Source organism: Bombina bombina, chromosome 5 (genome assembly GCF_027579735.1).
Source record: "Bombina bombina isolate aBomBom1 chromosome 5, aBomBom1.pri, whole genome shotgun sequence".
Lineage (NCBI taxonomy): Eukaryota > Metazoa > Chordata > Amphibia > Anura > Bombinatoridae > Bombina > Bombina bombina.
In genome coordinates, this window is record NC_069503.1 from 37034968 (window position 1) to 37139967 (window position 105000).

The 105000-nt window shown below is 39.6% G+C and overlaps 1 protein-coding gene across 1 annotated transcript; it reads left to right on the forward strand.

Annotated features, from left to right (window-relative positions):
• Positions 1-27902: 27902 nt before the first annotated feature.
• Positions 27903-99703, forward strand: LOC128661263 (zinc finger protein 665-like). Its single transcript, XM_053715537.1, has 3 exons — positions 27903-28930; positions 85394-85811; positions 98000-99703. The coding sequence occupies exons 1-3, from the start codon at positions 27903-27905 to the stop codon at positions 99596-99598; spliced, it is 3045 nt and encodes a 1014-aa protein (XP_053571512.1). The 3' UTR covers positions 99599-99703.
• Positions 99704-105000: the final 5297 nt, after the last annotated feature.

Here is a 105000-nt window from a genome sequence, read left to right on the forward strand (position 1 = left end):
ATAGTTTCTCCTTTTTCTTCCTAAGCCTTCGGTCGAATGACTGGGGGGTGGAGTTAAGGAGGGAGCTATATAGACAGCTCTGCTGTGGGTGCTCTCTTTGCCACTTCCTGTTAGGAAGGATAATATCCCACAAGTAAGGATGAAACCGTGGACTTGGTACATCGCAAAAGAAAGAAATTTATCAGGTAAGCATAAATTTTGTTTTTTTATTTTACATACGATTGCATGTTTGAAGTCGGCATAGTTTACCATCTCTTTAAGTGATGCAATAACATTTTCTCTCTGCATTTCCTTTTCTTCCATACATGTTACTAATTGCTCTCCCATTCCACACCTCACTTAAAGCCTCTCTTGTAGCTCAGCATTCAGTTAAGTAAGTTTGTCTATCTCTTCACTCAGTGTATCACACTCACATCTCTTTTCAGAGGAACTCGCAACAGCCATAATAGATTGACCAAGTTTATCCAGCTGCTCTATGATATCAGTTCTTTCTGCCTTCCATTCCAACTCTTTCTGTTTAGCAATCTCTTTCATTCTTAGAAACATACTCAGTAAATTACTTAGCTCTCTTTTTTCTATATCTTTCTGAAACAGTTTTCTACTTAGTTCATTATTGTGCTTTATACATTGTTTAATTACATCATAGAACTGACGTGTCAAGGGATCTTCTGCACAAGTAATAAATGTGACAGAGGCATATTTCCTAATGTATTTCTCAACCAGTTCCATTCTTACTAACAACACGCACACACTATAAACAGTACAAATATACACACTCACAAGTACACATCTAACATCAACAAACTTTTTGCATCATTAGCCTAAAATCTAGACCTAGAGGGATCTCCTTTTGAGCTGCATGTAAAACTGGACTATGCCTATTTCACTTTACCCTCAGAGATGTTTGGTTACTCTCTCTTGTTTTCGGATTTTAGCAAACTTAATTCAGCAAGAAACAATTGATACATTTACTTTTCTGTAGCATACATATCATAAACATAAAGAAACATATACTTACGGTACTTGCAGCTTTCTCACTACACAGTGTCTTGTAGATCTGCACACTTCGCACACAGGTCCGGTTCGGCCTCTATTCACAAAGAGTTCTTGCAGCTCCAGCACTTCAGTTTAGCAAATTCAGCTGTAGTTCAACGTAGAATTAGTTATTTATCCACATCCCGTATGAGGTGCCAAATGTAGAATCTTCTAACTGCTTAGTTACTGTTTCCTCACTAATATTACCTTTTATCTTAGGAAATCAGGACACTGCTTGATGAAATTATTCTTTTATTATACAGAAAATAAGTATTTACATATAAACAAGTTACTGACTAATGTAAGGAAAGGGAAGGGGGAGAGAGAGATGGAAGGGAAGAAGTGAGAAGAGAGCCTAGCCTACAATGGCAACTTACTTATATAGTCATTCATTCTTTCACATAGCCCGGCCCACACTCAGCTGTATATTCCTCAGTCAGAGACAAGATGACATCCTTTAGTGGGGGTAGAATGTCACGTCCTTAGGCTATTGGTAGGAACAGAGATAAAATCAGGGCCTTGTAGTTTATGACACCACCTGTGAGAGGCTAACTGCTTGAAAGGGTTGTAAAATTTCTTAGTGAATCCTATGGTATCCGTTTGATCTATTGTTTACATACAGTGGTTGATCAGATTTCCAACTGGTTTTCACCAAACTTTGTCTTGTCACCTCTGAACTGGAAAATCTGGTAACTGTAGGTCAGTCTGCATTTAACCCTTTGTATCCTTGATGTTGTAGACAAATGTCCCTTAGCATTTCAATATCCAAAAATGTCCATGGAAATAACAGTCTGATATTAAAGTACAACACTAGCTCAGTCTTTACATTCTGCAGAATCTCACACAAATCAACTAGTGTTGTCTCTTCGAAGACATGGTTGGAGGATCAATTTCCCAAAAAGTTCTTTGATTCCTCAGACAAGGGTCACCTTTTTAGGTTTCCAGATAGATTCAGTGTCCATGACTCTGTCTCTAACAGACAAGAGACAATTAAAATTGGTTTCAGCTTGTCGGAACCTTCAGTCTCAATCATTCCCTTCAGTAGCTATGTGCATGGAAGTTTTAGGTCTCATGACTGCAGCATTGGACGCAATCCCCTTTGCTTGTTTTCATATGAGACCTCTTCAGCTTTGTATGCTGAACCAATGGTGCAGGTATTATACAAAGATATCACAATTAATATCCCTAAATCCCAATGTTCGACTCTCTCTGACTTGGTGGCTAGATCACCATTGTATAGTTCAAGGGGCTTCTTTTGTTTGTCCAACCTGGACTGTGATCACAACAGATGCAAGTCTTTCAGGTTGGGGAGCAGTCTGGGGATCTCTGACAGCACAAGGGGTTTGGTAACCTCAAGAGGCAAAGTTACCAATCAATATTTTGGAACTCCGTGCTATTTTTGGGGCTCTTCAGGTTTGGCCTCTGTTGAAGAAAGTACTGTTCATTTGTTTTCAGATGGACAATGTCACAACTGTGTCATATGTCAATCATCAGAGTGGGACTCACAGTCCCCAAGCTATGAAAAAAGTATCTTGGATACTTGCTTGGGCGGAATCAAGCTCTTGTCTAATTTCTGAGGTTCATATCCCAGGTATAGACAATTGGGAATCGGATTATCTCAGTCGTCAGTCTTTACATCCAGGTGAGTGGTCTCTCCATCCAGATGTATTTTATCAGATTTTACAGATGTGGGGTCTTCCCGAAACAGATCTAATGGCTTCCCATCTAAACAAGAAGCTTCCCAGGTACCTTTCCAGGTCCAGAGATTTTCAGGCGGAGATGGTGGATGCGTTACCAGTTCCTTGGTTTTACCAACCTGCTTACATTTTTCCGCCTCTAGTTCTTCTTCCAAGGGTGATCTCCAAGATCATAATGGAACAATCGCATGTGTTTCTGATAGCACCAGCATGGCCTCACAGGTTTTGGTATGCGGAACTTGTCCGGATGTCCAGTTGCCAACAATGGCCACATCCTTTAAGGCCAGACCTTCTGTCTCAAGGGCCGTTTTTTCATCAGGATCTCAAATCGCTAAATTTGAAGGTATGGAAATTGAACGCTTAGTGCTTAGTCATAGAGGTTTCTCTGACTCAGTGATTAATACTATGCTACAGGCTCGTAAGTCTGTTTCAAGGAAGATATATTATAGGGTTTGGAAAACCTATATTTCATGATGTTTTTCTCATAAATTCTCTTGGCATTCTTTTAGAATTCCTAGAATTTTACAGTTCCTTCAGGATGGTTTGGATAAAGGTTTGTCTGCAAGTACTTTGAAGGGAAAAATCTCTGCTCTTGCTAAACTTCCTGATATTCACGGTTTTGTTCAGGCTTTGGTTCGTATCAAACCTGTTGTTAAATCAATCTCTCCTCCTTGGAGTCTTAATTTGGTTTTGAAGGCTTTACAGGCTCCTCCTTTTGAGCCTAAGCATTTTTGGATATTAAACTACTTTCTTGGAAAGTTTTGTTTCTGTTGGCTATCTCTTCAGCTAGAAGAGTTTCTGAATTGTCTGCTCTCTCTTGTGAGTCTTCTTTTCTGATTTTTCATCAGGATAAAGCTGTTTTGCAGACTTTGTTTAAATTCCTTCTTAAGGTTGTGAATTCTAACAACATTAGTATGGAAATTGTTGTTCCTTCCTTGTGTCCTAATCCTAAGAATACTCTTGAAAGATCTTTACATTCTTTTGATGTTGTAAGAGCTTTGACATATTATGTCAAAGTTGCTAAAGATTTCAGGAAGACTTGTAGTTTTATTTGTTGTTTTTTTCTGGTCCTCGGAAAGGTCAGAAAGCCTCTGCCATTTCTTTGGCATCTTGGTTAAAGCTTTTGATTCACAAGGCTTATTTGGAGGCAGGACAGTCTCCGCCTTAGAGAATTACAGCTCATTCTACTAGATCAGTCTCCACTTCTTGGGCTTTTAAGAATGAAGCTTCGGTTGATCAGATTTGCAAAGCAGCAACTTGGTCTTCTTTACATACATTTACTAAATTTTACCATTTTATTGTATTTGCTTCTTCTGAAGCAGTATTTGGTAGAAAAGTTCTTTAGGCAGCTGTCTCGATTTGATTCTTCTGCTTATGATTTAAGTTTTTTTTATTGTAATTTATAAGAAAGACTTATTTTTTCGTGGATTTAATTTTTTCAGTGGAAATAGCTGTTTTTATTTTATCGCTCCCTTTCTAGTGACTCTTCTGTGGTCTTCCACATCTAGTCAAGTCACTAGCTCAAGGACTCTTGCCAATTACATGAAAGAAAACATAATTTATGTAAGAACTTACCTGATAAAATCATTTCTCTCATATTGGCAAGAGTCCATGAGGCCCACCCTTTTTATGGGGGTTATGCTTTTTTGTATAAAGCAGAATTATATTTCTAGTTCCTCTTTTTGTATGCTTTTCTACTCCTTATTTTATCACCCCACTACTTGGCTATTTATTAAACTGAATTGTGGGTGTGGTGAGGGGTATACTTATAGGCATTTTAAGGTTTTGGGAAACTTTAACCCCTCCTGGTAGGATTGTATATCCCATACGTTACTATCTCATGGACTCTTGCCAATATGAAAGAAATTAATTTATCAGGTAAGCTCTTACATAAATTATGTTTTCTATTAGCCGCACCTGTTTATCATCAGAACGTTTATCCCACTGATCTGTGACTGATTCTTGTTGTTAGTAAAGACCTTAGTAAGTGTATTCTGCACCTTCAGCTGCTGCTGATTATGTCACATGATCACAGACTTAAAGTGTCCTGTGCATTTGGTTTTCCCTAAAAATAACAAGAAACCCCAAATGTTTTTCATTATTTAAATAGAACATATCAGTTTCAACAACTTTCCAACTGACTTCTATTGTGATATTTGCTTAATTCTCTAGGTATCATTTATCGAAGCAGCTGCAATGCACGACTGGGAGCTAGCTGAGCACATAAGGTGAGCCAATGACAAGAGGCTTGTATGTGCCACTAATCAGTAGCTAGCGAACCATAGTGTCACAAAGGTCCCCAAGGGAATAAAGCAGATTTGATAATAGAAGGTAATAGGAAAGTTGTTTAAATTTTAATCATAAAAGTTTAATTGTGACTTTGCTGTCCCTTTAATGTGTTTCTAATGACTTGTTTTACCGGTGTATAAAATAGTATAAAGTGTATGGGAAATTTCACCTTTAGCTTTATTTTTATATAAAATAACTGTTTGCTGTCTGTAATTTATTTCATTATTAAATTGTACACAGCCTTTTAAGTTAAGTAAGTTTTATTGCATTGTATTTTTATTATGCACCTGTGGTTTTGTAATTCTATATTTTATGGTCCTTTTACATGAACTGAATTTGCCAAAAGATCATATCATTATATTATCACTCTATGTAAACACAAATTCTTATATTTTCTTAACTTTAGCCAAGAAAACAATTGAAATGAATATTTAAGTGTTTTCTCTCCCACACCCCTATGTAGTGTGATTTAAGACAACTCAGCATTGACCAAGAGAAGTTAAAGTACTGGGGGTGGAGCACATGACAAAATGTCTGACAGTGAGAATTAGTAGGAAGTACAATACCAATACTGCAGTATCCAATTCAACCTATATTTAAACAACTGATATTTAACATTTCTTTCAGGAGAAAATATTGTTTCATATAAATGATAGAAAACACAGATTATAATATATTTGTAAAGTTGTGATATGGCCCCACTTAAATAGATTTTCTACCATTATGTTGTATAGATCTGGGAAGATTCATATTTAAGGGGTAATTATAACACTCACAGAGCTAACGGTACTAAATGCTTGTGCTGAATCAATAGCACATATGTAATAACCTAATCAGCTGATCTGTATCACATGAATTGTTATGTGTGCCTTTAATTATACCATACGTACAGTTAATCAGAACCATTATTTATTATTATCTGTCTAAACCATTTAATATACTTTTTACAGACACGGCCAGAGCACTGAGAGATATCAGATATTGATGTAACTGGAGTGAATAAGGGAACCTTCTTCCTGAGCACAGACATTGGAGCCTGTTATCAGCATGAACTCATATGTGTTAGGTGAGTAAAATAGATATTATGCTGACTTTAATTAATGAGAAAATAGAATAGATCACTCATTAAACAAATATAAACTATTATATTTATATCTGCATCTTTAAGAACATTTGTGTCAGTGATGTTATAAAGAAGGAGCAACCCCCATTGGGCTGAGGAGGAGGGTAGAAAATACTACCCCCCCTGTCCTTTTAGACAGACCATGTCCTACAACTGCCTAACATCACCCCCAGACCTGGTTCTTTACTCAGAACACCTGCAACTCCATCTTCCCCTGCCCTGACCTTGCTCGTGGAACATCCATAAGTACACTTATGCCTACCTTTTTCACAAGTGTTCCCCACCCCAGAACCACCACTGATCTGTGTGCTTATTTTTACAGTGAGTATTATTAAACTAATACTGTTTTTGGCTGTTTATATAAATCAAACAACCACACCCTCTCAAGACATCTCACACTGATGATTAGTCTGTGTCTGTCACGAACCAAGCCTCCAGACTAAAAAGGAAAGGTCTGGGAGGCATTCTGCTCGAAAGGGCTATACAGGGATTTGAACCTGTGGCTCAGTGGTTACTATTCCTGTTTGCTTGCTTGTTGAGCCACAGCCAGTTCTAGCAATAGCATGCAACTTTTAAATCTGTTATATGAGGATTTGCCTTACTTGTAATTACACCTGTGCAAAACACAGGTGTTCTCAATTTTGGATTTTCTCAGAACCAATCCTGTGCAAAACCTCCCTATTTAAGGCTGGCTGCTAGACTGCATGTTGTCTCACAATTGGATCTGTTTTGTCACAAGTCAGAACCTGTTTCCTGTACTTCTGTACTTATTTGTAGAAGGACTTCACCTTTGCACCTTTTTACAAGTTTGCTACCTGCTTTGTGCAATTCCTGCACTTTAGTTATTTCCAGGACAAAGACTTTACCTGCTACCTGTTTACAAGTTTGTTCCCTGCTTTGTGAAAATCCTGCACTTCAATTATTACCAGGACAAAGACTTCACCTTTGCACTGCAGTATTTACAAGTTTGCTACCTGCTTTGTGCAATTCCTGCACTTCAGTTATTTCAAGGACAAAGACTTAACCTTTAAACTTGCTACCTGTTTACAAGTTTGTTCCCTGCTTTGTGCAAATCCTGCACTTCAATTATTACCAGGACAAAGACTTCACCTTTGCACTACAGTATTTACAAGTTTGCTACCTGCTTTGTGCAATTCCTGTACTTCAGTTATTACCAGGAGAAAGACTTTCCTTTCTCCAACATAGGTGTGTCCGGTCCACGGCGTCATCCTTACTTGTGGGATATTCTCTTCCCCAACAGGAAATGGCAAAGAGCCCAGCAAAGCTGGTCACATGATCCCTCCTAGGCTCCGCCTACCCCAGTCATTCTCTTTGCCGTTGTACAGGCAACATCTCCACGGAGATGGCTTAGAGTTTTTTAGTGTTTAACTGTAGTTTTTATTATTCAATCAAGAGTTTGTTATTTTAAAATAGTGCTGGTATGTACTATTTACTCAGAAACAGAAAAGAGATGAAGATTTCTGTTTGTATGAGGAAAATGATTTTAGCAACCGTTACTAAAATCCATGGCTGTTCCACACAGGACTGTTGAGAGGAATTAACTTCAGTTGGGGGAACAGTGAGCAGTCTCTTGCTGCTTGAGGTATGACACATTCTAACAAGACGATGTAATGCTGGAAGCTGTCATTTTCCCTATGGGATCCGGTAAGCCATGTTTATTAAGATAGTAAATAAGGGCTTCACAAGGGCTTATTAAGACTGTAGACTTTTTCTGGGCTAAATCGATTCATTATTAACACATGTTTAGCCTTGAGGAATCATTTAATCTGGGTATTTTGATAAGATTATATCGGCAGGCACTATTTTAGACACCTTATTCTTTAGGGGCTTTCCCAAATCATAGGCAGAGCCTCATTTTCGCGCCGGTGTTGCGCACTTGTTTTTGAGAGGCATGACATGCAGTCGCATGTGTGAGGAGCTCTGATACATAGAAAAGACTTTCTGAAGGCGTCATTTGGTATCGTATTCCCCTTTGGGCTTGGTTGGGTCTCAGCAAAGCAGATACCAGGGACTGTAAAGGGGTTAAAGTTAAAAACGGCTCCGGTTCCGTTATTTTAAGGGTTAAAGCTTCCAAATTTGGTGTGCAATACTTTTAAGGCTTTAAGACACTGTGGTGAAATTTTGGTGAATTTTGAACAATTCCTTCATATTTTTTCGCAATTGCAGTAATAAAGTGTGTTCAGTTTAAAATTTAAAGTGACAGTAACGGTTTTATTTTAAAACGTTTTTTGTACTTTGTTATCAAGTTTATGCCTGTTTAACATGTCTGAACTACCAGATAGACTGTGTTCTGAATGTGGGGAAGCCAGAGTTCCTTCTCATTTAAATAAATGTGATTTATGTGACAATGACAATGATGCCCAAGATGATTCCTCAAGTGAGGGGAGTAAGCATGGTACTGCATCATTCCCTCCTTCGTCTACACGAGTCTTGCCCACTCAGGAGGCCCCTAGTACATCTAGCGCGCCAATACTCCTTACTATGCAACAATTAACGGCTGTAATGGATAATTCTGTCAAAAACATTTTAGCCAAAATGCACACTTATCAGCGTAAGCGCGACTGCTCTGTTTTAGACACTGAAGAGCATGACGACGCTGATAATAATGGTTCTGAAGGGCCCCTAAACCAGTCTGATGGGGCCAGGGAGGTTTTGTCTGAGGGAGAAATTACAGATTCAGGGAACATTTCTCAACAAGCTGAACCTGATGTGATTACGTTTAAATTTAAGTTGGAACATCTCCGCGCTCTGCTTAAGGAGGTATTATCCACTCTGGATGATTGTGACAATTTGGTCATCCCAGAGAAGCTATGTAAAATGGACAAGTTCCTAGAGGTCCCGGGGCTCCCAGAAGCTTTTCCTATACCCAAGCGGGTGGCGGACATTGTAAATAAAGAATGGGAAAGGCCCGGTATTCCTTTCGTCCCTCCCCCCATATTTAAAAAATTGTTTCCTATGGTCGACCCCAGAAAGGACTTATGGCAGACAGTCCCCAAGGTCGAGGGAGCGGTTTCCACTTTAAACAAACGCACCACTATACCCATAGAAGATAGTTGTGCTTTCAAAGATCCTATGGATAAAAAATTAGAAGGTTTACTTAAAAAGATGTTTGTTCAGCAGGGTTACCTTCTACAACCAATTTCATGCATTGTCCCTGTCGCTACAGCCGCATGTTTCTGGTTCGATGAGCTGGTAAAGGCGGTCGATAGTGATTCTCCTCCTTATGAGGAGATTATGGACAGAATCAATGCTCTCAAATTGGCTAATTCTTTCACCCTAGACGCCACTTTGCAATTGGCTAGGTTAGCGGCTAAGAATTCTGGGTTTGCTATTGTGGCGCGCAGAGCGCTTTGGTTGAAATCTTGGTCAGCTGATGCGTCTTCCAAGAACAAGCTACTTAACATTCCTTTCAAGGGGAAAACGCTGTTTGGCCCTGACTTGAAAGAGATTATCTCTGATATCACTGGGGGTAAGGGCCATGCCCTTCCTCAGGATCGGCCTTTCAAGGCCAAAAATAAACCTAATTTTCGTCCCTTTCGTAGAAACGGACCAGCCCAAAGTGCTACGTCCTCTAAGCAAGAGGGTAATACTTCTCAAGCCAAGCAAGCTTGGAGACCAATGCAAGGCTGGAACAAGGGAAAGCAGGCCAAGAAACCTGCCACTGCTACCAAGACAGCATGAAATGTTGGCCCCCGATCCGGGACCGGATCTGGTGGGGGGCAGACTCTCTCTTCGCTCAGGCTTGGGCAAGAGATGTTCTGGATCCTTGGACACTAGAAATAGTCTCCCAAGGTTATCTTCTGGAATTCAAGGGGCTTCCCCCAAAGGGGAGGTTCCACAGGTCTCAGTTGTCTTCAGACCACATAAAAAGACAGGCATTCTTACATTGTGTAGAAGACCTGTTAACAATGGGAGTGATTCATCCTGTTCCATTAGGAGAACAAGGGATGGGGTTCTACTCCAATCTGTTCATAGTTCCCAAAAAAGAGGGAACGTTCAGACCAATCTTAGATCTCAAGATCTTAAACAAGTTTCTCAAGGTTCCATCGTTCAAGATGGAAACCATTCGAACAATTCTTCCTTCCATCCAGGAAGGTCAATTCATGACCACGGTGGATTTAAAGGATGCGTATCTACATATTCCTATCCACAAGGAACATCATCGGTTCCTAAGGTTCGCATTCCTGGACAAGCATTACCAGTTCGTGGCGCTTCCTTTCGGATTAGCCACTGCTCCAAGGATTTTCACAAAGGTACTAGGGTCCCTTCTAGCTGTGCTAAGACCAAGGGGCATTGCTGTAGTACCTTACTTGGACGACATTCTGATTCAAGCGTCGTCCCTTCCTCAAGCAAAGGCTCACACGGACATCGTCCTGGCCTTTCTCAGATCTCACGGATGGAAAGTGAACGTGGAAAAGAGTTCTCTATCTCCGTCAACAAGGGTTCCCTTCTTGGGAACAATAATAGACTCCTTAGAAATGAGGATTTTTCTGACAGAGGCCAGAAAAACAAGACTTCTAGACTCTTGTCGGATACTTCATTCCGTTCCTCTTCCTTCCATAGCGCAGTGCATGGAAGTGATAGGTTTGATGGTAGCGGCAATGGACATAGTTCCTTTTGCACGCATTCATCTAAGACCATTACAACTGTGCATGCTCAGTCAGTGGAATGGGGACTATACAGACTTGTCTCCGAGGATACAAGTAAATCAGAGGACCAGAGACTCACTCCGTTGGTGGCTGTCCCTGGACAACCTGTCACAAGGGATGACCTTCCGCAGACCAGAGTGGGTCATTGTCACGACCGACACCAGTCTGATGGGCTGGGGCGCGGTCTGGGGATCCCTGAAAGCTCAGGGTCTTTGGTCTCGGGAAGAATCTCTTCTACCGATAAATATTCTGGAACTGAGAGCGATATTCAATGCTCTCAAGGCTTGGCCTCAGCTAGCGAGGGCCAAGTTCATACGGTTTCAATCAGACAACATGACAACTGTTGCGTACATCAACCATCAGGGGGGAACAAGGAGTTCCCTGGCGATGGAAGAAGTGACCAAAATCATTCAATGGGCGGAGTCTCACTCCTGCCACCTGTCGGCAATCCACATCCCAGGAGTGGAAAATTGGGAAGCGGATTTTCTGAGTCGTCAGACATTGCATCCGGGGGAGTGGGAACTCCATCCGGAAATCTTTGCCCAAATCACTCAACTGTGGGGCATTCCAGACATGGATCTGATGGCCTCTCGTCAGAACTTCAAAGTTCCTTGCTACGGGTCCAGATCCAGGGATCCCAAGGCGGCTCTAGTGGATGCACTAGTAGCACCTTGGACCTTCAACCTAGCTTATGTATTCCCGCCGTTTCCTCTCATCCCCAGGCTAGTAGCCAGGATCAATCAGGAGAGGGCGTCGGTGATCTTGATAGCTCCTGCGTGGCCACGCAGGACTTGGTATGCAGATCTGGTGAATATGTCATCGGCTCCACCATGGAAGCTACCTTTGAGACGAGACCTTCTTGTTCAAGGTCCGTTCGAACATCCGAATCTGGTCTCACTCCAGCTGACTGCTTGGAGATTGTACGCTTGATCTTATCGAAGCGAGGGTTCTCAGATTCTGTTATCGATACTCTTGTTCAGGCCAGAAAGCCTGTAACTAGAAAGATTTACCACAAAATTTGGAAAAAATATATCTGTTGGTGTGAATCTAAAGGATTCCCTTGGGACAAGGTTAAGATTCCTAAGATTCTATCCTTCCTTCAAGAAGGATTGGAAAAAGGATTATCTGCAAGTTCCCTGAAGGGACAGATTTCTGCCTTGTCTGTGTTACTTCACAAAAAGCTGGCAGCTGTGCCAGATGTTCAAGCCTTTGTTCAGGCTCTGGTTAGAATCAAGCCTGTTTACAAACCTTTGACTCCTCCTTGGAGTCTCAACTTAGTTCTTTCAGTTCTTCAGGGGGTTCCGTTTGAACCCTTACATTCCGTTGATATTAAGTTATTATCTTGGAAAGTTTTGTTTTTGGTTGCAATTTCTTCTGCTAGAAGAGTTTCAGAATTATCTGCTCTGCAGTGTTCTCCTCCTTATCTGGTGTTCCATGCAGATAAGGTGGTTTTACGTACTAAACCTGGTTTTCTTCCGAAAGTTGTTTCTAACAAAAACATTAACCAGGAGATTATCGTACCTTCTCTGTGTCCGAAACCAGTTTCAAAGAAGGAACGTTTGTTGCACAATTTGGATGTTGTTCGCGCTCTAAAATTCTATTTAGACGCTACAAAGGATTTTAGACAAACATCTTCCTTGTTTGTTGTTTATTCCGGTAAAAGGAGAGGTCAAAAAGCAACTTCTACCTCTCTCTCTTTTTGGATTAAAAGCATCATCAGATTGGCTTACGAGACTGCCGGACGGCAGCCTCCCGAAAGAATCACAGCTCATTCCACTAGGGCTGTGGCTTCCACATGGGCCTTCAAGAACGAGGCTACTGTTGATCAGATATGTAGGGCAGCGACTTGGTCTTCACTGCACACTTTTACCAAATTTTACAAGTTTGATACTTTTGCTTCTTCTGAGGCTATTTTTGGGAGAAAGGTTTTGCAAGCCGTGGTGCCTTCCATCTAGGTGACCTGATTTGCTCCCTCCCATCATCCGTGTCCTAAAGCTTTGGTATTGGTTCCCACATGTAAGGATGACGCCGTGGACCGGACACACCTATGTTGGAGAAAACAGAATTTATGTTTACCTGATAAATTACTTTCTCCAACGGTGTGTCCGGTCCACGGCCCGCCCTGGTTTTTTAATCAGGTCTGATAATTTATTTTCTTTAACTACAGTCACCACGGTATCATATGGTTTCTCCTATGCAAATATTCCTCCTTAACGTCGGTCGAATGACTGGGGTAGGCGGAGCCTAGGAGGGATCATGTGACCAGCTTTGCTGGGCTCTTTGCCATTTCCTGTTGGGGAAGAGAATATCCCACAAGTAAGGATGACGCCGTGGACCGGACACACCGTTGGAGAAAGTAATTTATCAGGTAAACATAAATTCTGTTTTTGAATCTACATCTCTGCTTACTTGTTTGTTTATTACCACTCCTGCCATATCTAGACTTAACATACCTGAATAGCACATATTTAAAATACCCTGTTGTTGTTTAAATAAATCTGATATCTTTTCAATCTATATGGCCTCTACTAATCTTCATTTAAAGCAACTGTTCCAGACAATGAGGCTCTCACAAAACATCCTGAGACAGAACATGACAGAATGTGAAGACCATAAAAGAGAGCCCTCTGGGATTTTTGCTGTATTGGAATCAGTGTTAAAATTTATCAAGGACATACTGATTAACTTTATGGAGCTGGTGGAAACGTTATGTCTCCCAACCGAAACCTTGTCTGAAGTTACCTCCCGAACAAGGAATGGTTTTAAAGAACCCTTAACAGAAGAGGAAAAGACTCGGCGAAGACAACTTAACCTCTGTTTCTATTGTGGGGGAACTGGCCACCCCATCACAGGGTGTCCAGTAAAAACCCCTAGAGGATCAAGTCGAGATACAGCCACTTCTAAAATAGACTCTGATGCTAAGGGAACAAATTATACTTCCACTAGCAAACTGAAAGATACCTCTAGAGAGGACCCAGCTACAGAGAATACATCTATTCTACAAGCAACCATTTCTAACACACTTCAAAAAATGGTACCTGATTTGAAACAGATGGTCGTTGGAAGTACAACTTCAACTACATCCACTACCCATGTCACTGCCTCTGTTTCTGCATCTACCACATTAGGGAACTCTGCAAAAATACCTCCTGGAAATCCTGCACATTACCTTGTTTCTGCCCTGGCTGGAGATCCATCTAACAAAAGTCAATCATCAGACATAAAAGTGACAAACCTTCCAGCTGAATCAGACTCTGCCAATTCTAAAGATCCACACCTCCTTGCACCAACTTCACCCAGCTACTCATTGACTGAGAAATAATTGAATGATATGGTTGATTTGGATATATATGACACAGATAACGAATTCCTTGACTCTGAAGGAGAGGTCATATCCTACCCGGAGGTACTCTACCCATCAGCCAGTCCATTGCAAGCTGCTGGGCATAATCAGGAACCTCCAAATCAAAACTATCTTTGTTTTCTTTCATGTAATTAGCAAGAGTCCATGAGCTAGTGACGTATGGGATATACATTCCTACCAGGAGGGGAAAAGTTTCCCAAACCTCAAAATGCCTATAAATACACCCCTCACCACACCCACAATTCAGTTTTACAAACTTTGCCTCCCGTGGAGGTGGTGAAGTAAGTTTGTGCTAGATTCTTCGTTGATATGCGATTCGCAGCAGGTTGGAGCCCGGTTTTCCTCTCAGAGTGCAGTGAATGTCAGAGGGATGTGAAGAGAGTATTGCCTATTTGAATACCATGGTCTCCTTCTACGGGATCTATTTCATAGGTTCTCTGTTATCGGTCGTAGAGATTTCTTCTCCTACCTCCCTTTTCAGATCGACGATATACTCTAATATACCATTACCTCTACTGATTCTCGTTTCAGTACTGGTTTGGCTATCTACTATATGTAGATGAGTGTCTTGGGGTAAGTAAGTCTTATTTTATTATGACACTCTTAAGCTATGGTTGGGCACTTTATTTATAAAGTTCTAAATATATGTGTTTAAACTTATATTTGCCATGATTCAGGGTAATCAGTATTCCTTATTTCAGACAGTCCGTTTCATTATTTGGGATAATGCATATGAATGATTAATTTTTCTTACCTTTAAAGTTTTTCAATCGACTTTTTTCCCTGTGGGCTGTTAGGCTCGCGGGGGCTGAAAATGCTTCAATTTATTGCGTCATTTTTGGCGAAGACTTTTTTGCCGCAAAAATGTTGTCATTTCCGGCGCCCTAATTGACGCCGGAAGTTGCGTCATTTTTTTGACTTTTTTTTTTGCGCCAAAAATGTGGGCGTTATTATTGTCTCCACCTTTTTTTCCACATTATTTCAGTCTCATTTTTCATTTCTTCTGGTTGCTAGAGGCTTGTTCATTGGCATTTTTTCCCATTCCTGAAACTCATTTAAGGAATTTGATAATTTTGCTTTATATGTTGTTTTTTCTATTACATATTGCAAGATGTCTCAACTTGACCCTGGATCAGAATCTACTTCTGGAAAGACGCTGCCTGATGCTGGTTCTACCAAAGTTAAGTGCATTTGTTGTAAACTTGTGGTAACTGTTCCTCCGGCTGTAGTTTGTGATGAATGTCATGATAAACTTGCTAACGCAGATAGTATTTCCATTAGTAATAATCCATTACCTGTTGTTGTTCCCTCAACATCTAATGCTGAGGATGTTCCTGTTAATGTAAAAGAATTTGTTTCTAAATCTATTAGGAAGGCTCTGTCTGTTATTCCTCCTTCCAGTAAACGTAAAAGGTCTTTTAAAACGTCTCATATTTCAGATGAATTTTTAAGTGACCGTCATCATTCTGACTTGTCTGTTTCTGATGAGGATTTATCTGGTTCAGAAGATTCTGTCTCAGATATTGAAACTGATAAATCTTCATATTTATTTAAAATGGAATTTATTCGTTCTTTACTTAAAGAAGTGTTAATCGCATTAGATATGGAGGAGTCTAGTCCTCTTGATACTAAATCTACTAAGCGTTTAAATTCGGTTTTCAAACCTCATATAGTTATTCCAGAAATTTTTCCTGTCCCTGATGCTATTTCTGAAGTAATTTCTAGGGTATGGAATAATCTGGGTACTTCATTTACTCTTTCTCAAAGGTTTAAGAAATTGTACCCTGTGCCATCTGATAGATTAGAATTTTGGGACAAAATCCCTAAAGTTGATGGGCTATCTCTACTCTTGCTAAACGTACTACTATTCCTACGGCGGATAGTACTTCCTTTAAGGATCCTTTAGATAGGAAGCTTGAATCCTTTCTAAGGCGAGCTTATTTATGTTCAGGTAATCTTCTTAGACCTGCTATTTCTTTGGCTGATGTTGCTGCTGCTTCCACTTTCTGGTTGGAGGCGTTAGCACAAGTGTCAGACCATAATACTCATAGCATTGTTAAACTTCTTCAACATGCTAATAACTTTATTTCTTCTGTTATGTGTGATCAGTCCACGGGTCATCATTACTTCTGGGATATAACTCCTCCCCAACAGGAAATGCAAGAGGATTCACCCAGCAGAGCTGCATATAGCTCCTCCCCTCTACGTCAGTCCCAGTCATTCTCTTGCACCCAACGACTAGATAGGATGTGTGAGAGGACTATGGTGATTATACTTAGTTTTTATGACTTCAATCAAAAGTTTGTTATTTTACAATAGCACCGGAGCGTGTTATTACTTCTCTGGCAGAGTTTGAGGAAGAATCTGCCAGAGTTTTTTTTACTATGATTTTAACCGGAGTAGTTAAGATCATATTGCTGTTCTCGGCCATCTGAGGGAGGTAAAAGCTTCAGATCAGGGGACAGCGGGCAGATGAATCTGCATTGAGGTATGTAGCAGTTTTTATTTTCTGAATGGAATTGATGAGAAAATCCTGCCATACCGTTATAATGACATGTATGTATACACTTCAGTATTCTGGGGATGGTATTTCACCGGAACTACTCTGTTAAAAGTCACTAATCCTTTTATTAAGTATTTATCATGTTAAACGTTTTTGCTGGAATGTAGAATCGTTTACATTGCTGAGGTACTGAGTGAATAAATATTTGGGCATTATTTTCCACTTGGCAGTTGTTTGCTTTTAATTGTGACAGTTTCGTTTCTCTTCACTGCTGTGTGTGAGGGGGAGGGGCCGTTTTTGGCGCTCTTTGCTACGCATCAAAAAATTCCAGTCAGTTACTCTTATATTTCCTGCATGATCCGGTTCATCTCTGACAGATCTCAGGGGTCTTCAAACTTCTTTGGAGGGAGGTAGTTTCTCTCAGCAGAGCTGTGAGAATTTTATATTGACTGTGAATAAAAACGTTGCTCTGTAATTTTTTATGTCAAATTTAATTATTGTTATTGTACTAATGGGAACAAACCTTTGCTAAAAGTTGTGTTGTTTTAAAGTTTGATGCTATAACTGTTTTTTTTTTCAGTTCATTATTTCAACTGTCATTTAATCGTTTAGTACCTCTTTGAGGCACAGTACGTTTTTGCTAAAAAAGATTATAACCAAGTTGCAAGTTTATTGCTAGTGTGTTAAACATGTCTGACTCAGAGGAAGATATCTGTGTCATTTGTTCCAATGCCAAGGTGGAGCCCAATAGAAATTTATGTACTAACTGTATTGATGCTACTTTAAATAAAAGTCAATCTGTACAATGTGAACAAATTTCACCAAACAGCGAGGGGAGAGTTATGCCGACTAACTCGCCTCACGCGGCAGTACCTGCATCTCCCGCCCGGGAGGTGCGTGATATTATGGCGCCTAGTACATCTGGGCGGCCATTACAGATAACATTACAAGATATGGCTACTGTTATGACTGAAGTTTTGTCTAAATTACCAGAACTAAGAGGCAAGCGTGATCACTCTGGGGTGAGAACAGAGTGCGCTGACAATACTAGGGCCATGTCTGATACTGCGTCACAGCTTGCAGAGCATGAGGACGGAGAGCTTCATTCTGTGGGTGACGGTTCTGATCCAAACAGATTGGATTCAGATATTTCAAATTTTAAATTTAAATTGGAGAACCTCCGTGTATTACTAGGGGAGGTCTTAGCAGCTCTCAATGATTGTAACACCGTTGCAATACCAGAGAAACTGTGTAGGTTGGATAAATACTTTGCGGTACCGGCGAGTACTGACGTTTTTCCTATACCTAAGAGACTAACTGAAATTGTTACTAAGGAGTGGGATAGACCCGGTGTGCCGTTCTCACCCCCTCCAATATTTAGAAAGATGTTTCCAATAGACGCCACCACTCGGGACTTATGGCAAACGGTCCCTAAGGTGGAGGGAGCAGTTTCTACTTTAGCTAAGCGTACCACTATCCCGGTGGAGGATAGCTGTGCTTTTTCAGATCCAATGGATAAAAAATTAGAGGGTTACCTTAAGAAAATGTTTGTTCAACAAGGTTTTATATTGCAACCCCTTGCATGTATCGCGCCGATTACGGCTGCGGCAGCATTTTGGATTGAGTCTCTGGAAGAGAACCTTAGTTCATCTACGCTAGACGACATTACGGACAGGCTTAGAGTCCTTAAACTAGCTAATTCATTCATTTCGGAGGCCGTAGTACATTTAACCAAACTTACGGCTAAGAACTCAGGATTCGCCATACAGGCACGTAGTGCGCTGTGGCTAAAATCCTGGTCAGCTGATGTTACTTCTAAGTCCAAATTACTTAATATACCTTTCAAGGGGCAGTCTTTATTTGGGCCCGGTTTGAAAGAAATTATCGCTGACATTACAGGAGGTAAGGGCCACGCCCTACCTCAAGACAAAGCCAAAGCTAAGGCTAGACAGTCTAATTTTCGTCCCTTTCGGAATTTCAAAACAGGAGCAGCATCAACCTCCACTGCACCAAAACAGGAAGGAGCTGTTGCTCGTTACAGGCAAGGCTGGAAGCCTAACCAGTCCTGGAACAAGAGCAAGCAGGCCAGGAAACCTGCTGCTGCCCCAAAGACAGCATGAACCGAAAGCCCCCGATCCGGGACCGGATCTAGTGGGGGGCAGACTTTCTCTCTTCGCCCAGGCCTGGGCAAGAGATGTTCAGGATCCCTGGGCACTAGAGATCATATCTCAGGGATACCTTCTAGACTTCAAATTATCTCCCCCAAGAGGGAGATTTCATCTGTCAAGGTTGTCAACAAACCAGATAAAGAAAGAAGCGTTTCTACGCTGTGTACAAGATCTGTTATTAATGGGAGTGATCCATCCGGTTCCGCGGTCGGAACAAGGACAAGGGTTCTACTCAAACCTGTTTGTGGTTCCCAAAAAAGAGGGAACTTTCAGGCCAATCTTAGATTTAAAGATTCTAAACAAATTCCTAAGAGTTCCATCGTTCAAAATGGAAACTATTCGGACAATCTTACCCATGATCCAAAAGGGTCAGTACATGACCACAGTGGATTTAAAAGATGCTTACCTTCACATACCGATCCACAAAGATCATCACCGGTATCTAAGGTTTGCCTTCTTAGACAGGCACTACCAGTTTGTAGCTCTTCCATTCGGATTGGCTACGGCTCCAAGAATCTTCACAAAGGTTCTGGGTGCCCTTCTGGCGGTACTAAGACCGCGAGGGATTTCGGTAGCTCCGTACCTAGACGACATTCTAATACAAGCTTCAAGCTTTCAAACTGCCAAGTCTCATACAGAGCTAGTTCTGGCATTTCTAAGGTCGCATGGATGGAAAGTGAACGAAAAGAAGAGTTCTCTTTTTCCTCTCACAAGAGTTCCATTCTTGGGGACTCTTATAGATTCTGTAGAAATGAAGATTTACCTGACAGAAGACAGGTTAACAAAGCTTCAAAATGCATGCCGTGTCCTTCATTCCATTCAACACCCGTCAGTAGCTCAATGCATGGAGGTGATCGGCTTAATGGTAGCGGCAATGGACATAGTACCTTTTGCACGCCTACACCTCAGACCGCTGCAATTGTGCATGCTAAGTCAGTGGAATGGGGATTACTCAGATTTGTCCCCTACTCTGAATCTGAATCAAGAGACCAGAAATTCTCTTCTATGGTGGCTTTATCGGCCACACCTGTCCAGGGGGATGCCATTCAGCAGACCAGACTGGACAATTGTAACAACAGACGCCAGCCTACTAGGTTGGGGCGCTGTCTGGAATTCTCTGAAGGCTCAGGGACTATGGAATCAGGAGGAGAGTCTCCTTCCAATAAACATTCTGGAATTGAGAGCAGTTCTCAATGCCCTTCTGGCTTGGCCCCAATTAACAACTCGGGGGTTCATCAGGTTTCAGTCGGACAACATCACGACTGTAGCTTACATCAACCATCAGGGAGGGACAAGAAGCTCCCTAGCAATGATGGAAGTATCAAGAATAATTCGCTGGGCAGAGTCTCACTCTTGCCACCTGTCAGCAATCCACATCCCGGGAGTGGAGAACTGGGAGGCGGATTTCTTGAGTCGCCAGACTTTTCATCCGGGGGAGTGGGAACTTCATCCGGAGGTCTTTGCCCAAATACTTCGACGTTGGGGCAAACCAGAGATAGATCTCATGGCGTCTCGCCAGAACGCCAAACTTCCTCGCTACGGGTCCAGATCCAGGGATCCGGGAGCGGTTCTGATAGATGCTTTGACAGCACCTTGGAACTTCGGGATGGCTTATGTGTTTCCACCCTTCCCGCTGCTTCCTCGATTGATTGCCAAAATCAAACAGGAGAGAGCATCAGTGATTCTAATAGCGCCTGCATGGCCACGCAGGACTTGGTATGCAGATCTAGTGGACATGTCATCCTGTCCGCCTTGGTCTCTACCTCTAAGACAGGACCTTCTGATACAGGGTCCATTCAAACATCAAAATCTAACTTCTCTGAAGCTGACTGCTTGGAAATTGAACGCTTGATTTTATCAAAACGTGGTTTTTCTGAGTCGGTTATTGATACCCTGATACAGGCTAGGAAGCCTGTTACCAGAAGGATTTACCATAAAATATGGCGTAAATACCTATACTGGTGCGAATCCAAAGGTTACTCCTGGAGTAAGGTTAGGATCGCTAGGATATTGTCTTTTCTACAAGAAGGTTTAGAAAAGGGTTTATCAGCTAGTTCATTAAAGGGACAGATTTCAGCTCTGTCCATCTTGTTACACAGGCGTCTGTCAGAAAATCCAGACGTCCAGGCCTTTTGTCAGGCTTTAGCTAGGATCAAGCCTGTGTTTAAAGCTGTTGCTCCGCCATGGAGTTTAAACTTAGTTCTTAACGTTTTACAGGGTGTTCCGTTTGAACCCCTTCATTCCATTGATATAAAATTGTTATCTTGGAAAGTTCTGTTTTTAATGGCTATTTCCTCGGCTCGAAGAGTCTCTGAGTTATCAGCCTTACATTGTGATTCTCCTTATCTGATTTTTCACTCAGACAAGGTAGTTCTGCGTACTAAACCTGGGTTCTTACCTAAGGTAGTCACTAACAGGAACATCAATCAAGAGATTGTTGTTCCATCCTTGTGCCCAAATCCTTCTTCAAAGAAGGAACGTCTTCTACACAATCTGGATGTAGTTCGTGCCCTCAAGTTCTACTTGCAGGCAACTAAAGATTTTCGCCAAACTTCTTCCCTGTTTGTCGTTTATTCTGGACAGAGGAGAGGTCAAAAAGCTTCTGCTACCTCTCTCTCTTTTTGGCTTCGTAGCATAATACGTTTAGCCTATGAGACTGCTGGACAGCAGCCTCCTGAAAGAATTACAGCTCACTCCACTAGAGCTGTGGCTTCCACTTGGGCCTTTAAGAATGAGGCCTCTGTTGAACAGATTTGCAAGGCTGCAACTTGGTCTTCGCTTCATACTTTTTCCAAATTTTACAAATTTGACACTTTTGCTTCTTCGGAGGCTATTTTTGGGAGAAAGGTTCTTCAGGCAGTGGTTCCTTCTGTATAATGAGCCTGCCTATCCCTCCCGTCATCCGTGTACTTTTGCTTTGGTATTGGTATCCCAGAAGTAATGATGACCCGTGGACTGATCACACATAACAGAAGAAAACATAATTTATGCTTACCTGATAAATTCCTTTCTTCTGTTGTGTGATCAGTCCACGGCCCGCCCTGTTTTAAGGCAGGTAAATATCTTTTAAATTATACTCCAGTCACCACTTCACCCTTGGTTACTCCTTTCTCGTTGATTCTTGGTCGAATGACTGGGACTGACGTAGAGGGGAGGAGCTATATGCAGCTCTGCTGGGTGAATCCTCTTGCATTTCCTGTTGGGGAGGAGTTATATCCCAGAAGTAATGATGACCCGTGGACTGATCACACAACAGAAGAAAGGAATTTATCAGGTAAGCATAAATTATGTTTTGTGATGCCATCTTTTGATATCATTAGAATTGATGTCAGGTATATGTCTTTAGCTATTTTAGCTTGAAGAGCTTTATGGCTTAAAACTTGGAATGCAGATATGACTTCTAAGTCAACTTTGCTTTCTCTTTCTTTCCAAGGTAATACATTATTTGGTTCTCAGTTGGATTCTATTATTTCAACTGTTACTGGGGGGAAAGGATCTTTTTTGCCTCAGGACAAAAAATCTAAAGGTAAATACAGGGCTACTAATCGTTTTCGTTCCTTTCGTCAGAATAAGGAACAGAAGCCTGACCCTTCACCTAAAGGAACGGTTTCCGTTTGGAAACCTTCTCCAGTCTGGAATAAATCCAAGCCTTTTAGAAAGTCAAAGCCAGCTCCCAAGTCCACATGAAGGTGCGGCCCTCATTCCAGCACAGCTGGTAGGGGGCAGGTTACGATTTTTCAAAGATATTTGGATCAATTCGATTCACAGTCTTTGGATTCAGAACATTGTTTCACAAGGGTACAGAATAGGTTTCAAGGTAAGGCCGCCTGCGAGAAGATTTTTTCTCTCTCGCATTCCAATAAACCTAGTGAAGGCTCAGGCGTTTCTGAAATGTGTTTCAGATCTAGAGTTGGCTGGGGTAATTGTTCCAGTTCTGGAACGGGGTCTGGGGTTTTACTCAAATCTATTCATTGTACCAAAGAAGGAGAATTCCTTCAGACCAGTTCTGGATCTAAAAATATTGAATCGTTATGTAAGGATACCAACATTCAAAATGGTAACTATAAGGACTATTCTGCCTTTTGTTCAGCAAGGGCATTATATGTCCACAATAGATTTACAGGATGCATATCTTCATATTCCAATTCATCCAGATCACTATAAGTTTCTGAGATTCTCTTTTCTAGACAAGCATTACCAGTTTGTGGCCCTTCCGTTTGGCCTAGCAACAGCTCCAAGGATCTTTTCAAAGGTTTTCGGTGCCCTTCTCTCTGTAATCAGTGAACAGGGTATTGCGGTATTTCCTTATTTGGACGATATCTTGGTACTTGCTCAATCTTCACATTCTGCAGAATCTCATACGAATCAACTTGTGTCGTTTCTTCAAAGACATGGTTGGAGGATCAATTTACCAAAGAGTTCGTTGATTCCTCAGACAAAGGTAACCTTTTTGGGTTTTCAAATAGATTCAGTGTTCATGACCTTGTCTCTAACAGAAAAGAGACGTCTGAAATTGGTTTCATGACTGCTGCATCGGACGCGATCCCCTTTGCTCGTTTTCACATGCGACCTCTTCAGCTTTGTATGCTGAACCAGTGGTGCAGGGATTATACAAAGATATCACAATTAATATCCTTAAATCCCAATGTACGACACTCTCTGACGTGGTGGATAGATCACCATCGTTTAGTCCAAGGGGCTTCTTTTGTTCATCCAACCTGGACTGTGATCTCAACAGATGCGAGTCTTTCAGGTTCGGGAGCTGTATGGAGATCTCTGACAGCGCAGGGGGTTTGGGAATCTCAGGAGGCGAGATTACCAATCAACATTTTGGAACTCCGTGTGATTTTCAGAGCTCTTCAGTTCTGGCCTCTTCTGAAGAGAGAATAGTTTATTTGTTTTCAGACAGACAATGTCACAACCGTGGCATATGTCAATCATCAAGGTGGGACTCACAGTCCCCAGGCTAGGAAAGAAGTATCTCGGATACTTGTATGGGCGGAATCCAGCTCCTGTCTAATCTCTGCGGTTCACATCCCAGGTGTAGACAATTGGGAAGCGGATTATCTCAGTCGCCAGACGTTACATCCGGGCGAATGGTCTCTTCACCCAGAGGTATTTCTTCAGATTGTTCAAATCTGGGGACTTCCAGAAATAGATCTGATGGCCTCTCATCTAAACAAGAAACTTCCCAGGTATCTGTCCAGATCCAGGGATCCTCAGGCGGAGGCAGTGGACGCATTGTCGCTTCCTTGGAATTATCATCCTGCCTATATCTTTCCGCCTCTAGTTCTTCTTCGAAAGTGATTTCCAAAATTCTAATGGAACGTTCGTTTGTACTGCTGGTGGCTCCAGCATGGCCTCACAGGTTTTGGTATGCGGATCTCATTCGGATGGCCAGTTGCCAACCTTGGACTCTTCCGTTAAGACCAGACCTTCGATCTCAAGGCCCTTTTTTCCATCAGGATCTCAAATCATTAAATTTGAAGGTATGGAAATTGAACGCTTGATTCTTAGTCATAGAGGTTTCTCTGACTCAGTAATTAATACTATGTTACAGGCTCGTAAATCTGTGTCTAGGAAGATTTATTATCGAGTCTGGAAGACTTACATTTCTTGGTGTTCTTCTCATAAATTCTCCTGGCATTCTTTTAGAATTCCTAGAATTTTACAGTTTCTTCAGGATGGTTTGGATAAAGGTTTGTCTGCAAGTTCCTTGAAAGGACAAATCTCTGCTCTTTCTGTTCTTTTTCACAGAAAGATTGCTAATCTTCCTGATATTCATTGTTTTGTACAGGCTTTGGTTCGTATCAAACCTGTCATTAAGTCAATTTCTCCTCCTTGGAGTCTTAATTTGGTTCTGAGGGCTTTACAAGCTCCTCCGTTTGAGCCTATGCATTCTCTGGATGTTAAATTACTTTCTTGGAAAGTTCTGTTCCTTTTGGCCATCTCTTCTGCTAGAAGAGTTTCTGAGTTATCTGCTCTTTCTTGTGAATCTCCTTTTCTGATTTTTCATCAGGATAAGGCGGTGTTGTGGACTTCATTTAAATTTTTACCTAAGGTTGTGAATTCTAACAACATTAGTAGAGAAATTGTTGTTCCTTCATTGTGTCCTAATCCTAAGAATTCTCTGGAGAGATCTTTACATTCTTTGGATGTAGTAAGAGCTTTAAAATATTATGTTGAAGCTACTAAAGATTTTAGGAAGACTTCCAGTCTATTTGTCATCTTTTCTGGTTCCAGGAAAGGTCAGAAGGCTTCCGCCATTTCTTTGGCGTCTTGGTTAAAGTCTTTGATTCGTCATGCTTATGTGGAGTCGGGTAAATCCCTGCCTCAAAGGATTACGGCTCATTCTACTAGGTCAGTTTCTACTGCCTGGGCTTTTAGGAATGAAGCTTCTGTTGATCAGATTTGCAAAGCAGCAACTTGGTCTTCTTTGGATACTTTTACTAAATTCTACCATTTTGATGTTTTCTCTTCTTCTGAAGCAGTTTTTGGTAGAAAAGTACTTCAGGCAGCTGTTTCAGTTTGATTCTTCTGCTTATAATTTCAGTTTTTTTCATTATTAAAGATTAAGACTTTTGTTTTGGGTTGTGGATTATTTTTGAGCGGAATTGGCTGTCTTTATTTTATCCCTCCCTCTCTAGTGACTCTTGCGTGGAAGTTCCACATCTTGGGTATTTATTATCCCATACGTCACTAGCTCATGGACTCTTGCTAATTACATGAAAGAAAACATAATTTATGTAAGAACTTACCTGATAAATTAATTTCTTTCATATTAGCAAGAGTCCATGAGGCCCACCCTTTTTTGTGGTGGTTATGATTTTTTTGTATAAAGCACAATTATTCCAATTCCTTATTTTGATGCTTTCGCTCCTTTCTTATCACCCCACTTCTTGGCTATTCATTAAACTGAATTGTGGGTGTGGTGAGGGGTGTATTTATAGGCATTTTGAGGTTTGGGAAACTTTGCCCCTCCTGGTAGAAATGTATATCCCATACGTCACTAGCTCATGGACTCTTGCTAATATGACAGAAATGAATTTATCAGGTAAGTTCTTACATAAATTATGTTTTTCAACTCTTGTTATGCCTACAGTGGAATCTTCTATGGGTCCCCAATCTCAGGCAGCTGTTCCAAGGAAAGAATCAATTCCATCTGAATGTATTCAGGCTTCAAATGGAACACTTGTTCGTAAATCCCACCTTCAGATGTTTGAACAGGCTTTGAGCGCCCGGAGTGCGCTCTTTGGAGGGGGCATCTGTAATGAACCAAGCCAGCCTCCAGACTAAAAAGAAAAAGAAAAGGTCTGGGAGGCATTCTGCTCGAAAGGGCTGTGCAGGGATTTGAACCTGTGGCTCTGTGGTTACTATTCCTGTTTGCTTGCTTGCTGAGCCACATCCAGTTCTAGCATACAACTTTTAAATCTGTTATATGAGGATTTGCCTTACTTGTAATTACACCTGTGCAACACACATGTCTTCTTAATTTTGGATTTTTCTCAGAACCAATCCTGTGCAAAACCTCCCTATTTAAGGCTGGCTGTTAGACTGTATGTTGTCTTCACAATTGGATCTGTTTTGTCACAAGTCAGAACCTGTTTCCTGTACTTCTGTACTTATTTGGAGAAAGATTTCACCTTTGCACCTGTTTACAAGTTTGTTTCCTGCTTTGTGCAATTCCTGCACTTCAGTTATTTCCAGGACAAAGACTTTCCTTTTGAATCTGCATCTCTGCTTACTTGTTTGTTTATTACCACTCATGCCATATGTAGACTTAACATACCTGAATAGCACATATTTAAAATACCCTGCAATTATTTGCTTAAAGTATTTTGTAGTTTTAAATAAATCGGTTATCATTTCACTCTATATGGCTTCTACTAATCTTCATTTAAAGCAACTGTTCCAGACAATGAGGCTCTCACAAAACATCCTGAGACAGAACATGACAGTGTCTGTGATGATTAAGACATCATGTTCTCACCCAAATGGTTGTGCATGAGCCGGGCAGGGCTGTATTTGCAGTTGCTTGTGCAATGTTCAGTGAGGATGGTGGATGCCACCTCTCCTGCCCAGAATACAGATGTACTTGTTCCCTGGCTGAGAACATTATCCACATGCACTTTGTTTAATCCTTTGAGTGCTAAGCACTTTCCCACTTGGATGCTAAGCTGATTTAAGGGTTTTTTGGAAAAAAGATACATTTTGGATTTTTTTTTTAACTTTTGGATTTTTTTTTCCAGATTCCCAAGACTTACGCTGTTAGAAAAGTTAGGCGATTACCTTTCCAACGGTGGATCTTGGGGGTCTGTAGCTACTTTGAAGCCTGAGATACAGGCTTCTAAGCAGCATGCCCCCTTTCCCTATACTTTGTATTGTAAATTTTTAATAAAGTTGCGCAGTGAGGTCATCACGTCATTGCGCATGACATTACCATGCAAAACGGGAACTCCCTGTCACTATGCAGGCCCAATCGCTGGGGTGGGGGCCCCCAGATCTCCCTCAAGGTGGGAGAGTGCTAGTGATGGCTTCGAGCCATCAGCACCAGAGTGGGAAACTCTGTGACGGCTCAGAGCCGTCGTTAGCACTCAAGGGGTTAATGCAGCCCTATAACTTGTTTTCATCAGTAATTAAGTTTACTATGATGCAGTAATGTTTATATTCTATGTCATCCTTTTTAATTTGTGATTTACAGGTAACTAAATTTAAAAATATAAAACGGAAGACATTTTTTAGTATAAAAAATGTTTTTTTTATTGAGATGGATTATATTATAAAGAATAAAGTCTTTTTTTTTCTTAATTACATTTTTTTTTTATGTAGACAAACACGTTAATAGTTCATATTCATCCTTCACTACAGGAAGCATCAGAATGATACCGCAAACTCCAAAAATCTTAGACACTAATGACTATTCACAAACATTGGAGATATCACAGCAGATATTTAAAGGTGATGATGAATTGGCAGGAACTGGGAAGCAATCATTATGTACAGAGAGTAATTTAGTCATCAAACAAGAGGGCATTTATGACTTATCTAGTGAAATGATTATCCCAGAAGATAAACCGCACACATTTACTGAGTTTTCAAAATATATTAAAGAAGGGAAAAGTCTACAGTCTAACCAAATGATTCATACAAAGGAGAAACCTTTCAAATGTACAGAATGTGAAAAAAGCTTTAGATGGAAGTCTCATCTACTAGAACACCACAAAATACACACTGGTAAGAAGCTGCATACATGTACCGAGTGTGGTAAATGTTTTACACAAAAGAGTAATCTGAAAACTCATAAAAAGATTCACACAGGAGAAAAGCCTTTCACATGTACAGAGTGTGGAAAACGTTTTACACACAAGAGTGATCTGAAAATTCATGAAAGGATTCACACAGGAGAAAAGCCTTTCACATGTACAGAGTGTGAAAAAAGTTTTACAGAAAAGAGTAAACTGAAAAACCATGAAAGGATTCATACAGGAGAAAAGCCTTTCACATGTACAGAGTGTGAGAAAAGTTTTACAGAGAAGCGTGATCTGAAAAAGCATGAAAGGATTCACACAGGGGAAAAGCCTTTCACATGTACAGAGTGTGGAAAAAGTTTTACAGAGAAGAGTTATCTGAAAAAGCATGAAAGGATCCACACAGGGGAAAAGCCTTTCATGTGTACAGAGTGTGGAAAAAGTTTTACACAAATATTTGGTCTAAAAAGTCATGAAAGGATTCACACAGGGGAAAAGCCTTTCACATGTACAGTGTGTGGAAAAAGTTTTACACAAATAAATAGTCTGAAATATCATGAAAAGAGTCACACAGGGGAAAAGCCTTTCACATGTACAGAGTGTGGAAAAAGTTTTACACAAAAAAGTGATCTGAAATATCATGAAAGGATTCACACAGGAGAAAAGCCTTTCACGTGTACAGAGTGTGGAAAATGTTTTACAGAAAAGAGATATCTGAAGATGCATAAAAGGATTCACACAGGGGAAAAGCCTTTTACGTGTACAGAGTGTGGAAAAAGTTTTACACGAATGAGTAATCTGAAGACTCATGAAAGGATTCACAAGGGAAGAAACCTTTCACATATTTAGAAAGTAGGGATGCCACATTTTGCCCAGCTGATTCCCTGACACTTTGCAAATGGGTTTGGTTGGGATGTGGCCTTAAAATATATTTTACCATTTTTTGGTCTGCCGTTAAAGGATTGAGTGTTATAATGTTTAATTTAATACACACACACAACAACGATAGCTTGATATAGTCAAATATATACAGTTTGGTAGACATACATTAGTAGATAGACATATAAACAGATGGATAGAAATCAGATAGACAGATATATAAAAAGATACAGACTGCACCCGGTTGACACCCTCCAAAAGGTGACACCACCACATTAATTTAACATTTATTAATCATGACACCGGGTTTTTTTTCCTTTCCTAATGATGTGCTGGTGGTGGTGCCTTGTAAGAAAGAAGGACCAAGGGTTCTTCCATGCTAAGGCAGATGCAGGGGGTGTTCAGCACAGAGGCAGTGTAGGCAGGGGCCAGGGCTTCCCTAACTAAGCATCTTGCTCGAGATTAAGTGACGTCATTATTGATGTACGGTGCTACGACTTGCAAGTATAAAAAAATTACTTGGGTGGGTTTGACACCATGAGTTACCACACCGGGTTGCACCAAGCCTAGTGACACCACTGCAACAGACAGATATAGAGAGATAATAGACAGAGACAGAGAACAAGACAAATAGAGATAAACAGATAGAAAGATGATAGACAGAAAGAGTCATATAAGGAAGATTTAAACTGAACTTGATCACAAAACATTTTATATTAACAAAGAAATGCATTAAAACATTATGTAAATTCTGAGACATTTTTATTAGGTGGCCAGCAACAAAGTTGTAGGACAACCTAGTGTTAATATCAGGATTACTATTATTAGGGGGCCATGCAACGTTAGGTGGCCATGCAACGAAGTTGCAGGACAACCTATTGTTATTGTCAAGATTATTATTATTATTATTCCGCCTATTTTTCTATTGCCCATAACTCTTGAATTTCTAAAGCAAAGCTCTTGAAATCAGGTGTGCTGCTACAGCCTATTGCTCTGCTACACCTCATGCAACATTGAACTCATAGGTCATAGGGTTAGGCAGCCATATTGTTTTTCGAGAAACACCTAAAAACCTTAAGCTCTGGAACTGCTTATGTTACAACTTTGAAACTTGCTGTGTTCAGTGCTGCTATTGCCTAGATTTAAAATAATATCAGACAGCACAAAGTTCGCCAAACACAGCATAATATAAACACAGTCTCTAGTTTACCCCAGGTCAATACACAGTAAGAGTGATCGTCAAACTGACATGAAACAAGTGTAAATTGCAATTGACCGCAATAAAAGTAATCTTTTAGACAAACTCACAGTATTCCTGGGGATACGTTCACTGAGACCTTAGTCCTTTTCCACAAGCGGCTTGTTCAAACCTTATTGGCAGACGCCATGTCTCCTCCTTTCTTCCGGCTTATAGCCTAAGGCATTCCTCGCCGCTGTGTCCCATCCTCCGCTTTGTAAACAGCTGAGCCCTATGGGTATTTTCAATGAATGTAGAACAGCAAGCAATACAAACCCAGACCGACTCAGTCTGTATTAAAAAGTGAAGTGCTTTATTGAAAAAATATATTTAAAAACACTATAAGACACCATTAATAAGTAAGCAACGCTTGCTACAAGTAAAAATGACATAATGAAGCTAAGACCTTGGGCCGTATGACGTCACTTACGGATACTCCTGTAATCATAGTTAGTCACCTACAGCCCTATTCACCTTTTTATACCTTTTAGGAAAAACACCTAGCCTCGTTATCATAATTTAAAGTAACCGTGTAATGCACTACAATTCCTATGCACAATGTAAATCAACTATAGCTATCTACCATATGTATAATGTAAAATGTAATCACTTAATTTAATATTTGCATAATTTCAATTTGACATATATATTTACACATTAACATATGTTTTATGATACTACCGTTCTAAGCAGGTGCACACATATATATTCATATTTAGGATATCAATCTATTTAACCCTCAATTTTCATCTCTATACATTAATACAGAAAAATTGATATGGGAAATCAATTCAAAAATGAAATTCATAACAGATAATATTGATTATATCATATTATATTATTTTAAATTAATAATTATAATCTGGAATATAGATAATGGACCCAAAGACTATCCAATATTTATTTGCAATTCATATGTGCCTAAATATGTTACTGATATATGCCCAGTTTAGAATGGACATTATAGAAGTGTTTTTAATTTTAGTGGTGAGGCCAACATACTGCAATTTGCAGTTTACACAAGAGACCAAATACACCACATAGCTCATTGAACAATTTATACATTGTCTGGTATATTCTCGTCCTGTGGCATATGATGTAAACTTGTCAGTGACCTGTATAAAGTCACACGCCTTGCACCTTGTACTGCCACATCTGTAGGTCCTATTGTGGGTTAACCATGAACTCCCTGTTCCATCAGTGACACTAGGGAGTAGAGTTGGTGAAAGTATATTCCCTAGTGTAGCCCCCTTTCGATATGAAAACCTACAGCCCTCTTTAATATACTCTTTGAGTTTACTGTCAGCTCGTAGGATTGGTAGATGAGCTCTCACTAGGCTACACACCTTTGAATATTGGTTACTGTAGCTTGTCACAAAAGTCGTCTTGTTGTCATCCGTGTCTTTATTCTTTTGTTTGTCTACCAGAAGACTTCTTCTAGGGCATTGGTCTACCTGCGCTTTTGCTCTTTTTATAACTTTATGTAAGTAACCTCTATCTCTCAGATTTTTGGTTAAAATAACACATTTTTGTTTGTATGTTTCAGGGTTACTTCAATTTCTCTTCACCCTCAGAAATTGTCCCTTTGCAAGGTGTTCTTCGTAATCGGTTTTCTAAAGAGTTGACTCACAATTTTATGATCATCCTCTATAAGGGTTACATCTAGATAATTGATCTTTTTAGAGTCAAACTCCATAGTAAAGCTGAGGCCTACTTGATTATAATTAAGACAATCAACAAAGAAGCCTGCCTCTTCCCTAATACCTGTCCATATAAAGATCAGGTCGTCTATAAATCTTTTATAGACTCTGATACATGATCTGTAGGGATTTTTATCTCCAAAAATGTGGTCGGCTTCCCACCAACCTAAGAATAGGTTGGCGTAAAATGGGGCAAATTTTGCCCCCATCGCCGTACTACACTTCTGGAGATATAATTGTCCCTCGAAACAGAAGAAATTGTGCTCTAAAAGGTAACGAATTACCATCAGAACAAATTCCCTTTGGTCTCTGTTTAAATGTGTAACCGTTTTTAAAAAGCTCTCAATTGCAATGATACCAAAATCATGTGGGATGGTTGAATACAGTGATACCACATCCACTGTGAGCCATCCAAAGTTGGTTTCCCATTGGATATCTTCAACAATCCTTAGAAGATGTTTTGTATCACGTAGATAACTCCCAAGTTGGCTCACAAGCGGTTGGATCACTGAATCCACCCATTCAGAGAGTGGCTCCAATAATGAGCCAATCCCTGACACAATAGGTCTACCTTTGATAACATCAAGAGATTTGTGTATCTTAATAAATGGTAGAAAAGGGGGTCTTTGGATATTTTACTGTCACAAAATCTGCTGTCTTTAGATCCATAAATCCTTTATCTACCCCCTCATCCACCATTGACCTTACTTGTTGTTAATATATCTTAGTGGGGTTGTGCCTAAGTTTACAATATGTGTGTATATCTCCTAACTGGCTCAAAGCTTCCTCAACATAGTCAGTTCTCCTGAGCACAACTGTACCACCTCCCTTATCAGATTTTTTGAAAACCAAATATTGTTATTGTTGCCGTAAGTTTGTTACTGGACCTTTTTTGTTGTAATATTTTATCATTTAGCTCTGTAAGTTCTCTTTCAACTGTCTTATGAAAAAGTTCTAAGACGGTACCCCTACTGTGAATCGGATAAAATGATGAATTTGCTTGAAAAGTCTCTATAATTTTATTAGCAAAAGTGTCATTATCAGATAATTGGCTTTCCCCATTGTCTAGACCCTGATCAAGAAGACCCTCCATGTCCCTCAGGCAACACAAATCCTCAAAACATAAATCCTGTTCTTTGACTCCCGATATATCGGCATCAATATTTGTTATGTTGTCTGTGGACATGTGAGGGAGTTCTGAAAGATTGGCTTCGTTGTAATGTCTCTTTAAAGTTAGATTTCTCACAAATCTATTGAGGTCAATCAACGTTTCAAACAGCTTAAAATTGTTTTCTGGTACAAAACCCAAACCTAAATTTAGTGCTTTGTATTCAACCGAAGTAAGCTCTTCTCCTGATACATTAATAACATTTCCCACTAGATGTATTCTCTTTCCTAAAGGGGTAATCAAATATTAGCCCTTAGGTTCTACAATTGCAAATAAATATCTGATAGTGTTTGGGTCCATTATCTATATTCCAGATTATAATTATTAATTTAAAATAATTTAATATGATATAATCAATATTATCTGTTATGAATTAAATTTTTTAATTAATTTTCCCATATCAATTTTTCTGTATTAATGTATAGAGATGAAAATTGAGGGTTAAATAGATTGATATCCTAAATATGAATATATATGTGTGCACCTGCTTAGAACGGTAGTATCATAAAACATATGTTAATGTGTAAATATATATGTCAAATTGAAATTATGCAAATATTAAATTAAGTGATTACATTTTACATTATACATATGGTAGATAGCTATAGTTGATTTACATTGTGCATAGGAATTGTAGTGCATTACACGGTTGCTTTAAATTATGATAACGAGGCTAGGTGTTTTCCTAAAAGGTATAAAAAGGTGAATAGGGCTATTACCTAGATTTGCCATTGTTCAACAGAAGTGCCCTGGTCACATGATGTAGCAGCCCTCTTGCATTTTGCAAAAATCTTTAAACATCTTCTCTTAAACCGCTTAGTGCAATAAAGCGCAATTTTGCACATATGCTCCTTGCAAGGTCCTCTACCAAGTTTGTTTAAATTACGATTTTTCCATAATCAACATGGCTGCTGTGGGACATTAACCTTTTTATCGACATTTAATTGCGCAAATTTGCACTTTATACATTAGTTTTACAATTTTTAACAATATTACAGTGTAATAGACACATGATTACACATAGTCATAACCCTCAAAGAAAATATTGCAGTTAAAATTCATACTGCACAGTCGCCTTTGTGAAATAAAACATTTGCAAATTTTCATGAAACTTTTGCAAATTTTAGAGGTCTATGGTCAGCATTAGTGTGTGCAATATGAAAGCCATACATTACACAGTGTGGCAGCCATTTTGTTTCGTATGTTCTGTTTTTTTCTCTGACACCGCTTATGAGACCGATGTGAAACTTGGTTTATAAAGTTATCTTATGACCAATATTCAGATTTTTTCAAGAGAAGTCAATTGGTCATGTGGTTTGACAGACATTTTGAATTGTTCAAAATTCCTTAACGATGTTTCTCTTGTAAGGTGTATCCAGTCCACGGATTCATCCTTTACTTGTGGGATATTCCCCTTCCTAACAGGAAGTGGCAAAGAGAGCACACAGCAGAGCTGTCCATATAGCTCCCCCTCTAGCTCCACCCCCCAGTCATTCTCTTTGCCGGCTCTAAGCAATAGGGTCTCTCTCGGAAGGGTAAAGTGAATGTGGTGTTAGATTTGTAATTTTTGTTCTACAAGCAAAAGTTTGTTATTTTTAAATGGTACCGGTTTGTACTATTTACTCTCCAGCAGAAAAGGTATGAAGATTTCTGCAGAGAGGAAAATGATTTTAGCATGTTGTAACTAAAATCCACTGCTGTTTCTAGACAAGACTGTGATAATGCTAGAAAAGGACTGATAAGATCCCCATGAGGGAAGGGTAAGCTTTATTCAGAGACTAAGTATGGAATTACAAGCTTACATTACAGGGCTAATTTATGCTGGTTGACACTTTTTTATGGGTTGACACTTTTTTATGGCAAACGGTTTTACTTATAAACATTGTTTTTGAGACACTTAGAAGGTCCTTTTGGGTTTCATTCAGGGGTTGTTACCCACATGGCTAGTATTATAACTCCTAGGAGTGTTTCTTTAGGCCTCACAGCACCGGAGTAAGGTGGGAGGGGCCTAATTTCGCACCTCAGATGCGCAGTTAGATGGACTAGATCTTCAGGCTGTGTTCACATGGTGGCTCCTGCTACAATTTGAGAACCCATAAGAAGCTTTTTCCCCATAAATCCGACTCCTAAGGGAAGGTAGGGCCACAGCAGAGCTGTGGCAAGGTGCTAAATTTGTTTTAACCGGTCTGTTAGCTTACTATTGATCCGGTTTGGGCATTAAGGGGTTAATCGATTTTTTTGCTAGCTGTGTAATCTTAACAATGCTTTAGGTACATACTGTGAAAATTTCAGAAAGTTTGGTGCATTTTTCACTGTTTTGGAAAATTGTGTGCCTTTTTTATTTCTTAAAGGCACAGTAACGTTTTTTTGCAAAGTGTGTTTTTGCTTGATTAATGTGATTTCTAAGCCTGTTTGTCTTACTATTAGTCTGTTAAACATGTCTGTCACCAAGGAAAATCCTTGTTCAATGTGTTTAGAAGCCATGGTGGAACCCCCTCTCAAAATGTGTCCCACGTGTACTGATATGTCTATACATTTTAAAGACCATATTGTTGCACTTAAAAATGTGGCCCAAGATGATTCTCGGACAGAAGGTAATGAGGTTAGCCCGTTGACCTCTCCCCAAGTGTCACAACCAGTTACGCCCGATAATACCCTCTCAGTATTTTTATCAAAGCTGCCCGTGTTACCTGCAAAGCGTGATAGCTCTGTTTTAAGAACAGATTATGAGCATTCTGACGCTTTAGTAGCCATGTCCGATATACACTCACAACGCTCTGAAATGGGGGCGAGGGATGTGCTGTCTGAGGGAGAAATTTCAGATTCTGGAAAGGTTGCTCCTCAGACAGACTCAGATACGTTGGCATTTAAATTTAAACTAGAACACCTCCGCTTATTACTCAGGGAGGTATTAGTTACTCTGGATGACTGTGACCCTTTGGTGGTCCCAGAGAAATTGTGTAAAATGGACAAGTACCTAGAAGTTCCTGTTTACACTGATGTGTTCCCGGTCCCTAAGAGGATTGCGGATATAGTAACTAGGGAGTGGTAATAAACCAGGTATTCCGTTTGTTCCCCCTCCTGTTTTTAAGAAAATGTTCCCCATATCTGACACCACGCGGGACTCGTGGCAGACGGTCCCTAAGGTGGAGGGGGCTGTTTCTTCACTTGCTAAACGCACAACCATACCAATGGAGGACAGTTGTGCTTTTAAAGACCCTATGGATAAAAAATTAGAGGGTCTACTTAAGAAAATTTTTGTTCATCAAGGTTTTCTTCTCCAACCTATAGCGTGCATGTTCCTGTAACTACTGCAGCTGCTTTCTGGTTCGAGGCGCTGGAAGATGCCCTCCAGACGGAGACCTCATATGAGGATATTATGGACAGAATTAAGGCTCTTAAGCTGGCTAATTCTTTTATCACAGATGCCGCTTTCCAACTAGCTAAGTTAGCGGCAAAGAATTCAGGTTTTGCCATTCTGGCGCGTAGGGCGCTATGGCTCAAGTCTTGGTCGGCCGATGTGTCGTCAAAATCCAAACTGCTGAACATCCCTTTCAAAGGAAAGACCCTTTTCGGGCCTGAATTGAAAGAGATTATCTCAGAAATCACTGGGGGAAAAGGCCATGCTCTCCCTCAGGACAAATCCTTTAAGACAAAGAACAAACAAAATAATTTTCCTTCTTTTCTAAATTTCAGGAGCGGTCTCGCTTCATCCTCCCCTGCTGCGAAGCAAGAGGGTAACACTTCACAACACAGGGCAGCCTGGAAACCTTACCAGGGCTGGAACAAGGGTAAACAGGCCAAGAAGCCTGCAGCTGCCCCCAAGACAGCATGAAGGGGTAGCCCCCGATCCTGGACCGGATCTAGTAGAGGGTAGACTCTCTCTCTTCGTTCAGGCCTGGGCAAGAGATGTACACGATCCCTGGGCCTTAGAGATTGTATCCCAGGGATATCTTCTAGAATTCAAGGACTCCCCTCCAAGGGGAAGGTTCCATATTTCTCGTCTGTCTACAGACACGACAAAGAAAGAGGCGTTCTTACGCTGTGTAGAAGTCCTACATACAATGGGAGTGATCCACCCAGTTCCAATTGCGGAACAAGGGCTGGGGTTTTACTCAAACCTGTTTGTGGTTCCCAAAAAAGAAGGAAATTTCAGACCAATCCTGGATCTCAAAATTCTAAACAAATTCCTCAGAGTCCCATCATTCAAGACAATCTTACCAATGATCCAGGAGGGTCAATATATGACTACCGTGGATCTAAAGGATGTGTATTTGCACATTCCTATCCACAAAGATCATCACCAGTTTCTCAGGTTCGCTTTTCTGGACAAGCATTATCAGTTTGTGGCTCTCCCTTTCGGGTTGGCCACTGCTCCCAGAATTTTCACAAAGGTGCTAGGGTCCCTCCTGGCGGTGCTAAGGCCGCGGGGCATAGCAGTGGCGCCTTATCTAGACAACATCTTAATTCAGGCGTCAACTTTCCAAAGAGCCAAGTCTCACACGGAAATTGTAGTGGCCTTTCTGAGGTCTCACGGGTGGAAGGTGAACATCAAAAAGAGTTCTCTCTCCCCCCTCACAAGAGTTCCCTTCCTAGGAACACTAATAGACTCGGTAGAAATGAAAATTTTTCTGATGGAGGTCAGAAAGTTAAAACTCTTAACTACTTGCCGAGCTCTTCATTCCATTCCTCGGCCATCTGTAGCTCAGTGCATGGAGACAGTCGGATTAATGGTAGCGGCAATGGACATAGTCCCTTTTGCACGGATACACCTCAGACCACTGCAACTATGCATGCTCAAACAGTGAAATGGGGATTATGCAGATTTGTCTCCTCAAATACAGTTGGACCAGGGGACCAGAGATTCTCTTCTCTGGTGGTTGTTTCAGGATCATCTGGATCAGGGAATGTGTTTCCGCAGAGCAGAGTGGATCATCGTAACGACCAACGCCAGTCTGTTGGGCTGGTGTGCTGTCTGGGACTCCCTGAAAGCTCAGGGCTTATGGTCTCGGGAAGAAGCTCTTCTCCCGATAAACATTCTGTAACTGAGGGCGATATTCAACGCTCTTCAGGCATGGCCTCAGCTAGCTGCGGCCAAATTCATCAGATTTCAGTCGGACAACATCACGACTGTAGCTTACATCAACCATCAAGGGGGAACAAGGAATCCCCTAGCAATGATGGAAGTAACCAAAATCAGGTGGGTGGAGGATCACTCTTGCCACCTCTCAGCAATTCACATATCAGGAGTAGACAACTGGGAAGCGGATTTTCTAAGTCGTCAGACTTTTCATCCGGGGGAGTGTGAACTCCACCCGGAGGTATTTGCCCAGCTGATTCAGCGATGGGGCACTCCAGAATTGGATCTGATGGCGTCCCGTCAGAATGCCAAACTTCCTCTTTATGGGTCCATGTCCCGGGATCCCCAGCCGACGTTGATAGATGCTGTAGCAGCGCCTTGGTCCTTCAATCTGGCCTATGTGTTTCCACCATTTCCTCTCCTTCCTTGTCTGGTGGCCAGAATCAAGCAGAAGAGGACGTTGGTGATTCTAATAGCACCTGCATGACCATGCAGGACCTGGTATGCAGACCTAGTGGACATGTCATCCGGTCCACCATGGACTCTGCCAATGAGGCAGGACCTTCTACTTCAAGGTCCTTTCAAACATCCAAATCTAATTTCTCTGCGTCTGATTGTTTGGAGATTGAACGCCTAATTCTATCTAATCGTGATTTCTCTGAGTCGGTTATCGATACCCTGATTCAGGCCAGAAAGCCTGTCACCAGGAAAATCTACCATAAGATTTGGCGAAAATATCTTTGTTGGTGCGAATCCAAGGGTTACTCATGGAGTAAGATTAGGATTCCCAGGATATTGTCCTTTCTCCAAGAAGGATTGGAGAAAGGATTATCAGCTGGTTCCTTAAAAGGACAGATATCTGCTTTGTCTATTCTTTTACACAAACGTCTGGCAGAGGTACCAGATGTTCAAGCGTTTAGTTAGAATCAAGTCTGTTTATAGACCTGTGGCTCCGCCATGGAGTCTGAATTTAGTTCTTTCAGTTCTGCAAGGGGTTCCGTTTGAACCTTTACATTCCATAGATATTAAACTTTTATCTTGGAAAGTTTTGTTTTTGGTAGCTATCTCTTCTGCTCGAAGAGTTTCAGAGTTATCTGCTTTGCAGTGTGACTCACCTTACTTGGTGTTTCACGCAGTTAAGGTAGTTTTGCGTACCAAACCCGGTTTTCTTCCTAAGGTTGTGTCTAATAAGAATATTAATCAGGAAATTGTTGTTCCTTCCCTGTGTCCTAATCCTTCTTCGAAGAAGGAACGTCTGTTACACAATCTTGATGTGGTTCGTGCTTTAAAGTTCTATTTACAAGCAACTAAGGATTTCAGACAAACAACTTCATTGTTTGTCATCTATTCTGGTAAAAGGAGAGGTCAGAAGGCGACTGCTACCTCTCTTTTCTTTTGGCTGATAGGCATCATCCGTCTGGCCTATGAGACTGCTGGCCAGCAACCTCCTGAAACAATTACTGCTCATTCTACAAGAGCAGTGGCTTCCACATGGGCTTTTAAAAATAAGGCTTCTGTTGAACAGATTTGTAAGGCAGCGACTTGGTCTTCGCTGCATACCTTTTCCAAATTTTACAAATTCGATACTTTTGCTTCTTCGGAGGCTATTTTTGGGAGGAAGGTTTTACAAGCAGTGGTGCCTTCTGTTTAAGGTACCTGTCTTGTTCCCTCCCTTCATCCATGTCCTAAAGCTTTGGTATTGGTATCCCACAAGTAAAGGATGAATCAGTGGACTGGATACACCTTACAAGAGAAAACAGAATTTATGCTTACCTGATAAATTACTTTCTCTTGTGGTGTATCCAGTCCACGGCCCGTCCTGGCTATTAAGTCAGGTAGATTTTTTTGTTTAAACTACAGTCGCCACTGCACCCTATGGTTTCTCCTTTTTCTTCCTAACCTCCGGTCGAATGACTGGGGGGTGGAGCTAGAGGGGGAGCTATATGGACAGCTCTGCTGTGTGCTCTCTTTGCCACTTCCTGTTAGGAAGGAGAATATCCCACAAGTAAAGGATGAATCCTTGGACTGGATACGCCACAAGAGAAAGTAATTTATCAGGTAAGCATAAATTCTGTTTTCTTTCATGTAATTAGCAAGAGTCCATGAGCTAGTGACGTATGGGATATACATTCCTACCAGGAGGAGCAAAGTTTCCCAAACCTCAAAATGCCTATAAATACACCCCTCACCACACCCACAAATCAGTTTTACAAACTTTGCCTCCTATGGAGGTGGTGAAGTAAGTTTGTGCTAGATTCTACGTTGATATGCGCTCCGCAGCAGGTTGGAGCCCGGTTTTCCTCTCAGCGTGAAGTGAATGTCAGAGGGATGTGAAGAGAGTATTGCCTATTTGAATTCAATGATCTCCTTCTACGGGGTCTATTTCATAGGTTCTCTGTTATCGGTCGTAGAGATTCATCTCTTACCTCCCTTTTCAGATCGACGATATACTCTTATATATACCATTACCTCTGCTGATTTTCGTTTCAGTACTGGTTTGGCTTTCTACTACATGTAGATGAGTGTCCTGGGGTAAGTAAGTCTTATTTCTTTCATGTAATTAACAAGAGTCCATGAGCTAGTGACGTATGGGATATACATTCCTACCAGGAGGGGCAAAGTTTCCCAAACCTTAAAATGCCTATAAATACACCCCTCACCACACCCACAAATCAGTTTTACAAACTTTGCCTCCAAGGGAGGTGGTGAAGTAAGTTTGTGCTAGATTCTACGTTGATATGCGCTCCGCAGCAAGTTGGAGCCCGGTTTTCCTCTCAGCGTGCAGTGAATGTCAGAGGGATGTGAAGAGAGTATTGCCTATTGAATGCAGTGATCTCCTTCTACGGGGTCTATTTCATAAGGTTCTCTGTTATCGGTCGTAGAGATTCATCTCTTACCTCCCTTTTCAGATCGACGATATACTCTTATATTTACCATTTCCTCTACTGATTCTCGTTTCAGTACTGGTTTGGCTTTCTACAAACATGTAGATGAGTGTCCTGGGGTAAGTAAGTCTTATTTTCTGTGACACTCTAAGCTATGGTTGGGCACTTTATTTATAAAGTTCTAAATATATGTATTCAAACATTTATTTGCCTTGACTCAGAATGTTCAACTTTCCTTATTTCCAGACAGTCAGTTTCATATTTGGGATTATGCATTGAATTATCATATTTTTCTTACCTCAAAAATTTGACTTTTTTCCCTGTGGGCTGTTAGGCTCGCGGGGGCTGAAAATGCTTCATTTTATTGCGTCATTCTTGGCGCGGACTTTTTTGGCGCAAAAATTCTTTTCCGTTTCCGGCGTCATACGTGTCGCCGGAAGTTGCGTCATTTTTTGACGTTATTTTGCGCCAAAAATGTCGGCGTTCCGGATGTGGCGTCATTTTTGGCGCCAAAAGCATTTAGGCGCCAAATAATGTGGGCGTCTTATTTGGCGCTAAAAAAAATATGGGCGTCGCTTTTGTCTCCACATTATTTCAGTCTCATTTTTCATTTGCTTCTGGTTGCTAGAAGCTTGATGTTTGGCATTTTTTCCCATTCCTGAAACTGTCTTATAAGGAATTTGATCTATTTTGCTTTATATGTTGTTTTTTCTCTTACATATTGCAAGATGTCTCACGTTGCATCTGAGCCAGAAGATACTACAGGAAAACCACTGCCTGCTGGATCTACCAAAGCTAAGTGTATCTGCTGTAAACTTTTGGTAGCTATTCCTCCAGCTGTTGTTTGTAATAATTGTCATGACAAACTTGTTAAAGCAGATAATATTTCCTTTAGTGATGTACCATTGCCTGTTGCAGTTCCCTCAACATCTAAGGTGCAGAATGTTCCTGATAACATAAGAGATTTTGTTTCTGAATCCATAAAGAAGGCTTTGTCTGTTATTTCTCCTTCTAGTAAACGTAAAAAGTCTTTTAAATCTTCTCTCTCTACAGATGAATTTTTAAATGAACACCATCATTCTGATTCTTTGGACTCTTCTGGTTCAGAGGATTCTATCTCAGAGATTGATGCTGATAAATCTTCATATTTATTTAAGATGGAATTTATTCGCTCTTTACTTAAAGAAGTACTAATTGCTTTAGAAATAGAGGATTCTAGTCCTCTTGATACTAATTCTATACGTTTGGATAAGGTTTTTAAAGCTCCTGCGGTTATTCCAGAAGTCTTTCCTGTTCCTAATGCTATTTCTGCAGTAATTTCCAAGGAATGGGATAAATTGGGTAATTCATTTACTCCTTCTAAACGTTTTAAGCAATTATATCCTGTTCCGCCTGACAGGTTAGAATTTTGGGACAAAATCCCTAAAGTTGATGGGGCTATTTCTACCCTTGCTAAACGTACTACCATTCCTACGTCAGATGGTACCTCGTTTAAGGATCCTTTAGATAGAAAAATTGAATCTTTTCTAAGAAAAGCTTATCTATGTTCAGGTAATCTTCTTAGACCTGCTATATCATTGGCTGATGTTGCTGCAGCTTCAACTTTTTGGTTGGAAACTCTAGCGCAACAAGTAACAAATCGTGATTCTCATGATATTATTATTCTTCTCCAGCATGCTAATAATTTCATCTGTGATGCCATTTTTGATATTATTAGAGTTGATGTTAGGTTTATGTCTCGGGCTATCTTAGCCAGAAGAGCTTTATGGCTTAAGACCTGGAATGCTGATATGGCTTCTAAATCAACTCTACTTTCCATTTCTTTCCAGGGAAACAAATTATTTGGTTCTCAGTTGGATTCTATTATTTCAACTGTTACTGGTGGGAAAGGAACTTTTTTACCACAGGATAAAAAGTCTAAAGGTAAAAACAGGGCTAACAATCGTTTTCGTTCCTTTCGTTTCAACAAAGAACAAAAGCCTGATCCTTCGTCCTCAGGAGCAGTTTCAGTTTGGAAACCATCTCCAGTCTGGAATAAATCCAAGCCTGCTAGAAAGGCAAAGCCTGCTTCTAAGTTCACATGAAGGTACGGCCCTCATTCCAGTTCAGCTGGTAGGGGGCAGGTTACGTTTTTTCAAAGAAATTTGGATCAATTCTGTTCACAATCTTTGGATTCAGAACATTGTTTCAGAAGGGTACAGAATTGGTTTCAAGATGAGACCTCCTGCAAAGAGATTTTTTCTTTCCCGTGTCCCAGTAAATCCAGTGAAAGCTCAAGCATTTCTGAATTGTGTTTCAGATCTAGAGTTGGCTGGAGTAATTATGCCAGTTCCAGTTCCGGAACAGGGGATGGGGTTTTATTCAAATCTCTTCATTGTACCAAAGAAGGAGAATTCCTTCAGACCAGTTCTGGATCTAAAATTATTGAATCGTTATGTAAGGATACCAACGTTCAAGATGGTAACTGTAAGGACTATATTGCCTTTTGTTCAGCAAGGGAATTATATGTCCACAATAGATTTACAGGATGCATATCTGCATATTCCGATTCATCCAGATCATTATCAGTTCCTGAGATTCTCTTTTCTAGACAAGCATTACCAATTTGTGGCTCTACCGTTTGGCCTTGCTACAGCTCCAAGAATTTTCACAAAGATTCTCGGTGCCCTTCTGTCTGTAATCAGAGAACAGGGTATTGTGGTATTTCCTTATTTGGACGATATCTTGGTACTTGCTCAGTCTTTACATTTAGCAGAGTCTCATACGAATCGACTTGTGTTGTTTCTTCAAGATCATGGTTGGAGGATCAATTTACCAAAAAGTTCTTTGATTCCTCAAACAAGGGTAACCTTTCTGGGTTTCCAGATAGATTCAGTGTCCATGACTCTGTCTTTAACAGACAAGAGACGTCTAAAATTGATTACAGCTTGTCAAAACCTTCAGTCTCAATCATTCCCTTCGGTAGCCTTATGCATGGAAATTCTAGGTCTTATGACTGCTGCATCGGACGCGATCCCCTTTGCTCGTTTTCACATGCGACCTCTTCAGCTCTGTATGCTGAACCAATGGTGCAGGGATTACACGAAGATATATCAATTAATATCTTTAAAACCGATTGTTCGACACTCTCTAACGTGGTGGACAGATCACCTTCGTTTAATTCAGGGGGCTTCTTTTGTTCTTCCGACCTGGACTGTAATTTCAACAGATGCAAGTCTCACAGGTTGGGGAGCTGTGTGGGGATCTCTGACGGCACAAGGAGTTTGGGAATCTCAGGAGGTGAGATTACCGATCAATATCTTGGAACTCCGTGCAGTTTTCAGAGCTCTTCAGTTTTGGCCTCTTCTGAAGAGAGAATCGTTCATTTGTTTTCAGACAGACAATGTCACAACTGTGGCATACATCAATCATCAAGGAGGGACTCACAGTCCTCTGGCTATGAAAGAAGTATCTCGAATTTTGGTTTGGGCGGAATCCAGCTCCTGTCTAATCTCTGCGGTTCATATCCCAGGTGTAGACAATTGGGAAGCGGATTATCTCAGTCGCCAAACGTTGCATCCGGGCGAATGGTCTCTTCACCCAGAGGTATTTCTTCAGATTGTTCAAATGTGGGGGCTCCCAGAGATAGATCTGATGGCCTCTCATCTAAACAAGAAACTTCCCAGGTATCTGTCCAGATCCCGGGATCCTCAGGCGGAGGCAGTGGATGCATTATCACTTCCTTGGAAGTATCATCCTGCCTATATCTTTCCGCCTCTAGTTCTTCTTCCAAGAGTAATCTCCAAGATTCTGAGGGAATGCTCGTTTGTTCTGCTAATAGCTCCGGCATGGCCTCACAGGTTTTGGTATGCGGATCTTGTCCGGATGGCATCTTGCCAACCATGGACTCTTCCGTTAAGACCAGACCTTCTGTCACAAGGTCCTTTTTTCCATCCGGATCTGAAATCCTTAAATTTAAGGTATGGAGATTGAACGCTTGATTCTTGGTCAAAGAGGTTTCTCTGACTCCGTGATTAATACTATGTTACAGGCTCGTAAATCTGTATCTCGAGAGATATATTATAGAGTCTGGAAGACTTATATTTCTTGGTGTCTTTCTCATCATTTTTCTTGGCATTCTTTTAGAATACCGAGAATTTTACAGTTTCTTCAGGATGGTTTAGATAAGGGTTTGTCCGCAAGTTCTTTGAAAGGACAAATCTCCGCTCTTTCTGTTATTTTTCACAGAAAGATTGCTATTCTTCCTGATATTCATTGTTTTGTACAAGCTTTGGTTCGTATAAAACCTGTCATTAAGTCAATTTCTCCTCCTTGGAGTTTGAATTTGGTTCTGGGAGCTCTTCAAGCTCCTCCGTTTGAACCTATGCATTCATTGGACATTAAATTACTTTCTTGGAAAGTTTTGTTCCTTTTGGCCATCTCTTCTGCTAGAAGAGTTTCTGAATTATCTGCTCTTTCTTGTGAGTCTCCTTTTCTGATTTTTCATCAGGATAAGGCGGTGTTGCGAACTTCTTTTGAATTTTTACCTAAAGTTGTGAATTCCAACAACGTTAGTAGAGAAATTGTGGTTCCTTCATTATGTCCTAATCCTAAGAATTCTAAGGAGAAATCGTTGCATTCTTTGGATGTTGTTAGAGCTTTGAAATATTATGTTGAAGCTACGAAATCTTTCCGTAAGACTTCTAGTCTATTTGTTATCTTTTCCGGTTCTAGGAAAGGCCAGAAAGCTTCTGCCATTTCTTTGGCATCTTGGTTGAAATCTTTAATTCATCTTGCCTATGTTGAGTCGGGTAAAATTCCGCCTCAGAGAATTACAGCTCATTCTACTAGGTCAGTATCTACTTCCTGGGCGTTTAGGAATGAAGCTTCGGTTGACCAGATCTGCAAAGCAGCAACTTGGTCCTCTTTGCATACTTTTACTAAATTCTACCATTTTGATGTATTTTCGTCTTCTGAAGCAGTTTTTGGTAGAAAAGTTCTTCAGGCAGCGGTTTCAGTTTGAATCTTCTGCTTATGTTTTTTGTTAAACTTTATTTTGGGTGTGGATTATTTTCAGCAGGAATTGGCTGTCTTTATTTTATCCCTCCCTCTCTAGTGACTCTTGTGTGGAAAGATCCACATCTTGGGTAGTCATTATCCCATACGTCACTAGCTCATGGACTCTTGTTAATTACATGAAAGAAAACATAATTTATGTAAGAACTTACCTGATAAATTCATTTCTTTCATATTAACAAGAGTCCATGAGGCCCACCCTTTTTTGTGGTGGTTATGATTTTTTTGTATAAAGCACAATTATTCCAATTCCTTATTTTATATGCTTCGCACTTTTTTTCTTATCACCCCACTTCTTGGCTATTCGTTAAACTGATTTGTGGGTGTGGTGAGGGGTGTATTTATAGGCATTTTAAGGTTTGGGAAACTTTGCCCCTCCTGGTAGGAATGTATATCCCATACGTCACTAGCTCATGGACTCTTGTTAATATGAAAGAAATGAATTTATCAGGTAAGTTCTTACATAAATTATGTTTTTCTGTGACACTCTAAGCTATGGTTGGGCACTTTTATATAAAGTTCTAAATATATGTGTTCAAACATTTATTTGCCTTGATTCAGGATGTTCAACGTTCCTTATTTCAGACAGTCAATTTCATATTTGGGATAATGCATATGAATAAATCAATTTTTTTTTTCTTACCTTAAAATTTGACTTTTTGCCTGTGGGCTGTTAGGCTCGCGGGGGCTGAAAATGCTTCATTTTATTGCGTCATTCTTGGCACGGACTTTTTTGGCGCAAAATTTTTTTCTTGGTTTCCGGCGTCATACGTGTCGCCGGAAGTTGCGTCATTTTTGACGTTTTTTGCTCCAAAAGTGTCGGCGTTCCAGATGTGGCGTCATTTTTGGCGCCAAAAGCATTTAGGCGCCAAATAATGTGGGTCTTTTTTTGGCGCTAAAAAATTTGGGCGTCACTATTGTCTCCACATTATTTAAGTCTCTTTGTTTATTGCTTCTGGTTGCTAGAAGCTTGTTCACTGGCATTTTTTCCCATTCCTGAAACTGTCATTTAAGGAATTTGATCAATTTTGCTTTATATGTTGTTTTTCTATTACATATTGCAAGATGTCCCAGATTGACCCTGAGTCAGAAGATACTTCTGGAAAACCGCTGCCTAGTGCTGGATCTACCAAAGTTAAGTGTATTTGCTGTAAACTTGTGGTATCTGTTCCTCCAGCTGTTGTTTGTAATGAATGTCATGACAAACTTGTTAATGCAGATAATATTTCCTTTAGTAATGTTACATTACCTGTTGTTGTTCCATCAACATCTAATACTCAGAGTGTTCCTGTTAACATAAGAGATTTTGTTTCTAAATCCATTAAGAAGGCTATGTCTGTTATTCCTCCTTCTAGTAAACGTAAAAGGTCTTTTAAAACTTCTCATTTTTCAGATGAATTTTTAAATGAACATCATCATTCTGATTCTGATAATGATTCCTCTGGTTCAGAGGATTCTGTTTCAGAGGTTGATGCTGATAAATCTTCATATTTATTCAAAATGTTATTTATTCGTTCTTTACTTAAAGAAGTCTTAATTGCATTAGAAATAGAGGATTCTGGTCCTCTTGATACTAAATCTAAACGTTTAAATAAGGTTTTTAAATCTCCTGTAGTTATTCCAGAAGTTTTTCCTGTCCCTGATGCTATTTCTGAAGTAATCTCCAGGGAATGGAATAATTTGGGTAATTCAATTACAGATTAGAGTTTTGGGACAAAATCCCTAAGGTTGATGGGGCTATCTCTACTCTTGCTAAACGTACTACTATTCCTACGGCAGATAGTACTTCCTTTAAGGATCCTTTAGATAGGAAAATTGAATCCTTTCTAAGAAAAGCTTACTTATGTTTAGGTAATCTTCTTAGACCTGCTATATCTTTAGCGGATGTTGCTGCAGCTTCAACTTTTTGGTTGGAAGCTTTAGCGCAACAAGTAACAGATCATAATTCTCATAGCATTGTTAATCTTCTTCAACATGCTAATAACGTTATTTGTGATGCCATCTTTGATATCATTAGGGTTGATGTCAGGTATATGTCTCTAGCCATTTTAGCTAGAAGAGCTTTATGGCTTAAAACTTGGAATGCTGATATGTCTTCTAAGTCAACTTTGCTTTCACTTTCTTTCCAGGGTAATAAATTATTTGGTTCACAGTTGGATTCTATTATCTCAACTGTTACTGGAGGGAAAGGAACTTTTTTACCACAGGATAAAAAATCTAAAGGTAAATTTAGGTCTAATAATCGTTTTCGTTCCTTTCGTCACAATAAGGAACAAAAGCCTGATCCTTCACCCACAGGAGCGGTATCAGTCTGGAAACCATCTCCAGTCTGGAATAAATCCAAGCCTTTTAGAAAACCAAAGCCAGCTCCAAAGTCCACATGAAGGTGCGGCCCTCATTCCAGCCCAGCTGGTAGGGGGCAGATTACGATTTTTCAAAGAAATTTGTATCAATTCAATTCACAATCTTTGGATTCAGAACATTGTTTCAGAAGGGTACAGAATTGGCTTCAAGATAAGGCCTCCTGCAAAAAGATTTTTTCTTTCCCATGTCCCAGTAAATCCAGCGAAGGCTCAAGCATTTCTGAAATGTGTTTCAGATCTAGAGTTGGCTGGAGTAATTATGCCAGTTCCAGTTCTGGAACAGGGACTGGGGTTTTATTCAAATCTCTTCATTGTACCAAAGAAGGAGAATTCCTTCAGACCAGTTCTGGATTTAAAAATATTGAATCGTTATGTAAGGATACCAACATTCAAAATGGTAACTATAAGGACTATCCTGCCTTTTGTTCAGCAAGGGCATTATATGTCCACAATAGATTTACAGGATGCATATCTGCATATTCCGATTCATCCAGATCACTTTCAGTTTCTGAGATTCTATTTCCTAGACAAGCATTACCAGTTTGTGGCTCTGCCGTTTGGCCTAGCAACAGCTCCAAGGATTTTTACAAAGGTTCTCGGTGCCCTTCTGTCTGTAATCAGAGAACAGGGTATTGTGGTATTTCCTTATTTGGACGATATCTTGGTACTTGCTCAGTCTTCACATTTAGCAGAATCTCATACGAATCGACTTGTATTGTTTCTTCAAGATCATGGTTGGAGGATCAATTTACCGAAAAGTTCATTGATTCCTCAGACAAGGGTAACCTTTTTAGGTTTCCAGATAGATTCAGTGTCCATGACTCTGTCACTAACGGACAAGAGACGTCTAAAATTGATTTCAGCTTGTCGAAACCTTCAGTCTCAATCATTCCCTTCGGTAGCCTTATGCATGGAAATTCTAGGTCTTATGACTGCTGCATCGGACGCGATCCCCTTTGCTCGTTTTCACATGCGACCTCTTCAGCTCTGTATGCTGAACCAGTGGTGCAGGGATTACACAAAGATATCTCAATTGATATCTTTAAAACCGATTGTACGACACTCTCTGACGTGGTGGACAGATCACCATCGTTTAGTTCAGGGGGCTTCTTTTGTTCTTCCGACCTGGACTGTGATTTCAACAGATGCAAGTCTGACAGGTTGGGGAGCTGTTTGGGGGTCTCTGACAGCACAAGGGGTTTGGGAATCTCAGGAGGTGAGATTGCCAATCAATATTTTGGAACTCCGTGCAATTTTCAGAGCTCTTCAGTCATGGCCTCTTCTAAAGAGAGAATCGTTCATTTGTTTTCAGACAGACAATGTCACTACTGTGGCATATATCAATCATCAAGGAGGGACTCACAGCCCTCTGGCTATGAAAGAAGTATCTCGAATACTGGTATGGGCGGAATCCAGCTCCTGTCTAATTTCTGCAGTTCATATCCCAGGTATAGACAATTGGGAAGCGGATTATCTCAGTCGCCAAACGTTACATCCGGGCGAATGGTCTCTTCACCCAGAGGTATTTCTTCAGATTGTTCAAATGTGGGGGCTTCCAGAAATAGATCTGATGGCTTCTCATCTAAACAAGAAACTTCCCAAGTATCTGTCCAGATCCAGGGATCCTCAGGCGGAAGCAGTGGATGCATTGTCACTTCCTTGGAAGTATCATCCTGCCTATATCTTTCTGCCTCTAGTTCTTCTTCCAAGAGTAATCTCCAAGATTCTGAAGGAATGCTCGTTTGTTCTGCTGGTGGCTCCAGCATGGCCTCACAGGTTTTGGTATGCGGATCTTGTCCGGATGGCCTCTTGCCGACCTTCTGTCACAAGGTCCTTTTTTCCATCAGGATCTCAAATCCTTAAATTTAAAGGTATGGAGATTGAACGCTTGATTCTTAGTCAGAGGTTTCTCTGACTCTGTGATTAATACTATGTTACAGGCTCGTAAATCTGTATCTAGGAAGATATATTATCGAGTCTGGAAGACTTACATTTCTTGGTGTCTTTCTCATCATTTTTCCTGGCATTCTTTTAGAATTCCGAGAATTTTACAGTTTCTTCAGGATGGTTTGGATAAAGGTTTGTCAAGTTTCTTGAAAGGACAAATCTCTGCTCTTTCTGTTCTTTTTCTGTTCTTTTTCACAGAAAGATTGCTAATCTTCCTGATATTCATTGTTTTGTACAAGCTTTGGTTCGTATAAAACCTGTTATTAAGTCAATTTCTCCTCCCTGGAGTTTGAATTTGGTTCTGGGGGCTCTTCAAGCTCCTCCGTTTGAACCTATGCATTCACTGGACATTAAATTACTTTCTTGGAAAGTTTTGTTTCTTTTGGCCATCTCTTCTGCTAGAAGAGTTTCTGAATTATCTGCTCTTTCTTGTGAGTCTCCTTTTCTGATTTTTCATCAGGATAAGGCGGTGTTGCGAACTTCTTTTAAATTTTTATCTAAGGTTGTGAATTCTAACAACATTAGTAGAGAAATTGTGGTTCCTTCATTGTGTCCTAATCCTAAGAATTCTAAGGAGCGATCATTGAATTCTTTGGATGTAGTTAGAGCTTTGAAATATTATGTTGAAGCTACTAAGAATTTCCGAAAGACTTCTAGTCTATTTGTTATCTTTTCCGGTTCTAGGAAAGGTCAGAAGGCCTCTGCCATTTCTTTGGCATCTTGGTTGAAATCTTTAATTCATCATGCTTATGTCGAGTCGGGTAAAACTCCGCCTCAAAGGATTACATCTCATTCTACTAGGTCAGTTTCTACTTCCTGGGCGTTTAGGAATGAAGCTTCGGTTGATCAGATTTGCAAAGCAGCAACTTGGTCTTCTTTGCGTACTTTTACTAAATTCTACCATTTTGATGTGTTTTCTTCTTCTGAAGCAGTTTTTGGTAGAAAAGTACTTCAGGCAGCTGTTTCAGTTTGATTATTCTGCTTACAATTTCAGTTTTTTTCATTATAAGATTTAAACTTTATTTTGGGTGTGGATTATTTTCAGCGGAATTGGCTGTCTTTATTTTATCCCTCCCTCTCTAGTGACTCTTGCGTGGAAGATCCACATCTTGGGTAGTCATTATCCCATACGTCACTAGCTCATGGACTCTTGCTAATTACATGAAAGAAAACATAATTTATGTAAGAACTTACCTGATAAATTCATTTCTTTTATATTAGCAAGAGTCCATGAGGCCCACCCTTTTTTGTGGTGGTTATGATTTTTTTGTATAAAGCACAATTATTCCAATTCCTTATTTTTTTTATGCTTTCGCACTTTGTCTTATCACCCCACTTCTTGGCTATGCATTAAACTGATTTGTGGGTGTGGTGAGGGGTGTATTTATAGGCCTTTTGAGGTTTTGGGAACTTTGCCCCTCCTGGTAGGAATGTATATCCCATACGTCACTAGCTCATGGACTCTTGCTAATATGAAAGAAATGAATTTATCAGGTAAGTTCTTACATAAATTATGTTTTTTTAATTAATGATAAAACAAAAACTGTTTGACAAAAATGCTTTATTTTTGCCATGTTTATTGACATCTATTGTGAGCACTATTGTGCGTAATATGGAGGCTGTATCTCTTATGATTGGGCAGCCATCTTGGTTTACGCAAAAATATCAAGTCTATTTTCTTTGCTTATGTAAGAACTGTGAAGTTTGCTGTATAATCTTATATGGTCACCTAGATTAACAATTGCTCATTAGGAGAGAAACAGTCACATGATGCGGCAGCAATTTTCGTTTTATGTTTATCGTAATTATTTGTAATTCAATACTGCCTCTTGATTCAATTACTCACAAAACACAAATTACTTATGCTAAACTCTTGAAATCAGGTATGCTGGTACAGTCTATTGCAATGCTACATCTCATGCAACATTGAACACACAGGTCATATGGTTAGGCAGCCATTTTGTTTTTTTGTGACAAATTTTGAGAGACGCTTAAAAATCTTCAGCTCTGGAACTGCTTGTGTTACAAATTTGAAACTTGCTGTGCTCAGTGCTGCAAAGACCTAGATTTGCCATTGCTCAACAGAAGTGCCTTGGTCACATGATGTAGCAGCCATCTTGCATTTTGCGAAAATCTTTAAACATCTTCTCTTAAACAGCTTAGTGCAATAAAGCACAATTTTGCAAATATTCTCCTTGCAAGCTCCTCTACCAAGTTTGTTCTAACTGCGATTTTTCCATAATCAACATGGCTGCCGTGAGACATTTACCTTTTTATTGACATTTAATTGCGTAAATTTGCACTTTATGCATTCGTTTTGTAATACTTGGATGATTACAGAGTCATAACCCTCAAAGACAATATTGCAGTTAAAATATGCACTGCACAGTCGCATTCATGAAATAAAATATTTGCAAATGTTCATGAAACTTCTGCAAATTGTAGAGATCTATAGTGAGCATTTTAGTATGTTCAATTTAAAAGCCATGCATTTCATATCTTGGCGGCCATTTTGTTTCGTATGAGCTTTTTTAAAAAAAATAGAAAAATCTTCTTCTCCGAAACCACTTATGGCACAGACTTGAAATTTTGTTTATAGAGTTATGACTAAAATAAAAAGAAGTTGATAGGTCATGTGGTTTGGCAGCCATTTTGAATTGTTAAAAAATGTTTAACAATATTTTTAATAATAAAAAAAGTTTTACAAAAATACTTTATTTTTGCCATGTTTATTGACATTGATGGTGAGAACTATAGTGCATAATATGGAAACTGTGTATCATATGATGTGGCAGCTATTTTGTTTTATGTAAAAATTTTGAAAATCTATTTTCTCTGTAACCTCTTATGTTAGAACTGTGAAACCTTATATTGTGGCCTACAGTCACAGTTGTTCTTGTTGAAGGAATTGGTCACAAGCTGTGGCAGCCATATTGGTTTACGCAAAAATTTAGAAAATGTGTTTTCTTTGCAACCGCTTATGTTAAAGCTGTGAAATTAGCTGCATAACCATATATTTTTATTTAGAGTTACATCTGCTTATGTTGAAAGTACTGGTCATATGGTATGGCAGCCATCTTAAAAAATGCAAACATTTTGAAAATTAGTTTTCTTTGCAACTGCTTATGTTAAAGCTGTGAAATTTGCTGTATAAACATATATTGTGACCTAGAGTTAAATCTGTTTGTGCTGAAAGTATCGGTCATATAGTGTGGCAGCCATCTTGAAAAAACACAAACATTTTGAAATGTGTTTTCTTACAAACTGCTTATGTTAGAACTGTAAAAACTTGGTTTATAGCTTTATATTGTGACTTAGCTGCTTGTATGCCATTGCAAAGGAGATGCGCATGGCCACCTCTATTGCTGCTTGCAGCTATATTTTACATTTTTTGCTGATCCATATATCATTTTTCAGAATAAAGTATATAAGTAATGCAGGTTCTTGTAAACAGACTAAGACCTACTGTGTAACTTAGAGAACAATTACTTCACTAGAGTTCCCTGGATGCCTCACTGATCTGTGTAATGTAACACTAAACAGCCACTGACCTCTCTGCCACATCAGTTTATTGAGGCTCCGTGTGTGACAGATAACTGCTGTGCCAAGGTGCCTGCACATGGGTGAGTTTGGCTGCTACTCTGACAAAGCTGCTGTTAGTCAGCTCAGAGCACTCTAAATTCCTGACCTCACAGTTGCTGTAGCTGCCTGTAGACTTCCTGTTCCTGCTTGATTTATGAGTAACGCCCCCCTTCCTCCTACATCTGCTGTTATCGACTTCACACACTGAAAGTATGAACAGATTTCTGATGATTTGTGTGCAGCCTACACTGTCCGGTGGCAACGTTATCTGAAACCCGGCACATGACTCAAAAGGATTTGAAACCCAGATGGGTGGCAACCCTATTAGAAAGTGGAAAAAAGGTTTTTATTGAAATCGGGTATCACAAAACACCAAATATTTACACACAAATAAACTTTATATACACAGTGTACAAACCTTTTTACAATTATCCTAAAGAGGACAAACTCTCTAAATAGAAGCAGCAAAAAGGATCCTATTGTAAATAATACTTTCTAAATCCCAGTTATAAAAGCCCCAGATTGGAAGTGCTCTCCTGCTGTCCTTTGTGCCTCTATATATGTGCGCCTCAGTTTCTCTCATATCAATGTGATAGAATACAAACACCACACAGGAATATACAGATCTGTCCTCATACTGACCAGTTTACACAACCATTCACCACCAAAGCACCCCCAGTGTTGTTTATTAATATGCCAGTGTTAGGAGTTGTACGTTTGTTTTACATAGGGGAGGAAATAATTACATTTACAGATTAAAGGAGTCTTTATATGAATAGAGTGTTAAAGAATTATATGAACAAGAACATCAGTCTCAAATGATTGACATCTGGGAGATATAGTTAATGTGCACATCATGTGGATAAACCTTTTCTTATAGCAATAGATGCTTAGCATTGTACATGTTATATACCAGAGGAATTACTGAAGGGAAACTGATTTTATTTAATGAGACACAATATCAGTAATCGGTACATACGTGATCATAATCAGTTTAATTTAAATGGCTACTATAACCTACATGTATACTGGGTATGTAATATGTGTGTCATGTGATCATAATCAGTTTAATTTAAATGGCTACTATAACCTACATGTATACTGGGTATGTAATATGTATGTCATGTGATCATAATCAGTTTAATTTAAATGGCTACTATAACCTACATGTATACTGGGTATGTAATATGTGTGTCATGTGATCATAATCAGTTTAATTTAAATGGCTACTATAACCTACATGTATACTGGGTATGTAATATGTGTGTCACGTGATCATAATCAGTTTAATTTAAATGGCTACTATAACCTACATGTATACTGGGTATGTAATATGTGTGTCATGTGATCATAATCAGTTTAATTTAAATGGCTACTATAACCTACATGTACACTGGGTATGTAATATATGTGTCATGTGATCATAATCAGTTTAATTTAAATGGCTACTATAACCTACATGTATACTGGGTATGTAATATGTGTGTCATGTGATCATAATCAGTTTAATTTAAATGGCTACTATAACCTACATGTATACTGGGTATGTAATATGTGTGTCATGTGATCATAATCAGTTTAATTTAAATGGCTACTATAACCTACATGTATACTGGGTATGTAATATGTGTGTCATGTTCTGTAACTTGATATTATGTCTGTTAGATGTTTTCATGTTAGTTAGAAGCCACAAGAACTGATAACCGCACATACTGTATATATAAAGGGAACATTATATGTCTGATAAATCCCTTTGTATCAAGAGCACAAGTGTTAGGTATATTTATACCATGTGTGCATATATCATGTAATGCTGCTGTTTACTATATAATGATATACAATGGTTTTTTATGCAAATAAACAGTGATTGTAATCCAGACCAGTATTTTGTGTTTTTTTGTCTAATTAAAAACTAAATATCACAGAATAATTAGGAAAACATCATCAGACACAGAAGCCAAATCTGACAGTGAAAGTTAAACGCTGATAACTCAGATAGAGCAGCAATTTTACCCAACTTTCCAATTTACTTCTATTATCTAATTTGCTTTGTTCTTTTGGTTTCCTTTGTTATAGAGTAAACCTAGGAGGCTGATATTATATGAGCTTAGGGGCGTGCACGTGTATGTAGCACTCTGTGCAGCAGTGTTTGTAACTGTATAACAATGCTATAAATGTTTTTGCAAACTCTGCTGTCTGAAGATACGTGCACGCTCCTGAGTTCACCTAGGATTACTCTTTAACAAAGGATACCAAGAGAACTAAGCACAATTGATAATAAGTAAATTGAAAAGTTTTTTTTAAATGTCATGTTCTATTCAATCCATTTAAGGTTAATTTTGACTTTACTGCCCCTTTAAAAGTGAACAAATGTGGTGATTCCAGATACTACACTCAGTCTCTCATAAACTAATCCCTGAAAGAGTGTACTAACCTCTAAGTACACCCAAATGTGTGCTGGGATAGCGCTGAAATAGCTGAGAGAATGATTTAAACCCAATAAGGGACTTTGTAATACCAATATTGGTAGATTGGATGCTGAATTGATTTTAATAAGTCCGCAATACCAAAATAACTAAAAAATAGTTAATTAAAAATATAGCTAAATAAAAATTGGGTATATAGAGAAAAACGGAGGGGTTATATATGAATAGATATTTCTCTCCAAATTAATATGTCACCATGCTACCTAAGGGTTAATTTGATATGTATAACGTAGGGGTGAATTACAGTTAAATAAAACTGAATGTTCTATTAAAGAGTAATATGTATAGTGAGTAGATTCTAATGTTAAAAATATATATACATATATAGCAAGTTAATTGATGGTGTCTAGATGTTCTATAACAACATCAATACATATATTTAGTAGGTTCAAATTGATATACCTCATAAAATATATACCTATATAATAATTAATAAAAAGTTTTATATTTGAAACGAATTATTATTAAAAATGAAACAAAATATTATTAAACATCGTGCTTGTATAAGCTAATACAAAGTTAAAAGTATAAGGAAAGTTTAAACATAAGATGCCGGCATCAGTGGAAGTATTACGTGATGAAATACAATAGTGTAAGCGGGAGTTAAATACACTTTGTTACAAATAAAAACAATATCTAAGCACATATAAATGAACCAGGGTATTCGGCAGTTCGTGTGGATTGACAAGAAGTTGCCTAAAATTGTTATTCAGTGGCAACTATGTATTGAATGTCAATATGCGATCTCATATAGAAAAAACGTCACAAATCAGGTTTGTCTCAATGTTTACCGGGACAAATAGCAGAGTTCTGAATGTCAGTATATGTACTGCTACCGGTACCTTGTGTTTACTCCGTTCGCTGGAGGTAAGTTTCCTTGCTGTAATCCGTACAGCGTTGTTGATCCACAGCGTGTGTGGCAGACCGTTGAGACACTGTCTCTTTCCTGATGGTGATTGGGTTCCGGTTCAAAAGTTCAGAGTGCTTCCGTTGTGATATGCAGGAGGCAATCTTTCAACCTTAGTATTAGATGGAACCTACAATTAGGTCTGGTTTGTGAAAGTAGGTCCTGGGGCAGGAATTATACATATGGAGTCTCACTCAAATATAAAGAGTAGCTCGATGTACCTGTCCTATCTACTCACAGAACCGTACCTTTAAGTTGTGATGTTCTATTAGTGGTAAAGTAAGCAAGTCTATGCGTTTCAGCCGCCAGGGGCCTTTATCAAGATAACAGATCAAATATCAAATTAACCCCTGCTTTACACCAACCCAGATTATTAATAACCAGCAAGACTTTATACACATACATTTTCTGTTACTTAAATCATACAATGACAATGACAGTCTGTTGAATCCAACTAGTGAGCCTTTCGTGATTGGATGCTAGATGCAGCCCAGATCATGATGTCATCAGTGGGCTGAGCTTGGCAGCCATTTCAAAGTGGCCAGAGACAGTATTCATTTTAAAATAACTTTTTTACTGTTCCTGCTGCATGATATAGAAAATGTGCAGGAGGCTATTTGCAGCTTAATCTAAGGTAAGATTTTAAGATGAGCAAGGTGTAGACTTTCCCTTTAAATACATAGTTATATACAATCTGTGGTACAATAAAAACTGATCTAACATATTGAAACATTATTGCACCTTTATATCTCTTTAAATAATAATGGAGATAATTAATAAAAATTATATTCTGGGTAATCAATATATTGGTAAATTTGTCACAATGTTATCTTCATTAAACAAGGATTCACAACAAGATAGCACAAAGCTAGACCTGACTAAAGGGACAGTAAACACCTTGAGACTGTAATATAAACGGACTAATTATTCCTACGAAAACAACTTTAACGTATACTTTAATTGTCTAATAGTATTGTTATATCAGCTGTGTGCTGGGATATTATCTGTGTGTCACAGACGTACAGTGACTAATAATGCAATAATCACATAGAAATAACTTCACTCACTCATTATTTCATGTTTAATAGTATTGTTATATCAGCTGGGTGCCGGGATATTATCTGTGTGTCACAGACGTACAGTGACTAATAGTGCAATAAACACATAGAAATAACTTCACTGACTCACTATTTAATGTCTAATAGTATTGTTATATCAGCTGTGTGCCAGGATATTATCTGTGTGTCACAAACGTACAGTGACTAATAATGCAATAAACACATAGAAATAACGTCACTGACTCACTATTTATTGTCTAATAGTATTGTTATATCAGCTGTGTGCCCGGATATTATCTGTGTGTCACAGACGTACAGTGACTAATAGTGCAATAAACACATAGAAATAACGTCACTGACTCACTATTTATTGTCTAATAGTATTGTTATTTCAGCTGTGTGCCTGGATATTATCTGTGTGTCACAGACGTACAGTGACTAATAATGCAATAACTTCACTCACTCACTATTTACTGTCTAATTGTATTGTTATATCAGCTGTGTGCCGGATATTATCTGTGCGTCACAGACGTACAGTGACTAATAATGCAATAAACACATAGAAATAACGTCACTCACTCACTATTTAATGTCTAATAGTATTGTTATATCAGCTGTGTGCCGGGATATCATCTGTGTGTCACAGACGTACAGTGACTAATAATGCAATAAACACATAGAGGTAACTTCACTCACTCACTATTTAATGTCTAATAGTATTGTTATATCAGCTGTGTGCCGGGATATTATCTGTGTGTCACAGACGTACAGTGACTAATAATGCAATAAACACACAGAAATAACTTCACTGACTCACTATTTAATGTCTAATAGTATTGTTATATCAGCTGTATGCCAGGATATTATCTGTGTGTCACAGACGTACAGTGACTAATAATGCAATAAACACATAGAAATAACTTCACTCACTCGCTATTTAATATCTAATAGTATTGTTATATCAGCTGTGGCCGGAATATTATCTGTGTGTCACAAACGTACTGTGACTAATTATGCAATAAACACATAGAAATAACTTCACTCACTCACTATTTAATGTCTAATAGTATTGTTTTATCAGCTGTGTGCTGGGATATTATCTGTGTGTCACAAACGTACAGTGACTAATAATGCAATAAACACATAGAAATAACTTCACTGACTCACTATTTAATGTCTAATAGTATTGTTATATCAGCTGTGTGCTGGGATATTATCTGTGTGTCACAGACGTACAGTGACTAATAATGCAATAAACACATAGAAATAACTTTACTGACTCACTATTTACTGTCTAATAGTATTGTTATATCAGCTGTGTGCCGATATTATCTTTGTGTCACAGACGTACAGTGACTAATAATGCAATAAACACATAGAAATAACGTCACTGACTCACTATTTATTGTCTAATAGTATTGTTATATCAGCGGTGTGCCGGGGTATTATCTGTGTGTCACAGACGTACAGTGACTAATAATGCAATAAACACATAGAAATAATGTTTCTGACTCACTATTTAATGTCTAATAGTATTGTTATTTCAGCTGTGTGCCTGGATATTATCTGTGTGTCACAGACGTACAGTGACTAATAATGCAATAACTTCACTCACTCACTATTTACTGTCTAATAGTATTGTTATATCAGCTGTGTGCCGGATATTATCTGTGTGTCACAGACGTACAGTGACTAATAATGCAATAAACACATAGAAATAACGTCACTCACTCACTATTTAATGTCTAATAGTATTGTTATATCAGCTGTGTGCCGGGATATCATCTGTGTGTCACAGACGTACAGTGACTAATAATGCAATAAACACATAGAGGTAACTTCACTCACTCACTATTTAATGTCTAATAGTACTGTTATATCAGCTGTGTGCCGGGATATTATCTGTGTGTCACAGACGTACAGTGACTAATAATGCAATAAACACATAGAAATAACTTCACTTACTCACTATTTAATGTCTAATAGTATTGTTATATCAGCTGTGTGCCGGGATATTATCTGTGTGTCACAGACGTACAGTGACTAATAATGCAATAAACACACAGAAATAACTTCACTGACTCACTATTTAATGTCTAATAGTATTGTTATATCAGCTGTATGCAAGGATATTATCTGTGTGTCAGAGACGTACAGTGACTAATAATGCAATAAACACACAGAAATAACTTCACTGACTCACTATTTAATGTCTAATAGTATTGTTATATCAGCTGTATGCCAGGATATTATCTGTGTGTCACAGACGTACATTGACGACTAATGCAATAAACAAATAGAAATAACTTCACTCACTCACTGTTTAATGTCTAATAGTATTGTTATATCAGCTGTATGCCAGGATATTATCTGTGTGTCACAGACGTACAGTGACTAATAATGCAATAAACACATAGGAATAACTAAACTGACTCACTATTTAATGTCTAATAGTATTGTTATATCGGCTGTGTGCCGGGATATTATCTGTATGTCACAGACGTACAGTGACTAATAATGCAATAAACACATAGAAATAACTTCACTGACTCACTATTTAATGTCTAATAGTATTGTTATATCATCTATGTGCCGGGATATTATCTGTGTGTCAGAAGTACAGTGACTAATAATGCAATAAACACATAGAAATAACTTCACTGACTCACTATTTAATGTCTAATAGTATTGTTATATCAGCTATGTGCCGGGATATTATCTGTGTGTCAGAAGTACAGTAACTAATAATGCAATAAACACATAGAAATAACTTCACTCACTCACTATTTAATGTCTAATAGTATTGTTATATCAGCTGTGTGCTGGGATATTATCTGTGTGTCACAGACGTACAGTGACTAATAATGCAATGAACACATAGAAATAACTTCACTCACTATTTAATATCTAATAGTATTGTTATATCAGCTGTGTGCCGGGATATTATCTGTGTGTCACAAACGTACAGTTACTAATAATGCAATAAACTCATAGAAATAACTTCACTCACTCACTATTTAATGTCTAATTGTATTGTTATATTAGCTGTGTGCCGGGATATTATCTGTGTGTCACAAACGTACAGTGACTAATAATGCAATAAACACATAGAAATAACTTCAGTCACTATTTAATGTCTAATTGTATTGTTATATTATCTGTGTCTCACAAACGTACAGTGACTAATAATGCAATAAACACATAGAGGTAACGTCACTGACTCACTATTTAATGTCTAATAGTATTGTTATATCAGCTGTGTGCCGGGATATTATCTGTGTGTCACAAACGTACAGTGACTAATAATGCAATAAACACATAGAAATAACTTTACTGACTCACTATTTATTGTCTAATAGTATTGTTAAATCAGCTGTGTGCCGGGATATTACCTGTGTGTCACAAACGTTCAGTGACTTATAATGCAATAAACACATAGAAATAACTTCACTCACTCACGATTTAATGTCTAATAGTATTGTTATATCAGCTGTGTGCTGGGTTATTATCTGTGTGTCAAAGACATACAGTGACTAATAATGCAATAAACACGTAGAAATAACTTCACTCACTCACTATTTATTGTCTAATAGTATTGTTATATCAGCTGTGTGCCGGGATATTATCTGTGCGTCACAAACGTACAGTGACTAATAATGCAATAAACACATAGAAATAACTTCACTCACTCACGATTTAATGTCTAATAGTATTGTTATATCAGCTGTGTGCTGGGTTATTATCTGTGTGTCACAGACATACAGTGACTAATAATGCAATAAACACATAGGAATAACTAAACTGACTCACTATTTAATGTCTAATAGTATTGTTATATCGGCTGTGTGCCGGGATATTATCTGTATGTCACAGACGTACAGTGACTAATAATGCAATAAACACGTAGAAATAACTTCACTGACTTACTATTTAATATCTAATAGTATTGTTATATCAGCTATGTTCCAGGATATTATCTGTGTGTCAGAAGTACAGTGACTAATAATGCAATAAACACATAGAAATAACTTCACTCACTCACTATTTAATGTCTAATAGTATTGTTATATCAGCTGTGTGCCGGGATATTATCTGTGTGTCACAGACGTACAGTGACTAATAATGCAATAAACACATAGAAATAACTTCACTCACTCACTATTTAATGTCTAATTGTATTGTTATATTAGCTGTGTGCCGGGATATTATCTGTGTGTCACAAACGTACAATGACTAATAATGCAATAAACACATAGAAATAACTTCACTGACTCACTATTTAATGTCTAATAGTATTGTTATATTAGCTGTGTGCCGGAATATTATCTGTGTGTCACAAACGTACAGTGACTAATAATGCAATAAACACATAGAAATAACTTCACTCACTCACTATTTAATGTCTAATTGTATTGTTATATTAGCTGTGTGCCGGGATATTATCTGTGTGTCACAAACGTACAGTGACTAATAATGCAATAAACACATAGAGGTAACGTCACTGACTCACTTTTTAATGTCTAATAGTATTGTTATATCAGCTGTGTGCCGGGATATTATCTGTGTGTCACAAACGTACAGTGACTAATAATGCAATAAACACATAGAAATAACGTCACTGACTTACTATTTAATATCTAATAGTATTGTTATATCAGCTGTGTGCCGGGATATTATCTGTGTTTCAGAAGTACAGTGACTAATAATGCAATAAACACATAGAAATAACTTCACTCACTCACTATTTAATATCTAATAGTATTGTTATATCAGCTGTGTGCCGGGATATTATCTGTATGTCACAGACGTACAGTGACTAATAATGCAATAAACACATAGAATTAACTTCACTGACTCACTATTTAATATCTAATAGTATTGTTATATCAGCTGTGTGCCGGGATATTATCTGTGTGTCAGAAGTACAGTGACTAATAATGCAATAAACACATAGAAATAACTTCACTCACTCACTATTTAATGTCTAATAGTATTGTTATATCAGCTGTGTGCTGGGTTATTATCTGTTTGTCACAGACATACAGTGACTAATAATGCAATAAACACATAGAAATAACTTCACTCACTCACTATTTAATGTCTAATAGTATTGTTATATCAGCTGTGTTCCAGGATATTATCTGTATGTCACAGACGTACAGTGACTAATAATGCAATAAACGCATAGAAATAACTTCACTGACTCACTATTTAATATCTAATAGTATTGTTATATCAGCTGTATGCCGGGATATTATCTGTGTGTCAGAAGTACAGTGACTAATAATGCAATAAACACATAGAAATAACTTAACTCACTCACTATTTAATATCTAATAGTATTGCTATAATAGCTGTGTACCGGGATATTATCTGTGTGTCACAAACGAACAGTGACTAATAATGCAATAAACACATAGAAATAACTTCACTCACTCACTATTTAATATCTAGTAGTATTGCTATAATAGCTGTGTTCCGGGATATTATCTGTGTGTCACAAACGTACAATGACTAATGTTACGGTACCAACAGTGTACCACGGTTAATACCAGAGAACAACGTCCTGCATAGGGAATCAGCAATTCACAAACCAGCCAGTTTTCAGGTTTAAACAGAATGTCATTTATTAAAGGCTATGCCTAGTATTTATGCAGGTCTGACCCCCCCCCCCCCCAGATGGGGGTTGAAAGACTGTTGTACATTACATGGAGGGAACAAGCCCTTTCACATGATACAATAGAATTATATTACTTAAACACTTCAACCACAAGACACTCTTGGCTCTTCTTATCACTTAGGCGTTTTCTCTCTGAGGGTGATCAAACAATGGAATTCTTATCACTAACTAAATTATGGTTGGAGCCAGCAACTTGTGTTTAGAAAATAGTTTCTTAAAGCTAAACACAGTTAACTCCTTCAGTCCTGACAGAAGGGTCTGTCACATAGGTCCCCCCTTGTGGAACACTCCGGCAGACCCGGCTTGACCCTTTTGCGGGTCAACCTGGGGATGACCGGACTAGGAGGTGGTAGGCATGTCAGTTTGCTGGGACAATCCATCTGTATTCCCGTTATGAGAGAGAATTCCTGTCCATACAAACAAGGGTTCAAATTCCTCAGTGCCCAGACCAGGGCCAAACAGTCCTTCAAAATCCCATCAGCTTCTTTACGAGTTTTCTGTACCTGCTCTTTATAGGTATCCACAATCCCTTCATACTGACATAGGGTGCCCTTGAGTTGCTGCACCTCACTATGAGCCAGCGTCAGCTTCTCCTCAAGTGTCGCTAAGTTTGTCTTTAAGGTTTCATGTCCCACTCTCAAGCTGGTGTTTTCTGCAGTCTGTCGGTGCAGCTTGTCTAGCAGAGATTCACGTTCTAAACGTGCTTTTTCCTCTGCGCTCCTCTTCTCCTTCATCAGCGCATTGTAACGGGACCTCCACATATCAATAGCGGATAGAGATTTACTGAGCTCAGCGTCCTGGGGCTTAGCAGCAGGTGGGTCAGTCTCTGCTGCACGGATCTGGGCACGGGTAGTCACAGGGTTAACATCAGCGGGACCCATAGGAGCGTAGGCAGAAACAAGGGGGGCCAAGTCATTTCCAAGAAGAACATCAGCAGGTAAGTCCTTCTTGACCCCCACATTCACAGGTCTAGCGCCCACTCCCCAATCCAAATGTACCCTGGCAACAGGTAGGCTGAACACATCACCCCCTGCTACCCTCACAGCCACAGTGTCTCCAGTGTACTGTTTCTCAGACACCAAGTTCTTTTGAAGCAAGGTCATGGTAGCACCAGTATCCCGTAGACCACTGACCTTCTTCCCATTCACTTTAACCAGTTGCCGGTTATTCCGGTGGGCAGCTTGCACAAGGTCTGCCTCATGTAGGATGCTCCAGCATTCTTGCGCCTCTACGTAGCGGGCCGCAGGCTGAGGATTACGTGGGATTCCGCCGGCGGGTCTTCTCCAGGACTGCGCTTGGTTCGCTGCGTTTAGGGGACACTCTGGTCTTTTGTGCCCTTGTTGCTTACATCTAAAGCACCGAATAGGTTGTGAGTAGCACCGCGAATTGAACAGGGCTCTCTGAGGGTAGTTCGTGGCCGGAGGCCGTGTGGTATAGCGGTGCGCCGGGGTTTGGTAACTGGCAGCTGCTGGGGTGACTGGGGGTCTGTACTCCACTCTAGCGGGGGGCTTAGTGGTAGCAGTGTCCAGTTTGCGGGCATCCGTATACTCATCTGCCAAGCGAGCCGCTTCCTGCAGGGTGGAGGGTTTACGGTCCCGAACCCACTCTCGAACTCCTGCGGGTAACTTGTCAAAGCAATGTTCCAACAGGAATAGCTGCAGCACCTCTTCCCCAGATATGGCTTGGCACCCCGCTATCCAGTGAGCTGCTGTGCGGTGCACCTTACATGCCCACTCAAGGTAGGAATCTCCAGCTAATTTAACAGTGTCTCTGAACCGCCTCCTGTATGCCTCCGGTGTAACCGCATACCTGGAGAGCAGAGCCTCTTTTATAGTATTATAATCCCCGACTTCCTCATCTGGAATGGCCCGAAAAGCCTCACTGGCCCGGCCGGATAATTTTCCAGATAATATCGTGACCCAGTCCTCTGCGGGTACCTTGTGTAGTGCACATTGCCTCTCAAAATCCGCAAGGTACCCATCAATCTCTCCTTCTGTTTCCAGGAAGTTTTTAAAAGCTGCAAAATTTACTTTTCTCTTTTCCATCTTAGTCAGTATTGTAATAATCCCCCTCTTCCTGAGGTTACTGGCTTGTGTAGTTGCTCTTCTGGGCGATAAGGTTCATTCCGTCGCTTGCCACCAATTGTTACGGTACCAACAGTGTACCAAGGTTAATACCAGAGAACAACGTCCTGCATAGGGAATCCGCAATTCACAAACCAGCCAGTTTTCAGGTTTAAACAGAATGTCATTTATTAAAGGCTATGCCTAGTATTTATGCAGGTCTGACCCCCCCCCCCCCAGATGGGGGTTTTAAAGACTGTTGTACATTACATGGAGGGAACAAGCCCTTTGACATGATACAATAGAATTATATTACTTAAACACTTCAACCACAAGACACTCTTGGCTCTTCTTATCACTTAGGCGTTTTCTCTCTGAGGGTGATCAAACAATGGAATTCTTATCACTAACTAAATTATGGTTGGAGCCAGCAACTTGTGTTTAGAAAATAGTTTCTTAAAGCTAAACACAGTTAACTCCTTCAGTCCTGACAGAAGGGTCTGTCACAACTAATAATGCAATAAACACATAGAAATAACTTCACTGACTCACTATTTAATGTCTAATAGTATTGTTATATTAGCTGTGTGCCGGAATATTATCTGTGTGTCACAAACGTACAGTGACTAATAATGCAATAAACACATAGAAATAACTTCACTCACTCACTATTTAATGTCTAATTGTATTGTTATATTAGCTGTGTGCCGGGATATTATCTGTGTGTCACAAACGTACAGTGACTAATAATGCAATAAACACATAGAGGTAACGTCACTGACTCACTTTTTAATGTCTAATAGTATTGTTATATCAGCTGTGTGCCGGGATATTATCTGTGTGTCACAAACGTACAGTGACTAATAATGCAATAAACACATAGAAATAACTTCACTCACTCACGATTTAATGTCTAATAGTATTGTTATATCAGCTGTGTGCTGGGTTATTATCTGTGTGTCACAGACATACAGGGACTAATAATGCAATAAACACATAGAAATAACGTCACTGACTTACTATTTAATATCTAATAGTATTGTTATATCAGCTGTGTGCCGGGATATTATCTGTGTGTCAGAAGTACAGTGACTAATAATGCAATAAACACATAGAAATAACTTCACTCACTCACTATTTAATATCTAATAATATTGTTATATCAGCTGTGTGCCGGGATATTATCTGTATGTCACAGACGTACAGTGACTAATAATGCAATAAACACATAGAATTAACTTCACTGCCTCACTATTTAATATCTAATAGTATTGTTATATCAGCTGTGTGCCGGGATATTATCTGTGTGTCAGAAGTACAGTGACTAATAATGCAATAAACACATAGAAATAACTTCACTCACTCACTATTTAATATCTAATAATATTGTTATATCAGCTGTGTGCCGGGATATTATCTGTATGTCACAGACGTACAGTGACTAATAATGCAATAAACACATAGAATTAACTTCACTGACTCACTATTTAATATCTAATAGTATTGTTATATCAGCTGTGTGCCGGGATATTATCTGTGTGTCAGAAGTACAGTGACTAATAATGCAATAAACACATAGAAATAACTTAACTCACTCACTATTTAATATCTGATAGAATTGTTAAATCAGCTGTGTGCCGGGATATTATTTGTGTGTCACAGACGTACAGTGACTAATAATGCAATAAACACATAGAATTAACTTCACTCACTCACTATTTAATGTCTAATAGTATTGTTATATCAGCTGTGTGCCGGGATATTATCTGTGTGTCACAGACGTACAGTGACTAATAATGCAATAAACACATAGAAATAACGTCACTCACTCACTATTTAATGCTGAAGCCGTTTAATGCTTCTCCACCCCTTGCAATGATCCGCTTGCTTGCGGTACGTCTGGGCGTTACTTCCGTTTTGCCTCTGGTTGAATTATCGGCCCGTATGTGGAAATAGCGTCCCACTCGCTTGTGCTACTAGTCACTTCTGGTCATGGTGAGTTTCCTGTGTTGCTTTAGGTTTCCTCCGGCAGCTGCACGCCAGCACAGATATTTTTTATTGAGGTAATCAGACAGACATTGCATATATACATGGGGTAAACAGCATTCAATACAGAGTTTGCCAAGTTCAGTATGTGAGAGACATAAAGCAGATACAATGATACCTCAGTATGCACTATCTGGAGTGGCTCAATCAGAATATTCTAAAAACAAAACATTACTAGAGCCTAAGAGCTTTAGGAAGCAATGAGTTACATAGACAGAGATGCACATAAAATAACCAGTATTTAGGTTATGGCAAACATGAACAGGGATAAATGGTATAAAAAATGTATAGTCTTAAATGACTGAAATAAAATATTCTGAAAACTAAGCTAGACTGGAACCTATGTACGTTAAGCAGAAATGTTTTTCATATACAAAGGAAAACATAGACTATAGTACCTCATGCATAAAAACTGTTATATGCATTATATCTCTATAGTAAATAACACTCTCATAAAACTTTTAAATTATCTAATGAATTATATGGTGTTAGCTTACAACTAGGGGATGGAGGGTTCCCCTAAAACATCTGGGCTTGCTCTTAAACCGCAAGCTATATGAACATACCTTTAGAGAAGGTGCAACAGGCTATAAGAGCATTGCACTCTTATTAAATAGCATAGTGGAGGTATAAGATACAAACGTCATAGTTATACATGAAACTACATGTAAGGAAATATAATACTGTGAATCTCATCATTAAGTAGATAGATTCCTTAGGCATATACAGTGGGGCAAAAAAGTATTTAGCCAGCCACCAATTGTGCAAGTTCTCCCACTTAAGAAGATGAGAGGCCTGTAATTTTCATCATAGGTATACCTTAACTATGAGAGACAAAATGTGGAAACAAATCCAGACAATCACATTGTCTGATTTGGAAAGAATTTTTTTGCATATTATGGTGGAAATAAGTATTTGGTCACCTACAAACAAGCAAGATTTCTGTCTCTCACAGACCTGTATCTTCTTCTTTAAGAGGCTCCTCTGTCCTCCACTCATTGCCTGTATTAATGGCACCTGTTTCAACTTGTTATCAGTATAAAAGACACCTGTCCACAACCTCAAACAGTCACACTCCAAACTACACTATGGTGAAGACCAAAGAGCTGTCGAAGGACACAAGAAACAAAATTGTAGACCTGCACCAGGCTGGGAAGACTGAATCTGCAATAGGCAAGCAGCTTGGTGTGAAGAAATCAACCGTGGGAGCAATAATTAGAAAATGGAAGACATACAAGACCACTGATAATCTCCCTCGATCTGGAGCTCCACGCAAGATCTCACCCCGTGGGGTCAAAATGATCACAAGAACTGTGAGCAAACATCCCAGAACCACACAGGGGGACCTAGTGAATGACCTGCAGAGAGCTGGGACCAACATAACAAAGGCTACCATCAGTAACACACTATGCCGCCAGGGACTCAGATCCTGCAGTGCCAGATGTGTCCCCCTGCTTAAGCCAGTACATGTCCGGGCTCGTCTGAAGTATGCTAGAGAGCATTTGGATGATCCAGAAGCGGATTGGGAGAATGTCATATGGTCAGATGAAACCAAAGTAGAACTGTTTGGTAGAAACACAACTCATCGTGTTTGGAGGAGAGAGAATGCTGAGTTGCAACCAAAGAACACCATACCTACTGTGAAGCATGGGGGTGGCAACATCATGCTTTGGGGCTGTTTCTCTGCAAAGGGAACAGGATGACTGATGCGTGTACATGAAAAAATGAATGGGGCCATGTATTGTGAGATTTTGAGTGCAAACCTCCTTCCATCAGCAAGGGCATTGAAGATGAAAAGTGGCTGGGTCTTTCTGCATGACAATGATCCCAAACACACCGCCCGGGCTATGAAGGAGTGGCTTTGTAAGAAGCATTTCAAGGTCCTGGAGTGGCCTAGCCAGTCTCCAGATCTCAACCCCATAGAAAACCTTTGGAGGGAGTTGAAAGTCTGTGTTGCCCAGCGACAACCCCAAAACATCACTGCTCTAGAGGAGATCTGCATGCAGGAATGGGCCAACATACCAGCAACAGTGTGTGACAGCCTTATGAAGACTTAAAGAAAACGTTTGACCTCTGTCATTGCCAACAAAGGATATATAACAAAGTATTGAGATTAACTTTTGATATTGACCAAATACTTATTTTCCACCATAATATGCAAATAAATTATTTCCAAATCAGACAATGTGATTGTCTGAATTTGTTTCCACATTTTGTCTCTCATAGTTGAGGTATACCTATGATGAAAATTACAGGCCTCTCTCATCTTCTTAAGTGGGAGAACTTGCACAATTGGTGGCTGACTAAATACTTTTTTGCCCCACTGTAACTAATATTCAAGCCACTGGACCACTCATAGCCCTATGTTTGTCAATGTTATAAACAATCATATTAAAGTAACTGTTGAGATATAAGTTATAGCTGTGTAATACCCCTCTATCTATAATATAAATTAACTATTAGCCACAAAAATTTTGTATAACTCAATACTGCAGATATCTTATTATATGCAAGGCAAACTACATGGAGAAAGAGACAAATGTCCCAGTGGTAGGCTGCTGAAGCATATACACAAGGCCAACATATACTTAGCCCACTCCTGTCCTGTAGGATAGCATCAGAAAGCAAAAGTCCCTTTGTCAGACCCCCACAGACCTTGCACTTTGAGGCCCAGGACATTGAAACAACAAAAACCAGTTCTTGCAGTCTCTGAAGAGTTAGGGTAGCTGCAGAGGCAGGGAAAGCTCCCTACAGAACGGTTCATGCTGTTAACCCGACAGCGTTCCTCCTGGTCTATGATGCTGAGACCTTTAGTACGACCTGTGCTGGGAGACCTCATCTTCTCCTCAGGAGCACCAGCCGCATCCCTCCAGGCAGTCGGCGAGAACCTTCCCAAATCATATAGCCACAGTTGCTCATCGGGTAAAAAATCCTGTGCACTGCACATAATTATAAGTTGCGGTGGGCCTTGGTGGTGCTGCAATCCTTCCAAGTATACTCCAAAAACTCCGGGACCCATTTATCTGGGGTTGGGGGAGAAAGAGCAGCACTAGGTAAGCTTTGCACTTACGCCCTATTGTCTCTTGCAATCAGACACTCTGTGCAGCTGGATCACTGTAAGGGAGGCAACTGCAATTTAGTCTGTGGAGTTTCCCGCCAGTCTGAAGGTGCCATCAGCAATGGAAGGATTCAATCCACTCTCGTACAAATTTGCGCTTCATGTTCCTCCATCGGGGTCTTGATAGCAAAATATAGTTCCTCCATGTTAAGGAAGTAAAAGTGAGATTAAAATCATCCACTATATACCCGGTTCCTTCGGGGTTTGGAGGCCTTTCCCTTTCACAGGGTCGCCAAAGTCCTCAACAGTCCAGTCTCGAGAGTTCTGCAGTATAGAAATAGAGGTATCATATGATCCAATGAAATGTTCCCTGTTCAATAAAGTGAAAAATTAAGCTGTATAGCGAATTGACTTCCGGTGGGAGGAGCGTCCTGTATGCAGCGTGCGCTCTAGCTCTCTCGTTTGTAGCGCTGAATACTATCTGATCCCCAGCCATAATGCCCTATTGTTGGGGGGAAAACATACCCTGCCCGGGGGAAAGAGGCATTGCACGGAAGTCTATTGTTCCTGTACAGGCTGGTTAGGCTACTGATGATGAAACAGAACCTGCGAAATAAAGCAAGCAAACCAGACTACTACCTGATGGCTGCACTACAGATGAACCTAGCTGTAAGCAAATAAGCCAGCTTAAGGCGAATGCATCCAACAAATAAGCGCCTGTAACTGAGGATTGAGAGCCTGATCTATGCGAGAGGTGCCCTGCCGGAGACAAGGTTCCAGGGAAAAGTAGTATCCAGGCTTTGATCTGCAGCAGAGATGATGGAGAGCTGAGTCTTCCCTACCGCCCTCCTCGTTAGTCGGCACGGGACAGTGAGGTCACATCCGGGAGCCAGAACACGTCGGCGTGACATCTAGTTGAGTAAGACCCGTCGGAGCGTGCAGGCTCTGTGCAGAGTATACGGGACAGAGGACCGCCTAGGAGAGAGGTCTCCCAAACTGCAGTAAGTCAACATATCAATCGAGCCGTGAAGAAGCAGGGGGGTAAGTACTTTCACACTAACAGGAAAACTTGTTTAGAAGGAACCAGCAGTATTGCTGCTTGGTTGCAAAGTAACTTACTCCACACGCACTACTGATCTTTGTTTTTTACCTTCTTATTCTACAGTAGGGTCTGGTTTTATACGAAGGGCTGGAGAACGGCTAAAAACAGAAAAGATTTAATAAAAAAGGCTAACCAGTAAAAAGTTCTATGGACGGTCTGGTAAATTATTTCAGGTGTTTGTTCATAAGCCCACAAAAACATCTGGGGGCACAAAGCTATCTTCTTTTCTTTCATGTAATTAGCAAGAGTCCATGAGCTAGTGACGTATGGGATATACATTCCTACCAGGAGGGGCAAAGTTTCCCAAACCTCAAAATGCCTATAAATACACCCCTCACCACACCCACAAATCAGTTTTACAAACTTTGCCTCCTATGGAGGTGGTGAAGTAAGTTTGTGCTAGATTCTATGTTGATATGCGCTCCGCAGCAGGTTGGAGCCCGGTTTTCCTCTCAGCGTGCAGTGAATGTCAGAGGGATGTGAGGAGAGTATTGCCTATTTGAATTCAATGATCTCCTTCTACGTGGTCTATTTCATAGGTTCTATGTTATCGGTCGTAGAGATTCATCTCTTACCTCCCTTTTCAGATCGACGATATACTCTTATATATACCATTACCTCTACTGATTCTCGTTTCAGTACTGGTTTGGCTTTCTACTACATGTAGATGAGTGTCCTGGGGTAAGTAAGTCTTATTTTCTGTGACACTCTAAGCTATGGTTGGGCACTTTTATATAAAGTTCTAAATATATGTATTCAAACATTTATTTGCCTTGACTCAGGATGTTCAACGTTCCTTATTTCAGACAGTCAGTTTCATATTTGGGATAATGCATATGAATAAATAAATTTTTTCTTACCTTAAAATTTGACTTTTTCCCTGTGGGCTGTTAGGCTCGCGGGGGCTGAAAATGCTTCATTTTATTGCGTCATTCTTGGCGCTGACTTATTTGGCGCAAAAAACTTTTTTCTGTTTCCGGCGTCATACGTGTCGCCGGAAGTTGCGTTATTTTTTACGTTTTTTTTGCGCCAAAAGTGTCGGCGTTCCGGATGTAGCGTCATTTTTGGCGCTAAAAGCATTTAGGCGCCAAATAATGTGGGCGTCTTTTTTGGCGCTAAAAAATTTGGGCGTCACTATTGTCTCCACATTATTTAAGTCTCATTATTTATTGCTTCTGGTTGCTAGAAGCTTGTTCACTGGCATTTTTTCCCATTCCTGAAACTGTCATTTAAGGAATTTGATCAATTTTGCTTTATATTTTGTTTTTTCTATTACATATTGCAAGATGTCCCAGATTGACCCTGAGTCAGAAGATACTTCTGGAAAATCGCTGCCTGGTGCTGGATCTACCAAAGTTAAGTGTATCTGCTGTAAACTTGTGGTATCTGTTCCTCCAGCTGTTGTTTGTACTGAATGTCATGACAAACTTGTTAATGCAGATAATATTTCCTTTAGTAATGTTACATTACCTGTTGCTGTTCCGTCAACATCTAATACTCAGAGTGTTCCTGATAACATAAGAGATTTTGTTTCTAAATCCATTAAGAAGGCTATGTCTGTTATTCCTCCTTCTAGTAAACGTAAAAAGTCTTTTAAAACTTCTCATTTTTCAGATGAATTTTTAAATGAACATCATCATTCTGATTCTGATAATGGCTCTTCTGGTTCAGAGGATTCTGTCTCAGAGGTTGATGCTGATAAATCTTCATATTTATTTAAAATGGAATTTATTCGTTCTTTACTTAAAGAAGTCTTAATTGCATTAGAAATAGAGGATTCTGGTCCTCTTGATACTAAATCTAAACGTTTAAATAAGGTTTTTAAATCTCCTGTAGTTATTCCAGAAGTTTTTCCTGTCCCTGATGCTATTTCTGAAGTAATTTCCAGGGAATGGAATAATTTGGGTAATTCATTTACTCCTTCTAAACGTTTTAAGCAATTATATCCTGTGCCATCTGACAGATTAGAGTTTTGGGACAAAATCCCTAAGGTTGATGGGGCTGTCTCTACTCTTGCTAAGCGTACTACTATTCCTACGGCAGATAGTACTTCCTTTAAGGATCCTTTAGATAGGAAAATTGAATCCTTTCTAAGAAAAGCTTACTTATGTTCAGGTAATCTTCTTAGACCTGCTATATCTTTAGCGGATGTTGCTGCAGCTTCAACTTTTTGGTTAGAAGCTTTAGCGCAACAAGTAACAGATCATAATTCTCATAGCATTATTAATCTTCTTCAACATGCTAATAATTTTATTTGTGATGCCATCTTTGATATCATTAGAGTTGATGTCAGGTATATGTCTCTAGCTATTTTAGCTAGAAGAGCTTTATGGCTTAAAACTTGGAATGCTGATATGTCTTCTAAGTCTACTTTGCTTTCCCTTTCTTTCCAGGGTAATAAATTATTTGGCTCTCAGTTGGATTCTATTATCTCAACTGTTACTGGAGGGAAAGGAACTTTTTTACCACAGGATAAAAAATCTAAAGGTAAATTTAGGTCTAATAATCGTTTTCGTTCCTTTCGTCACAATAAGGAACAAAAGCCTGATCCTTCATCCACAGGAGCGGTATCAGTTTGGAAACCATCTCCAGTCTGGAATAAATCCAAGCCTTTTAGAAAACCAAAGCCAGCTCCCAAGTCCACATGAAGGTGCGGCCCTCATTCCAGCCCAGCTGGTAGGGGGCAGATTACGTTTTTTCAAAGAAATTTGGATCAATTCAATTCACAATCTTTGGGTTCAGAACATTGTTTCAGAAGGGTACAGAATTGGCTTCAAAATAAGGCCTCCTGCAAAGAGATTTTTTCTTTCCCGTGTCCCAGTAAACCCAGCGAAGGCTCGAGCATTTCTGAAATGTGTTTCAGATCTAGAGTTGGCTGGAGTAATTATGCCAGTTCCAGTTCTGGAACAGGGGCTGGGGTTTTATTCAAATCTCTTCATTGTACCAAAGAAGGAGAATTCCTTCAGACCAGTTCTGGATCTAAAAATATTGAATCGTTATGTAAGGATACCAACATTCAAAATGGTAACTGTAAGGACTATCCTGCCTTTTGTTCAGCAAGGGCATTATATGTCCACAATATATTTACAGGATGCATATCTGCATATTCCGGTTCATCCAGATCACTATCAGTTTCTGAGATTCTCTTTCCTAGACAAGCATTACCAGTTTGTGGCTCTGCCGTTTGGCCTAGCAACAGCTCCAAGAATTTTTACAAAGGTTCTCGGTGCCCTTCTGTCTGTAATCAGAGAACAGGGTATTGTGGTATTTCCTTATTTGGACGATATCTTGGTACTTGCTCAGTCTTCACATTTAGCAGAATCTCATACGAATCGACTTGTGTTGTTTCTTCAAGATCATGGTTGGAGGATCAATTTACCAAAAAGTTCATTGATTCCTCAGACAAAGGTAACCTTTTTAGGTTTCCAGATAGATTCAGTGTCCATGACTCTGTCTCTGACAAACAAGAGACGTCTAAAATTGATCTCAGCTTGTCGAAACCTTCAGTCACAATCATTCCCTTCGGTAGCCTTATGCATGGAAATTCTAGGTCTTATGACTGCTGCATCGGACGCGATCCCCTTTGCTCGTTTTCACATGCGACCTCTTCAGCTCTGTATGCTGAACCAGTGGTGCAGGGATTACACAAAGATATCTCAATTAATATCTTTAAAACCGATTGTACGACACTCTCTGACGTGGTGGACAGATCACCATCGTTTAGTTCAGGGGGCTTCGTTTGTTCTTCCGACCTGGACTGTAATTTCAACAGATGCAAGTCTGACAGGTTGGGGAGCTGTTTGGGGGTCTCTGACAGCACAAGGGGTTTGGGAATCTCAGGAGGTGAGATTACAGATCAATATTTTGGAACTCCGTGCAATTTTCAGAGCTCTTCAGTCATGGCCTCTTCTAAAGAGAGAATCGTTCATTTGTTTTCAGACAGACAATGTCACAACTGTGGCATACATCAATCATCAAGGAGGGACTCACAGTCCTCTGGCTATGAAAGAAGTATCTCGAATACTGGTATGGGCGGAATCCAGCTCCTGTCTAATTTCTGCGGTTCATATCCCAGGTATAGACTATTGGGAAGCGGATTATCTCAGTCGCCAAACGTTACATCCGGGTGAATGGTCTCTTCACCCAGAGGTATTTCTTCAGATTGTTCAAATGTGGGGACTTCCAGAAATAGATCTGATGGCTTCTCATCTAAACAAGAAACTTCCCAGGTATCTGTCCAGATCCAGGGATCCTCAGGTGGAAGCAGTGGATGCATTGTCACTTCCTTGGAAGTATCATCCTGCCTATATCTTTCTGCCTCTAGTTCTTCTTCCAAGAGTAATCTCCAAGATTCTGAAGGAATGCTTGTTTGTTCTGCTGGTGGCTCCAGCATGGCCTCACAGGTTTTGGTATGCGGATCTTGTCCGGATGGCCTCTTGCCAACCATGGACTCTTCCGTTAAGACCAGACCTTCTGTCACAAGGTCCTTTTTTCCATCAGGATCTCAAATCCTTAAATTTAAAGGTATGGAGATTGAACGCTTGATTCTTAGTCAAAGAGGTTTCTCTGACTCTGTGATTAGTACTATGTTACAGGCTCGTAAATCTGTATCTAGAAAGATATATTATCGAGTTTGGAAGACTTACATTTCTTGGTGTCTTTCTCATCATTTTTCCTGGCATTCTTTTAGAATTCCGAGAATTCTACAGTTTCTTCAGGATGGTTTGGATAAAGGTTTGTCTGCAAGTTCCTTGAAAGGACAAATCTCTGCTCTTTCTGTTCTTTTTCACAGAAAGATTGCTAATCTTCCTGATATTCATTGTTTTGTGCAAGCTTTGGTTCGTATAAAGCCTGTCATTAAGTCAATTTCTCCTCCTTGGAGTTTGAATTTGATTCTGGGGGCTCTTCAAGCTCCTCCGTTTGAACCTATGCATTCATTGGACATTAAATTACTTTCTTGGAAAGTTTTGTTTCTTTTGGCCATCTCTTCTGCTAGAAGAGTTTCTGAATTATCTGCTCTTTCTTGTGAGTCTCCTTTTCTGATTTTTCATCAGGATAAGGCGGTGTTGCGAACTTCTTTTTAATTTTTACCTAAGGTTGTGAATTCTAACAACATTAGTAGAGAAATTGTGGTTCCTTCATTGTGTCCTAATCCTAAGAATTCTAAGGAGAGATCATTGCATTCTTTGGATGTAGTTAGAGCTTTGAAATATTATGTTGAAGCTACTAAGAATTTCCAAAAGACTTCTAGTCTATTTGTTATCTTTTCCGGTTCTAGGAAAGGTCAGAAGGCCTCTGCCATTTCTTTGGCATCTTGGTTGAAATTTTTAATTCATCATGCTTATGTCGAGTCGGGTAAAACTCCGCCTCAAAGGATTACAGCTCATTCTACTAGGTCAGTTTCTACTTCCTGGGCGTTTAGGAATGAAGCTTCGGTTGATCAGATTTGCAAAGCAGCAACTTGGTCTTCTTTGCATACTTTTACTAAATTCTACCATTTTGATGTGTTTTCTTCTTCTGAAGCAGTTTTTGGTAGAAAAGTACTTCAGGCAGCTGTTTCAGTTTGATTCTTCTGCTTATAATTTCAGTTTTTTTCATTATAAGATTTAAACTTTATTTTTGGGTGTGGATTTTTTTCAGCGGAATTGGCTGTCTTTATTTTATCCCTCCCTCTCTAGTGACTCTTGCGTGGAAGATCCACATCTTGGGTAGTCATTATCCCATACGTCACTAGCTCATGGACTCTTGCTAATTACATGAAAGAAAACATAATTTATGTAAGAACTTACCTGATAAATTCATTTCTTTCATATTAGCAAGAGTCCATGAGGCCCACCCTTTTTGTGGTGGTTATGATTATTTTGTATAAAGCACAATTATTCCAATTCCTTATTTTTTATGCTTTCGCACTTTTTTCTTATCACCCCACTTCTTGGCTATGCGTTAAACTGATTTGTGGGTGTGGTGAGGGGTGTATTTATAGGCATTTTGAGGTTTGGGAAACTTTGCCCCTCCTGGTAGGAATGTATATCCCATACGTCACTAGCTCATGGACTCTTGCTAATATGAAAGAAATGAATTTATCAGGTAAGTTCTTACATAAATTATGTTTTTAGATAACCACAGATAAGGATAAATGAACGCTGGTCAAATTTAAAGGATAAGTGACAAGCTTGGAGCATTTTAATTAAAGTACCCTTAAGGAAGATACTTGATCTGGTCTTTTAAAGAGACAATATAATTAATCCCATATAGAAAGGAGCTTCCAAAGGTTTTTAGGCAATCATAAAGAATTGGAACACTATATCCCCAGACACTAAGAGTGGGGGGGGGAGGGGGGAAGAAAAAAAAAGGAGTGGAATTACCTCGCAAAAAATCTAAGTCTCCATAAGCTACAATTAATGCTTTACTGTTAAAGTGATAGATGTACCATGTTTAAGAAGTTTATACTGGAATAGTCTAAGTCAAAACTTATTTTATGAAGAAGTAACATAGATAGTATTGGATATATGTTGATGTTGTCTTGGGATGTAAAATACTATCGGCTAGATTTAGAGTTTGGCGTTAGCCGTCAAAAGCAGCGTTAAGGGGTCCTAACGCTGCATTTTTACCGCCCGCAGGTATTTAGAGTCAGCCAGGAAAGGGTCTACCGCTCACTTTCTTTCCGCGACTCCAGGCTACCGCAGATCCCCTTACGTCAATTGTGTATCCTATCTTCAATGGAATTTTCCTAACGCTGGTATTTGGAGTCTTGGAAGAAGTGAGTGGTAGAGCCAAAAAAAGTCAGTAGTTAAGAGCTTTATGGGCTAACGCCGGAATATAAAGCTCTTAACTACTGTGCTACAAAGTACACTAACACCCATAAACTACCTATGTACCCCTAAACCGAGCCCCCACATCGCAAACCCTCTAATAAAATTTTTTAACCCCTAATCTGCCGACCGGACACCGCCAACACCTACATTATAGCTATGAACCCCTAATCTGCAGCCCCTAACATCGCCGACACCTACATTATATTTATTAACCCCTAATCTGCCCCCCCAACGTCGCCGCTACCTAACTACAATTATTAACCCCTAATCTGCCGACCGGACCTCGCCGCCACTATAATAAATGTATTAACCCCTAAACCGCCGCACTCCCGCCTCGCAAACACTATAATAAATTGTATTAACCCATAATCTGCCCTCCCTAACATCGCCACCCCCTACTTTCAATTATTAACCCCTAATCTCCCGCCCGCAATGTCGCTGCTACTATAATAAATGTATTAACCCCTAAACCTAAGTCTAACCCTAACACCCCCTAACATAAATATAATTTAAATTAAACGAAATAATATTCCTATAATTAAATAAATTAATCCTATTTAAAACTAAATACTTGCCTAGAAAATAAACCCTAATATAGCTACAATATAACTAATAGTTACATTGTATCTATTTTAGGATTTATATTTACAATAGTTATTAAATAGTTATTAACTATTTAATAGCTACCTAGTTAAAATAATTACAAAATTACCTGTAAAATAAATCCTAACCTAAGTTACAATTAAACCTAACACTACACTATCATTAAATTAATTAAATAAATTAACTACAATTACCTACAATTACATTTAATTAAATAAACTAATCTATAATACAAAAAAACAAACACTAAATTACAGAAAATAAAAAAATATTACAAGAAGTTTAAACTAATTACACCTAATCTAAGCCCCCTAATAAAATAATAAAGAACCCCAAAATAAAAAAATGCCCTACCCAATTCTAAATTACAAAGTAATCAGCTCTTTTACCAGGCCTTAAAAGGGCTTTTTGCACGGCATTGCCCCAAAGTAATCAGCTCTTTTACCTGTAAAAAAAAAATACAACCCCCCAACATTAAAACCCACCACCCACATACCCCTACTCTAACCCACCCAATCCCCCCTTAAAAAAACCTAACACTAACTTCCTGAAGATCTCCCTACTTTGAGCCGTCTTCACCCAGCCAAGCCGAATTCTTCATCCAATCCGGGCCATGTGGTCCTCCATCCGGGCAAAGTCTTGATCCAAGCGGCAAAGAAGAGGTCCTCTATCCGGGCGATGTCTTCCTCCAAGCGGCATCTTCTATCTTCTTTCTTCCGACTCCATCTTCAGACCGCCGACGCGGAACATCCACCTTCCCCGACGGATTAACGGCGAATGATGGTTCCTTTAAGGGACGTCATCCAAGATGGCGTCCCTCGAATTCCGATTGGCTGATAGGATTCTATCAGCCAATCGGAATTAAGGTAGGAAAAATCTGATTGGCTGATTCAATCAGCCAATCCAGATTGAAGTTCAATCCGATTGGCTGATCCAATCAGCTAATCGGATTGAGCTTGCATTCTATTGGCTGATTGGAACAGTCAATAGAATGCAAGCTCAATCCGATTGGATGATTGGATCAGCCAATCGGATTGAACTTCAATCTGATTGGCTGATTGAATCAGCCAATCAGATTTTTCCTACCTTAATTCCGATTGGCTGATAGAATCCTATTGGGGGTTAGGGAAAAAAGGGGATTTGTGACATTGAAGTCAAGTGTAGAATTATACACTATATAAATCAAATATTAATGAGGTTAAAAATTACACTTTATTGACATATATGCTAAACCAACGTTACCATAGGAAAGAATACTGCCAAGAGTATTTTAAGAATGGGTATATTCACCTCCAAACTTCTAAACTTATAGTATAACTTATAGGTCAGTATACACCTAATGATAATCAGACAAAATAAAAAGTATGTAGACGCTAGAGTAGGTTATTAGGGATGGGTATAATCACTACCACCACTTAATTATGTATTCTATAGCCTTGCCTACATAGCATCTTAAAATTAAAATGAGAAAATAAGGGCTAGTGGACCTGGTATGCGTGTATAATTACTAATAGAACAAAAGGGTATAGGCAATTCGGCAGAGTATTAAGGAAAACTCCTCACTTGACACATGTATTCATACATAAATATCAAACAAGCTATGCGCTCAAGGGCGTCCTCCTACCTGCGTACTGCTTTGATTTAACAAAGTCAGCCGATTGCTAGCTTATATCCCTAAATTCAAAACAAATCAAACGCCAAAACATTCACAGCACTCAAATTCCTAACTCATGTGTATAAACGAAGTCTATCTGTATACCCAGTTTTAAACAGCAAATTCTGTCTCTTTATATCTAGGTGGATGCACTCTATTAACATCCGTGGTTACAGTGTGTAATCCTTATGTATGATCCCATAGACTAAATTGTATACAGATTGTCTGCTTCTGTAAAAGCTCAACAATGTAACAAGGAATATGTTCAGAGCCTCTGTAGCGGTATTGAAAGTAAACCGCTATGTTTGCTATTTGTTAGTGTGTATGGAACACGCTCTATGCCAGGCCACGCCCACCAACGCCTTTTCCGTCACATGAACGTGAATTCGTCAGGGCATAGGGCCAGCCCAGCGTTAGGTAGCGCTCTTTATTTACAATCGTTGTCATAGCAATGTTGATATTATTTCTCAGTGTTATGCGGAAGTGTAATACCGCATTGGCCTATTCTGTTATTCATTCACAGGATATTCGGTGAAGCCTGGATTACTACTTAGGTATATTTAAAACCAAAGTATATGTCAAATGAAAAAACGAAACAACAGTTATGTTGTGATACTTGCAATGGATATTTACAATGTTCTATGTACATACACCAGGAAGTACTTATTTTTATTGGCACGATCAAAGTCACTTTTCACAATGCGTGTGACATTAATGGTTCCCTGTGTATGTTCTTATATTAGGATGTGGCGGAATTAGAACAACTGAAAAGTGGGACATAGCAAATATGAAATTACTATGTACGATCATGGGTGTTTAAAATATTATTCACTGGGGTCATTCAGAACGAGATAGGTAGAGAATGTGTGGAATTGTTCATGGATATATAGTTATTCAAATAATATATGTATCCTTAGATCAGTTTTGATGCCACATAGATATCAACTGATGTTATACATCACGCAAGGGTATCTTAAAACAGAAACTAATTAGAATGAAACCGTTCCAACACTATATATAGTTTATTGGTCACTCAAGGTCTTATTATCTAAGGACACTGAAAAGTAACCTTATCAAAATTTGCACCTATTTAGGATTGCATGTGTATGTCACTCCACTCATATAGTGCTATCATTTTAGGACGGTTCAATATTTATCTTATGAATCGTCTGCACTTATATAATTGAATAGAGTCTTATTTTATTAGTATAAGATAGGGCTAATAAACAAATTCATAACTATCCAATGCCTCTGGGTAGAACTGTTAATGTGTATTCTGTTTATCATTAGTTGATATAACATATGGATCTGGTGCATCTACAGATCGAACATATCTCTAACAACATTTCTCAGATCTCTTACTGTTTGCCATATTTAGAGGAAACATTTGTATGATATGGCTTAATTTAGACCTCTAGGTGCAGTGGTTTGTAAATTATGGATCCATCTGCAATCTTTTTGTAATAACATCTTTGTGATGTCGCTTCGTCTCCCTTTTAGTTTTATTTGCTCAATCGCAAAAAAGAAAATGTCATATTTATTTCCATGGTGTACGTTGTTCATATGTTGTGCCACAGGTACATTTCTATTCCATTTAATATCACCAATGTGCTCTAGTACTCTGGTGCGTAACTCTCGTGAGGTTTCACCCACGTAGATTCTCGGGCATTTGCACATAGCAATATAAATGACTCTTTTAGATCGGCAGTTCAAAAAAATCTTTGATTTCATATAGTTTCTCTGTATTTGGATGTACAAATATTTTAGTAGGGGGCATATTTTTACAGGCTTGGCATCTCCCACATTTATGAAAGCCTTTTGTTTCTCTTAGCCAGGTTCTGGGTTGATCTTTGGAGTAATGGCTCTCCAACAAAATATCTTTAAGGTTTTTAGACCTTCTTAATTTTTCTTTAAGTCTCTTGACGAAACCACAACCCTATACCTCGACCGAGGAAGATACAACCATACATAACGTTACCTCTAATGACTCTGTATGCATACAAGCCCAGCTGATAGATAGAGGATACGAATGGGCACGTAACTGGTTCTCTTATAGAAGACTCCAAAACTACATATCCACACAAAAATATACAAATAACATGACTCGCCCTCCAACCAATATTGAGAAACTATATCTCCTAGACTTGCCACTAAAACACTCTCTCTCCGCTATATACAAAATCTTAACCGAACCTCCCCCTGGAAACCTACCGTATTCAATAGAGATGTGGGAGAGGGAACTAGGTATAATTATACTTCCACAAACGGCAACTAACATATTCCTTAACACCAAAAAGTCCTCTACTTCAGCATCCATCCTAGAAACCAATTATAAAATATTACATTGTTGGTACTTAACCCCACGGAAGATGCACAGGCTATACCCTAATACTAACAATAAATGCTGGAGATGCGGCCATGTGGGAAGTGGCATGGGTCATATTTGGTGGTGGTGCTCACAATTAAATCATTTTTGGTATGAAGTAATGGACGAAATAGAAAATATATTTCAAGCGCACTTGCCTCCGGATCCCCTTATTTGGCTGTTAAACAAGTCTGTTAAATTGCCGCTTAAATCCCTTCTTCCTTTATTCCGCATATTTACCAATAGCGTAAAAACATTAATTGCCAGACACTGGAGAGCAAGAGATGTTCCTACTTTGGGAATGTGGAGAGCTAAGGTAACCGAGCTCATAGAATTAGAAGAGTATTCCCTATATATGAAAGGTAACACGGATAGTTTTATAATGATACAAGCTATTTGGGATGAATATAAAAGGATGCATAGACTTAGTTAGGTTAATGTAAGAAGTTAGTGCTCTTCGTAGTTAATTTTATCCCGAGACTGGACACACCCCATTCCTCCTCCCTCTCTATTTTATGGACAGATCTTGTTTTTCTTTTTTGTGTTAATATGTATTATAAAATTGTTTGGATCTATACCTCCTCATAACATCCTAAATGTTTCTATGTCTGTATGATTTATGTATATGATATGGGTTGTATATTGATTCAATTCAATAAAAAGAATTTAACTAAAAATAATGCAGCCTTTAATATATTCTCCCCAAAATCGGCAAAAATGTTAGCAAGTATAGCTAAATCTAAGAAAAGGAATAATTTTATTGGTACAATTGTAACTGATGGCATCAAATGTACCTCCCCAAAGGAGATAATGACGCAATTCTACAAATGTTTAAAGGATATATACGCACCAGACCCTCTAGACGCAGAGGCTTAAAATAGTTTTTGGCGGAAAGTTAAAATCCCCAAATTATCGCCAGATCAATATTGAGTAGAGATATTTCTTTGGATGAGGTCACACAGGCCATATGTAATGCAGCAAATGGTAAAGCTCCTGGCCCTGATCTAATATCTTATAGAATTCTACAGGTATTTGAAGAACAAATCTCCCCTTTCCTGGTCCAACTTTTTAACCATTACTATAGTCAAGGAATTACTTTACTGCTTCTAATGTAATGCTTATTCCAAAAAAAGATGGGGACCCCAATCTTATGGACTCTTATCGACCAATATCTCTACTCAATACCGACTACAAACTATTAACAAATATTTTGTCAAAGAGGTTAAAACCTATTCTTGGGGGGGGGACTTCCGGGCGGCGGCCATGATAGGACGCTCAATTGTTAGCTGCTATAAGCTTCTCCTCTAATCTTCTTAAAATCACCTTCCATACCTACCATTGCTTAGCCATACACATCGCAAGAGGTATAATTTGAGAAGCTCAATTACCTGCACTAAATATCATCAAGATTGAAGCACGCTACAATTGTCTGGAGACTTTCTGAGGCTGCGGCCTCCTAACCAACCCCTCGGTAGAGCACCTTCGGGTCTCTGTCGTTAGAAAGTACCTGGAGAGTACTTACTATACATATACTCAGTGGGGATTTGCTTGCTATTTATACAGGATGGAACCCGCAGAAGCCATCTTGCTTAAAAAGATCACTATTATCCTTAATGATCACTTTACACGGCTCATGAATGATTTATCTGAAGCATGGGGCCATGGCGGCGTCCATATACAACGGCACAGCAAGGACACAATACTCACGACAACTCCAAAACTGGAGTCTACTGAAGAAAGCAATATCTTGGTAATACACCAGGCAGAGACACCTTCATCAGACACGCGTTACAAGGAGAGAGTGCGGGCACTAACCCATATGGAGAACTATGAGAAAGGAGATAAGGGAAACTTCACGGTATTGCCTAAAACTCCTACCTCCTTCCTCTCAGCCCCTATGATGATTTTGAGTCAAACTGTTCTGCGGAAAGGGGGGAACGCTAACCGGTCACTGAAGGTGGTGGGATTTACATCAAGTGAGGTAATTAAAGAAGCTGTGGTTCTCTCCCGTTCTGAACGCAGCTGGCTGAGAGACTTTAGCTCACAGGCATCTATGACAAGAGAACACTTTCAGTCATGCAGGCAAGTTTGTTCGGACCGTTACAGCAGCCTTGTATATCCTAAACCCCATAACATAGACTTGAGAACCGGTGTGGGCTAGCTACTAATTTACACATGACCTGTGGAGGTGAGCAGGGGACACTCCAAAGCTCCATATGTACCGGATCATTTTAAGTCATACGGCCTCTCTACCATGTGTCTGGGGCTAAGTGTGCGTTAGAATTAATTCACCATAAAATTTGGAAACAGTTTGGTGACTCCATTTTAGAACTGCTCTCAACATGCGGTGTTTGGTCATACAGGACTGGCATCGGCTGAACATAGTGACAATGTCAGAACTATACATATACCTGGCTACCTTTTACTTTATCTGTCAATCTCCTCAGGTTTTAACCTTTTACTCTGCAAAGCTAGCTAGCATTTAGAAATAGGATCACCCACTATCAATGATAAATTATAAAAGTGATATCGATTTGCATCCTGTAGCTGTACCCAGTTTCTAAATGGCTTAACCACAATGTAATCTCAGGTTGACATGTTACTAATCTTTATTTTACATGGTCCCTCAACTATAAACCAACAATTATTTTTTACTCTCATACTGTAGTCGTTCTTATATATTACTTGCAGAGATCTCTCTATGTGACTGCTGGAGTATTCAGTGTTACTATTTTGATCACCATCTGTGCCTGATTATATAGATCTAACGTACATTGAACTGCCTAACCTACAAGTTATACTACTTATGATAATGTTTTTTGTTTGTTGACATATATGTAACCACTGTGCACAATCATATGGTTCAGTACAGGGTATTGTATTATTTCTCATTTTCAGAACTGTTTCAACCACATCAGAATATTACATAGAATGTGTACCACCGGTATAGACACATTTGTTCCCTACATTTCCCACCAATTATTTTTTTATTGAGCCTGTAATTTCATATAATATTTTACCCTATATAATTGTTGTAGCTATCAGGTGTGCATGCTACTAGTCTTAACACTCTATACTACATAGACCTTCAAATATAAACCAACGAATATCTTTACTCTTATGTTGCAGTTGTTCTTTTATATTACATATAGAGATCTATATTCAGTAAACTGGTTTGAACTCTATTTGTGTCTGACTATGTGGCTCTAATATATATTGAACTACCTAGCCTACAAGATATACCATTTATGACAAGGATTATTGTTTGATAACAGGATATAACCATTGAGCGTAACAATATGACTAAGCATGTAATACTATATTCTTCTCATTCTCACAAGAAGTTATGTTTCACTAGACATTAACTCAGTAAGACTGTCTAACAACTAGACTGATAATAAGACATCTTTATCTTAAAATATAATTTATTGAGTTCATTGCCACAGAGTTTAGGGCCCAGGCCCTTGTGGCAGACTCACAATCTTCTGGTCTAAAAACTACACAGATATCACCAACTGTAGAACAGTCCCTAAAAGAGTTGAACATGCTTACACTCGGGCAGTCTGTCATACATATTTCCTTAAGCATCACTTTAAATTTTCTCAATATCTTAGGTACGGCCAACATCACTCTAGGAGGTTCTAGAACAATAAGATGCTCAGAATAGCAACTAGGGGTCCATACACCTCCTTAAAACCTTATAATATCCCTCTCACTTGTGTTATATTGTAAAATTAAGAGTTTAGTTCTATTCTTATAGCTGTTCAAAATTTGTATGTTGTATATAATGCTTGATAGTTTAAATATCAAAATAATAACAAAAAAGAGGTTCTTCATCTGAGATCCAAGAGAGATCTCACTCTATTTGAAATTACCTACTATAACTGTGTATGTTATACATCATTGTTAGGTCCAAGAGTGGCCTTTTAAATTGTTCAGTGGGTATATAGTATTAATGGCAATTGACGTGCATTTTAAGATTAAGCTATGTCATGCAATATAATTATACACTATATTTGTATATTTTTCAATGACATTTTTTGTATGTTTGCCTTGTATGAAACCTCAATAAAAATATATATAAAAAAAAACTATTCTTGGAGGACTTTTACATCCTGATCAAACTGGCTTTATGAAACATGTTAGGGGAAAGGGCTCGAGACCCTTCATTTTTAATGTTCTCATTAAGTATAGTATAAGTCTAATAACTCTTGATGTCTAAGCTGACACTTATGTATACTCAGACTTTGTTAGGAAAGACCGCAAACAATATGCAACTAACGGACAGAAACTGTCAGTTTCAGTAGTTCCATGTACCTAGTTGTTTAATTGACACTTATAACTATACTCTAGATATACTACAGTAACCCTTACTGATTTGCTGCAGACAGATCAAGGAGGATAAGCAGAGAGAAGTGGCCTTTGGATTTTACTGTAAGCAGGTCGTTGGTAACCTTGAAAATTGCTGTCTCTGAGGAGTAATGGGGAAACAATCCAGATTGCAGTGGGTCAAGAAGAGTTTAGTGTAAGGAAATTGGATAGACGTGCATATACTAGCTTTTCAAGGAAGTTTGAGGCAAGGAGTAGGGAAATAGGACGGTAGTTGGATGGGGAGGTTGGATCGAGGGAAGGTTTTTTGAGGATAGGTGTGACCAGTGCATGTTTTAGAGATGAGGGAAATATACCAGTGCTGAGGGAGAGGTTGAAAATGTGTGTGAGTATGGGGTTGATGGTAGAACAGAGGGAGGGGTGTAGCTGTGAGGGGATGGGTTTGAGGGGACAGGTAGTGAGATCAGTATAAGGGCAGAAACGTCTTCCTCTGTAACAAGGGTAAAAGAGCTAAATTTAAGGGTATTTGGGTTTTGTATGATTGTGAGCTTTTGAGGGGGTGGAAGATTGGTAGTAAGTTGAGAGGTGATTTCATTTCTGATTAAGTCAATTTTGTTATTGAAGTGGCTGCCAAAATCTTGAGCTGAGAGAGAAGTTGTATTAGGAGGTGTGTGGGTGGGTGGACAAGAGTATTGAACGTGGAAAACAGACATTTTGGGTTAGAGGAAAGAGTAGAGATCAGATTAGAGAAGTATTGTTGCTTATAAAGATTAAGGGCAGAATAGTAGGAGTTCAGGATGCATTTGTATTGAGGAAAGTCAGCTGAACTCCGATATTTCCTCCAGTGTCGGTCAGCAGTACGGGAACATCTGCGTAGGTACCGTGTCAGAGGAGTATGCCAGGGCTGAGGATGAGAGTGGGGTTTCTGAGCTATGGTTGGAGGGGCCAGAGTGTCAATGACTGATGTAAGGGTGGAGTTATAGTGGCAGATAGATTGGTCAGGGCAGGAAAAGGAGTTGATGGAAGAGAAGAGAGTTTTGAGAGAGCTAGCGAGCTGTTGCTGATCTAATGACTTAGTGCTTCTGTAAAGTTTGGTGGAAGGGGGGGGGTTTGTAGGGAGGGAAGTGATGTTGCAAGTCAGGAGATAATGGTCAGAAAGAGGAAAAGGGGAGTTTGGGAAATTTGAGGGAGTGCATCGATAGCTGAAAATCAGATCAAGGGAGTGACCATCTTTGTGAGTGGAAGAGTCAGTCCATTGTGATAGGCCGGAAGAGGAACTGAGTTGCAGAAGTTGTTTTGCAGAGGAGGCAGTGGGATTGTCAAGAGGGATGTTGAAGTCACCAAGAATGAGGGCAGGGGTGTCTGAGGAAAGGAAATAAGGAAGCAAGGCAGCAAATCTAATCATAAATATATTGTGATCTGCATATTATTTTATTGCTAATGAGGTTATTTTATAATACATTTCTTATTTCTATTAGCTGCACCTGTTTATCATCAGAACGTTTATCCCACTGATCTGTGACTGATTCTTGTTGTTAGTAAAGACCTTAGTAAGTGTATTCTGCACCTTCAGCTGCTGCTGTTTATGTCACACGATCACAGACTTAAAGGGACAGTGTCCTGTAAATTTGGTGTTGCCTTAAAATAACAAGAAACCTCAAATGTTTTTCATTATTTAAATAGAAAATATGATTTTCAACAACTTTCCAACTGACTTCTATTGTGATATTTGCTTCATTCTCTATATGTCCTTTATCAAAGCAGCAGCAATGCACTACTGGGAGCTAGCTTAGCACATAAGGTGAGCCAATGACAAGAGGCTTGTATGTGCCACTAATCAGCAGCTAGCGCACCATAGTGCATTAAAGGCTTTGCCACAAAGGTCCCCAAGGGAATAAAGCAGATTTGATAATAGAAGGAAATTGGAAGTTGTTTGAATTTGAATAATAAAAGTGTAATTGTGACCTTGCTGTCCCTTTAATCTGTTTCTAATGACTTGTTTTACCGGTGTATAAAATAGTATAAAGTGTATGGGAAATTTCACCTTTAGCTTTATTTTCATATAAAATAACTGTTTGCTGTTTGTAATTTATTTTCATTATTAAATTGTACACAGCCTTTTAAATGGCCTGAGGCTCCGGCTCCTACTTAGCATATGCAGGAGATCACATTATATAAACATATGAGTCTGTTATTGGCTGATAGCTGTCACATGGTACAGAAGTCTGTTATTGGCTGATAGCTGTCACATGGTACAGCTGCAGAACTACATTTATCAGAAAACAATCTACTGCTCTTTTAAAATTCATAGTAAGTTTTATTGCATTGTATTTTTATTATGCATCTGTGGTTTTGTAATTCTATATTTTAAATTTTTAAAATTTTTAAATGGACTGAATTTGCCAAAAGGACATCTCATTATATTATCACTCTATGTAAACACAAATTCTTTATTTTCTTAACTCTATCCAAGAAAACTATTGAAATTAACATTTAAGTGCCTATCTCTCCCACACCCTCATGTAGTGTGGTTTAAGACAACTCAGCATTGACCAAGAGAAGTTAAAGGACTGGGGGTGGAGCACATGACAAAATGTCTGACAGTGAGAATTAGTAGGAAGTACAATACCAATACTGCAGTATCCAATTTAACTTATATTTAAACAACTGATTTTTAACATTTTGTTTTAGGATAAAATATTGTTTCATATAAATGATAGAAAATAAAGATTATAATATATTTGTAAAGTTGTGATATGGCCCCACTTAAATAGATTTCTTTCATGTAATTGGCAAGAGTCCATGAGCTAGTGATGTATGGAATATACAATCCTACCAGGAGGGGCAAAGTTTCTCAAACCTCAAAATGCCTATAAATACACCCCTCACCACACCCACAATTCAGTTTTACAAACTTTGCCTCCTATGGGGGTGGTGAAGTAAGTTTGTGCCAAGATTTCTACGTTGATATGGCTTCTCAGCATTTTTGAAGCCCGATTCCTCTCAGAGTACAGTGAATGTCAGAGGGATGTGAAGGGAGTATCACCTACTGAATGCAATGGTTTTCCTCACGGGAGATCTATTTCATAGGTTCTCTGTTATCGGTCGTAGAGATTCATCTCCTACCTCCCTTTTCAGATCGACAATCTACTTTCATATTCCATTACCTCTACTGATAACCGTTTCAGTACTAGTTTGGCTATCAGCTATGGTTTGGCACTTTATGTATTTTATAAAGTTCTAAATATATGTATGGTACTTATATTTGCCGTGATTCAGGTTTTCAGTATATTTCCTTTTGCAGACTGTCAGTTTCATATCTGGGAAATGCTTTTTTAGGAAAAAACATAATTTATGTAAGAACTTACCTGATAAATTCATTTCTTTCATATTGGCAAGAGTCCATGAGCTAGTGACATATGGGATTCTGCCTTTTGTTCAGCGAGGACATTATATGTCCACAATAGACTTGCAAGATGGTGACTATAAGGACTAGTCCTTATAGTCACAATCTTGCAAGTCTATTGTGGACATATTATGTCCTTGCTGAACAAAAGGCAGAATCCCATATGTCACTAGCTCATGGACTCTTGCCAATTGCATGAAAGAAATGTATTTCTTATCTGGGGTATAGTCTCTTTTTCAAATTGACTGTCTTTTATATTCGCGGGCAGAATTAGGCTCGCGAGGGTGCAAAATACTAGAGTTTATTGCGTCATTCTTGGGGCGAGATTTTTTTGGCGCAAAGTTACGTTCGTTGATGCAATTTCGTCATTTCCAGCATCTTAGTCGATGCCGAGTGCTTCACAAGGTTGCGTCTTCGGTGACGCGAGGGTGTCATTTCCGGACGTTTTTGGCGCCAAAAAAATATTATTCAGTTTGTATCGTGCGTCGTACTTGGCACCAAATATTTTCATTATTTAAGACCCCATTCTTATATGCCTCTTGCCTTTTTTCTCTGTCAGAGGGCTATGCTGTTTGCATTTTTTCCCATTCCTGAAACTGCCATATAAGGAAATTGATCATTTTGCTTTATATGTTGTTTTTTTCTCTTACATTTGTAAGATGTCTCGATCTGATCCTGCCTCAGAAATCACTGTTGGAACCCTGCTGCCTGATAACAGTTCTACCAAAGCTAAGTTCATTTGTTGTAAACTTGTGGAGGTTATACCTCCAGCTGTGGTTTGTAATAGTTGTCATGATAAACTTTTACATGAAGAGAATGTATCCATCAGTAGTAGTTCATTACCTGTTGCTGTTCCTTCAACATCTAATGCGCAAGATATACCTGTAAATTTAAAATAATTTATTTCTGATTCTATTCAGAAGGCTTTGTCTGCCATTCCGCCTTCTAATAAACGTAAACGGTCTTTTAAAACTTCTCATAAAATTGATGAAATTTCAAATGACCGACAAAATACTGAATTATCCTTCTCTGATGAGGATCTATCTGGTTCAGAAGATCCTGCCTCAGATATTGACGCTGACAAATTTTCTTATTTATTTAAAATTGAGTATATTTGTTCTTTGTTAAATGAAGTGTTGATTACATTGGATATGGAGTAAACTAATCCTCTTGATATTAAAACTAGTAAACATTTAAATTCTGTTTATAAACCTCCTGTGGTTATTCCAGAGGTTTTTCCAGTTCCTGATGCTATTTCTGATATGATTTCTAAGGAATGGAATATGCCTGGTACTTCTTTTATCCCTTCTTCAAGGTTTAAAAAAATTGTATCCTTTGCCAGCAGTTACAGTGGAATTTTGGGAAAAGATCCCAAAAGTTGATGGGGCTATCTCTACTCTTGCTAAACGTACTACTATTCCTACGGAAGATAGTACTTATTTTAAAGATCCTTTATATAGGAAACATAAATCTTATCTAAGGAAAGCTTATTTATATTCAGGTCATCTTCTCAGGCCTGCAATTTATTTGGCTGATGTTGCAGCTGCTTCAACTTTTTGGTTGGAAACTTTAGCGCAACAAGTATCGGATCATGATTTGTCTAGCATTGTTAACTTGATTCAACATGCTAATAATTTTATTTGTGATGCCATTTTTTATATCTTCAAAATTGAAGTTAAATCTATGTCTTTAGCTATTTTAGCTAGAAGAGCTTTGTGGCTTAAATCTTGGAATACTGATATGACTTCTAAGTCCAGATTGCTATCTCTTTCTTTCCAAGGTAATAAATTATTTGGTTCTCAGTTGGATTCAATAATTTCAACTGTCACTGGGGGGAAGGGAGTTTTTTTTTTTTGCCTCAGGATAAAAGACCTAAGGGTAAATCTAAAGCTTCTAACTGTTTTCGTTCCTTTCGACAAAATAAGGAACATAAACCTAATCCTTCTCCCAAGGAATCTGTTTCCAATTGGAATCCTTCTTCAAATTGGAATAAATCAAAGACATTTAAGAGATCAAAGCCAGCCCCCAAGTCCGCATGAAGGTGCAGCCCTCATTCCAGCTCAGCTGGTAGGGGGCAGATTAAGATTTTTCAAAGATGTTTGGATCAATTCGGTCCAAAATCAATGGATTCAGAGTATTGTCTCTCAGGGGTACAGAATAGGATTCAGAGTAAGACCACCTGTGAGAAAAAAAATTCTCTCACGCATTCCAGCAAACCCAGTAAAGGCTTAGGCTTTCCTGAAGTGTGTTTCAGACCTAGAGTTATCAGGGGTAATCATGCCACTTCCATTTCAGGAACAGGGTCTGGGGTTTTATTCAAACCTATTCATTGTCCCAAAGAAAGAAAATTCATTCAGACCAGTTTTGGATCGAAAAATTTTGAATCGATATGTAAGAGTACCAACTTTCAAAATGGTGACTATAAGAACTATTCTGCCTTTTGTTCAGCCAAGGGCATTATATGTCCACAATAGACTTCATATGAGACCTCTCCAGCTTTGTATGCTGAACCAATGGTGCAGGGATTATACAAGGATATCACAATTAATATCCTTAAATCCCAATGTTCGACTTTCTCTGACTTGGTGGTTAGATCACCATCGTATAATTCTAGGGGCCTCTTTTGTTTGTCCAACTTGGACTGTGATCATAACAGATGCAAGTCTTTCAGGTTGGGGAGCTGTTTGGGGATATCTGACAGCACAAGGGGTTTGGAAATCTCAAGAGGCGAGATTACCAAAAAATATTTTGGAACTCAGTGCAATTCTGAGGGCTCTTAAGTTTTGGCCTCTGTTGAAGAGAGAACCGTTCATTTGTTTTCAGACAGACAATATCACAACTGTGGCATATGTCAATCATCAGGGTGGGACTCACAGTCCTCAAGCTATGAAAGAAGTATCTTGGATACTTGTTTGGGCGGAATCCAGCTCCTGTTTAATTTCTGCAGTTCATATCTCAGGTATAGACAATTGGGAAGCGGATTACCTCAGTCATCAGACTTTACATCCGGGAGAGTGGTCTCTCCACCCAGATGTGTTTTCTCAAGTGGTTCAGATGTGGGGGCATCCAGAAATAATCTGATGGCATCTCATCTAAACAAGAAGCTTCCCAGGTACCTGTCCAGGTCCAGGGATCCTCAGGGGGAAGCAGTGATTGCGTTGACACTTCCTTGGTGTTATCAACCTGCTTATATTTTCCCACCTCTAGCTCTTCTTCCAAGAGTGATCTCCAAAATCATCATGGAGCAATCGTTTGTGCTGCTGGTGGATCCAGCATGGCCTCACAGGTATTGGTATGTGGATCTTGTTCGGATGTCCAGTTGCCAACCTTGGCCACTTCCATTAAGGCCAGACCTTCTATCTCAAGGTCCGTTTTTCCATCAGGATCTCAAATCATTAAATTTGAAGGTATGGAAATTGAACGCTTAGTGCTTACTCATAGAGGTTTTTCTGACTCTGTGATTAATTCTATGTTGCAGGCTCGTAAATCTGTTTCTAGAAAGATTATTGAATTTGGAAGACTTACATTTCATGCTGTTCTTCTCATAAATTCTCTTGGCATTCTTTTAGAATTCCTAGAATTTTACAGTTTCTTCAGGATGGTTTGGATAAAGGTTTGTCTGCAAGTTCATTGAAAGGACAAATCTCTGCTCTTTATGTTTTATTTCACAGAAAGATTGCTAAATTTCCTGATATTCATTGTTTTGTGCAGGCTTTGGTTTGTATCAAGCCTGTCATTAAATCAATCTCTCCTCATTGGAGTCTTAATTTGGTTTTGAAGGCTTTACAGGCTCCTCCATTTGAGCCTATGCATTCTTTGGACATTAAAATACTTTTTTGGAAAGTGTTGTTTCTTTTGGCCATCTCTTCTGCTAGAAGAGTTTCTGAATTATCTGCTCTCTTGTTAATCTCCTTTTCTGATTTTTCATCAGGATAAGGCAGTTTTGCGGACTTCATTTAAATTCTTACCTAAGGTTGTAAATTCTAACAACAATAATAGAGAAATTGTTGTTCCTTCCTTGTGTCCTAATCTTAAGAATTATTTGGAGAGATCTTTACATTCTTTGTATGTAGTTAGAGCTCTGAAATATTATGTTGAAACTACTAAAGATTTCATGAAGACTTCTAGTCTATTTGTTATCTTTTCTGGTGCCAGGAAAGGTCAGAAGGCTTCTGCCGTTTCCTTGGCTTCGTGGTTAAAGCTTTTGATTCATCAAGCCTATTTGGAGTCGGGTCAAGCCCCGCCTCAGAGAATTCCTGCTCAATCTACTAGATCAGTCTCCACTTCCTGGGCTTTTAAGAATGAAGCTTCAGTTGATCAGATTTGCAAAGCTGCTACTTGGTCTTCTTTGCATACATTTACTAAATTCTACCATTTTGATGTATTTGCTTCTTCGGCAGCAGTTTTTGGTAGAAAAGTTTTTCAGGAAGCTGTTTCAGTTTGATTCTGGATTAATGTTCTCAGCGGAAAATGGCTGTTTTTATTTTTATCCCTCCCTCTCTAGTGACTCTTGCGTGGAGTTCCACATCTTGGGTATTGCTATCCCATATGTCACTAGCTCATGGACTCTTGCCAATTACATGAAAGAAAACATAATTTATGTAAGAACTTACCTAATAAATTAATTTCTTTCATATTGGCAAGAGTCCATGAGGCCCACCCTTTTTATGGTGGTTTATGATTTTTTTTGTATAAAGTTCAATTATTTCCAAATTCCTTTGTTGATGCTTTTTACTCCTTTCTTTATCACCCCACTTCTTGACTATTCGTTAAATTGAATTGTGGGTGTGGTGAGGGGTTTATTTATAGGCATTTTGAGGTTTGGGAAACTTTGCCCCTCCTGGTAGGAATGTATATCCCATACATCACTAGCTCATGGACTCTTGCCAATATGAAAGAAATGAATTTATCAGGTAAGTTCTTACATAAATTATGTTTTTGTACCATTATGTTGTATAGATCTGGGAAGATTCATATTTAAGGGGCAATTATAGCACCCACAGAGCTAACTGTACTAAATACTTGTGGTGAATCAATAGCACATATGTAATAACCTAAACAGCTGATCTGTATCACATGAATTGTTATGTGTGCCTTTAATGAAACCATACGTACAGTTAATCAGAAACATTATTTATTATTATTTGTCTAAACCATTTAATATACTTTTTACAGACACGGCCAGAGCACTGAGAGATATCAGGTATTGATGTAACTGGAGTGAATAAGGGAACCTTCTTCCTGAGCACAGACATTGGAGCCTGTTATCAGCATGAACTCATATGTGTTAGGTGAGTAAAATAGATATTATACTGACTTTAATTACTGGAAAATAGAATAGATCACTCATTAACCTAATATAAACTATTATATTTATATCTGCATCTTTAAGAACATTTGTGTCAGTGACAGTTATAAAGAAGGAGCAACCCCCATTGGGCTGAGGAGGAGGGTAAAAAATACTTTCCCCCCCCCTGTCCTTTTAGACACATCATGTCCAAAATCTGCCTAACCTCACCCACAGACCTGGTTCATTACTCAGAACACTTGCAACTCCATCTTCCCCTGCCCTGACCTCGCTCATGGAACACCCACAACTCACCCAGTGTTCCCCACCCCAGAACCACCACTAATTTGTGTTTAATTTTACAGTGAGTATTATTAAACTAAAACAGTTTTTGGCTGTTTATATAAATCAAACAACCACACCCTCTCAAAACATCTCAGACTGATGATTAGTCTGTGTCTGTGATGATTAAGATATCATGTTCTCACCCAACTGGTTGAGCATGAGCCGGGAAGGGCTGTATTTGCAGTTGCTTGTGCAATTTTAATTGAGGTTGGTGGATGCCACCTCTCCTGCCCAGAATAAAGATGTTCTTGTTCCCTGGCTGAAAATATTATCCACATGCACCTTGTTTAATGCGGCCCTATAACTTTTTTCTATCAGTAATTTAGTTTACTATGATGCATTAATGTTTACATTCTATGTCATCCTTTTTAATCTGTGATTTACTGGTAATTTTAAAAATACAAAACGGAAGACATTTTTTAGTATAAAAAATGTTTTTTTTATATTGAGATGGATTATATTATAAAGAATAAACATTCTAATTTTTCTTTATTCCATTTTTTAATGTAGACAAACACTTGAATAGTTCATATCCCTCATTCACTACAGAAAGCAACAGAATGATACTGCAAACTCCTATAGTCTTAGACACCAATGACTATTCACAAACATTGGGGATATCACCGCAGATATTTAAAGAAGATGGTGAATTGGCAGGAACTGGGCAACAATCATTATGTACAGAGAGTAATTTAGTCATCAAACAAGAGGACAAGATTTATGACTTATCTAGTGAAATGATTATCCCAGAAGATAAACCACACACATTTACTGAGTTTTCAAAACATTTTAAAGAAGGGAAAAGTCTACAGAATGTGAGAAAAGCTTTAGATGGAAGTCTCCTCTACTAGAACACCACAAACTTCACAAAGGTGAGACACCACACACGTGTCCTGAGTGCGGCAAATGTTTTACACAAATGGATCATCTGAAAACTCATAAAAAGATTCACACAGGAGAAAAAACTTTCACATGTACAAAGTGTGGAAAAAGTTTTACACAAAAGAGTGATCTGAAAAAGCATGAAAGGATTCACACAGGAGAAAAGCCTTTCACATGTACTGAGTGTGGAAAAAGTTTTACAGAAAAGAGTAATCTGAAAACTCATGAAAGGATTCACACAGGAGAAAACCATTTTACATGTACATGGTGTGGAAAAAGTTTTATACAAAGGACATTTTTTAAAACTCATGAAATGATTCACACAGGAGTAAAGCCTTTCACATGTACAGAGTGTGGAAAAAGTTTTACACAAAAGATTCATCTGAAATCTCATGAAAGGAGTCACACAGGAGAAAAGCCTTTCACATGTACAGAGTGTGGAAAAAGTTTTACACGAAAGAGTGATATGAAAAATCATGAAAGGAGTCACACAGGAGAAAAGTCTTTTACATGTACAGAGTGTAGAAAAAGTTTTACACGAAAGAGTCAACTGAAATCTCATGAAAGGAGTCACACAGGAGAAAAGCCTTTCACATGTACAGAGTGTGGAAAAAGTTTTACAGAAAAGAGTAGTCTGAAAACTCATGAAAGGATTCACACAGGAGAAAAGTCGTTCACATGTACAGAGTGTGGAAAAAGTTTTACAGAAAAGAGTAGTCTGAAAACTCATGAAAGGATTCACACAGGAGAAAAGCCTTTTACATGTATAGAGTGTGGAAAAAGTTTTACACAAATAAATAGTCTGAAAAGTCATGAAAGGATTCACACAGGAGAAAAGCCGTTCACATGTATAGAATGTGGAAAAAGTTTTACACAAATAAATAGTCTGAAAAGTCATGAAAGGATTCACACAGGAGAAAAGCCTTTCACGTGTACAGAGTGTGGGGAAAGTTTTATACAAAGGAAATTTTTTAAAACTCATCAAATGATTCACACAGGAGAAAAGCCTTTCACATGTACAGAGTGTGGAAAAAGTTTTACACAAAAGAGTTCTCTGAAATATCATGAAAGGAGTCACACAGGGGAAACTTTCACATGTACAGAGTGTGGAAAATGTTTTACACAAATGAGTAATCTGAAAACTCATGAAAGGATTCACACAGGAGAAAGGCCTTTCACATGTACAGAGTGTGGAAAAAGTTTTACACAAAAAAGTGATCTGAAATATCATGAAAGGAGTCACACGGGGGAAACTTTCACATGTACAGAGTGTGGAAAAAGTTTTATACAAAAAAGTGATCTGAAATATCATGAAAGGATTCACACAGGGGAAAAACCTTTCACATGTACTGAGTGTGGAAAAAGTTTTACACAAAAGAGTAATCTGAAATATCATGAAAGGAGTCACACAGGGGAAAAGCCTTTCACATGTACAGAGTGTGGAAAAAGTTTTACACAAATGAGTAATCTGAAAACTCATGAAAGAATTCACAAGGGAGGAAACCTTTCACATGTTTAGAAAGTAGGCTTGCCACCTTTTGTCCAGCCGATTCCCTGACACTTTTCAAATGGGTGTGGTCGGGGTGTGGTCTTACACAACCTTAATAAAATATATTTTACCATTTTTTGGTCTGCCATTAAAGGATTCTGTGTTATAATGTTTAACTTAATACACACACAACAATGATAGCTAGATATAGTCAGATATACAGTTTGGTAGACAGACTGACAGAAAGGTATATACATAAACAGAGAAATGGATAAAGACATACAAACATATATATATACACATATATATATATATATATATATATATACACATTTATAGATAAAGACATATAAACAGATGGATAGAAAACAGATAGGCATAAAGAGATAGACAGATATATAAATAGATACAGACTAGTAGATAGTTACTTACATATAAACAGACCAGTGGTGTCACTAGGGGGGGTGCGGACTGCGCCGGTTTACACCCTCCAAGAGGTGACACCACCACATTAATTTAACATTTATTAATCACACTGTTTTTTTTTCCTTTTCTAATGATGTGCTGGTGGCAGTGCCTTGTAAGAAATAAGGGCCAAGGGGTCCTCCATGCTAAGGGAGATGCAGGGGGATGTTCAGCACAGAGGCAGGGACCAGGGCTTCCCTAACTAAGCCTTGTACTGGAGATTAAGTGACGACATTATTGATGTTCGGTGCTGCGTCACGCACAGGCTTTAACAGGCCTCCAGGCTCTAACCCTCAACCACCCAAAGTATTGTTATATCAGCTGTGTGCCGGGATATTATCTATGTGTCACAAACGTACAGTGACTAATAATGCAATAAACACATAGAGGTAACTTCAATCACTATTTAATGTCTAATAGTATTGTTATATCAGCTGTGTGCTGGGATATTATCTGTGTGTCACAGATGTACAGTGACTAATAATGCAATAAACACATAGAGGTAACTTCACTCACTCACTATTTAATGTCTAATAGTTTTGTTATAACAGCTGTGTGCCGGGATATTATCTGTGTGTTACAGACGTACAGTGACTAATAATGCAATAAACACATAGAGGTAACTTCACTCACTCACTATTTAATGTCTAATAGTATTGTTATATCAGCTGTGTGCCGGGATATTATCTGTGTGTGACAGACGTACAGTGACTAATAATGCAATAAACACATAGAAATAACGTCACTCACTCACTATTTAATGTCTAATAGTATTGTTATATCAGCTGTGTGCTGGGATATTATCTGTGTGTCACAAACGTACAGTGACTAATAATGCAATAAACTCATAGAAATAACTTCACTCACTCACTATTTAATGTCTAATAGTATTGTTATATCAGCTGTGTGCCGGGATATTATCTGTGTGTCACAGACGTACAGTGACTAATAATGCAATAAACACATAGAAATAACTTCACTCACTCACTATTTAATGTCTAATAGTATTGTTATATCAGCTGTGTGCCAGGATATTATCTGTGTGTCACAGACATACAGTGACTAATAATGTAATAAACACATAGAGGTAACATCACTAACTCACTATTTAATGTCTAATAGTATTGTTATATCAGCTGTGTGCCGGGATATTATCTGTGTGTCACAGACGAACAGTGACTAATAATGCAATAAACACATAGCGATATCTTCACTCACTCACTATTTAATGTTGAAGCCATTTAATGTTTCTTCACCCCCTGCAAGTGATCCGCTTGCTTGCGGTATGTCTGGGAGTCACTCCCTCTTCGCTTCTGGTTGAATTATAGGCCCGTATGCGGAAATAGCATCCCAATCACTTGTCCTACTAGTCACTTCTGGTCATGGTGAGTTTCCTGTGTAGCTTAGGTATCCTCCGGCAGCCGCACGCCAACACTTTTTCTTCTACAAGAAATCAACGGATTTTATCCTTACTTGTGGGATTTATCCTCCTGCTAACAGGAAGTGGCAAAGAGTACCACAGCAGAGCTCAGTGATGTGCAGTGAGGTCAGAGGCAGGTGAGGCACTGGCTAGGATATGCCTTCATTCTTTAGCTATCCTTTGTTGAAGAAATAGCAATGTACATGGGTGAGCCAATCACATGAGGTATCTATTGTGCAGCCACCAATCAGCAGCTACTGAGCATATTTAGATATTGGACAGATAGGGGGGGGGAGAGACAGGTAGAGAGAGAAAGATAGAGAGACAGAGGGAAAGAGACAGATAAAGACCATGGGGGAGAATGAGACGCATAAGGAGAGAGACAGGGGGGTGGGATAGACAGGGAGAGAGAGATGGATAGAAAGAGAAACAGAGGGGGAGGGAGAGAGAGAAGGGGAGGGAGGGTGAAAGGGAGAGAGACAGAGGGGGAGGGAGAGAGAGCGAGACAGAGGGGGAGGGAGAGAGAGAGAGACAGAGGGGGAGGGAGAGACAGAGGGGAGAGAGAGAGACAGAGGGGAGAGAGAGAAACAGAGGGGAGTGAGAGAGACAGAGGGGAGTGAGAGAAGGTGGAAAGAGAAGGGAGAGAGAGACAGAGGGGGAGAGAGAGAGACAGAGGGGAAAGAGAGAGACAGAGGGGAGAGAAAAAGAGACAGAGGGGAGAGAATGAGAGACAGAGCGGAGAGAGAGACAGATGGGGGAGAGACAGAGGAGAGAGAGAGTCATTTGGGAAAGAGAAAGAGATACAGAGGGGAGAGAGACAGACATTGGGGGGAAAGAGAGAGAGAGAGACAGAGGGGTGAGAGAGAGAGAGACAGGGGAGAGAAATAGAGACAGGGGAGAGAGAGAGAGTGAGAGACAGAGGAGAGAGAGAGACAGACAGAGGGGAGAGAAAGGGGCATTTGGGAAAGAGAAAGAGATACAGAGGGGAGAGACAGAGACAGTGGGGGAAAGAGAGAGAGAGACAGAGGGGAAAAAGAGACAGAGGGGGGGAGAGAGAGAGAAAGAGGGGAGAGAGAGAGAGACAGAGGGAGAGAGAAAGAGAGAGACAGGGGAGAGAGAGAGACAGAGGGGAGAGAGAGAGACAGAGGGGAGAGAGAGACAGAGGGAGAGAGAGAGAGACAGAGGGGGAGGGAGAGACAGAGGGGAGAGAGAGAGACAGGGGAAAGAGAGAGAGAGAGACACAGAGGGGAGAGAGAGAGAGAGACAGGGGAGAGAGAGAAACAGAGGGGAGTGAGAGAGACAGAGGGGAAAGAGAGAGAGACACAGATGGGAGTGACAGAGGAGAGAGAAAAAGAGACAGAGGGGAGAGAGAGAGACAGAGGGGAGAGAAAAAGAGACAGAGCGGAGAGAAAGAGAGACAGAGGAGAGAGAGAGAGGCATTTGGGAAAGAGATACAGAGGGGAGAGAGAGACAAAGGGAAAAAAGAGAGAGACAGAAGGGTGAGAGAGAGAGACACAGAGGGGAGAGAGACAGAGGGGAGAGAGACAGAGGGGATAGGGAGAGAGAGAGAAAGAGGGGAGAGAGAGACAGAGGGGGAGAGAGAGAGAGAGGGGAGAGAGAGATAGACGGGAGAGAGATAGAGACAGAGGGGAGAGAGACAGACAGACAGAGGGGAGAGGGAGAGAGAGACAGAGGGGAGAGGGAGAGAGAGACAGAGGGGAGAGGGAGAGAGAGACAGAGGGGAGAGGGAGACAGAGGGGAGTGAGAGAGACAGGGAAGAGAGAGACAGAGGGGGGAGAGAGAGAAAGAGGGGAGAGAGAGAGACAGGTTAGAGAGAGGGACAGAGAGGAGAGAGAGAGGGACAGAGAGGAGAGAGAGAGAGACAGAGGGGGAGAGAGAGACAAAGGGGGAGAGAGAGACAAAGGGGGGAGAGAGAGACAGAGGGGGAGAGAGAGACAGAAGGGGAGAGAAAGACAGAGGGGAAAGAGAAAGACAGAGGGGGAGAGAGAGAAAGAGGGGAGAGAGAGAGACATAGGGGAAAGAGAGTGACAGAGGGGAGAGAGAGAGAGAGACAGAAGGGAGAGAGAGATACAGAGGGGAGAGAGACAGAGTGGGGAGAGAGAGACAGAGGGGAGAGAGAGAGAGACAGAGGGGAGAGACACAGAGGGGGGAGAGAGAGACAGAGGAGAGAGAGACAGATGGGAGAGAGAGAGAGAGACAGGGGAGAAAGAGAGAGAGAGAGACAGAGGGGAGAAAGAGAGAGACAGAGGGGAGAGAGAGAGACAGAGGGGAGAGAGAGAGAGACAGAGGGGAGAGACACAGAGGGGGAGAGAGAGACAGAGGAGAGAGAGACAGATGGGAGAGAGAGAGAGACAGAGGGGAGAAAGAGAGAGACAGAGGGGAGAGAGAGAGAGACAGAGGGGAGAGAGAGAGACACAGAGGGGAGAGAGAGAGACAGACAGAGGGGGGAGAGAGAGAGACAGAGAGGGGAGAGATATAGAGAGATAGAGGGGAGAGAGAGGGGAGAGAGAGACACAGAGGGGAGAAAGAGAGAGAGACAGGGGAGAGAGACAGAGGGGAGAAAGAGAGAGAGACAGACAGAGGGGGAGAGAGAGAGACAGAAGGGAGAAAGAGAGAGACAGAGGGGAGAGAGAGAGACAGGGGAGAGAAAGAGACACAGAGGGGGGGAGAGAGAGGGGAGAGATAGATAGAGATAGAGGGGAGAGAGAGAGAGAGACACAGAGGGGAGAAAGAGAGAGATACAGAGGGGAGAGAGACAGAGGGGAGAAAGGGAGAGAGACAGATGGGAGAGAGAGACAGACAGAGGGGGAGAGAGAGAGAGACATAGGGGGGAGAGAGACAGAGGGGAGAGAGAGACAGAAGGGAGAGAGAGACAGAGGGGAGAGAGAGACAGAGGGGAGAGAGAGAGGGGAGAAAGAGAGAGAGAGGGGAGAGAGAGAGAGAGAGAGACAGAGGGGAGACAGACAGACAGAGGGGGGAGAGAGAGAGAGGGACAGAGGGGAGAGAGACAGAGGGGAGAGACAGGGGGGGAGAGACACACAGAGGGGAGAGAGAGAGACAGAGGGGAGAGAGAGAGATAGTTAGACAGATGGGAGAGAGAGAGAGACAGAGGGGAGAAAGAGAGAGACAGAGGGGAGAAAGAGAGAGAGGGGAGAGAGACAGAGGGGGGAGAGAGACATAGACATAGGGGAGAGAGAGAGACAGACAGAGGGGGGAGAGAGAGAGAGACAGAGAGGGGAGAGATAGAGAGAGACAGAGGGGAGAGAGAGAGAGAGACAGAAGGGAGAGAGAGAGAGAGAGACAGAGGGGAGAGAGAGAGACAGAGGGGAGAGAGAGAGACAGAGGGGAGAAAGAGAGAGAGACAGAGGGGAGAGAGAGACAGAGGGGAGAGAGAGAGAGCCAGACAGAGACAGAGGAGGGAGAGAGAGACAGAGGGGGGAGATAGAGCAACAGAGGGGAGAGAGAGAGAGACAGAGGGGAGAGAGAGAGACACACACAGAAGGGAGAGAGAGAGACAGAGGGGAGA

What these genes read in the sequence shown, in the direction of transcription:
- LOC128661263 (XM_053715537.1), top strand. Translation starts at nt 27,903, where the DNA reads ATGATTATCCCAGAAGATAAACCGCACACATTTACTGAGTTTTCAAAA. An exon ending in AGGATTCACAAGGGAAGAAA is followed by an intron (nt 28,931 to 85,393) that starts CCTTTCACATAT and finishes CTATTTATACAG; the next exon opens with GATGGAACCCGCAGAAGCCA. An exon ending in TGGGATTTACATCAAGTGAG is followed by an intron (nt 85,812 to 97,999) that starts GTAATTAAAGAA and finishes TAAAGAAGGGAA; the next exon opens with AAGTCTACAGAATGTGAGAA.